Here is a 140,987-nt window from a genome sequence, read left to right on the forward strand (position 1 = left end):
AGCTTTATTGTCGAAAATGGACCCTGCCGAATACATTAAAGCAATCAGTTTCAGTTCATACTAAAAATGGTAAACCGTCTTAAATGTTTTCGTACAACATTTAATGGCATTTAATGAAGCAATAAATGCTAGTATCACGTTAATAGATCAATGGTAATATTTAAAGATTTTGAGATACGCAAAATTCTGTTAGTGTATATTTCGAGTTTTGTATCCCTTCTAGTTATGATTTTAGCTAAGAAGCAGTACTTAACAAGTGTTGCTACTGGTCTTTAGCTCGATACAAGTGCTTCTGGTTTTTTGCTATTTTACATCTACTAGTTTTGTATTAAGCCAGCATCTACTGGTTTTTACTAGCATCTCCACAACAAATTTAAGTCTAACATACCAAATAAGAAATATTAATATTTTCTAAATTTGATATGAAATCTGGATTTCGGAAAATATAAATTTCTAAACAAGATAGATATAAGAACTGATTTTACTATTTTTTTCGGACCATATAAATGCAATGTAATGTATTTTAGATTAAAAAGTGCTTATTCGGAATTCCAAAGAATTATGAATGAAATTTTTAATGATTACTCAAAATTCTGCAAAGTATGCATTAATGATATTTTAATCTTCTCGAATAATATAGATGAATTAATCACCTAAAAAAATTTATATTACAAAAAAAAATGATTTAGCAGTATCTAAGTCAAAAATGTGTTTATTACAAACTTAAATCATATTTTTAGGATATTACATATTCCAAGTTACAATGAACCTATCGAAAAATCTCTACAATTTTCAAACAAATTCCATGATAATATCCTTGATAAAAACCAACTTCAAAATTTTTTAGGGACCTTAAATTATGTATTAGGTTTTTGTTCAAATATTAACATAATATCAAAATCTTTGTATGACAGGCTAAAGAAAAATCATGTCTCATGGATTAATCAGCATAATGAGTTAATTCAAAATATTAAAAAAATAGGTATTAGAAATCCTATATTTGCAAATCATATATCCCAATTTAACAAAAATTGTTGAGGCAGATGCATCCGACTTAGAATATGATGGTATTTTAAAACAAAAATATGGGAAAAATGTACATAGTACAACAAACATCAGCCTATTGGAATGACACCCAAAAAAATTATTCAACTATTAAAAATTAGATTTTGAGCATTATTTTATTCATACAAAATTTTTTAAGTGACTTGTTAAATCAATTTTTTTTTTTTTGCTTAGAATTGATAGCAAAAGCGCAAAAGAAGTTCCATAAAAAGATGTTCAAAATCTTGCATCAAAACCATTTTTTGCATTATGCATGCAAACAATATTTAGCTTTTTTATTTTGATAATGATTTTATTAAAGAAGATACAAATTATATACCAGATTTTATTACCCGAGCATTTCTTCAAAATGGAGTCAGTGCTGCCCAAAAAGAGAGAAAGACAAAAAGCCTGTCCAAAAACCCTATTGATTCAACAAATCCAAAAAGTTGGTACAAATTGTCACAAAGAAGATATGCCCAGTCCAAACTCCAAATTCAAAAGAAAGAAACCCATGATCTTGAAACTAGACTTCAAATCCTCGAAACCCTTCTAGAATCATCAAAGGACAACAACAACCAAAAAAAAAAAAAAAAAACTCTTGTACAATTCCAAGAAAAGGAAAATCTGACAAAAAATTCTCCAAATCAATCCATGTTTCAAATATTTTCAAGGTATTACCAAAACTAGATGATTTCTCTAAAACAATTTTATAAAAAAGAAATTCAAACTCTAAAGTTTCTTTAACCCTATTTTTTTTCAAAATTCTCTTCAGAATTTTTTGAAAAACCTTTGAAAAGTTTTTAGATTGTAACTTTCTTTCTTTTGTTTACTTCCATTTTTTTTATTCTCCACTATCAAATCCCTCTTCCTTGAAAAAATTTGTATCTCAAGTTTTTGGGAATTTTGTTGAGCTTAAACAATTGAAATTAAGCAACAAGAAAGACTCGAAACAAAAAGTAAAAAAAAAAAAGAAAATATGGTGCACCAACAGCTGCCTGAATTTTCCAGGTTGCAAAGGCAACACAGGGGCTCCCATTCAGGGTGCCACTACGCTGCTGCTCTATCCGAGAGAACTCGGACAGAACTGGGTGCGTCGGGGTGCATTGTCCAGATTTTCATGGATGGGACGCCCTTGTGCCCGTTGTCCTGTTCCACAAACAAGTACACAAAAATTCGAGTTTTCTTAACATTATTTAATCCAAATGGCATCTCTTGATGATTAAAATCAGCTAGATGGACCAAGAGACACTTATTTTGATGAAAAAACATGTCCCTTCAGTTTTAAAAAAATATAATAGATCATCAAGGCTCAATCAAAGATCGATTTTTGATAAAACATTCTTGCACTCATATTGTCTTACTTAATTCTTCTAAAAAGAGAGTTTTAATACATTTTTGGGTTATTGTTCTTGCAATTTATTGTGTTGTTACTGCAAGAAAGAGTTGTTATATCTTGAGAGAGAACTGCCATATACCAAAGCCCCAAGGCGTGCAAATTCTTCTAGAGGAAAGAGTATTCATGAAACGTCTACTACTAAACTACTGAAATTATTTATTTAAATAATCACTATTGCTTGACCGAAAATACACACACACACATATAATTCAAAACATACACTAAAATAAATCCAACTCTTGTACAAAATCGACTGAAGTTCGATTCTTGAAAGTGTGACCAACAGAAACATATACTCTTTAAAATAAAACATCAACATATTACTAAAATTCTACCAATCCTCAAAGCATAAAAATCATGAACATTTTAAAATACTATTTTAACCATAACCCTCAAAAAATCATAATTTGCGGAAGAATCGTAAGGTCCTCGGGCTTCTCGTGCACCACCTCCTGCTCAATCCACTCAGTCCTCAGCACCTTCAGTCTCCTGAACAACATGTTCACTTGCATCAATCACACATAGTGAGTCTAACGACTCAACACACCTGAACCGTAAAACAAAATACATATACATATCAAGCAGCAGTGAAAAGTACGATAATTAAAATAATTTTCATGATCTTCAAAAGCGTGAACATAAACATAAACATTAACATATTCCTCTTCTAATCATGCCATCATATGCGTATTCGTTTTTCCTTTATTGAATTCAGATCATTAGTTGTGACTTTCGTATCAACTGTTCGATGGATCCATTTATGTATAACCATAATACCAGGCGGCGGGGAAATCAGCGATACTATCACCCCCCGTAAACTGAGCTTTGGCCTTACATGTTTCATGTTCGTGTTTGTGTCCGTATTAGTCACAACCAAGTAACCTCGTTCCAACATGTCATCATCTTCATCACTTATAATATTTCATACATATATATAAATTTTCTTGAAAACAACCATGCAACTCATTTTCGGTGTTTTTCATAAAAATTTCATATTCATATAAAATAAACCTTTTAAACATGCATTTTCAGTTCTCAGGACACTGCCAGGACTGCTAACTCAATTCAAGTGGAAAATGCCCTAATTTGATCATTTTACCCCTGAAACTTAAAACTTCGACTCGAATCCATCCAAACTTATTAAAACACCCTAAAAGATAATTATAATCATTTCTCGCACGTAAACTCGAGCCCATGCATTAAATTCTGTAATCCGTTTTAAAATTTGGACCAGAGTCCCGGTTTTAACCCGAATGAACCTGAATTGCAACAAAATTTCCCAAATTTAAAACATGAATTAATGACACCTAACCATGACTAAAACAGCCATGTCTATACCATACATGAACCTCGAAAAACCCCTGCAAGGCGCTGGAATTTCTGCGCCAAAAGAACGAAAAATCGAAAGCCTATGAAACGTCTACTACTAAATGCTACTAATTTTTATTTTTTATTTTTACGAAGGCCGAAAATACACAGACACATGCATCTAAGTCAAAACATGCATTTTAAAAGTCATCCAACCACTGAATAAAAATAATTATCGCTAAATAAATCTTAAATGTAATCAACCTCCTAGTCTACTGTTTTAAGAAGGACAAGGACACAATACCCAAAAGTCTGTCAAAATCCACAACGTATCAAAAGATGAAAAAAACATTTAAAGATAATGTTTAAACCCATGGCTCATGATCATATTATGCGGAAGAAATGCAAGGTCCTCGGGTTTTAATGTGCACCACCAGACCCAGTCCACTCAGTCTTTGACACCTCCAGTCTCGCCATCAACAAATGCTCACATGCATCAATCACACCTAGTGAGTCTAAGGACTCAACACGCCTAAACATTAATAACAAGTACATATACATATAATGCAACAGTGAGAAGTACTATAATTAAAATAAATTTCATGATCCTTAAAAACGTAAACTTGAACATAAACATGTCGAGTCATATCAAATCGTTTCATATCATATCATCATATACATGTTCATTTTTCCTTATTGAATTCAGTTCATTAGTTGTGACTTTCGTATCAGCTCTAAGTTGATAGATCCATCTATGTATAACTGCAGTACCTGGCGGTGGGTAACTCAGCGACAATTTTACCCATCCATTTGAGCATTGGCCTTATATGTTCATGTTCGTGTTCGTATTAGTCACAACCAACTCCCCTCCTTCAAAACCTGCACTACAAGAAAAAGGTCATACGACAACGGTTTTTAACCGTTGTCGTAGCCCTTTTAAAACTGTTGTTAAAGCCAGTGTTGTTAAATTGTTCGCTCAAAGACAACGGTTTTTCACCGATGTCGTAGCTGCAATTTGCGACGATTTTCAAAACCGTCGCAAATGAAAAACCGTTGTTGTAGCTACAATTTGCGACGGTTTTCAAAACGTCGCAAATGATACTTGCGACGGAAAGCATATATAAACCGTCGCTAATTAGTGACTGTTTGTTACACCGTCGCTAAATTTAGCAATGGTTTATTAATCACTGTCGCTAAATGTAGCGACGGTATTCATGTGCAAAACCGTTGCTATTGAGCGACGGTTTAATGAGTTCCGCCGCTAATATTTTAGGTAAAATAAAAAAAAAATTAAGAATTTAATAAATCTGTGTTTTGAATTGGTACAATCGTATAAGAGAAAAAAAAAAATTTAGTGTCGTGAAGTGATAAAATCGTGTAAGAGATAAAAAATTTAATTGTTTTGAAGTGGTAAAAAAATCGTGTAAGAGATAAAAATTTAAGTGTTGTGAAGTAGTAAAATCGTGTAAGAGATAAAAATTTTAAGTGTTGTGAAGTTGTAAAATCGTGTAAGTGAGAAAAATTTTAAGTGTTGTGAAGTGAAGTGGAAGAAAATGGAGCGAATTTACAGGTATTTATAGAGAGTAGTGGAAGAAAATGAAGGGAATTGTAGGTGGATCGAATTTTTGAAATTTGCGACGGTTTTCTTTAAACCATCGCAAATATCAGCAACGGTTTTAGCTAAACCGTCGCTAAGATTAGCGACAGTGTAATCTAAACCGTTGCTATGTTCAAATTAGCGACGGTTGTAAATGATATTGTTGCTAACTTTAGCGACGGTTCAAATTAAACCGTCGCTAATGTGAAATTAGCGACGGTTTAGATAATACTGTCGCTAACATTAGCGACGGTTTTATGAAAACCGTCGCTAAATAACGTTGTGTTTTATTCTAAACACACCCCAATCGACAACGGTTTTCTAAAACCGTTGTCGATTGTCCAAAAAAACACGCTAATAGACAACGGTTCATTAAACCGTTGTCATAAACGTTCAAAGACAACGGTTTTACAGAACCGTTGTTATTGACCCTAAAAACCGTTGTTTTTGACCCCTAAAAGACAACGGTTTTATAAAAACCATTGTCTTTTGCTTAAAAAATGATCTACGACAATGGGTTTAACTAAAACCGTTGTCGACCCGCGTGCAAAATGATGGTTTTGCTCCTGAAAACCCTAATTGACCATTTTACCCCCGGACCTTAAAATTTCGATCCGAATCTATCCAAACTTATCAAAACACCTTAAAATATATTTTTAATCGTTTCTTAGACGTAAATTTGAGCCCATGCATTAAATTATATAATTCATTTTAAAACTTGGACCGGAGTCTCGGTTTTAATTTGAATTAACCCGAAACTCAACCAAATTTTCCCGAACTTAAACCATGAATTAATGACACCTAACTAAGCCTCAAACCACCAAGTCCAGACCATACAAGACCCTCGAAAACCCCTTGCAAGCTGATGGAATTTTCTGCACTAAAGAACACCAAACCCTAGTGCACCTAGCCCTCGATTTCTCGACCCTAGACCAAACCATCTTGGACCAGACCCGAACCAACCCTTCCTAGCCCACCTCTGGACCCTCTTGGACAGACCTAGCCATGGCTCCTAGCCCCATGCACGTGGTCGTGCATGATTCATTGAAAGAGGTCAAAATGACGAACCTGTCTAGCCACAACTAATTCGATCTGCCCCTAGCCCATTACCAACCGTACTTGAGCCATCCTGGACAACGTCTCAGACCCACCAGGGTCTGATCCAAGGTTTGGAATGACCGTTGCACTGCTATACCCATTGCATCACCCGATCGAGTCCACCTTTGTCCCAAACTTGAAGATCCAATCGGTTTTCTTCTAGACTTGCATAGATCTTAAGACCAATATGTGAACTCCTACAAATATACTACCAAATCACTCCTAAACCTCAAGTCTCGACAGCCCCTTCAATACAAGTCAAGAAACGTGAGAAGCATGACAAGAAAAATGTATATTTTCGTGTGGAAATCATGTAAAACCGATTCTCATCAGTAGCTATATTAACTATCATACAAACACAGTTAAAAATACATATTATGATGTGATCAAAGAGAAAAAAGGGAATCGGGCATGCCTTGTATATAATCGCTCAAGGAAAATCGAACCACGAAGCGAGGGACGAGCACCGGAGAGATGGGATAAGCTTCTACTGAAGTTTCTTGCAAAAAAAATCCAAGTTTCTGTTGTAATTTCGAGAGAGGAGGGGCGGCCAAAATGAGAGAGGGGAGGGTTAGGGTTTTGGGAGTGAAAGAATGATATACAAATAATAGGATAATGGGCCTAGGTTTAAAATATTAAGATATAGAGGTCAAGGCTCAAAATCCTATTAAAACAAGTTCATTAGGCCCAATAATATTCCCACAAAATATTTCGTTCGTTTTCAAAAATATTTCCTGAACCCTTAAAAAGTCTTCTATTTTGCTAAAAATCGTATACCGATTTAAATATAGCTCGAACTATAAAAATACTTCAAAGGACCCATTTTAAAAATTTACGTACCAATTATATCATATATTAAATAATTAAAAATAATTATGTAATAAAATATTTTTCCTCAACTGTCCCCGGTCTCCGTTCCTCGTCCGAGCGTGAAATATTGGTAGAAGCCCTATATTATGCCATTCAAATAAACCATGCCATACAATCATGAAATCCTATCCTAACCATGAATTAAATGAATTTAAAAATAATAAAATAATAATTTTAATAAAACCCTAGATTTGCATGCAGTGAGGTTACATCGTTCGATTTTCTAGATCTTACATGTAACGTCTACTAATTTTAAAATGTTACAATTTGTTTTTTTGTAAAAGCTCACATTTCGAAATAAACATATAAATATTTTGCATGCATGCAATCCTACTGAAAATATAATGTAACGCCCCGAAAATTCGAAGGTCCACACGAACCGCATCCATACAAGTTATTAAATTACTTGTGCATCCATACAAGTTATTAAATTACTTGTGTATTTCAATTAATTGTTTTAATTACACAAATTAATTATGTTGTGCATGTTGACACGTTTAAATATATACTTTTCTACATGGTTGTACTAAAATGTATTTTAAAGGTTATTCGAGTTGCGATTGAGGAATGGAGACCGAGGCCTGAAAAATAGAAAATGTTTTTATTAAATAATTGTTTTTAATTATTTAAAATATGATTAATTATTTTTCTTATTTTTGAAAATAAGGAGTTTTGAGGTGATTTTATACTTTGGGATGTAATTTTTATCAGTGTTGGATTTTCAATAAAAATACGAACGTTTTGGCAACCCGGCTAATAAATTCACAAACTTTTCTACCCAAAATATTTTAATTAAGCACTAACAGGCTAAGTGGGCCTAATTAACTTTGTTAATGGCTCTAAGCTAACAATTAATGTTTGGTTAGGATTTTATTTATTATTTAAAACAAAACCTTACCCCATGTCAACACAACTCACGCCCCTTCCTCCAAAAAAATTGCAAGACTCCATTTTTTTCAAAAGTCACGGCACACACATATTTTTGAAGGGAAAGTTCGAAAGTTTGCAAGAGGGTTTCAAGCCGTCGTCTTCGTGCCATCGTTCGTCGATTCGTCAACGTTTATTCGTGTGTTAAATACGCAAAGGCACACTATATTCTTCCCTTCAAATATCTATCACACCATAGTATTTATCTAAGCATATTTTGAAAGAAAACATGATACACAAATTGTTATTTTCGTAACCATATACATACATGTTCTAAACTTATGATTTTTGACTCCAAAAACATGTTTTTATGTTGTCAAGGGGCTGCCATGGTTAGGGTGTTGATCAAAGATGTATTTACACGAGTGTAGAGTCCTAAGAACACACACACAACGCTGCAAACAAGAAACGATCAAGCTGGAACCATAATTCTGTCATGGTGTATGTAGGGCATGGTTTTGGGGACTTGTTTGCTTGGCTTGGGTTCGTCTGGGACCAGGGCTTTGCTACGGTCCGTGAGGGGTCAAGGGAAAAGTCCTAGCCATGCTAGGACTCGAGCACAAGGGCTGGGAAGGAGTCCTAGATTGCTAGGACTCCAACCTAAGAAAGGGACATGCTGCCCGCTAGTGTGCAGCAGCTAGTGCAGTGTTTGTTGGCTCGGGCAGGGTTTTGGGCTGGGCTAGTTTAGGTCCCTAGGGTCCTAAGAAGATGCATGAGGGGCTGGTTCAAGGGTTGGCTCGTTGGGTAGGTGGCTAAGCAAGAAAATAAGAGTCCTTGTCAAGTGGGTTTTCTCGGCTGTTTCTGCAGCTTGTGTTGTAGCTTCGGTTTTGGAGCTTGGGGTGGAGTCTTTGGTTCTAAGGGTCCATGAGGGTCCCTAGAGGGTTGGACAGGGTCCGGCTCGTGGTGGTCTGAGCTTGGCTAGAGAATAATTGAATATGGATCGATGGGTTTAAGGGTTGTTCGAAAATAGAGTTTTTATGGTTTAAAAATTGAAACATGGCTCACGGGGGTTGAGTCATGGTTCACGAGGGCCAAATAATTATTAAAAGTCTAAGTTGTAAATATGAGAATTTTATATTAAAGTTTGGTTTAATTCAAGATTAAAACGTATTAATACGTTACATTTAAAGATTAATTTCAAAGTCCTCGATTTAAGCCAAATAAAAATATGAAAAAATTAATGTAAGCTTAAATAATTACTTGGGATGGTCTAGAGTCGATGGAATTAAGAAAAAGTCAAAATCATGAAATTTTACGTCTAGGGGCAAAAAGGTAATTTTACACCTAGAAATTAGTAAACGTCATCGCAGTGTCCTGAATGCTGTTTTACATGATAATATGATTATTTAAATGTTATGGACTTTTATGTGTTAAAATGTCGATTTTAAATGTTTATGATGTTAACATGTTTATTTTTAATGTTTATGGATTTTTAATATGTTGAAATGTTTATTTTAAATGTTTATAGTTTAATATGTCCAAATGATATTTTAAATGTTATGATCTAATTTGTTAAAATGTTTGTTCTAAATGTTTATGGATGTTTTTATGATTTAATATGCCAAAACGTTTATTTTAAATATTTATGATTTAATATGTCAAAACGTTTATTTTTAAATGCTTATGATTTAATACGTCAAAATGTTTTGTTTTTAAATGTTTATGATGTTAAAATGTTTATTTTAAAATGTTTATGATTTTTTATACGTCAAAATGTTTATGGAATTTTATGATTATTTATTGAATTTTTATGACAAAACGAAAACGTCAAAAGATATGTTGCATGCTTGTTTTTAAAAGAAAAATGATATTAAATGCGTGATTTTTATAAAGTGATGAAAATGTGAATCGTTGAAGGAAATGAAGTAATTGTGACTAATACGATGATATGTTAGATATCGTGAGGGTGAAGGTCCCAGTGGGAGCCCGACGATCGTATTTCCATTGTTACAAATACGATGATATGATTGGAGATGTCGTGAGGGAAAAGGCCATAGAGGGAGCCGGTTTACGGGGAGAAAGTCCCAGAGGGAGCCTATTTATGAGAGAATGCCACAGAGAGAGGCCGACGATTGTATTTCCAATGACATGATATGATGATATGTTAATACGTAAGGACAAGGCTCAATTGACGGGTGAGAGTGTCGCTGATGTTCCCGTCGCCCAGTACTGTGGTACATGTAGATGGATCCATCGCCCAATACGAATACGAATGTCACAATTAACGATCTGAATTCAACGAAATGAATATGGATATGGATATGAATATGAATAGGAATATGGATATGGATATGGATATGAATATGAATATGAATATGGATATGGATATGAATATGGATATGGATATGGATATGGAAACGAATACGAATATGAATATGAATACGATGAATATGAATATGTTTATGGTGATATGAAAATGTTTATGAAAGTGTTTATGAAAAGTTTATGAGAATGTTTACGAAAATGTTTATGAAAATATTTATGAAAAGTTTATGGAAATGTTTTTGTTTTAAGTTTATGCATCATTATGAAAATGTTCATATTTAAAGTCTATGTATCTTAATGAAAACGATATTTTCAGTATAAGTATTTTCACAGTTGCATGTGTTCTGTATACGTATTACTTTTTATCAAGATTATTTTAAATGTTTATGGACTTTTATATGTTAAAATGTTGATTTAAATTTTTATGAGTTTTATGATGTTAACTTGTTTATTTTTAATGTTTATGGATTTTTAATATGTTAAAATATTTTTTTTAAATGTTTATAGTTTAATATGTCCAAATGATATTTTAAATGTTATGATTAATATGTTAAAATGTTGGTTCTAAATGTTTATGGATGTTTTTATGATTTAATATGCCAAAACGTTTATTTTAAATATTTATGATTTAATATGTCAAAAGATTTTTTTAAATGATTATGATTTAATATGTCAAAAGATTTTTTTAAATGATTATGATTTAATATGTCAAAATGTTCATTTTAAATGTTTGTGATGTTAAATTGTTTATTTTAAAATGTTTATGAATTTTTATACGAAAAAATGTTTATTTTAAATGTTTATGGAATTTTATGATTATTTATTGAATTTTTATGACAAAACGATAATGTTAAAAGATATGTTGCATGCTTGTTTTTAAAAGAAAAATGATATTAAATGCATGATTTTTAATAAAGTGATGAAAATGTGAAGCGTTGAAGGAAATGAAGTAATTGTGACTAATACGATAATATGTTGGAAATATCGTTAGGGTGAAGGTCCCAGTGAGAGCCCGACGATCGTATTTCCATTGATACAAATACGATGATATGATTGGAGATGTCGTGAGGGAAAAGGCCCAAGAGGGAGTCCATTTATGGGAGAATGCCCAGAGGGAGCCCGTCTACAGGAGAAGGCCCCATAGGGAGCCCAACAATCGTATTTCCAATGACATGATATGTTGATATTATAATATGTAAGGACAAGGCTCAGTTGACGGGTGAGAGTGTCGTTGATGTCCCCATCGCCCAGTACTGTGGTTACATGTAGATGGATCCATCGCCCAATAAGAAGACGAAAGTCACATTTAACGATCTGAATTCAACGAAAGAAATATGAATATGAATATGAATAGGAATATGGATATGAGTATGAATATGAATATGAATATGGATATAGATAGGGGTGGGTACGGTACGGTATACCGTACCGAACTACGGTACCGTATACCGTACCGAAAATATCGGTATGGAATTTTTCCATACCGATAACGATACCGAAAATTCGGTATACCGAACATTCGGTATGGAAAAATTTCATACCGGTACCGTACCGACACCGAAAATTTTGCCGGTATACCGAAAAAATGTCGGTATACCGAAAATTTCGGTATACCGACATTTTTTCGGTATACCGGACTTAAATTAAAAAAATAATAATAATAAAAAATTATTTTCGGTATTTCGGTATATACCGAAATACCGAAAAAAAAAATATTTCATACCGATACCGATACCAAAAATTTCGGTACGGTAGTATACCGATTTTTTCGGTAAGTTCGGTATTTTTTCGGTACGGTATTTCGGTATTTCGGTATTTCTTCCCACCCCTAGATATAGATATGGAAACGAATACGAATATGAATACGATGAATATGAGTATGTTTATGGTGATATGAAAATGTTTTGAAAATGTTTATGAAAGTGTTTATGAAAAGTTTATGACAATATTTACGAAAATATTTATGAAAATATTTATGAAAAGTTTATGGAAATGTTTTTGTTTTAAGTTTATGAATCATTATGAAAATTTTCATGTTTAAAGTTTATGTATCTTCATGAAAACGATACTTTATGTACCTGTATTTTCACAGTTGCATGTGTTCTGTATACGTATTACTTGTTATCAAGATTATGGTGTGTTGAGTCTTTATACTCACTATGTATGATTGATGCGGTGATTATGATAATAATGTTAATGGAGGTCTTGATTGTTGACTTTGCTGGACTTAAGGTGCACATAACCCGAGGACCGACGCTAGTTTTTCGCACTAGTTTATGATTTATGATTTTAAGATCATGTTAAAGATATTTTTACCACTTTTTATTTATGTTATGAGTGGTTTTTGAGAAGTTATAGTATGTGCTATACTTTTCAAATAATATTTTGAGGTTTGGTAAAACTTTTGACGATTTTACGATTTAAACTATTTTTCTTTGTATTTTTAAATGTTAGTGGTTGTTGTAATTTCAAAATGGTGTCAAGGTAATTTTAAAATATATTAATATGTATAATTTGAATTATGGAGATTAAAGAGAAAAAAAATATTTTTCTAGCACGTTTTAAGAAAACGTGTAGTGGACGTTTCACATACTTTTTTTTAAAAAATAAGCATAAATATTTGACAAATAAAAATAATACAGTATAAAATGGCCAAACTTGTCCAACAAAACATGCGTAAACATAAACGAGTGATAATCCCAGTAATCATCAATATATCAAAACCAGCGTATAAAAATGTTCATGCCCACTCTAATCAACAAAAGAAACATGATGTGCGGAAATGTGTGGTTCTCGGGTTGTGTTCGCACATCCAGTCCTGCCTACTCAGAATTCGGCACCTCGTGTGCCCTCATCGATATGCTCACCTGAATCATTCGCACCTAGTGAGTCTAAAGACTCAACACATTTTTAACGAGGTAAAAAATACATATACATAAGATACAGCAGTGAAAAATACTGTAATCAACATACCTTCCATGAACTTAAAACCATAAACTTAAACGTGACGTAAGAAATCATAGCGTGTCAAAACAGTTCATCGTGTCCTCATCCCTATACAGTTACTTTAATTGAATTCAGTTCATTAGTTGTGATTTTTGTATCAGCTTGATCGTAAAATCATTAATCGATGGATCCATCTACATATAACTGTGGTACCCGGCGGCTATCGGACATCAGCGACAATATCACCTATCCACTATGCCTAGGCCTTATCATTATCTTTTACATATATATATCGTTAGTCCTAACCAATTCCCATCCTTCAAAGAAATCATAATTTTTATCACTTAACAAAATCATGCTTATACGTAGTTTTTTTTTCCTTAAAATCAAGCATGCAGCGTAATTTTCATAATTTCATAAAAGTCATATATATGATGCATAAACATTTAAAAGCATGATAAATTTGTGTTCGGGGCGCTGTCAGGACTAAAAACTTACCCCGTGTGCAAAATGACTATTTTTCCCTTGGAAACCCAAAATGACCAATTTACCCCTGGACCTCAAAATTTCGACCCGAAGCTTAACAAACTCCCTAAAACATCCCTAAACCTAATTAAAATTATTTATTTGACGTAAACCCGAGCCGTTTCAAAACTTAATCGATTCGTTTCAAAACTTGGACAGGGGTCCCGGTTTTAACCCGAATCGATTCGAAACTTAACCAAATTTTCCCAAACTTTTACCTTACCAAAAACACACACATAAAAACCACTAATCCATCAAAACCAAACCCTCTAAACCTTCAAGAAGCCCCTGCAATGCTGCTAGAGTTTTCGGCAACTCCCAACTCGAAACCCTAGGTGCAACTCTTCCCATATTTCCGATCCTAGGCTACAAACGACGTGACGAGCCACACACCAACCCATCGTAGCCCACCTTAGGACCCTACTGGACCTACATGACTCACGACCACAGCCCCATGCAAGCCCCACAATGCACATGCTCACTATATCCCGAAAACACATCACCCGAGCCTCGCCCCTCTATCGTGCGATCGGCTGGCTACTTGGACACATATGTAGGGTAGGGTTGAGCCTCCCTTGGTCGTGTCTCAGACCACCAGGGTCTAGTCCATGGCTTGATTCTGCCCTTGTACCGTCGACTCCACCCTTTGCCCGATCCACAACCAAAACAAGCCAATCTCTCAACACCACGCCTCTCGGCCCTAAGCTTGGCACACCTACTCTCGATTCCAGCCTTGTGACATCCCCTTATCCATCATGTACAGCCCCTTAGCAACTAATAACCGACATTCCCTTGCACACGTACAAGAAAAACATGAGTTGCGATCAAAAGGATGCATGAGGTCATGTAAAAACCGAAAAAGATTCATGCTTCATGTTAGATCGAACCATCCTCATGTAAATACATTCATAACAGCAGCTATACAATGTGAATGATGAGAAAAGGGTTTACAAGGCATGCCTTACCGTTTTTTTGCTTAAAAATAGGGGTGATCAAATTTTTTTATTAATCGCCCGAACCGCCCGAACCGAATTGCACCGCACCGTTTTTCATAATATTTTATAAAAATCGCGATTAAAAATATTAATCTTAAACCGCACCGCTTACGCGGTTGGGTAATTTTTTTTGCCAAGAAACGCACCGCCTAAACCGCTTGCCATAATATTGGGCCTAGAATTATAATAATTTGTAAACAACATATTCAAATAAAGAAGTCATCATTCATTATTTCCCAAGTCTCTTCAAAATTATTATTCTTACAAATAAAACTTATCTTTTTCTTAATTATTTTTCATATTAGTTTTTTATTAAATTATTAATTCTCTTTTGCTACAATATTTTGTTTAAAATTAAAAAAAAGATTAAATAGTGTAAATGTCATTTTTGTTGTGAATGTGTTGTATTGTTAAATTGTTAACTTAGTTTTGAATCTTGATTATTTTTTTTTCTATTTTGATCTTTATATGCTTTGAACTATATTTTATATTTGAAGACAATATATTTTTGTTGTTTTCAAATAAATTAGAATATATGCTAAAATTTTTCATTAAAAAACCGTAAAACCGACCGCAACCTCTTGAAACCGCTCAAAACCGTAAGGCTAATTTTTTTATGTAAAACCGCGATATGGAAATTCGGTTTGAATTTTTTTAAAAAAACCGCAAAATCGCACCGTGATTACCCCTACTTACAAACGTGAAGATGTACGCATCGGAGAGGCACTGGAGGAGCGGGGAGGGAGCTTGCTTCGATTTTTAATGGAGGAACCAAGGTGGATGATATAATCCTTACTGTAAAACCGAAGAGGAGGCTGCTAAGTGAGGGGGAGGGGTGGCCGAGACACATATGCAGGGTTAGGGTAAGGTTTAGCAAAATTTAAGTCAAAGGTTATTACACTAATGGGCCCTAATAAAAATTTAAAGGGTTTTGAGCCCATTTAGCAATAAAACCAACCCAACAAGCCCAAAAATATTGCCGAAAAATATTTTGTTTTGATACGTTTTTGAAAATATTGACCGAGCCCTCAAAAAATCTTTTGAATCGTTAAAATTTTGCGTACGGATAAAAAAATTTGACCAAGTGAGTAAAAAAACCCCTTAAGGCCCATTTTCGAAAAATATACTTAAAAACACTCCAATTTATTTAATTAAAATTAGCCACTTCACAAATTAATTTTTTCTTGATAATTCTTCGGTCTCCGTTTCTCGTTCGAGCGTGAAAATATCTAGAAATCCTAATGCATGATCTTTAAAAAATAACATGAAATAAATCCAAACCATGAAATAATAATGAATTAAATCCATGAAAATAAATAAATATATTTTAAATAAAACCATAGATTGCATATATTCAGGTTACGTAAATTTAAATTTCCAAAGCCTTACAACTCTCCCCCCCTTAAAACAAAATTTCATCCTCGAAATTTAAAATGTACCGAATAACACCGGGTAGCGACTCCTCATCTCGGTCTCGGTCTGTCAAGTAGCCTCCTCCTCGAAATGATTCAGACACTAGACCTTGACCATATGGATCACCTTGTTATAGAGCCTCTTCTCTTGTCTGTCCAGTATCTGTGTGGGTTTCTCCTCGAATGACAAGTGCGTTGTCAGCTGGAGTGGCTCAAAGTTCAGCACACGTGAAGGGTTCGACATGTACTTTCGCAGCATAGAGACGTGGAACACATTATAAACTTCCGTCAGATTCGGTAGTAAAGCAACTCTGTATGCTAGTGTCCCAACTCTCTCTAGGATCTCGAATGGTCTGATGAATCTAGAGCTAAGCTTGCCCTTTTTCCGGAACCTCATCATACCCTTCATCGGTGCGAATTTCACAAACACGTGATCCCTATTGCGAACTCAAGATCTTTGCGTCTCTGATCTGAATAAATCTTCTGATGGATCTGAGCGGTCCTCAACCTATCCTGAATCTTGACCACTAACTCTGCGGTCTGCCTGACTCAACTCTGTTCTCTCCCCTACATCGTCCCAATACACTGGCGACCTACAGTTCCTCCCGTACAGTGCCTCGTATGGAGCCATACCAATCGATGCTTGATAACTGTTGTTGTATGTGAACTCCACAAGAGGTAACTTCGGCTCCCAGCTGCCCTGGAAGCCGATCATGCAAGCTCGGAGTTGGTCCTTCAGAATCTGAATCACCTCTCTGACTGTCCGTCTGTCTGAGGATGGAAAGAAGTACTGAACAACAGATTAGTACCCAATGCTTGGTGTAGACTCTTCCAGAACGCATATGTGAACCTCAGATCCCTTTATGACACATTGGACACTGGAATCCCATGAAGTTTGACTATCTCTCTGATATACAGTTCTGCGTACTGAAACATGGTGAAATTCTTCTTGATCGGTAGAAGGTGAGCTGATTTAGTGAGCCGATCAACAATCACCCAGATGGCATTAAATCCTCTAGTAGTCTTCGGAAGCCTTGTCACAAAGTCCATGGTGATGTTCTCCCATTTTCACTCGGGAATAGGGAGTGGTCTCAGCTTCCCTGCAGGTCTCTGATGCTCGGCCTTGACATGCTGACATGTCAAACACTCGGAGACGAAACTCAAAATATCCCGCTTCATGCCCGGCCACCAATAAAGTGTCTGAAGGTCTTTATACATCTTTGTACTCCCTGGATGGATGAAGTGCGGGGTGCTTTGGGCCTCGCTTAAGATATCCGCTCCCAGGGAATTACTGTCAGGAACCCATAGACGGTCCCTATATCTGACTATGCCATCCTCAAATGTATAGAGTCTCTAGCCCTTAGCCTTGTCCCTCTGTCTCCACTTTTGCAACTGCTCGTCTGAAGTCTGCCCTGCCCGAATTATGTCTCTCAATGTCGGCTGTACTATCAGAGTAGCAAGATTTGGGGCCTCGCACCTGGCATAAACTGCAAGCTCAAATCTCTGAATCTCCGCCTGTAGCGGTCTCTATACTGACAAATGAGCAATCACTGCGTGCCTCCTGCTCAGAGCGTCTGCGACCACATTCACTTTGCCTAGATGGTAGCTAATGTCACAGTCGTAATCCTTCACTAACTCAAGCCATCTCCGCTGTCTCATGTTCAGCTCTTTCTATGTGAAGAAGTACTTCCGGCTCTTGTGATCTGTGAAAATCCTGCACTTCTTTCCATACAGATAGTGCCTCCAAATCTTCAGAGCAAAAACCACCGCCGCTAGCTCGAGGTAATAATTCAGATAATTCTTCTCATGGACCTTCAGCTGTCTGGACGCGTATGCTATAACTCTGTCATGCTGCATCAGAACGACACCGAAACCGAGCTTCGATGCATCTGCGTATACCACAAACTCTACCTGCCCTCATGGCATAGCTAGAACTGGTGCAGTGGTCAAAGCCTGTTTCAATCTGTCAAAGCTTTCCTGTCATTCAGATAAATTTGGCATTCTTCTTTGTCAAGGTGGTCATAGGCATCGTAATAGAAGATAAGCCCTGAATGAATTTCCTGTAGTAAACAGCCAATCCAAAGAAGCTACGGATCTCTGTCACGCTCTTAGGCACTGGCCTATATCTGACTGCCTCGACCTTACTGGGGTCGATCTCTAAGCCATCCGGAGATACAATGTGTCCCAAGAATGCTACCCTTTCTAGCCAGAACTCGCACTTACTGAACTTGGCGTACAACTGTCTGTCCTGTAAAGTCTACAGTACGGTCTCCCCCAGATGCTGGCTGTGCTCCTCTCTGCTCTTCGAATAATCAAGATAGTGTCAATGAAAACTATAACGAACTGATTCAAGTAAGGCTGAAACACGCGATTCATGAGATCCATGAAGATTGCTGGCGCGTTCATTAAACCGAAGGGCATCACCATTAAATCATAGTGTCCATAACGCGTTCGGAAGGCTGTCTTATGCTCATCAGACTCTCTCACATTCAGTTGATGGTATCCGGATCGTAGGTCTATCTTCGGGAACAATGATGCTTCCTAAAGCTGATCAAACAAATCCTTGATCCTCAGCAACGGATGCTTGTCTTGACTGTGACTCTGTTCAGTTCTCGGTAGTCGATGCAAAGTCGCGTGCTGCCATCTTTCTTCTTGACGAACACTACCGGTGCGACTCATGGAGAAACGTTAGGGCGGATGAAACCCTTATCTAGTAAATCCTGTATCAGGTCTTTCAGTTTTTTCATCTCTGCAGGTGCTAGACAGTAAGATGCCTTAGAGAACGGTACTGTACCTGGCATGAGCTCAATAGAAAAGTCCACCTCTCTGTCTAGTGGAATGCCTGAAGCATCGTCAGGGAAAACACTGGAGAACTCCCTGACCACATCAACGCCCTCTAGTCTCTGACTGACTGGCTCAGACACTGATACAATACTGGCTAGAAATGCCCGACAACCGCTCTTCATAAGCTTCCTTCACACATGCAGGAAATGACGTGAGGCATCAGCTGGTGTCTGGCTGCCTAAAAAATAAACGGCTACCCTTTGGGCGGTTGGACAGCGGCCGGACAGACACTGACCTTTGTCCAAAGTCTATGATAGCTCCGTTCAAAAAAAGCAAGTCCATACCCAAAATGATGTTGAACTCCGGCAACGGTAGCACTACCAAATCGTCCTGCACCGTATATTTCTGCAATCGAAGCTCCAATCTCTTCACTATCTGAGAGGTGAACATCTGATCCCTGGATGAAATCGATACTCTGAATCCTGCATCCATTGCCACTGGTATGATTCCTAGCCTCTTGATGAAAGATTCGAATATAAACGAATGTGTGGCCCTTGAATCTAGCAATGCATGTGTGGCTACATCTGAAATGTATATCCTTCCTGCGACAAAACATACCATCAAATCTGATAGCGTTGAAATTAAGAAAATTTTTACAAGTAATTATCCATAAATCCTCAAGAATTCACTGAATTAATACCAAGCATTCCTCAAAAATTTCGAAATTAATCCCCTAAAATTTCGGAAAATTCAAAAATCGCTTCTTAAATTATTGAGGTTTGCAATTAGGTTATCAAAATATCGGTTACTACAATTGGGTCCCTAAAATTCTCATATTAGGCAATTAAACCATTAATATCAACGAGGTAGAGCATGCAGCCTAATTTGTTCAAAGTTATCAATCTCATAAATTAATTCTCATCACAAGCATAAAATCCATGCACTTAAGCGATAAAGCAAAATCTTAAACATAAGGGTTACCAGTAATCAACATCGAATCTGGCTCTGCCTCGGCCTCCTCGGAATGCATCACATAAGATTGGCCAGTAGTGGGGCCCGTGTTCCTAGGGCAGTCTGCCGCTTTATGACCCTCCTGCCTGCAAACGAAGCATTTGTAGGTCCCTCATAAACACTTGTCGAGGTGGAACTTGTTTCACTGCATGCATAGCTATCTCTCTGCCGGCTTTGGTGCCCCTGGTACCTGCAGTGGCTTTTGCTGACCAGGCCTCCTATCTGTCCCTGGGGCTTCTTTTGCCCCTGCTACCTCGGTGGCCCGGTAAACTGCTTTTTCTGTGGCTGAGAGCTCGTCTGGGTCTGATGCCGCTTCCTCTGCATCTCAAAGTCTATATCCATCAAGGCCTGTTCGGCCTGAAAAGCATAATCAGTCGCCTTCTCGTAACTAGCCGGTCTCATAAGCATCACATCTCGGCGCAACGTAGGCCTCAAATCATCCATAAAATGCCTCAGCTTCTGCGCGACATCTCTAGAAATGAGGGGCACGAAATGACAGTTCCTGTCAAACTACCGGATGAACTCCGCCACAGTCGAGTCCCCCTGTCGGAGACTCATGAACTCCTTCGTCAGGCGACTCTTGACATCAGCTGGGAAATACTTGTCGTATAATATCTCCATGAACCTGTCCCAGGTGAGAGTAGCCAAGTCCACTGCATGAACGGCTCCCTCCCACCATAGGGATGCATCATCTCTCAGCATATAAATGGCGCACCTGACCCGGTCTTCTTCCCTCATCTGCAGATACTCGTAGTGAAGCTCCAATGATCGAATCCATCCCTCTGCCAAGAATGGATCAGTGGTACCCTCGAACTCCTTCTGGTTGAGCCGTATAAACTGCTCAAAAAAATCAGTCTGCGGTCGGGGTGCCTGCTGAGCCTGCTGGGCCTGCTCCATAAGTCTAGCTATCCCCTCTAGTACTCGGGTAGCTGTTGCGACTTTGATTGTTGCACTCCCAAGAGCAGGTTGTCCACAAGTAGTATAATTCGGTGAGTCCGAATATCGTATCCACAGGGAAACTAAGGTAATTACAAGTCCACTACAATGTCTTTTTGTTTTGTTTTTGTTTTTGTTTCTTTTTAATTTTAATTGTTTGAATCTTTAATGGGTAAATTTTAATTGTTCAAATTTTAATTTAAGTAGTTGAGATTAAATGATTCACTCGTGGTATTTTAATAAAGTTAACATTAACGAACAATATTGAAACCCACTTAGTAAAATGGTTCCAATAATCATATTTATATTATGTTATATATTATTATCTTATAAGTATATAATATATACTAAAACTTATAAATGTGGTCAAGTATTTATTGTGCTATATATATTTGTAAACGCTAAATCAAGGTTCCCACTTTAAATGGTTGGTAAAATCAAACTAACATTTAAATGGTACCAAGAAATTAATATTATGATATATTATATATAGTAAATCAAGGTTCCCACTTTAAATGGTTGGTAAAACCAAACTAACATTTAAATGGTACCAAGAAATTAATATTATAATATATTCATATATAATAAATCAAGGCATCCACTTTAAATGGTTGATAATACCAAACTAACATTTAAATGGTTCCAAGAATTTAGTGTAACATATAGCAACAATAAATCAAAACTCCCACTTATAAGTATGGTATAAAAATGCTTAAAAAAATAAATATAACATAAACAATAAATAATGATTAAATATTATAAAACATAGATTCTTACCTTTTAGTAACCTTATTATCATGCCAAGAGTTTCACCTTTTCATCTCAACTTTAGGAAGTTAGATATTCATTATTCAAAGTGTAAAACTTTGAATATGAAATTATCATGCTAATTATATTTAAATGAAAAAATAAAGGAAAAATATAGAGAGAAATATTATGAACTCAAAGGTTTGTTCATAGAATGAGGGATATCTCAATACATTACAATGCTGTAGAACCCGTAAATCAGTCTACGTATAAGCAATGCATAATTCTAGATTTTTAAATTTAATTGACTTCATTGCATGATTATTTTAAATGCATTTCTTTGAAGTTAATTATTTTATTATTTCAGTTCAGTAGTTTGATTTTTTAGCATTTCAGTTATTTCAGTGAGGCCGGACTGTAGTTGGAGTTTTGAGATAGAATTTAAGATTTGAGAAATATTTTCAGAAGTTAATTTAGCTATAAAGTAAGTTCATTTAAGTTAAAAAGAAGTTTAAGGAATTATTTAAGTTAGTTGAGGACTTTAATTTAATTATTGGAGGTGATTAAGAAATGAGCTCATTTAAGTTACTTAATTAAGGGGTTAGCTCACTAAATTAATTAAAGGATTAGTAAGGCTTTTAAGGGTTATTAAATTACTAGATAATCAATTTCCCCCTACCATTTATCATGCATTTTCGGCCACACCCCTAGAAGAACAAACTAGGACTTGCCAACTCACCTTTGACCCATTCTTGGTTGATTAGCATGCTAATTCTTTTAGCTATTTTTCCACCTTAATTAATTAATACTAGACCACTATCCTAACCCTTGTTTGGCATGATAAAATTGGCCACTATACTCTAGAATCACCAAAGAGATCATTTGATAGCAATTCAAAATTCAAAATTCAAATGCATGAAGACTTGGTCTTGATATGATCCTTATATCTTGCACCATCCTCCTCACCCCTCATAACCACTCCATCACACTCCCTCCCCACCGAAATCAGACCCCTTTTCAGTAGAAAAAACGTGAGTAATAGCTAGGGAGAAAGGGAGAAAAATCGAGAACTAGAAAGAACAAGAGAAGCGCTCCACCTCCTCCGTGCCGCGTCGTCGTCGTTTCGTTCGTTTTCTTTCCAAACGATAACCAGGCATGTCTAGATTTCTTTCAAACCTCAAATCATTTATTTTTCAGTACATGATCATGTTTATTCAAGCAAAAACCGAGATACATGTCAAAACATTTTGAAACAACACATGCAGAATTTTCGATTTTCCTTGGCAAGCTTCACGGTTTCTTTCGGTTTGTGAGTTTCAGGTATTGGATCGACTCCAGGCTCCCAAGACGACTTATATACATGTAATAAGATGCATTAGGACCACATTTGTCCATCGGTTTCAGCCCATGCTGGCTGGAAAGCAAGAAATGACAGCAACACCATTTGTGTCCCTTTTTGAGTTCGAAAATTCAGTTTGGTTGTCAAGGAGGAAGGATCTGATCTTGGCTGCCCCAATGGCCTATAGCCATGGTTGGATCACTCCCCTAGCATGTCTAAGATGTGACTAAGTCGCCCTTTTGGTGGCTTGGTCCATGGCTCATCGGTTTTTAAATAATCAACAAGAACAGCCCCTTTCCCCATTCGGCTTCTTCCTTTGTTCAGCATATGGTTTCGGGTTGTGGTTGCTTGATGTGGATCTTGGTTGGCCTATGGCCCTTAGCCACGGTTCATATAATGCCCCTATATGTCTAGATCGTGCCATGGTCAATCAAATGGCCACTGGAACGACGCAAGACATCGATCTAAGCAAAACACTACACACGCATGCACGTTGGCTCTCGGTTGGATCCTTCGGTTGAGTTATGGTGTGATGCGGATTGTGGCTGGCCTAGGACCCTTAGCCATGGTTCAAATAATTCCTTGGGATGTTGGTAAGAGTCTCTGGTCAGTGGTTCACGCCCCTAATGGCCGATAGTCACGAAACCAACGCAAGTTCTTGTAGTTGCGCAGCTGCTGGAAATTACAGCAAGTTGCTGTGTCGTTTAGAAGACTCGTTCGAGTTCTTGGTTGGCTTTTAGCCCATGGACCTTGGACTGGACAGTGCCTCATTGAGTTAGGAAGGTCATGTTTTTGACTGTTCGTGATTCGGATTATTTTTTAGGTCGTACGAGGATTTACGGTGCGATGTGCCAAATTGACTCTCGAAAGAGCGTTTCGTGTTTTGGCCTCCATTCCACCTAGATTTCGACCCTATCATTTTAGGAGCATCATTTTATGATTTTTCAGCGTATTTTAATCATGACTATACGTCGGTTCGGTGTACGGTTCAGGTTGGCTCGGAGTCATGATTAAATGCGAAGTCATTAGGCATCATAGTCGCATCTTTTGAACGTAAATTGCATAGTTGGTCATGTTTAAGCTATTGCATATTTTTCATAGCACAGTTAGGTTGCAGCGAGCCTGGGGACGATCCAATCCAATCCAGTTGGTAAAATTACAGGAATTTTCATTACGCCAGTTAATTATTTACGTGCATGAAATAGAAAATGATTATTTTTGAGATTTATGCAATATGGCTTGTGGTTCATTCACTATGTGGGAGTGTTATTTTATACGGTCGCCAGTGACCGATCAGTTCAGTATGGTACCACCCGGTCGCCAGTGACCGGCCAGCTCAGTTCAGTTTCAGCCTCCCCGGTAGCCAGTTACCGATCAGTTCAGCTTAGTGCAGTGGCCACAGGCGTAAAACATAATCTCAACATAAAATTTTATCAGTTATTTCAGTACAGGCTCCAAGGAGCAAACATTTTTACTGTGATTATCAGTTCAGTTATGCACGTGTTATAATTACTCAGTACAGATTATTTTCAGCATGCCTCAGGACATGATATTTTATCCATGCATATTTTAATTCAGATTTTTTACTCGTTACCTGCGATATATGCATGCTGAGTCTTTAGGCTCACTAGACTTGATTGTTGTAGGTACTGATGAGGCCAGGGCCGAGGGTGGGGACCAGTGAGCCAGCTTGGGTCGGCAGTAGTGGCACCCGAGGACCTCAGTGCAGCAGTTGTTATTTTATTCCGCAAACAATTTTATCAGTCGTTGGATAATTTTTAAATTGTTATTGTTGGCAAAACTTTATTTTCTTCCACTTCTATTATTTTAAACATTGAACTTGATTCACCAGTGATTTTATGAATGAGGCCATTTAAGTTCTTTTAAAAAGAAAATTTTTAATTTTCCGCAAATTTCAAGAAAGGAGTTTTAGGCCCTTTACAGTTGGTATCAGAGCGAGGTTCTGTATAGGGTTTCACTACTACTGACCGCGAGAAGCTTACGAAGCCACGTCTTCGGTCTGTAAGTTTTTCAGTTCAGCATTTTGTTCAGCATTTAGTTAAAGCATGAATTATTTTGTCAGCATGCTTCCAGATTTTCAGTATTTCAGTGTTCATTTAAAATAAATTATGGAATTATGCATGTTAGTTACGTATGGGTTATGTTGGAACAGTATGCCCCCTAGACGCATTTTAGAGCGCATCAGAGAGGAGGAGCCTCGCCGAGAGGACAGGGAGGAGCGTAGACCGGAGGGAGACCTACCACCTCCTCCACCGCCCCCATCGGACATGAGTGCCCAGATGTTAGCTGGGATGGCACAGTTCTTCGCACAGTTTGCGGGGGGCAATGCCGCAGCCGTAGCCGCAGCCGCAGCCAGGCCGACAGGGCCTGAGGCTGTTTATGAGCGATTCATGAAGATGCGCCCGAAGGAATTCTCTGGGACATCTGACCCCATGGTTGCCGAGGGATGGATCAAATCCCTCGAGGTTATCTTCGAGTTCATGGAGCTGGGAGACGCAGACCGAGTCCGGTGTGCCACCTACCTGTTCACTGGAGACGCCCGCTTATGGTGGGAAGGAGCTTCGGTAGCCCTGACCTTGGCTACACTTTCTTGGACCCGCTTTACGGAGGTTTTCTACTCCAAGTATTTTGCTGAGGAGGTTCGCACCAGGCTGACCACCGAGTTCATGAGCCTGAGACAGGGGGATATGACGGTGACGGAGTTTATCCGTAAGTTCGAGAGGGGCTGTCACTTTGTGCCCCTGATCGCGAATGATGCCAGAGCCAAGCTGATGCACTTCCTGGTGGGTTTACGGCCGATCTTGCACCGGGATGTTAGGGTATCTGACCCTGCTACTTATAAGATTGCCGTCTCCAAGGCCTTAGCCGCAGAGCAGGATCTGCGGGATATCGAGAGGGATCGCCAGGGCAAGCGCCCAGTCCAGGCACCGCACCGCCCTCCTCCTCATCAGCATCAGCAGCAGAATAAGAGGCCTTTTCATGGACCGCCCAGGAACCGAGGCCAGCAGCAGCAGCAGCAGCAGCGGGGACGCCCAGCCCCGAGGACTCAGGAGCACCCAGTTTGTCCCAGGTGCTCACGTCGCCATCCTGGAGCATGTATGGCTGGCTCAGGAAAGTGTTTTAAGTATGGCAGTCCAGACCACATGTTGCTGCAGTGCCCTCAGAGGAATCTGCCTACCCAAGGCAGAGTTTTTGCTCTCCATGCCGCGGAAACCAACCCGGAGACTATGTTGTTGACAGGTACCTTTAAACTTTAAGTTATTCTTCGAATTTCAGCATTTTGGGAATCGGGATTTAGATTTTTGAACTTAGAACTGTTATAGGATTGCATGCTCTACTCAGATTTATTTCAGGGGAATTAAGCTAGAGGAACCTTGACCTTTGCATGTCTATAAGTTTAGATCTTGTAGTGGGATTCAACTTAGAGCTCCGCTCTTTCAGGGAGAATTTTTATATCTGGTTCCGCTACCAAGGCCTTGATAGATTCAGGGGCCACTCACTCATTTGTTTCGGAGGTCTTTGCAAACTTTCTCAAGATCCAAACCATTGGGCTAGATACAGCCTTTTCAGTAGTGTTGCCGTCAGGCGAGGAGATGGCAGCCACCAATGTTATCCGAGATTATTCCTTATGTTCAGGCTAGGAAACTCATGCACAGAGGGTGTCGGGCATTTCTAGCGACCTTTTTATCTGTCCCCGAGGAACCCAGCCAGTCAGCCTCAGATGTTCCGATTGTCAGAAATTTCTTAGATGTTTTTCCCGAAGACGTCTCTGGTATTCCACCCGAGAGAGAGGTGGAGTTTTCCATTGAGCTTATGCCAGGTACGGCTCTGATATCCAAAGTGCCATACCGACTAGCACCGACAGAGATGGCAGAGCTTAAGAAGCAGATTCAGGAACTTCTCGACAAGGAGTTCATTCGCCCGAGCTTTTCTCCATGGGGCGCGCCGGTCTTATTTGTGAAAAAGAAGGATGGCACGATGAGGCTTCGCATTGACTACCGGGAGTTGAACAGAGTTACAGTGAAGAATAAATACCCACTGCCGAGGATTGAGGATCTGTTTGACCAGTTGCAGGGAGCTTCGATTTTCTCCAAGATAGATCTGCGTTCCGGTTATCACCAGTTGAGGGTGAGAGATGCTGATGTTTCGAAGACAGCTTTCAGGACTCGTTATGGTCACTACGAGTTCCTTTTGATGCCGTTCGGTCTGACGAATGCGCCAGCGATCTTCATGGATCTAATGAATCGCGTATTTCAGCCATACCTCGACCAGTTTGTGATAGTGTTCATAGATGACATTCTCGTCTACTCCAAGAGTCGGGAGGAGCACAACAGACATCTGACCACAGTGTTGCAGACATTGCAGAAGCACAAATTATTCGCAAAGTTCAGTAAATGCGAATTTTGGTTAGAGAAGGTGGCGTTCTTAGGCCACATTGTATCCAGCAGTGGTATTGAGGTAGACCCGGCGAAAGTCGCTGCAGTCAGAGATTGGGTTGTGCCTCAGAATGCATCCGAGATCCGCAGTTTTCTTGGGCTAGCAGGATATTACAGGAAGTTCATTCAGGGATTCTCATCCATTGGCGTTCCACTCACAGCACTGACCAAGAAAAATGTGAAGTTTGTGTGGAGCGAGGAGTGTCGGAAGAGCTTTGATACTTTGAAGCAAGCTCTTATCTCAGCACCCGTTTTGGCTGTACCGTCAGGATCCGGTGAGTTTGTTCTGTATACCGATGCTTCGAAGCTTGGTTTAGGTGCAGTTTTGATGCAGCATGGGAGAGTGATAGCGTATGCTTCTCGACATCTGAAAATTCATGAGAAGAATTACCCTACCCATGATCTGGAGTTAGCGGCCGTAGTTTTTGCTTTGAAGATTTGGAGGCACTATCTGTATGGAGAGAAGTGTCATATCTTCACCGACCACAAGAGCCTCAAGTATTTCTTTACGCAGAAGGAGCTGAACATGCGTCAGAGGCGTTGGTTGGAGCTTGTGAAAGACTACGATTGTGACATTAGCTACCACCCGGGTAAAACTAATGTAGTTGCAGATGCTTTGAGCAGGAAAGTCGCAGTGATGGCTCACTTGACGATTCAGAAACCTCTTCAGATCAAGATGCAGAGGTTTGATCTTGAGACTTACCCTCGAGGTAGAGTTCCTCGTCTATCTACCTTGACCATTCAGTCTTCCCTTTTGGACCGTATTCGCAGTGGTCAGGCCGCAGATGAGCAGTTGGCACAGTGGAAGAAGAAAGATGAAGCCAAGGGCAGTGTTTTGTATTCAGTCAGCGACGGTATTGTGAGATACCGAGATAGGATATGGGTTCCTAGCAGTGATTCTATCCGAGCAGACATTTTATCAGAGGCCCATACATCCTCGTACTCCATTCACCCTGGGAGTACGAAGATGTACAAAGATCTGCAGCTATTGTATTGGTGGCCAGGGATGAAGAAGGACATCAGGCGTTTTGTATCCGAGTGCCTGACTTGCCAGTTAGTGAAGGCCGAGCATCAGAGACCAGCAGGTTTGCTCAAGCCTCTTCCTATTCCCGAGTGGAAGTGGGAGAACATTACCATGGACTTTGTGACCGGATTGCCGAGGTCAGCCAGAGGATCGAATGCTATTTGGGTGATTGTAGATCGTCTTACCAAATCAGCGCACTTCTTGCCTATTAAGACGACTTTCACCATGATTCAGTATGCAGAGCTGTATATCCGAGAGATAGTCCGACTCCATGGTATTCCGGTTTCTATCGTATCCGATAGAGATCCCAGATTCACTTCCTCATTTTGGAAGAGTTTGCATTCGACTTTGGGTACGAAGTTGCTGTTTAGCACAGCTTTCCATCCGCAGACGGATGGGCAGTCGGAGCGAGTTATTCAGATTTTGGAGGATCTTCTTCGCGCTTGCGTCATTGATTTCTCAGGGAGTTGGGAGTCGAACTTACCATTGGTAGAGTTCACCTATAACAACAGTTTCCAGTCGTCTATAGGTATGGCTCCGTATGAAGCACTGTATGGCCGCAAGTGTAGATCTCCTGTTCATTGGGATGAAGTAGGAGAGAGAGCAGAGTTGGGTCCAGAGATTGTTCAGCAGGCAGCAGATGTAGTAGTCAAGATCCGTGATAGGATGAGGACTGCTAAGAGCCGACAGAAGAGTTATGCCGATCAGCGGAGGAGAGACTTAGAGTTTGCAGTGGGCGATCATGTCTTCGTGAAAGTGGCACCTATGAAGGGTGTCATGAGATTTGGGAAGAAAGGGAAGCTCAGTCCGAGATTTATTGGACTGTTTGAGATCCTCGACAGAGTTGGGACGCTAGCTTATCGTGTGGCTCTTCCGCCAAATCTGGCCGGAGTACACAATGTCTTTCACGTCTCCATGCTGAGGAAGTATATGGCAAATCCTTCGCATGTGCTGAATTTCGAGCCGTTGCAGCTTACTCCAAACTTGTCTTATGAGGAGAGACCGGTGCAGATCCTAGACCGGCAGGAGAAGAAACTTCGGAACAAGTTGGTTAAGCGAGTCAAAGTCAAATGGCTCAACCATTCTGAGGAGGAAGCTACGTGGGAGTCTGAGCCGGAGATGAGAGATCGATACCCCGAGTTATTCGGTGAGTTCTAATTTCGAGGACGAAATTTATTTTAAGGGGGGGAGGATTGTAGAACCCGTAAATCAGTCTACGTATAAGCCATGCATAATTCTAGATTTTTAAATTTAATTGACTTCATTGCATGATTATTTTAAATGCATTTTCTTTGAAGTTATTTATTTTATTATTTCAGTTCAGTAGTTTGATTTTTTAGCATTTCAGTTATTTCAGTGAGGCCGGACTGGAGTTGGAGTTTTGAGATAGAATTTAAGATTTGAGAAATATTTCCAGAAGTTAATTTAGCTAGAAAGTAAGTTCATTTAAGTTAAAATGAAGTTTAAGGAATTATTTAAGTTAGTTGAGGACTTTAATTTAATTATTGGAGGTGATTAAGAAATGAGCTCATTTAAGTTACTTAATTAAGGGGTTAGTTCACTAAATTAATTAAAGGATTAGTAAAGCTTTTAAGGGTTATTAAATTACTAGATAATCAATTTCCCCTACCATTTATCATGCATTTTCGGCCACACCCCTAGAAGAACAAACTAGGACTTGCCAACTCACCTTTGACCCATTCTTGGTTGATTAGCATGCTAATTCTTTTAGCTATTTTTCCACCTTAATTAATTAATACTAGACCACTATCCTAACCCTTGTTTGGCATGATAAAATCGGCCACTATACTCTAGAATCACCCAAGAGATCATTTGATAGCAATTCAAAATTCAAAATTCAAATGCATGAAGACTTGGTCTTGATATGATCCTTATATCTTGCACCATTCTCCTCACCCCTCATAACCACTCCATCACACTCCCTCCCCACCGAAATCAGACCCCTTTTCAGTAGAAAAAAACGTGAGTAATAGCTAGGGAGAAAGGGAGAAAAATCGAGAACTAGAAAGAACAAGAGAAGCGCTCCACCTCCTCCGTGCCGCGTCGTCGTCGTTTCGTTCGTTTTCTTTCGAAACGATAACCAGGCATGTCTAGATTTCTTTCAAACCTCAATCAAGTCATATTATCATTTATTTTTCAGTACATGATCATGTTTATTCAAGCAAAAACCGAGATACATGTCAAAACATTTTGAAACAACACATGCAGAATTTTCGATTTTCCTTGGCAAGCTTCACGGTTTCTTTTGGTTTGTGAGTTTCAGGTATTGGATCGACTCCAGGCTCCCAAGACGACTTATATACATGTAATAGGATGCATTAGGACCACATTTGTCCATCAGTTTCAGCCCATGCTCGCTGGAAAGCAAGAAATGACAGCAACACCATTTGTGTCCATTTTTGAGTTCGAAAATTCAGTTTGGTTGTCAAGGAGGAAGGATCTGATCTTGGCTGCCCCAAGGGCCTATAGCCATGGTTGGATCACTCTCCTAGCATGTCTAAGACGTGACTAAGTCGCCCTTTTGGTGGCTTGGTCCATGGCTCATCGGTTTTTAAATAATCAACAAGAACAGCCCCTTTCCCCATTCGGCTTCTTCCTTTGTTCAGCATATGGTTTCGGGTTGTGGTTGCTTGGTGTGGATCTTGGTTGGCCTATGGCCCTTAGCCACGGTTCATATCATGCCTCTATATGTCTAGATCGTGCCATGGTCAATCAAATGGCCACTGGAACGACGCAAGACATCGATCTAAGCAAAACACTACACACGCATGCACGTTGGCTCTCGGTTGGACCCTTCGGTTGAGTTATGGTGTGATGCGGATTTTGGCTGGCCTAGGGCCCTTAGCCATGGTTCAAATCATTCCTTGGGATGTTGGTAAGAGTCTCTGGTCGGTGGTTCACGCCCCTAATGGCCGATAGTCTCGAAACCAACGCAAGTCTTGTAGTTGCGCAGCTGCTGGAAATTACAGCAAGTTGCTGTGTCGTTTAGAAGGCTCGTTTGAGTTCTTGGTTGGCTTTTAGCCCATGGCCTTGGACTGTACAGTGCCTCATTGAGTTAGGAAGGTCATGTTTTCGACCGTTTGTGATTCGGATCATTTTTTTAGGTCGTACGAGGATTTACGGTGCGATGTGCCAAATTGACTCTCGAAAGAGCGTTTCGTGTTTTGGCCTCCATTCCACCTAGATTTCGACCCTATCATTTTAGGAGCATCATTTTATGATTTTTCAGCGTATTTTAATCATGACTATACGTCGGTTCGGTGACGGTTCAGGTTGGCTCGGAGTCATGATTAAATGCGAAGTCATTAGGCATCATAGTCGCATCTTTTGAACGTAAATTGCGTAGTTGGTCATGTTTAAGCTATTGCATATTTTTCATAGCACAGTTAGGTTGCAGCGATCCTGGGGACGATCCAATCCAATACAGTTGGTAAAATTACAGGAATTTTCATTACGCCAGTTAATTATTTTACTTGCATTAAATAGAAAATGATTATTTTTTAGATTTATGCAATATGGCTTGTGGTTCATTCACTATGTGGGAGTGTTATTTTATACGGTCGCCAGTGACCGATCAGTTCAGTATGGTACCACCCGGTCGCCAGTGACCGGCCAGCTCAGTTCAGTTTCAGCCTCCCCGGTAGCCAGTTACCGATCAGTTCAGCTTAGTGCAGTGGCCACAGGCGTAAAACATAATCTCAACAGAAAATTTTATCAGTTATTTCAGTACAGGCTCCAAGGAGCAAACATTTTTACTGTGATTATCAGTTCAGTTATGCACGTATTATAATTACTCAGTACAGATTATTTTCAGCATGCCTCAGGACATGATATTTTATCCCATGCATATTTTAATTCAGATTTTTTACTCGTTACCTGCGATATATGCATGCTGAGTCTTTAGGCTCACTAGACTTGATTGTTGTAGGTACTGATGAGGCCAGGGCCGAGGGCGGGGACCAGTGAGCCAGCTTGGGTCGGCAGTAGTGGCACCCGAGGACCTCAGTGCAGCAGTTGTTATTTTATTCCGCAAACAATTTTTATCAGTCGTTGGATAATTTTTAAATTGTTATTGTTGGCAAAACTTTATTTTCTTCCGCTGCTATTATTTTAAACATTGAACTTGATTCACCAGTGATTTTATGAATGAGGCCATTTAAGTTCTTTTAAAAAGAAAATTTTTAATTTTCCGCAAATTTCAAGAAAGGAGTTTTAGGCCCTTTTACATACACACACGCACATGCATACTCATAATTTTCTCCGTTAAGAAAAAAGCGGAGTCATGGCATCTATCGCGAAGACCGTTGGTCTAGTTTCAATATCATTTCATGGCACGATTACGATATGTTTTTAAAAATAAGAAATTTGGTAAAATTTTTGGGGAAGAAATTATAAATTGCAGTAAAAATGAAAGATTGAATGCATGGAATCTTTAAAAATTACTCCATCAAAACATAACTATTTTATAATACTAGCGCCATGAGAAAAATATGATAATTAAGAATTACAGCATGCAAAGTTAATCGACTGTAATTGGATTTTATATTAAGATTTCCAAAAAAGAGAAGTGTATAAAAAAGAAACAGTTCGGCCCATCACTTTAGAAAAATTGTTGGTCCCATTTCTGTATCTCTCTCTCTCTCCTACCACACTATTATTTCTACGACATGCGAACCGCACCTGTCTGCAGCATCGGCGGAACAATTAGGGATTTACGTTGAATCGGACGTGATAGCTGTGTTCCGGCGAACCATTGATTGGGATTACCTCGGATGCTCATCACCTGACTTGGATAACAAATTTTTCAAGCAAACATTCAACCGCTTGCTGTCGGGCAATGGCTGCCGCATAATCTGTTTGCGTCGCGACTTAAATTTAACTAACAGTGAAGAAAGGGGAAATGGAAGGAACCGAAAACCGAAAATCCAAAATTTTAGGAGCAATCCCACTCCACGTTAGTGAAGAAGGCGCCGCGCTGATGGTCGGTGCCATTGTTGAAAAGGGCTTCCAAGACAACCAGCAAACGAGACCATCTTCCACCCCTCGGCCCAGTGTTCTGTCTTTTCCGGTGGCCCGTCACCGCTCTCACGGCCCGGTATGCCCGCCTTTCTGTTCCTAACTCCTTTACTGCTACTATATCTTTTCCGTTTGTGTCAGTGGTCACGAGTCATTACCGAACAAGTTATTCTTGAGCCGTGGGTGCTGGAATATGCGTTGTGAACTTTAAACGGGGGATGATTTATCTTTGTGTTTTCATTGTTAACACAGTTTTTGTTTAAACGTTTTACCTGTAAAAAAAGCCATTAATTTGGCATATTTTTCCAACAGCATTGGACTCCAAAAGTTGGGAACTTTAAGGTTAACAATGATGATGATTTTGATTTTTGTTTCGACGGTGATGAATATTTTAATTTGAACGACCTGGCTGCTGATTTGGCTAATACAATACAAAGAAAGGAAAAGAGAAGTTTAGATTTTAGACCGTGGCAGGGTATTCTGAAAGATGATGGCAGCTCTCTGCGTGGAAAAGAAAGTAATTTGAATCCTTTGAGAGTTAGCAGTAAAGTGAATGAAGTATCTTGTCACAACATAGGGGCACAAATTTATGATATGGAGGAAAAACTATGCCATACTTCTTACTATAATTGTGAAGGAGAGCGGTTTACTGCGAATGACATGTCTCCATCTCTCTTGAATGACACACCCGAAAATATTAAATATCCATTACAGATGGCTACTGATGATGAATTCCTAGATGCAACGCAGATTGATGGGAGCAGTCTTGAGAGTCAGATTGATTCAGAGAATCGCGCTCGGTTGTTAAAGATGTCTGCTGATGAGATTGCGGAGGCACAAGCTGAAATAATGGCAAAGTTGAGTTCAGATTTGATAAAATCCCTTAAAAGAAGGAGCCGAGAGAAAGGAAAAAAACTAAAGTTTTCTTTGTCAGAGACAGCCACGGGCGGTGAAGCTGTTAGTGGTCAACAAGCGGAAAACTCTTTTAACTCATCTGTAAACTTTGGCTGCAGTAACTCTCATAAGCCCGAGAAAGAAATTCCTGGAGACAAACCTACTTCCAAAGAAAATAAAGTTATCCAGGATATGGATAAAAAGAATCATTGCTTGTGGAATGCTTGGAGTGAGAGAGTGGAGCGTGTCAAGAATTTGAGATTTTCCTTGGATGGGAATATTATGGACAGTAATATCACCGATGACACTGGTAAGACATAAGCCTGCAAAACAAAACTTAGCCCACCTTTTTGGTTGTTATAATGTGAATAAGTTTTTGCATATTATGGTCGATCCCTGAGTTTATCTCTGTTTATGAATAATTGAGTTTATGTATTGCCACTGTAAAGTAACATTTTTTGGCATTGCAGAATTCTCTTCCATCTCTAGATTCGTATCAATGAAATGCAAATTCTTCCATCTCTAGATTCGTATCAATGAAACACTTCGCATTACATGGCTAAGATAATTCAAAGATGGATCATATAACAAACTGCTAAATAAATACAACGTGGATTTTGTTAAATTACTCACATAATTTTCTTGTTTATTCCGTACTGTATGTTAGAATTAATTGTTAGCATGGCATCCTTAAGTTAGAAGCACGAGGTACCTGTGGTTATAGGTAACAAAGTTATGTAAAATCAGCATTCTTAAATGAGAATAACAGGTGCTTGTTGAAGTTGGTAGGTCAAGTGAGATTTGAGATATGACAGTGTGATGATGATGATGACAACATGTGCGGAACACTTTAATTGAAGTCATTTTCAAAATTTCCTATTGAAACTCCCTTTATATGACGAAGTCCCTCCTAGCCCCTCCAACTTTATGCAATTATATATGATGGATCACTAAATTTAGATTACTTTTTTCATTTATTTTTTGTGATGGGTTACAATTTATCTTATCATAGGTAATACATTGTCTCAAAATGGATACAGTGCAGATACTGTCTCTGAGCGTGATTTCCTTCGAACTGAAGGTGACCCCGGTGCTGCTGGTTACACTATAATGGAAGCAGTTATTCTAACGAGAAGCGTGGTTAGCAAAATCTAACCTTGGCACCTCACTTTTGCTTACTTATTCAAGAACACCCATTACATGGTATATTGACATGTTTTTCATGCTCATATTTCAGGTCTCTGGGCAACGCACTTTGGCTTTACATTTGATTGCAGCTGTTCTTGATCGGGCAATTTGCTGCCTCTGTCAGAATCAATTTAGTTTTACTTCTAACTCAGCTGGTACTTGCGCTTTGGATGACTGGGAGGCTATCTGGGCTTTTGCTCTTGGTCCTGGACCAGAGCTTGCTTTATCTCTAAGGTAGACCTTCACTGCATCATTCACTTATGATTATTTATAGTAACTTAATTTCTTCCATTTGATCAGCATGTAGTGAACTATTGGCTTTTTTTTTGGTGTGTGGTTCATTTGAAAGCATGCAGTTTAATTCTTTCACTGAACTGATTTTATAAGCTCAAGCTTCAAGTGGATGACTTTGTAACACTTAATCCTATAGTTTGAAATCTGAGCCACCTTTTTCACAAGCTTGTCATGTTTATAATTGTTTTCAGATTTGGCCCTGCTTCAGTTTCTAAAAGAGCGAGTTCATTCAATTATTATGAAATTTTTTATTTCAATCATAACTCGTAAGTTTGATAATGACCTCCTAAGTTGTATTTTGTGTTGGAATTGTGATATTTAGAAATAGGCCAACGTTCATGCGTCTCTGTCTAAATGTCAATTTCCTCTTTCTTTAATTTTTTTAATGAAATATGGTTGAGTTTTTTACATGATGCTTTCTGATACATGCCACTTTGTAGAATGTCTCTCGATGATAATCACAACTCGGTAATCCTTGCTTGTGCCAAAGCAATTCAGTGTGCACTGAGCTATGACATGAACGAAATCATATTTGATATCTCAGAGGTGGAGTTACATTTCTGGAAAAGTGGATTTCCATCCCTGTATTTTAAGTTTATCTTGATAAATTGATGATGTCTATTTTATTTCAGAACGCATCAACTCATTCAAAATATGTTTTTACTGCTCCTGTATTGAGAAGTAGGCCAGATATTAATTCTGGGTTTCTTCGTGGTGGCTTTTGGAAGTATAGTGCCAAGCCTTCTAATATTGATTTTATTGGTGAAGAATTGGGTGATGAACCCGGAGATGAGCGCACTATTCAGGATGATCTGGTTGTTGCGGGGCAAGATATTGCTGCAGGTCTAATTAGGATGGGAATTCTTCCAAGGATTTGCTATCTAATGGAGGTAAACTTTTAAGTTTTGACTTCTCATCGAGTTGTTTTGTTGTGCGAAATGAGTAATAATAATTACTGGCTTAAAAATGAATTATCACTTTATGATGCCAGACAGATCCTTCTGCCCCATTGGAAGAATGCTTAATTTCTATATTGATTGCAATAGCAAGACACTCCCCAACATGTGCTGCTGCGGTAATGAACTGTGAAAAGCTAGTTCAGACAGTTGCCAACAGATTTACCCTTAAAGAACACATGGACATTAACCCTTGCAAGATAAAAAGTGTTAAGCTTATCAAGGTTCGAACTGCCTCTTTAATGTTTCAAACTTATCTTCTTCTTCTCGATGAGTTATATATCTTGTGTTTATTTTTTCTATACTTGATCGAACAAAAACCCTTTCTTATTCCTCCCTTGTTGCTTTGAAGGTATTGGCTTGTTCTGAGAAGAAGAGTTGCTCAACATTTATAAAGAATGGAATTTTTCGTCAGATGACTTGGCACTTGTACAGATATCCATGTTCTCTTGACCAATTGATTAAATCTGGCAAAGAGGCCAGCAAATATTTATCAGCTTTGCTGGTTGAACAGTGGCGTTTTTGGAAGGTTTGCATTAGATATGGATATTGCGTTTCTGACTTTTCCGACCTATTAGCTTCAGTATGCATATGGTTGCGCGTACCTAATGTTGAACTACTAATTGAAAATGATGTGATGAGTGAATTTTTTTCCATCACAAAGGAAATATACCTTCTTCTTGATGTTTTAGCTGGTAGACTTCCAAATTTCTACTCTGTCGTGCATGAAACAGTGGAGAAAAGAACTCAAGATACAGAGTCTTTTTCTTGGAGTCACATTGGCCCCATCACTGATCATGCCCTTGAGTGGATACGTGTGAAAACCATTCCATATGTATCCAAATTCTTTGGGCTCCAAGCTAAAGATGGACGTTACCGCAGTTTGCAGGATCCAGAAGTAAATTCCTTGTTACAGGTCCTTTCTTCTGTTTTGAGTATGCTTTCAAGTGTGCTCAAAGCTGTGATCCCAGTGGATACTACTGTTTTGTCAAATGGAAATTTGCCATGGATTCCAGACTTTGTCCCGAAGATTGGGCTTGAAATTATCAGAAATGGATACATGGGTTTTTTGGGCGAAAGTAAAAAAAATGCTTCTGTTTTGGAGCACTTGTTTCATTTGAGACTCAAAAATAGACAAGAGATAGCAATATATTCTACATGTTGCCTTCAAGGATTGATCCAAGTAGTCGCTTCTATTGATGAACTGATCCAGCATGCAAACCTTAAAAGTCATGCACTATCTAAGTATTCGATTCTGTCAAGGGACGATAAAGTTCTTACTGAGGGGATACTCAAGTCATCTATGGTTGAAGTGAGAGGTACGCTAACAAATTTGATGACATTAATCAATAATGAATGTCAAAGTATGCATCCTATCGAGGTATTTGGCAGAGGTGGCCCTGCTCCTGGAGTGGGTGTGGGCTGGGGTGCTTCTGGTGGAGGATATTGGTCCCTGAAAACTCTTTTGGTTCAGCAAGATACTAGATTGCTCACTCACTTACTTGAAGTTTCCGAAATTTCTACCGCGAGAAATTCATTAAATGCTGATGAGATGGGTTGTTTAACACAAAGGATAAATTGTGCCCTTGCAGCTGGTTTGATTGTGGGTCCAGTGAATAGCTCTGTTTTTGATAAGCTACTCAATTTCATGTTCCAGGTTCCTGTTCTAAAGCATCTAGATTTCAGTATCCGCCAGTTCCTGTGTCTTAGAAAATTTAAGCCCTTGGGGTGGAATTATGAAGAACAGGATTACCTGTTATTTGCTAATGTTTTGGCTCCTCACTTCAAAAACAGGTGGCTCGGTGTAAAGAACAAATTAAAACCCAAGAAAGAAATCAATCATTTTAGCCACAAAACAAAGAAAGGCGGTCACTGTTTGGAGACCATTCATGAAGATGTTGATCTACCAAACATGGTCATTTAAGAGTCAACTTCCTTGATAATGGAGCGGGCTTACCAGAGATTGCATCTTCCAGCACATTGGTTTCTCAGTGCAATATCCACCTTTAATCTTGAGAAAAATACAAGTCCTAATGCATCTTACAACTCAGTTGAAGTTACCAAAGGTGGACTCTTTTTTCTTCTATGTATTGAAGCAATCCCTACTTTCTGTATCTCCGAGGCCTTCTCCCCTGTTAAATCCGTCCCAGTTGTTTGGAAACTGCACGCATTGTCTGTAGTGTTACTTTTTGGAATGAAGGTTCTTGAAGATGAAAAGAGCAGGGATATTTATGAAAGTTTGCAGAAAGTCTATGGTGAAATCCTTGATGAGAAATTTGTTTCTAATTTTAGTGATAACTTGGTTGCGAATCCCCTTAAATTTGAGTCAGATATACATGAGAATTACTCTACTTTTATTGAAACTTTGGTAGAGCAGTTTGCTGCTGAATCTTATGGTGACATCATATTTGGGCGACAAGTTGCGATATATTTAAATCGATCTGTTGAAACTTCTGTAAGACATACCACTTGGAACGCGTTGTCTAATGCTCGTGTTCTTGAACTTTTACCTCCTCTGGACCAATGCTTAACAAAGTCTGAGAGCTATCTTGAACCAGTTGAGGTATTACCTGCAAACTCCTTTGTTCTATCTATTATATTATAAGAATGTTTATTAAATCAGAGGCAGCATGCAAAAAATAGAGACGGTATAGAATTCGTAAAAGCTTCTGATAGTTACCATTTCCTAAGGTTTTCAGTATTCATTTGGATATCAAGATTGGATATTGTTGGATTTGTATGACATTTGGTGGAAACTAGTAATATTTTTATTCATTATTTTTCAAGAATTTTTAATCTTTTCTCCTTAAGTGAGGCTTGAAAGTATTTTAAATTCTTTCTACAAAGCACATCCAACATTTCCTATCAGAGATTTGTTTAGACAAGGACACCTTGTCTGCCATTAAAAGTTGAATTAATATTCAAAGGGCTGGCGTTGAAAGGAGTCCTGAAAGTTTCTGTTGATTATTGATTTTCCAAATAAAGCTTCATGAGTTGCTTGTGAAGGAGAAAGAGATGTTACAAAGTTAAATTGCATTTGTCTGTCAGCCATAGTCACGGTTATTTAAACCAGTTGTGGATTTTGTTCCTGCTTCGAGTCGTCGTTTGAGGATTGTTTTTCACACAAATAGAACTCATTCAGTTAACTTGTATGCAGGATGATGAGAGGATTTTGGAGGCTTATGTAAAATCATGGGTTTCTGGTGCTCTCGACAAAGCAGCAACCCGGAATTCAGCAGCATTTTCGCTGGTTCTGCACCATCTTTTGTGTTTCATTTTTCAGAATCTTTCTGGTCATATGCTCTCATTGCGCAATAAGCTTGTAAAATTTCTGTTGCGAGATTATTCTCGCAAACAGCAACATGAGGTATGGTAGCTGTTTTGGCAACTAATGGAACTTTACACTTCTGATCTAATTTTCAATTCTGTATGCCTGCATCGCGGCTGTGCACATCATATATTAATTTGTTAGTTTTTTTTTTTTATCAGTGCAATATTTTAAACAGGATTCATATGAATCCTTTGCTGTTACGGGAGCAGTTTCAATGCAACCCCGAACCATGTTGTGTGGTGGTATTGTCATTTCTGTCTTTTGTTTGATTGAATCACTGCACTAAGTTACTTACGTTTTAGGCTGATAATGAAACGAGGAAAGAAGGCACCGTCACCTTCCCCATGGGTTATTTACTTACTACGTGATTTTATATCTGTTTCATTTTGTTGACAGGGCATGCTGGTGAAATTAATTCAGTACAAGAAACATGTCATGACCATGTCAGAGTTAGACTCACCCCTTAGTATCTCTGGGATAGAGAAAAGACTGTAGCTACTGAAAGAAATTTGTCAAGGAGGTTCCTCGCTTATGATCGTAGTAGAAAAGCTCGAGTCCTGCCTGCTCCGTTAGGGAATTCCGGGCACTCATTTCTCCTTTTTTGTACAGTATAGTTTTATTTTTGTGAAAGTTTTCGTGTATCTTAAAATTTAGAGATTACAAATTAAGGTTACGAAGGCGATTTAAAATTTGAATTCGAGGGTCTGAAGTAAAAAGTTTTGGGGACTGCTTCTAGGTGGATTTTAAGAATGCATGTGCGTATACTTTATCTTCTTTTGCACCATATGTGAATCTTCATAGAAGTTGCCGACAATTTTGCGTTAGGGTCTTATGTGAATTGGTGTAGATACATATTCCTGGTTGCAGTAAGTCAAGGAATTCGTGAACGTTGTATCAGACATCTTTGAATTGGTGATTAATAACGTGTTTTGTTTATGCGCCAGTTGTCGCCCACGTAATTGAAACTTGCACATGAAAATATAAACTTTGAATACACTAAAAAACTTCCTTTGATGGATTCAGTTCACGCAAATTGAAAAAATTCGAACAGAAAATACCAGAAACCCTATATCACTTCTGTTGTAATTGTAAGAGGCAAGTTATCATTTAATTGGCCTACAGATTTGAGTGACCAATTCGAACGTTAATCCGATGCCATGAGGTGTTCAGTATCCCTCTCAAATTCCAAATCACTGCAACATTTTCAGGTTGCACATTTGCTGCTGAATCCACCTGAACACAGCAGCATGCATATGTGTTGGATGTACACAAACTCACTAATCAAATGAAACCTTATATAAATATAAAGTATTTAGAGATTATTTGTAACATACTGCTTTTGCAACTATCTCGGTTCCCTGAGAGATTTCAGCCTCAGCCTCAAAAAGCACCCACGCCCATTTGTCGTTGCTTGCATCATCAGAAACGTATGAAACACCAGGTTTCTGGAATTTTAAGGCTTCAAACCAGGTTTGGCCACCATCTACAGATACATCGATCCTCTCTATGCCACGACCACCTCCAGAAGCTGCATAACCCTTGATCTTTATCTGACAATTGATGCACGTTATTTCTAACAATTAGCAACCAAGATTCAAATTTTAACCACACAATACCATAGATATCTTTGATGTATCGAAATACCATACTGACCTTTCCAACCTTTACCATTTGCACGTCCTCCATAGAACATATTGCACACTGCAAGCAACACATAATTGAACTTACAGGGAATCATGGAGTTCAATGCAACAATAGGATGACGAGTTTGTACGTGATGATAATTTGTAGCATTAACCAAGACTTCCGCAATTCATCCTGGCTAAAAGCTCTAGTCCAATAATCAATAAACATGGAAAGTGGTTACAGGATTCAGGTCAACTGGAGTGATACCTGAACAGGAAAGTCCATTTGAGGCCGCCTTGTAGACCAGTTGATATTATCCCAATCCACCGAAGGTGGAAACATTTTGTAATCTCTTTGCACAAAGAATCCCTGTACAGTACCACAATACGCTTCAAAACATAAAGGTGAGATTATTCATCAGAAAGAAAAGAGAGAGATTCTGACCTGGCATTCCACTGCAGCAATGTTGATGCAATCCAGCCATTTGACAGAGCGAGCACCAATGACACCAGGGACAATAACACGCAATGGATACCCATGATCCCTGTTAAGAGCCTAACATAGAGAAATTATAACATACAGGTTAGATAGAAAAATAAACTATTTGATTAGTGACCTATACACACTATGCAACAATAATTAAACTTCTAAATGACAAAATATTTGGATAACAAAAGTCAAAGCGAGTGATAAAAGTTAGTGAACAGCATGATAAACTGTGCTCATGCTTTAAGGGCAATGAGATGGCTGACGAAGTAACCAAATATAGAATAGGACCTCTCCATTCATATCATAAGCTAGTAAAACATCAGCTTCAGGGTTTGTGGCTTGAGTTAATGGAATTGATGCCTTATAAGGACCTCCATTCTCTTCCTGTATGAAAGTATAGGTCCACATTAACACTCTCTTCGTGCTGATCCATTTCAGTTGACATTCTCCCACGAAAATTCATAGAATGCATAATAATACCTTACACTTGTCAATGCTTACAAATTCTACATGTTTTCCTCCAAATGCCGTAACTTGAGAGTTCTTAGGAATTCCAATAAGTTCAAGCACATCTGCTAATTTGGCCCCACTCCAAACAGCTGCATTGAACATTATTTAACACATTAAATTAAGGGGAATGAAATGAAGATCTGTTTATGTTAAACAAATGGTGTCTAAGGAAGGCATCAATTCTCGAAAACAGTAACTAAAAGTAGCAGGATGGAGTAAAGGGAAACAATTGGCTTCCCAAGACTTAGGTCTCCAGTTTGAGCTACACGTGCATGAGTGGTAATAATAATAAGAAATAAAAAATAAATTCTTTCTGAATCAGCTAACATTGAAACAGGCCTGGAAGATTTGGGCCTTAAAGATACTGAGTAACCCATTATATATCGTGTATTCTAGAAGGAATAGAAAATAAAAGAGGGAATATAGTGGGAGAGTTCGGGAACAGTTACATTCTGTCTTTTGTTCAGTTTGTAATGGGAAGTTACTAGCTTGGCTGGGGAAGATATTGTGAAATATTGTAGAGAGCATTCAACTCTTGGGTTTTAGTGAATTATACGCACGTATATTCTAGTAAATTACCTTAAATTCTTTGTTCTTTTCCATTGTCGTACATTAAATATTCCACTTAAATATTCTATGGTTGTAACAATTGGTCCGACCCTCCGGAATCCGAAAGGCCGAGAGTGAGTTAAGGCAACCACATGTTCTGAAGCAAAAGTCGAAGCACTGGAAAAAATAGTTAACAAGAAGCAGGAAAACCTGGATTCACTCAACAAAACAATCAATGAGTGAGATGACCGAGATGAAGAGTATAGTGGAGCAGTTGGTAAAAAAATGGATAACCAGCGCTATTCACAACGAAGAGGATGACATAGATGAAGTTCAAGACTCGAATTTCCTCGGACATTTCGTCGACGAGGCAAAGTTTTTCAAATCAGACGGATATGCGGAGAATGAGGAGGTTCGGCACTTTATTAAGAGGATAGAACCACCGAGTTTTGATGGCATTGACCCATTAGGGTGGTTGGGCAAGGCAGAGCAACATTTTGAAATTCATGGCACCACTCCCAGAAGTAAGGTTAAAACTGCTTACATTTGTATGAAAGGATGCTGGTCAATTGGTTCAGGTCGATGAAGATGAAAAATTTCCAACCTTGCGTGGGACAGATTTGCAAAGGAGCTTATTAAAAGATATAGTGGAAGAAAAGCGGCTAACCATTCGAACTTCTTTAAAACTAAATCAGCAGCCAGTGGGAACCTATGTCGAACAATTTGAGGTGCTCTTATCCCAAATCGGCAATTTACCTGAAGATCAAGGTTTGAGTTACTTCCTCAGTGGTTTGCGCAATGATATAAGACAACTGATCAGAACCATGGGCCTAGAACTGTAATCTGGGCCATGGATCTTGCCGAAAAGGAACTTTATGGGGATAACTTGGACCACAACAACAATTATACTGCAGTGGGCCACAAATTAGAACACAGATTGGGCTATTCTACTGGTTGGGCTAACAAAACCCAATTTCTGGACAAAGACCGTATAAGAGTCAATTCAACCGTTGTAGACGTACATTGCAATGCAGGCTTGGAAAGCAACACTAATCGCAGAATTCCATGTTACTCGCATGCTGGAAACTCGCGACAATCAACCATGGGAGGAGTTAATTCTAAGTTTGAGAAAAGCATAGCTAGGAGTGGGCAAAACGAAAACCACGGGAAGGACATATTTATTCTCATCGAGAGTATATGCATAGGAAGGAGAACGGATTGTGTTTTAAACGTGGAGAACACCCTACAATTGGTTGCATAGGTGCATCTACAAGTCGATGAGAGTGACCATAATGGCAGAGGACGAGGAAGAAGGTAACAAATTGAAGCCACACGGGTCGATAAGTACTGAGTTCGAGGATCAATCGGGATCGCATGCCGCTGAATGCACCATCCTGCAATTGCCGTTGTATTCTGTGGGTGGAATTTCTCAACCCCATACCATGAAATTAAAAGGTAAGTTGCTTAATGCTGAAATTATAGTGATGATCGATAGTGGTGCAAGTCATAACTTCATTTCAAAAGGGCTGGTAAAAGAGTTAGGCCTGGAGGTGGATGACGGGGTGCATTTTGGAGTGTATTTGAGTGATGGATGCAGAATTTCTTGTAAAGGGATTTGTAAGTCTCTTAAAGTGAATCTGGATGTGTGTCAATTAATCATTGATGGTTACTTGTTTGAACTTGGGGGTGTCGATCTTATTCTTGGGATTGATTGGTTATACAATTAGGAGAAGTCAGACTGGATTGGGGTCGAATGCAAATGAGTTTTCAGCAACAATACAAGGAAGCGGTGTTATATGGGGATCCTACATTGAACCGTTCTCTGGTTTCTTACGTACACTCACAAAGACAATTGATGTAGAGTTTAGTAAGCCAGTTTGGGCTAGGTGTGAGTCATCAGAGGGTGTAGAATACAAGAGCAGTGGATTGGCAATACAAAATGAATTGAGAGAACTTTTGGGAAATTTTGAAAATGTGTTCGAGAGTTCCCCTACCGCCAATCAGAAGTAAAGATCACGCAAATTCATCTTAAAAAGGGGAAGGGACCAGTTAATGTAAGGCCATATCGATACACAGATAGTCAGAAAGAAGAGATGGAACGGTTGATAAATGAGATATTGGCGGGAGTGATGCAAAGCATTGACAACCCGTTTTCTAGTCCAATCATTTTGGTTAAAAAAAGATGGAAGTTGGCGTTTTTGTGTGGATTACAGGGCTCTTAACGAAGTTACCATCGTGGAAACATATCCATTCTGGTGATAGGTGAACTACTTGATAATTTACATGGGGCTTGTCTTTTCTCCAGGCTGGATCTTAAATATGGGTAGTGGGTACCATCGAATTCGAGTCAAACCTGAGGATATTCCTAAAACGGCTTTTAGGACTCACAAGGGGTATTACGAATTTCTCGTTATGCCTTTTGGACTTAAGAATGCCCCGGACACTTTCCAATCTGCGATGAATGAGGCATTCCGACCATATCTCAGAAAATTTGTTTGGTATTCTTTGATGATATTTTGATATATGGTACAACATGGGCAGACCATTTATTACACTTGCATATTGTTTTAGATATTTTGAAAAAGGACCAGTGGGTTTTGAACAAGAAGAAATGCCAATTTGGACTATCAGAGGTTGAATATTTAGGCCATATTATATCACCCCAAGGAGTGGCAGCAGATCCAAAGAAAATTGCAAGTGTCAATTCCTAGCCCAGGCCTTAATCGACAAAAGGAGTGAGGGTTTTTTGGGTTTGACTGGGTATTACGAGAAATTTATTAGGGATTATGGCAAAATAGCCAAACCCCTAACTGAATTATTTTAAAAAAATAGTTTTGCTTGGAATGCAGAGGCTCAAGAAACGTTCAATATGTTACAGAATGCCCTTAGTTCAGCACCATTGTTGCAAATGCCAAATTTTAATGAAGAAATTGTAATTGAATAAGATGCATCGGGAAAGGGTGTAGGAGCTGTGTTGCCACAAAAGGGACAGCCCATAGCATTTTACAGCAAGGTGTTGGGAGATAGGGCTTTGGCCAAGTCTACTTAAGAAAAAGAGTTGATGGCTTTGGTGTTAGCAATCCAACATCTATGTTGCATAGATACGGTTATGGTTATCGTATTGAATATGATACGGAAACGGCGATACGGAAAATTTTAAAAATATAAGATACATGAAGCTAGGATACGACAATCAATAAAATATTATAAATATTATATATACATAATAGAACTTTCAGAGAAGACGAGAGCTAGGCAAAGATGAAAGCTGGGCCGAGATGATGAAGAGACGATGAGAGCCGAGCACTTCAGAGGAGTGAAAAACAATGAGAGCTGAGCACATACAGAGGTGGTGCTAATTTCAGCGCCTTCAGCTCCTGTTGCTCCTTCTGCAGCCGCCGGTTCTCGTCCATTAGGGTCTCGCAGCACTTCTTCAGGAATTCGGAGGCTACATGAGAGCTGGGCAGAGAAGAGAGCTGAGCAGAGAAGAGGAGTGAAAGACTATGAGAAATTGTGTTAATTTCGTCATGTTGTTCAATAGTTCAACGAATAGAAATTTAGGCTTTAAAAGCCCAAAACCCAATCCATTTTTATTAATTATTTAATTATTTTCCAATTAGTCCTCATAAATTTCAATTTTTTTCAATTAATTAGGGTATCCGTGCTACATAAGGGGCAAGCAATGGTGCCACGGATGCCCTGAGAGTATGTTGAATTACAGAATATTTCTATGCCATTGTGGTTGGAGTTTGATAAGATTAAGGAAGTTGTGGACAACGATCCTATTTTGAATGCTATCAGCAAATGATTAGCGCGGATGGAGCTGCCACATTCCATATACACTAATCAATGGACAATTGTTGCACAAACAGCGCATTGTGCTTCCCAAGGGGTTATGTTGCATGGATACAAATATGGGTATCGTATAGAGTACGATACGAATATGGCGGTACGACAAATTTTGGAAATATAAGACACGATACAACTAGGATACGATGATTATTGAAATATATATATATATACACACACACACGATGTACTAAGAAGAGAAACGTATCCAAAAACCGTATCTCCACCATATCCATGGCGCATGTTAGTCCTGCCCAAGAAGTATCCGACTGGTCAAACCTACAAAAAGTCAAATACAGTGATTTTGCCATTATCCGATTCTTCAGAAAAAAAATTAAGAATATCCATGCTACATAGTTCAACATCGGAGGCCTTACTTGTTGGGCCAAAGGTTTATTGATTTGACCGATCCTCGATCATTAAAAAGTCTGCTTCAACAACGAATAACTACACCAGACCAGCAACATTGGCTGTCTAAATTAATGGGATAGGAGTTTAACATCAAGGATAGGTCTGGGGTAAGCTATGTTGCATAGATATGGGTACGAGTATCGTATTGAATACGATAGGAAACGGCGATACGAAAAATTTTGAAAATATAAAATACAATATGACTAAGATACGACAATCATTAATATATATATATATATACATACACACACACACACACACATACACATATATATATAACAGAACTTTCAGAGATGCAAACTTGCAGAGATGAGAGTTGGTCAGAGATGAGAGCCGACTGCTGAGCAGAGATTATGAAGAGATGATGAGAGCCGAGCACTTCAGAGTGAAAGACGATGAGAGCTGAGCATATACAGCGGTTGTACTATTTTCAGCGCCTTCAGCTCCTGTTGCTCCTTCTGCAGGCGCCGGTTCTCATCCGTTAGGGTCTCGCAGCACTTCTTCAAGAATTTGCAGGCTTACATGAGAGCCGAGCAGAGATGAGAGTTGGGCAGAGGTGAGAGCCAAGCAGAGATAATGGAGGGACGATGAGAGCCGACACTTCAGAGGGGTGAAAGACGATGAGAAATTGGACTTCAGGGAACAAAGTTGAAGATAAGTACTTCCTACCATCCTGAGAACGATGGGCAATCAGATGTGTTAAATAGATGCTTGAAAACCTATTTGGGCAAATCGGATTCATTGGTTGGAGTTTTGGTATAATACAAGTTATCATTCGGCAGCTGGAATGACACCGTTTGAAGTGGTTCATGGAAGGAAGCCTCCAACATTAATTCAGTACCTTCCAGGCGAAACATTAGTAGCAGCAGTATCACAAGAGCTTGGAGATAGAGATGAAGTGTTACATCAGCTAAAATTTAATTTGCAGTGTGCCCAACAAAGGATGTTCAAGAATGCCAATACACAAAGACGAGATGTTTCGTTCCAAGTTGGGGACATGGTATATTTGAAGCTCCGGCCTCATCGACAACAATCAGTGTGCCGAAGGATATATAAAAAATTAGCAGCTTGCTATTATGGGCCTTTCAAGATTATGCAGAAGATGGAACCAGTTGCTTACAAGCTACAGCTGCCAAAAGAATCTTGCGTACATCCTGTATTTCACGTGTCGTGTCTCAAGAATTTGGCGTTGTTTTTTGAGCCGGAAAAGTAATGGATAGAAGAATCATGAGCTGTTCATCCGCCAGAGGAAGATTTGACGCTTTTTGAGCCGGAAAAGGTAATGGATAGAAGAATCAAGAAAATAGTGGATGAACAGCTCCAACAAGTGTTAATAAAATGGCTTGGGCGACCAGAGGAAGAGGCTCATGGGAAAGTATTACTGTCTTGTCTTCTCAATTTCCAGATTTCAGACTTGAGGCCAAGGCTGCAGTGGAGACAGGAAGTATTGATACAGGCCTGGAAGATTTGGCCTTAAAGATACTGAGAAGCCCATTATATATCACATGTATTCTAGAAGGAATAGAAAATAAAAGATGGAATATGGTGGGGGAGTTTGGGAACGGTTGGTCATTCTGTCTTTTGTTCAGTTTTTAATAGGAAGTTACCAGCTTGGCAAGGGAAGATATTGTGCAGAGTATTCAACTCTGATTTTTTAGTGAATTATAAGCACAAATATTCTAGTAAATTACCTTAAATCCTTTGCTCTTTTCCATTGTTGCACAATAAATATTATGTGGTTGTAACAACATCCATAACCTTTAATATCATCAGCCAGAGAAACACCGATGGTGAAGTCACTTTATACCGTAATCTTTGGAGTTGATAACAATTAACAAATGGCATGCTTCTTCAGTACCAAAACTATTCCACCAAAATCCACCAAAAAATTTATCAGACATATATTTCAAAAATATTAAATGAGAACTTTTCATATTTAGATAGACATTTGGTTCTTGCTTTATAGGCTATATTATGAAATTTCCTTTTCTTCTACATCCTCAATGAAAACAAATCAATCCTTGAACCTGGCGTCTAAATAATAGAATACTTGACAAATTAAAATATCGTGGTCTCTTCATGATCATTTACAAGTTAAAATGTTATAAATATACTGGTCTCTCAAATTTCTTCAAGCATAGAAGATAAACAAACCAGTAACAGATGCAAAACTCTACCATATCAACATACACTAACCATTTCCTATGGCAGCAACATCCCACCCGACACCTTTCACCTTTCGAGTTTTGCTCATCGAGGTCCTCCTGTTGCCAGCACACTGCGACAAGCAACACAGAAAGATAATATTTAGGGAAAAGTAGAAGTAAAGTGAAGCAAAATAAATTTTAGACACTTGAGAGATGGCACTTGCTTATTTCACCCAAATACATGGTTATTAGAATATACTTGGTCAAGAGAGCTTTAGGAGTTAGGACCAGATAATATCCAGTAATTAAATCTAAAACAAACTTGAAACAGAAGGGAAAAAAATAGCACCTGTAAAGTGGCAGTGATGGAATATTTTGGAAGCTTCCTGCCATTCGTAGAACATCAAAGGTGCGTATATCAAGCATTCATTCATTCCCAGACAAATTGGCAAGTGGTGACAGCATGCTTTATGAAAATGATTCACTCACCAAATATCTTTCATGTAGAGATCTTTTGGAATTTCTATCAGACCAGTGACAGTAACACTATACCTGCTCCAAAAAAACAGATTCCGTAAAATAATTACACCTTTTTTAAAAACAATTGGAGTAAAAGAATATAGCAATTGACCACTTCATACTTGTGTATGTCATCTACAATTGGAATTGGTCCATGGTTCCGCTTATAGAAGAACTCCACAGGTGTCACATAAGACGAAACTAAATCAAAACGTCGCGGCTCCGCATTGAAGGGTTCCTGAGCCAATTAAACGCAGACTGATCCTAACACAATCATCAATCAAATCAAAATAGAAAAAGAAAAAGGAAAAACCTTGGAATTAATGACAAGAGCAGGGTGGCGAGGAGGGTCGTTGGTATAATCAGAAGGCGCCCTCAGTCCCGGCATCTCTATCTCTCCCAAAATTACCACAAGGTTTGCCTCCTAAATTGATTTGCTAATACGATGATATGATATTAACCAAAAAGAGAGGGCTAACCAATAGTCAGTCGCCACACACATTTCTCACCCAATTTTTTGTGTTGATTTAAGGTATTTTGTGACAATCCGAGACATCGTCCAATGTTTTCAATTAAAAAAAAAGTGCAACGTTCGAAAAATCAGTCCACGTAAATCACATGTATGAAATTATTTGAATTACTTAATTATTTTATTTAATTGATTTTAAATGCTAGCATGATGTTTATTATATGATTAAATGTATAATTGCATGATTAAATGATAATATGACATGCTTACATGAAATTAAGGATTTTGTCCGAATATTCGATAATAGGCGGGGAAAATGAGACCGGAGACGACCAAGACAAGAATATGTATTTTTATTTAAATAATGGCAAGGCTTTCTAATATAATTAAAAATGATTTAATTTTCCTAAAAATGTTGGAGTTCGAATTATTATACGAATCAAGCTCGATTTTTCCCGGAAAACCGATTTTGGACAAACAAGGAGTTTTAAAAGATCAAAAATATTATTTTATGAAAACTAATTTTATAAACTTTTATTATTTAATTAAATAAGTGTTATTGAGCCCAATTTGATTAATTTAAGGAGGCCCAATTACCTTTAAGCTTGCAAGCCCATTAATATGTTAATTAAATTATAAATAAGTGTTTTAGGTTTTCAAAACTTGAGAATTCAGCCTCCAAAACAGCCGAGAACACCTTGCACACAATCACAATATTTTCGAAAATTTGGGATGGAAGAAAAGCTGGTGTTCTTCGTCGTCCGGTCATCCAACGTCGCACCCACGCCGAATATTGAATAATCGAACATTATAAACACAAAGGCACGTTTCCTAAACTCTTTTAACATCATACAAATCATAATATGCTTGATTTAATTGTTTATGCATGAAAAATATTGATGCTCGATTATTTTACGGTACGTTACGTATTTTCAAAGTTTTAACGATTTTACGCTTGTTTTGAAATCGTTTTTAAATCCGACGGACACGCTGCCAAAACCTGATAAAATATGATTAATTTATGGGCAAAACATGATAAAATAATCAAGAGAACATGCTGGAACCGTAGAGAAGAGAAGGAAAGGAGGAGTCGTAGGTTTGTGTACAGGTTGTGGTTCATAGGACTCGTTTCTTTGCATGCAGGGACGGAGCCACCCCAAAGGCTGGAGTGGGCTCCAGCCCAGACTTGATTTTTGGGCTTATTTAAAAATATGGATGAAGTTTTTTTAAAAAAATTTTAGCCCATTTTAGCCCACATTTTAGCTCACAAATTTAAAAAATAAAATAATATTGAGTATATCACAAATTTTAGCCCAAATTTTAGCCCACATATTAGCCCACAAATTTTTAGCCCAGGATCGAAATTTTTTCTGGCTACGTCCCTGTTTGCATGGCTTGGTGGGGCTCGTCCAGGTCTCGTCCAGGGGCAGTGGGGGGTTTCGGTCTAGGGTCAGGATGGGTCCTAGCCCTCGCGCGCAGGATTGGAGGAGTCCCATGGAGAAAGGACTCCTCGCGCGATCTGTGAAGATGACAGCAGCCAAGGGGGCTCGCTGCTGGGGCTATGTGGCTCAGGGTAGGTTTACCAGGGTTCTAGGGTCATGGGCAGGTGTTGGGCCAGGGGCTGGAACGGCTGGGCTAGTGGTTGGCTCGAGCGAAGCAATGGAAAGTGGAAGCAACTTGCGCGCAGCCTGTGCTGCTTCAGGCGGCTCGTGCGCGCGGTCAGGGCTGGAACAGGCTTGGGTTGGGTCTGGACGTGGTCTATGAACGATTAGGGTCGTGTGGGCTTGGTGGTGGCTCGGCTGGAAGGGTCCATGTTTGGCTAGGAATTCTTGAGCGTGATTCTCCATTAGCGCAGGTTCTGGGTCTTCTGTCCAGCAAGGTTTGAGCGCCCCAGGGTTAGGTTCAGGGGCTTGGGCTTAGTCAGGAGGGTGTCTAGGTGGGTTGTCTAGGGTTTGGCTCGAGGTGGCTCAGGCATGGCTCGAGTAAATTGGGAGATGGCTCAGGTGGTTCGATAATAGGTCAATATTTCGAATTTAAGAACAAAAATAGAACCATGGGTCCACGGGTGTGGCTCATGACTTGGAAGGGTAGAATAAATAATAAAAATGCTATGTTTAAAAGTTGTGATCAAAATAATGAGTTTTGGAATTTTTCGGGATTTAATCGCCGCACGAAACGTTAATTAACGAATTAATTGAAACGCCTGGTTTTAAGCTTTATAAAATTATGGAAAATTAGTTTTAGGCTTAAATAATTATTAAAAGTCTAAGTTTTTAATTTGGTAGTTTTATATTAAGTTTTGGTTTAATTCGGGATTAAAACGCGTTAATATGTCTCATTTAAAGATTAATTTAAAAGTCATCGATTAATGCCAAATAAAAATATGAGAAAATTCATGTAACCTTAAATAATTATTTAGAATAATCTCACGTAATTAAAAGTGAGAAAAAGATAAATTCGATAACTTTTACGTCCAGGGGCAAAACGGTCTTTTTACACTTAGGAAAATACGAAAACGCTTGGCAGCGTCCCAAAGGATCATAATGCATGTAAAATGATATTTTATGATTTATTATGATGATTTTGATGATAATATGTATTTTTACGATTTATGGTAAAGCTGTGCAATTTATACTGTCTAAAATGCTATTTTTGGAAAGCTGTCTTATTTTATGATTTTTAAAGAAAAGGAAAAATATTTTGAGAGATGTGAATTGACTGTGACAAAAGATATGACATATGATTTGTGGGGTATCCGTTTATGATGAGGACGGTGAACTTACAATTTTGTGGGGATGTCGTGAGGGGAAAAAGGCCCCAGAGGGAGCCTATTTGTGGGAAAAGGCCCCAGAGGGAGCCCGTCTATGGGAGAAGGCCCCTGAGAGAGCCCGACGATCGTATTTCCACGGTGGAGCCTAGTGCACACCCCCATGGACCATGTGGAGCTAAGACTGCAGTCGACCAAAAGATAAAAGCTAGTCACTTTCAAGGATCAAACTTCACCCAAAATGATATATGATTGAAAGCTTATGATAACAATGATTTTTATAATATATGATTTATGATGATGATTAAAGCTATTTTTAAATGATTTTTAAAATGATTTATTTATGCTCAAAGCTTCTTTTTAAATGATTTTTGAAGGATTTATTTATGCTTAAGGTTATTTTAAAATGACTTTACGATTTATGATTTAATTATGCTAAAATGATTTTAAAATGGTTATTTATGTGCAAAAGATATTTTAAATAAAAATATGATTTTAATGTATGTGGATGTATATGTATTATTTGTTATCCATGTTTAGAACGTGTTGAGTCTTTAGACTCACTAGGTTTGTATGATGCAGGATTTGATGTTTTATGGGAGGTGCTGACGATTGAGTGGATCGAGTGCAGCAGTACACATCCGAGGGCCTTTATGTTTCCGCACTAGCTAGATAGATTTAAGGATTTAAAGATTTTTCTAATGATTTTTATAGAGATATTTAATGCTTTATTTTTATTGTTAGTGATCTTTTCCAATGTCGATTTAGGAATTTTGGTTAGTCGATGATTTAGGATTTTATTTTATGCACTTGAGATTTAAATCGTTAATTTATTTTGATTGTTAGAAATGTCAAATTATTTTATTTAGTTTAGTATTTAGAATTTTTGATTTATGAAAAAAAATAGAGGTCGTTTCAAAAAGTATCTATAGCGCAAACAAATAAATTTTTTTATAAAAAAAAATTACTTAAATTTTAATTTAATTGAATTCTATATATTAAATAAAATTTTCCCGAAGTGTAACCCATGAAATTTTTTATAAATTTTTTAAATAAAATTTTCCCAAAGGTGTAACCCATGAAAATTGATAAATTGTCACTTTTATGTTTTGGTCTGATATATTTGTCATCATTTATTTGCATATGATATATTTCCATTATTTAGATATTTGAGCTTATTTTAAATTATCCATACCAAGTAAAATAGAACCAATCTCATGCTTCCAATAAACTGTGATCAAACTCAAACAATTCAATGAAGGAAGGGTATTCCTTGAATGTCAAAGTGATGCTGTGGTATGATGAGATAAATGTGGATAAATTATGTAAAAATAATGAAGAATAGTTTGTTGTTTGGCGGTGTTATGTAAATCACCAAGAATACCAATGACGAATGTATTTGCGCAACTCAAGAATGTAAGACATGCATATATTAAGAACACGACGTTACGGCATTGAATTACCTACATCCACGGGAAGATCGACCAGCCACCTTTATGATCAATTCAGAAATAAAAAAAAAGTAGAAGTTCATTACAGCACAAATCAAATATTACAACATAGCTTTTCTCTTTTATACACTGACTCAACTCCTTTTGACTCTTTTATGTGTATTTGATCAGAGTCTGTAAATTCTGATGATGAACCAAATGGGCGTGTCCTGCCTCTCGAACACGTAATCCTTCATTATATATTTCTGAGAAAGGCTTCCATGCTATCCAACCGAATACCAAAGCATCTAACCACCGAAAGAATCTGTTCTCGATCCCTACGGCATGCCAACTTGGGAGGCATCTCTTCATAACAAGGGTTTGAATTTTTTTTTTATCAAAGTATCCTTCCATTAACGTTTTTTTGGTTAAATTCCTTATCTCTAAATAAAATAAGTATTATGATGAGTAGGGTCAAATCCATAAGAAACATGATATTTATTTCTTTCGAGAAAATACAATAAAAAAAGGGATTTATTTTATTAGAAATAAATAAAATACTACAACTAATACGGATAATAGAATTCATGTATAGTAGTATAAAATTACATATCAAATTAAATTGTGAGATTAATCAACATATAACTTTCATATAAATAAATCATAAATCAACAAATACTTGAACAAAACAAGAATATTAAATTAAATCACAAAAATCTCACAGTGATAAAATTGAAAAAGTAGAATATAAATTGAATCAAAAATAAAAACTAAACTTAGAGTTGTGGAGAAAAGATGAGAAATTCTTTGTGTTTCACGTTGAAGAGAGAGGAGTAAGAAAAGAGAAGTCTTAAGATAAAGGCAAAAACTTGTGTGAGACGGTCTCACGGGTCGTATTTTGTGAGACAGATCTCTTATTTGGGTCATCCATGAAAATATATTACTTTTTATGCTAAGAGTATTACTTTTTATTGTGAATATCGATAGGGTTGACCCGTCTCACAGATAAAGATTCGTGAGACCGTCTCACAAGAGACCTACTCTAAAATAAAAACCCAAAAACTATAATAAAACCTAATGATATTAGGAAGATATCAGGTCTATCAATAAGAAAACTAGAGTTTTTTTTATAGAAAACTCTATCAAATATTTTCTTATCTCAATAATAATGAATTAAATACCACAATTAGTACTCCTAAAATATGATATTATCATCGTAATTTTCGAGCTCTATATGCATTCACAAGACGGCCACGAAGCAGTCATATTCTTATACGTCAGGAGTCCATTGATGAAAAGGGGCTGGGGAAAGCTTGAACCCAATCCCTACAGTGATGAATATGAGCACGGCCATGCCTTGTTCCAAAACTTCTTCTGCTTTTGTTCATCTTTTACAGTTTCATCTTGACAACTTCAAATATGATAAAAATCATTTTTTTTAGCCCAACTTTGCTCCAAGACCATAAAACTTCATTCTACAACAAAATAACACAAAAGTATATCAATTAAAAATGTCAGAAATGAGAACAATGAGAAATTTGATAACTAAAATATGAACTATTACGATCTTATCACCCTTCCCTTCAACAGCATGAGATAATTCATTCAGACCAACATCATGATCTGGTTCTACTTCGTTCATCATGTTAAGAACATCTTGCACAACGAAACTCTCATCATGTTCTCCGGTACCACGATTATTTCCAAATATTTCGTACCAATCATTGTTGTAAGACCAAGATTCGTTTCTCATTGTACATGCAATGTTGTCAGCCTTGGTACACGATTAATAAATTCCATTTGTTTTTTTCCCTCAATCTGTGCGCATGCATAAATATGTATGCGGAGACAGTTATGCTCTGAATTTGTAAATTCTATTAATATAGATGTACCGTGTATAATTTAATTATTAAGATAGAGTAAATTGTTTTTGTAAAATATTTGATCTGTATGATTGCATCCTTAACATCACACACATAATATTAAATGGGAAAAAAATAACTATGGGAACATAAATTATGCAAATTCTAATTACGTACCTTAAGGAAAGACTCTCATGCTTCAACTATTGCCTCAATCATGTTATCAGTAGTGGAGCATATGTATACTGCATCCTTAACTACTACATCACGTAATACTAAATGGAAAAAAAAACAATGGGAACGTAAATTATGCAAATTATAATTATCTTAAAGAAAGACTCGCATGCTTCAATATAGTTGTTGTCTCGATCATGTTACCAGTGGAGTCCCAGCCAATCCCACTGTTACTCGACGTAGTCACCAACGTACCATGAGCACTCTTCTTCCATACGTGCATTTTTTTTTAGTTAATATAATATAATATGTGGGTCTTATTCAATATTATCTAGTTTGGCCAACACAACTAACTAAGCAATTATGTGTGTTGACTCCAAATAGATCTTAACTTATGGAGTTCCCAGAGACTTCTATTTTTTTTTTATCAATATTATTTTTTTTTAAATGAAAATATTTCTTGAGCCCAAACTGGCATGAGATAATGGGAGGTTGCAGTCGTGTAAAATAGTTCAGACTGATTCAATATTATTATATAGTTTGGTCCACACATAACTATGGAGTTTGTAATGTATGAATCATTGAAAAATAATTAATAACAAGGAGAGTCCTTCCTTATCATTCATTATTATGTTTGTCTTGTGCTTATTCTTTAATTTGCAATGGTGTCATTAGTTAGCCATTTGCAAATTCAGGTTGCATATTTTCTGCTGAATCCACCTGGACAAACTCAGAATCAAATGAAACCCCCTTTTTTTTTTTTTTTTTTTTTTATTTTATAAAAATACCGACATACTGTTTTTGCAACTGAGATTCAGCGTCGGCCTCAAAAGGTATCCACGCCCATTTGTCGTTGCTTGCATCATCAGCAATTTACACATTATTGATTGCTGATTGGGCGGGCCCACTCCGTTTTTTTTCAGTTATGCTCCGGCGGAAACCGGCTTTCATCAATGTCGCCCACCGCCGTAAGATCGGTGACCTGCCTCTCCATCAACCGGTAAAATCCTCATCTCTCCCTCTTCTGGCGGACCAATGCAAGTCAATGGACCAACTCAAGCAAATCCAATGTCAAATGGTCATCAAAGCACGGATTCAAGATACCTACGCTGCAAGTCGCTTGCTCAACTTCTGCGCTCTATCTTCTTCCGGAGACATTCATCACGCTGTCAAACTATTGGAACACACTTCCCAACCGAATTTGTTCATGTGGAACACTATAATCAGAGCTCTAGCTGGTAGCTCGAACCCCGATAAAGGTTTGCTTTTTTATAAGAAAATGCGAGAGCATGGCATTAAACCCAGAAAACACACCTTTCCTTTTGTTCTCAAGGCTTGTTCGAAGATGATTTCGATCAAATGTTGTGAACAGGTGCATGCCCATCTTTTGATATTTGGTTTGGACGCTGATTTGCACGTTGTGAATGGTTTGATAAGGGCGTATTCAGTTTCGGGCGGTCTTGATGATGCACGAAAGGTGTTTGATGACATTCCTTGCAGGAACTTGAGTATTTGGACGACTATGATCTGTGGGTATGCTCAGAATAGTTCTGCTGAGGAAGCGATCAGGCTGTTCTATGCTATGCTTTCAACTGCGTTTGAACCTAATGAAATCGTGTTTTCCTCTGTCTTGTCAGCATGCGCACATTCGGGGTGCCTGGATTTGGGAGAGAAGATTCACATTTATATCAAGGAGAAAGGAATTGAATTGGGAGTGATTCTTGGGACTGCATTGGTGAACATGTATGCGAAAAATGGAGCTCTGTTGAAAGCAAAACAATGCTTTGATCGTTTGAAAGAAAAAAATATTGCTACTTGGAATGCAATAATTTGTGGGCTGGCAGTCCACGGTCATGCAGAAGAAGCCATCAGGATGTTCAGAATGCTGGAGCAAGAAAGAGTAGGGCCAAATGATATCACATTTGTCGGTGTTTTATCTGCTTGCTGCCATGCTGGGTTGTTGTCCTTTGGTCGTGAAATTTTCAATTCCATGAAGGTTTATGGTGTTGAACCCAAAATAGAGCATTATGGATGTATTGTGGACCTTCTTGGGCGAGGAGGGCAGGTTTTGGAGGCCGAAGAATTAATAAAAGGAATGGTTTGGCAAGCTGACGTGGTGATTTGGGGAGCACTGTTGAGTGCCTGTAAGGATTGTGGAAATATTGAGGTTGCTGAACGAGCAGTGGAGAAAATTCTTGAACTGGATCCACAAAATCATGGGGTTTTTGTTATTTTGTCTAATATGTATGCTGAGAGTGGACGATGGGACGATGTAACGAAGCGAAGAAAGATGATGAGGGAAGGAAGTTTGAAGAAAACAGCAGGATGGAGCCTTGTGGGTGCTACCTGATCGCTTGGATTTGATGTACGGGGGATTCAAAGACTTGGTTAGAAACGGTAACACCACACCATAAACTTTAATTGGCGAATGTGCCTCTGTCTTGAAAGAGATCATTTTTTTTCTGGAGAAAGACGTGTGAATTGAAAAACTTTGATTTGAACTTGGCAAAGGCTGATGGAATACCAGCCCCTAGATCTTGACATTGAACTAAACAGAGATCGGTTTCAAGTTGGGAAGTGGGGTTACTTGGGATTTGACTTGTAGAATTGGTTTTCTCAGCTTCAGCTCATTCTTGCCCATTGTTCTGATCCAGATTTTTATGGCCGAAGAATTTTGCAGGTTTCAGCCGAGCTATGCTTATCATTTATCAAGAAAAGACCATGGACTCCACATGATACAAAATGAAATTTGAATTATTCTTGAAAATTTTCATTGTTCTCTATCTTATCACTTCATTTTATTTAGTGATAAAAATGGTTATTCTTGCACAACGACGTTGCAAGAAAACATGAGGTTCAATAGTCGAAGAATTGTTTGATTTTGGTCAGCTACTTGGTCATGATCTTCGCTTTAAAATAGGTCGATGCATATTGGTTTATTTTCCATCGGTTAAAGTCAAATTACATTATTGATTCCGGAATTTGACCCGACCCTGTTTTTTTGAAGTACTAAAAAGGTCTCGTGTATATGGAAGCTACAGTTTGACCATCGTGGCGTACAGACTGATACATTATTATTTATCTTCAACATGAATGAATCTGGGTTCCTCTCTCATCAGATGAAGCTAACAGCAATGTTCGTCACATCCATCTTCCTGGCCGTTGCTTCTGCAGGTAAATCAAACGAACTTCATCATCTTGTCTAAAATATTCTCACCCTCCAACTAACACACATCAGATTCGAACTTTTTCTTGTATATTTCAGATATTTTGCAGAATCCGGATTTCGAGCTGCCACCTTCCAACTGGAAGGAAAACCCCGCTTCCCCATTATTTCCATTAGACGCAAACAGTACCATCCCTGGATGGACATTCGAAGGTGCAGTTGAATACGCTACTGTTGGAGAAGATCTATCTCTTCCCCGGAAGGGCCATGCTATATTGTTGGGTCAGGATGGCAAAATCAACCAAACTTTTACTGCAAAAGGTGATACAGTACAGTTCCTGATGACATTCACGCTGGCTATTGTTGGCCAGAACTGCAACTCAAATGCCAGCCTCGTGGTTTCAGCTCCTGACAGTTCCGCACAATTTTCTTTTTCTGGGAAATACGGGAAAAAATTATGGGAAATTTATTGTCACCAGATAGGGAGCTGGGGAGATGGAGATTCCATAAATTTAGTGCTCCAAAGTCAAGCTATTGATGCAGATATCAATTCTACATGTTGGCCGGTAGTTGATAATCTCTTACTCAGCACCATTGGAACACTAAATCAAGATAAAGGTACTCCTTTTCTTATCTTTAGATCTCGTTCGTTTTCTTTGGTCTTGGATCCGTTACTTAGAGGACCGCAAAAGCCGTTGGCTGGTTCAGCCTGAACCTAGGCCAGCGTTGTCAACTTGGATGAAAGCTGTCTGTTATTTTTTACTTTGTCAAAATGCGTCGTGGGAAGATTTGATGTCGGGGCTCGAAAAATGTTGTGGTTTTGTTGGTCAGAAGAATGGGTTTGACTTGCTTCTAGTTAAAGTAATTTCAAAAGGCCACTGTTAATGTTCAATCCACATATCTTTCGTGGAAATTGAAAAAATATATTACACCAAGATCAAATCATTCGAGTGTGGATTATAAAGAGCGGTTTCACAAAATTTAGTTTTTTGAATCTAATCACAACTTTCTTCATGCTATTTTTGATACAGTAGTAAACTAGTAATGTAGATGCACATCGAGTAAAAACAAAGAAACATGCGTATGCTTCCACTTTTTCATATTTCTCACTTCTCACAAAAGCTTTTCATGTAGCCTTTCACACTTGATTTGTTGGTTCAATTTAATTATTATCCAAAACAGTTAATCTTCTGCCCAACGGTGGTTTTGAATTTGGGCCATCTTTCCTGGAATTCACCAATGATGGAGTTCTCCTAGATTCAGAACCAAGCCTGATTGAATCTGCTCTACAGCAATGGACAGTAATGGGAACCGTGAAGTACATAGACTCTAACAGCTACTTCGTCCCAGAAGGCAAGTATGCCGTTGAGTTGGTCTCAGGAGTCTCTGCTGGTGTACAAACAGCAAAAGAACTTTCAAAAGAGTTCAGTTATGACTTGGAATTCATGCTTGGAGATGCAAATGACTCATGCACCGGAGATTTTACAGTTGGAGTCTTAGCAGGATCTACAGTCCAGAATTTCACAATCCAAAGTGATGGAACTGGATCGGCCAAGAAATTCTCGTTGGCGTTCAAGGTATCCAAGCCAAGGCCAACAATCATAAGCTTTCAAAGCTATACTACTAAACAAAGAGAAGATGGTGTGTTTTGTGGCCCTGTCATTGATGCTGTCATTTTACACAGTTCACGCGGACACATATCACGTCTGAATGGTGCTTCTCTGATTGCCTTGCTGCTTATAGCTCTTCTGAAAATGAGGGACCTACTATGAGGTTTTTTTTTTTTTTTTTTTTAATTGGCTACTAAGAGATTTCTTTTTTTGAAGAAATACTATGAGTTTTGAATGACGTTTGAATGGGCAAATACCTTTTTCCACATTTTCCATTGGCAGGACAAGTAAATCTATAGTGTCCGATGTACACAAGCAGATGACTGATGCAACTTTATTTTAATTAACCAGTCTAAAGCCTATGTAGTTGCTAAGTAATAGGCAGCCCTAGGCTCACAAATATATTTCGTAAATATTAAGAAAGGCGTTTCACATGTAAATCAAATTCACACCAGAGTACATCAGTTTTATTGATTACAAACAATTATTGCTCCTCTAATGTTGATCAACAAAGGCCGTCGCCTGCACACTTCCACATTCACCTTACTTGTTCTCTTGGATTCAAACACTTCTTTCAAATAAATTAGTCGTACATACACATTAAAATATGGAAGTCATGATACTAGTTAAAACAGACGATCATGCGAGAGCATCTGTTGATAATCTGTAAAGCTCAATGTGAGGTAAGAGGTGTTGATAGTGGGGCTATACATGCTTCGTTTTCAGTTTTCGTAGTCGATAATAAATACGCCCACTAGGATTAGGTGATTAACACTTGACAGATGCATGTTGTATGATTAAATGGTTGATTTTTAAAACTTGGTTTAAATTAATATGTTATATTAGTAGAAATGATAAAGTTCGCTAGAATAGTGATAATTTCACAAATAGGTGCTAAGACTTCCAAATTCAAAATTCTTGAAGAAGATGTAATGGGTATTAATGACACTGTGTGAACAAGTTGCCAATAACTGGTGATATATTATCTATTACGATTCTTTGAGCTGCACGGGCAAATACTCACTGAAACTGTAATAACTTGAAATACAAATACATCAGCCACAAATGAAGTGAGCAACCACAATTCATGAACTTTCATTCTTATATATCTTGTTATGTTCAAGTATCTGCATAAAGATCAGAAGAATCCATGGGAATGAATTTGCTGAGACAGCATCACAAGGTCGAAACAGAATGAATCTCAGTTTCCATCAAATAATATAACTTTAAAAAACATACCTGTACAAAACTCAAGATTTTTACTCCGTTCCACCTGACAATAAGATGCTAAACAACATAGTTCACCCACTTCAAACGTTGAAGAAGTAATTTATACTCTTGACTCCTAGACCATTCATCGATTTCCCGAGCACGCAGAACGGGAAGCGGATGGGAAAGTTGCCGTGTTTGAGCATTCCTGTACAATGTTGAACTGAATAATTTATATTTACAGTCATACACAGACACAAAATTCACGCGAAAGTAACTTGTGTGACCTTATATACCACCCAACCGGGCTGGAAGAAGCCTTCTCGTAAGAACGAGCCTGCTCCAGAAAAGCATCCACGTTTAATTGATCTGCCAGGGAGGGGGAGCCACCGGCTAATTTCATCAGCACAGAGATGACCACCTCTTGTGGCGGACATTGGAAGAAAAAGATAGTGAAAAATAAGTTTATCAAATTACAAATATAAATTATCAGTCGTAATAATACATCTACCTACCTTTGGGTCTCGAGCAACAAGAAGGGCTGCACGATCACAAGTGAGCTCTGCTGCCCGAAGCCAGCGGAGAAGCTGTTCTTCAAGTCTCTGAGCAATCAGATTGCCAAGGCCTGTAAACGAAACAATGGAGCTTGTCAAATGGAAAGAATGATTTGGTTTCCAGATTGGAGCTTTCATCAATGTCGCCCACCGCCGTAAGATCGGTGACCTGCCTCTCCATCAACCGGTAAAATCCTCATCTCTCCCTCTTCTGGCGGACCAATGCAAGTCAATGGACCAACTCAAGCAAATCCAATGTCAAATGGTCATCAAAGCACGGATTCAAGATACCTACGCTGCAAGTCGCTTGCTCAACTTCTGCGCTCTATCTTCTTCCGGAGACATTCATCACGCTGTCAAACTATTGGAACACACTTCCCAACCGAATTTGTTCATGTGGAACACTATAATCAGAGCTCTAGCTGGTAGCTCGAACCCCGATAAAGGTTTGCTTTTTTATAAGAAAATGCGAGAGCATGGCATTAAACCCAGAAAACACACCTTTCCTTTTGTTCTCAAGGCTTGTTCGAAGATGATTTCGATCAAATGTTGTGAACAGGTGCATGCCCATCTTTTGATATTTGGTTTGGACGCTGATTTGCACATTGTGAATGGTTTGATAAGGGCGTATTCAGTTTCGGGCGGTCTTGATGATGAACGAAAGGTGTTTGATGACATTCCTTGCAGGAACTTGAGTATTTGGACGACTATGATCTGTGGGTATGCTCAGAATAGTTCTGCTGAGGAAGCGATCAGGCTGTTCTATGCTATGCTTTCAACTGCGTTTGAACCTAATGAAATCGTGTTTTCCTCTGTCTTGTCAGCATGCGCACATTCGGGGTGCCTGGATTTGGGAGAGAAGATTCACATTTATATCAAGGAGAAAGGAATTGAATTGGGAGTGATTCTTGGGACTGCATTGGTGAACATGTATGCGAAAAATGGAGCTCTGTTGAAAGCAAAACAATGCTTTGATCGTTTGAAAGAAAAAAATATTGCTACTTGGAATGCAATAATTTGTGGGCTGGCAGTCCACGGTCATGCAGAAGAAGCCATCAGGATGTTCAGAATGCTGGAGCAAGAAAGAGTAGGGCCAAATGATATCACATTTGTCGGTGTTTTATCTGCTTGCTGCCATGCTGGGTTGTTGTCCTTTGGTCGCGAAATTTTCAATTCCATGAAGGTTTATGGTGTTGAACCCAAAATAGAGCATTATGGATGTATTGTGGACCTTCTTGGGCGAGGAGGGCAGGTTTTGGAGGCCGAAGAATTAATAAAAGGAATGGTTTGGCAAGCTGACGTGGTGATTTGGGGAGCACTGTTGAGTGCCTGTAAGGATTGTGGAAATATTGAGGTTGCTGAACGAGCAGTGGAGAAAATTCTTGAACTGGATCCACAAAATCATGGGGTTTTTGTTATTTTGTCTAATATGTATGCTGAGAGTGGACGATGGGACGATGTAACGAAGCGAAGAAAGATGATGAGGGAAGGAAGTTTGAAGAAAACAGCAGGATGGAGCCTTGTGGGTGCTACCTGATCGCTTGGATTTGATGTACGGGGATTCAAAGACTTGGTTAGAAACGGTAACACCACACCATAAACTTTAATTGGCGAATGTGCCTCTGTCTTGAAAGAGATCATTTTTTTTCTGGAGAAAGACGTGTGAATTGAAAAACTTTGATTTGAACTTGGCAAAGGCTGATGGAATACCAGCCCCTAGATCTTGACATTGAACTAAACAGAGATCGGTTTCAAGTTGGGAAGTGGGGTTACTTGGGATTTGACTTGTAGAATTGGTTTTCTCAGCTTCAGCTCATTCTTGCCCATTGTTCTGATCCAGATTTTTATGGCCGAAGAATTTTGCAGGTTTCAGCCGAGCTATGCTTATCATTTATCAAGAAAAGACCATGGACTCCATATGATACAAAATGAAATTTGAATTATTCTTGAAAATTTTCATTGTTCTCTATCTTATCACTTCATTTTATTTAGTGATAAAAATGGTTATTCTTGCACAACGACGTTGCAAGAAAACATGAGGTTCAATAGTCGAAGAATTATTTGATTTTGGTCAGCTACTTGGTCATGATCTTCGCTTTAAAATAGGTCGATGCATATTGGTTTATTTTCCATCGGTTAAAGTCAAATTACATTATTGATTCCGGAATTTGACCCGACCCTGTTTTTTTGAAGTACTAAAAAGGTCTCGTGTATATGGAAGCTACAGTTTGACCATCGTGGCGTACAGACTGATACATTATTATTTATCTTCAACATGAATGAATCTGGGTTCCTCTCTCATCAGATGAAGCTAACAGCAATGTTCGTCACATCCATCTTCCTGGCCGTTGCTTCTGCAGGTAAATCAAACGAACTTCATCATCTTGTCTAAAATATTCTCACCCTCCAACTAACACACATCAGATTCGAACTTTTTCTTGTATATTTCAGATATTTTGCAGAATCCGGATTTCGAGCTGCCACCTTCCAACTGGAAGGAAAACCCCGCTTCCCCATTATTTCCATTAGACGCAAACAGTACCATCCCTGGATGGACATTCGAAGGTGCAGTTGAATACGCTACTGTTGGAGAAGATCTATCTCTTCCCCGGAAGGGCCATGCTATATTGTTGGGTCAGGATGGCAAAATCAACCAAACTTTTACTGCAAAAGGTGATACAGTACAGTTCCTGATGACATTCACGCTGGCTATTGTTGGCCAGAACTGCAACTCAAATGCCAGCCTCGTGGTTTCAGCTCCTGACAGTTCCGCACAATTTTCTTTTTCTGGGAAATACGGGAAAAAATTATGGGAAATTTATTGTCACCAGATAGGGAGCTGGGGAGATGGAGATTCCATAAATTTAGTGCTCCAAAGTCAAGCTATTGATGCAGATATCAATTCTACATGTTGGCCGGTAGTTGATAATCTCTTACTCAGCACCATTGGAACACTAAATCAAGATAAAGGTACTCCTTTTCTTATCTTTAGATCTCGTTCGTTTTCTTTGGTCTTGGATCCGTTACTTAGAGGACCGCAAAAGCCGTTGGCTGGTTCAGCCTGAACCTAGGCCAGCGTTGTCAACTTGGATGAAAGCTGTCTGTTATTTTTTACTTTGTCAAAATGCGTCGTGGGAAGATTTGATGTCGGGGCTCGAAAAATGTTGTGGTTTTGTTGGTCAGAAGAATGGGTTTGACTTGCTTCTAGTTAAAGTAATTTCAAAAGGCCACTGTTAATGTTCAATCCACATATCTTTCGTGGAAATTGAAAAAATATATTACACCAAGATCAAATCATTCGAGTGTGGATTATAAAGAGCGGTTTCACAAAATTTAGTTTTTTGAATCTAATCACAACTTTCTTCATGCTATTTTTGATACAGTAGTAAACTAGTAATGTAGATGCACATCGAGTAAAAACAAAGAAACATGCGTATGCTTCCACTTTTTCATATTTCTCACTTCTCACAAAAGCTTTTCATGTAGCCTTTCACACTTGATTTGTTGGTTCAATTTAATTATTATCCAAAACAGTTAATCTTCTGCCCAACGGTGGTTTTGAATTTGGGCCATCTTTCCTGGAATTCACCAATGATGGAGTTCTCCTAGATTCAGAACCAAGCCTGATTGAATCTGCTCTACAGCAATGGACAGTAATGGGAACCGTGAAGTACATAGACTCTAACAGCTACTTCGTCCCAGAAGGCAAGTATGCCGTTGAGTTGGTCTCAGGAGTCTCTGCTGGTGTACAAACAGCAAAAGAACTTTCAAAAGAGTTCAGTTATGACTTGGAATTCATGCTTGGAGATGCAAATGACTCATGCACCGGAGATTTTACAGTTGGAGTCTTAGCAGGATCTACAGTCCAGAATTTCACAATCCAAAGTGATGGAACTGGATCGGCCAAGAAATTCTCGTTGGCGTTCAAGGTATCCAAGCCAAGGCCAACAATCATAAGCTTTCAAAGCTATACTACTAAACAAAGAGAAGATGGTGTGTTTTGTGGCCCTGTCATTGATGCTGTCATTTTACACAGTTCACGCGGACACATATCACGTCTGAATGGTGCTTCTCTGATTGCCTTGCTGCTTATAGCTCTTCTGAAAATGAGGGACCTACTATGAGGTTTTTTTTTTTTTTTTTTTTAATTGGCTACTAAGAGATTTCTTTTTTTGAAGAAATACTATGAGTTTTGAATGACGTTTGAATGGGCAAATACCTTTTTCCACATTTTCCATTGGCAGGACAAGTAAATCTATAGTGTCCGATGTACACAAGCAGATGACTGATGCAACTTTATTTTAATTAACCAGTCTAAAGCCTATGTAGTTGCTAAGTAATAGGCAGCCCTAGGCTCACAAATATATTTCGTAAATATTAAGAAAGGCGTTTCACATGTAAATCAAATTCACACCAGAGTACATCAGTTTTATTGATTACAAACAATTATTGCTCCTCTAATGTTGATCAACAAAGGCCGTCGCCTGCACACTTCCACATTCACCTTACTTGTTCTCTTGGATTCAAACACTTCTTTCAAATAAATTAGTCGTACATACACATTAAAATATGGAAGTCATGATACTAGTTAAAACAGACGATCATGCGAGAGCATCTGTTGATAATCTGTAAAGCTCAATGTGAGGTAAGAGGTGTTGATAGTGGGGCTATACATGCTTCGTTTTCAGTTTTCGTAGTCGATAATAAATACGCCCACTAGGATTAGGTGATTAACACTTGACAGATGCATGTTGTATGATTAAATGGTTGATTTTTAAAACTTGGTTTAAATTAATATGTTATATTAGTAGAAATGATAAAGTTCGCTAGAATAGTGATAATTTCACAAATAGGTGCTAAGACTTCCAAATTCAAAATTCTTGAAGAAGATGTAATGGGTATTAATGACACTGTGTGAACAAGTTGCCAATAACTGGTGATATATTATCTATTACGATTCTTTGAGCTGCACGGGCAAATACTCACTGAAACTGTAATAACTTGAAATACAAATACATCAGCCACAAATGAAGTGAGCAACCACAATTCATGAACTTTCATTCTTATATATCTTGTTATGTTCAAGTATCTGCATAAAGATCAGAAGAATCCATGGGAATGAATTTGCTGAGACAGCATCACAAGGTCGAAACAGAATGAATCTCAGTTTCCATCAAATAATATAACTTTAAAAAACATACCTGTACAAAACTCAAGATTTTTACTCCGTTCCACCTGACAATAAGATGCTAAACAACATAGTTCACCCACTTCAAACGTTGAAGAAGTAATTTATACTCTTGACTCCTAGACCATTCATCGATTTCCCGAGCACGCAGAACGGGAAGCGGATGGGAAAGTTGCCGTGTTTGAGCATTCCTGTACAATGTTGAACTGAATAATTTATATTTACAGTCATACACAGACACAAAATTCACGCGAAAGTAACTTGTGTGACCTTATATACCACCCAACCGGGCTGGAAGAAGCCTTCTCGTAAGAACGAGCCTGCTCCAGAAAAGCATCCACGTTTAATTGATCTGCCAGGGAGGGGGAGCCACCGGCTAATTTCATCAGCACAGAGATGACCACCTCTTGTGGCGGACATTGGAAGAAAAAGATAGTGAAAAATAAGTTTATCAAATTACAAATATAAATTATCAGTCGTAATAATACATCTACCTACCTTTGGGTCTCGAGCAACAAGAAGGGCTGCACGATCACAAGTGAGCTCTGCTGCCCGAAGCCAGCGGAGAAGCTGTTCTTCAAGTCTCTGAGCAATCAGATTGCCAAGGCCTGTAAACGAAACAATGGAGCTTGTCAAATGGAAAGAATGATTTGGTTTCCAGATTGGCAACCTTAACATGGTATACTGAAAATCAAATATACTCTGTACAGACAGTGCTCCAATATATGGAAAATTTAACTTTTAATCAGGCGACCCAATGAAAAACCACTTAATCAAGACACTACAGAAGACCTTGAAAATCTGAATTCGAATCAAGTTGACAGCTGAAAAAGCAAATTCTTACCAGGTAGAGTATAGGCTCCAAGAGTAAGAATATTAGCAAATGTTAACCACACACCATGGTCACACTTCAGATGGCCTAACTCATGAGCCAACACAGCCTATACATGACAAAAACAATAATAAATAAGTAGAATACCTTTGTTTCTCCACAACCATAAATCTACACAACGTAACTCAAAATCACGACATTTCAAAATTACAAGACCTACTTATATAATAAGAAAAGTATAAATTAAACGAAACATAGCATATTTGAGAGAACAATGACCTGCAACTCCTTCCTATTCAGAAGCTCCACTAAACTCGTGTGAATAACAACAAATGGTTTTTTCCCGCTAATAGCTAAAGTGTAAGCGTTGGGTACAGGACTTTGTCGCACATATAAATCAGGTGACTCAATGTTGAGTATACTGGAGGCTTCCACCATCAACTGATGAAGTTCAGGGAGCTGTTAAAAAAAGTAAAACCCAATTGAGTCGGTAAATGAAGGTAAAAAAGTTTAAAAGGAATCCATATGAATAACGATAGCAATCAATATTCTAATTTTCAGAATTCAAAACATGTCCATAACTGGCCTATATGTATGAGAACTGGTATTTACTAAATCTGATAACCTGATTTTCAGATACAAGAACAGATGTCCCTATATTCTCAAGAAGCATGACTTGTTCCGCAACAGTTCCTGGAATTAAAAGAATAAATAATTGGAAACAAACTGTCATTCTGCGATTTACAAATAGCTAATAAACTGTAGAACAAAGAATCACAACCGAAAGGAATTACTTTACCCAACAAAGCTTTTCCAATTTCGTTTAACCCTGGAATCGCTCTCAAAATCAACGTATTCTGAATAAAAATATCCACATAAAAAACACAGTCAGCAGAAGAAAATCTCAAAATACGAACTGAAACTTCTCAAAAGAAAGTGAGGACCAAATCCTCAATTACTTGTCTATCAAGAGGATGCCTGAACTCATCCGCATCAAGATCGCGAATGACAACCAACGAAGCAGCTCGACAAAAAATATCGTTTCCTCTACGCGTACTTTTCCTCAAACGTTTGAATTGAAAACTACCAGAAATCTTGATTGTGTGCTTGTTCGTAGCATGAGAACAGAAGCTAATAGGGGACAATTTCTCGCCGGAGTAAAGCGTCGGAATGGGAATCGCGGCCATAGATGGAACTGAAGAGGATAAATTAGAGGCGTAAGTTAGCGTCTGAGCTCAAGGTTCTGGTCGTTTTGTGGTGTTGGATTGTGTCCACAGCCCTTCACTCTTGGTGGTGATCATTTACGGCCATTTCCTTTTCTGTTGACTCATGAAGCCGGTAGTATCTCGAAGGGCATTTTAGTCATTTAAACCATAAAATTCTTAAAAACTGTTTTTAATAATTATTTATTTCGTATTTGAGTGGGAAATTAACAAACGGGCATGGTGGGCTAGCCTTTTTTTTGGTGGATAAATTTACCACCACAACCTACCGGAACGAACAAACTCAACTAATCTGGCAAATTTATATTTGGTGGATTGTGACTAGGGGTCAAAACTCGACTAAGGGCTCGCATTCGGGCTCGTTCAAATCGAGTTCGAGCTTTAGTGGATCTACTCACGAGTAATTTATGAGTCTGTTCGAGCTCGAATAGTTGAATTTTTTTTCGACTCGAGCTCAAATAATGTGATATTCAAACTCGAGTCGACTTGATTTCACCAATAGTTGTGACGGACCAACCCACCCCACCTAAACCACAACCTATCATTAGAAAAGTTTATCCGACAAACCAAACCTGTTTTGACATCTATAAAGGAATTATTAATTGCTATTTTCATTTTTGTCTGAATATCTCCCCTTGTAAATATGTACAAATCTACTAGTAAAATTAAGTATCAAACATTAATTTTGTGCCTTACAAGAGCACTAACATTTTAGAAGGAAAAAAATTGAAGTTTCAACTCAATCAAAGAACAAATTTACATCGAACTTTCGCACAAAAATTGAATATGAGAGTAGCACAAGACCACAAACTTTGAAAACACGGGTAATCCCATTTTCATTCAAACTATACATAATCGACGCCGTCTGATAGTCCCCAACTCTATTCTTGAAGAAATTTGTCTTCAGCTGAAGGTTAATTATCTCCATATAGTCGAACAGATTCTACACATGGTAAATCTTTTTGTATCCTCGAGCATTCAGCAATCTATTTGCCACAAACTCTATGTATTGGCTCATAAGATCTCTTTTTAAAGGGGGCTGTTGCTCATAAATGTACATAAAATTAAAATATTGCGTGTATCAGAAGTTAGTGTTGTGTTCTGGTATTGTCAACAAGAGCGCACAACATGCAGCGAAAATTTATTATTTAACACACACGTAAAATTTTAAAAATAAACACCAGATTTAAATTATGCACAAGTACGAACACTTGTGTGATGCCTCATGGCGAAAATTCAAGAGAAAAATATGTAATTCGTTTACACAAAACAATATTAGTGAGAATAACACAACCAAATTCCTTGACACTTCAAGAAACTAAAAATGCATCAAACTAAACCACATAAAAATTATATGCATAAACCGAAAATCGTATTGCTTAAAACCAAATGAAACCATACCCAACACTTCACGAAATGTTGTTTTTGAGTGTCGTCAACACCAATCAGCAACACGGTGATTATGTGAATCATCACACAAACTCTTCACACAAAAATCTTCAACTCTGAACTATGAGTGTGTTCAGAGACAAACTCCAGCAGCTCTCCTATGCTGCAAAGTGATCACCCGATCACACAAAAACCTCTCATCAAAATAGGCTCGGCTCTCGTATTTTTCTTCTAAGCAAGAACTCTTATGCCGACCTTTACGTGCACTCCCAAAAACCTCCAACAGCTGTGCCCTTACAAAATGATCACCCGATCGCAGAAAACTTTAGCTGTAACGTTCCAAAAATCGGAAAGTCCACATGAACCACATGCATGCAAATTATTAAATTTCTTTGTTATTTTATTAAATTCTTTTAAAGCATAAAATTCATGTTTATTTTATTAATTTTTGTTTAAATATTTTTATGCATTTTATGCATAATTCATGCATGGTAGAATTTAATTCATGAAATTTTAAAGGTTCATGCACTAAAGATTTTTAAGTTGCGCTTCACGCTCGAACGAGTAACGGAGACCGGAGAATTTTCAAGAAAATTATTTGATTTACAAGATTAAGTTTTATTAATTAATATAAGATGTTTTAAAGGTGGGATTTATTGGGTATTTTTACCCGCAGGATTTTAATTTTTAACGGTACGCAAATTTTATCAAATCGGGGGACTTTTGAGGGTTCGGCTAATATTTTCAAAAATATTCCAACACGAAATATTTTTCAGGAGTGTGTTTATAATTAATGAGCCAACTTTTAAGTTCGTTGGGCTTAAAAATCTTTTAAGCTATTAATTATATCATTTAGAGACCATTAGCTAATTGTTAAACTAATTAAATATAACTTAATTAACTCTACACCTATCCTTCCCCACCACACCAACCGACAGCCTCTTCATTCATCATAATTCTTCTTGTTTTCCATTCCATTCTCTCGGTTTTCAGCTCCTTCTTCAGACAAGCTTCGGTGATCACTTTTGCAAAGAAGAAAATTTCTCCGGCGTTTCCCCGTTGCTCATTTCTTCGACGTTCTTGCGTAGGAAGCATCAAGGCATGCATTGTATCATTATTTCTGCATCATTCACGTCGTTATATGCTGTCATGTGTGTATTATTTATGCTCGGCTCGGTATTTTCATGACAAATTCTCATGGCTTCGGTTTTCATGATTTAAGTTTGCATCTTCTTGGTATCTCACGTATTTTTTAAGGTTGCAAGGGGACTGCCGATCTGTGGTTTTGTGGGCGATCTTGCTGTGTTTAAGGTGAAATGGTGAAGGAAGTCTATGGAACACTCGGCTATGGGTGAAGGCCGATGGCTTCATGCGTGTGGCTAGGGTCTTGTATGATCTGTGTGTATGGTTGGGGAGAGATCGGTTGAGAATGGACTGAACCACGTAGTGGCTCGATCCCAGCCAAGGAGCCGACCCTTGTGGGTCTGTGACGGGGCTGTGTGAAGGCTGGAAGTTGCTGGTCTTGACCCTTAAGTGGTTCGACGGGGTTAGTGCGCGGTTGGACGCGGGTTGGTTCACTTTGTGGTGTAGCGATCGGTTGAGAAGTGTGGAGTGCACGGGAGGCTAGCCGAGAGTTCTTTGGGTTCTTAGGAGTCCTAGGGTGGTCTAGGGAAGGTCAAGTCGTTGCTGGTCCAGTTGGTTTTGGGATTGGGGACGTAATTATATGGAAATGGTGCAAATGGAGTTCAAGTGGGTTATTTTTAGAAAAAGTTTCCAGCAGCTGTTCAGGGGATGATTCGAGTGTCTAATGGTCTGGTCTTGGTGGTTTTAAAACCTTTTAGATGTTCCTTAAGTGTGGGAAAAATTTGGTTCAGTTTCAGGTCGGTTCGGGTTAAAACCGGGACCCCGGTCCAAGTTTTAAAACAATTTGGTTAAGGTATGAAATAGACTCGAGTTTACGACTAGAAATGATTTTAAATATGTTTTGGTATATTTTTAAGAGTTTGGTAAGTTTCGGATAAAAATGATGAGTTTTGGATTTATCCGGGATTTAATCGCCGTACGAAACGTTAAGTAAAGAATTAATTGAAACGCCTAGATTTAAGCTTAATAAAATTATGGAAAATTATATTTAAGCTCAAATAATTATTAGAAGTCTAAGTTTTTAATTTGGAAATTTTATGTTAAGGTTTGATTTAATTCGGGATTAAAGCGCATTATTATGTTATAATTAAGGATTACTTTAAAGGTCATCGATTTAAGCCAAATAAAAATATGGAAAAATTCTTGTAGGCTTAAATAATTATTTGGGACAAGTTAGAGTCATTGGAATTAAGAAAAGGTCACAAACGTGAAATTTTACGTCTAGGGGTGAAACGATAATTTTTGGGTTTCCAGGGGAAAAATTGTCATTTTGCACCCGGGGTGAGATTTTGGACCTGACAGCGCCCTGAGCACATTTTATCATGATTTAAATGTTTATGCATCACATTTATGAGTTTTACGCAATTATGATAAATACGGTGCATGCTTGGTTTAAAGGAAAAAGTTACGTATATGCATGTTTTTATTAAGTGATGATTATAATGCTATTTTTTTAAAGGATGTGATTTTGTTGTGACTGATGATGTATATGTATACGATGATATGAGATATGATGAGCTGAGGCCCGGGCTCAGTGGACGGGTAATGCTGTCGCTGATGTCCCTCGTCGTCGGGTACCACAGTTACATGTAGATGGATCCATCGATAAAGCTGATACGATAGAGCTGATACGAAAGTCACAACTAATGAACTGAATTCAATTAAAAAGAAAATGTATACGTATATGATGACATGAGATGACATGCTTTAATACGCTATGATTTTACACGACACGTTTACGTATATGATGACATGAGATGACATGCTTCGACATGATGAGCTGTTTTGACAAGTATATGATGAAATGAGATGACATGATTCGACACGACATGATTTTATACGATACGTTTATGTTCATGTTTTAAAGTTCATGAAAAGTATGTTGGCATTAAGTTTTTTTAAGTTCATGAAAGATATGTTGAGTATGATATTTTTCACTGCTGTGTGCTATGTATATGTACTTGTTATTCCTGGTACAGGTGTGTTGAGTCTTTAGACTCACTAGGCGTGTGTGATGCAGGTGAGCTTAATGATGAGGAGACTGGAGGTGCCGAACTCTGAGTAGGCACTGGTGCGGTGACACGACCCGAGGACCTCATGTTTTCCGTATTATGATTTACGAATTTTGAGAGCATATGAATATTTTCATACGTTGATGATTTTAAGATTTTCATACGTTATGTTTACGTATGATTTTGGATGATGATAGTTATTTTAAACTACATTAATTTTATTGTCAATTAAAAAGATTATTTTAAATGTTATTTTTAAATGTGAGCTTTTAAAAAAAAATTCCACATTTTTTTTAAAAATTAGTAGACATTTCATTAGCAGCTACACGATAAAGTGATCACTTGATCACATAAAAATTGTAGAGCAAATATATGTTGGACTCTTGTAATTTCTTATATGTAAAAATCTCTCTCGTCCAACTCTATCTCTACAAACTCTCTCTTCGCGGCCGTGAATCCCTCCATATTTATATTCAATGCTTGACCTAAAAATAATTCCATAAAAGAGTCCTAGAAAATATGGAAACAAGATTTTCATTATATATAAAACTCTTTTAAACAAAGATAAAATATCTTTGAGATACAAATCATATTAAAAACAAATACTATAATATCTAGAGATAAATCAAGCAAGATCTTATCATTTAGAAATAAATCAAGCAAGATTTTATAATCTAGAATGGCAAAATCTTAAATTGATAATACCAATTTAGCAAAATAAATAAGGAATAAAATATTCCTTTCACCTTTCATATCCACCAATGCGCAAGGAAAGAGGTCGCAAACGAATTCCCTCTCGATATTCACCGCATCTGCGATTATCCCTTTCACTCTCTCCTTGCTCATCTTCATCTTCAATAAGTTGTATAGCAAACATGCGAAGTTGCAGTGCAACCTTTAGTCTCTCAAGATTAGCTTGTTTGAGAGAGGTCGTCCCAACATTAGCCCACACGTTTTGAGCCAAAATATGGCGCAGAAGCTTATAGAAAAGAATATATCTTCGACACAAGCAAAGGTCATTATTCACTCAACGAATGATTCTAACCCGTCATCCAGCAGAGGGCCCACTTGGACTTTGTTTCGATGTAGGGGAGGTTTCGATTGCGCAGAAGAACATGTTCTTCTTGGAAAATCTTTTATTTAAATTTCGATCAGAAGGTTGTACATCTCGGAGTGGATGTTCTCGATGGCAATTTGGAAGTCGTAAAAGGCTCGAGCCTCCGAGATCTCGACCTCCTTCGTGAATTTGTCAGAGTATGTGTCCACAATTTAACGTATGACTTAGATTTTATTGACTCTTATGTAAATAATATTTATTTTAATAATATTTTACAGAGTTTTATCAATTATGATATTTACTTTATATGTATACTCGTGCAAGCTACGTTATTAAAGTTTTATAATATACTTTGGTTCTACAAGGTCAATTTCTCAATGTTGATCTTGAAATTCATCACTCGTGTACCGTATATTTTAAATTTGTTCATACTCAATTCGATCGCCTAAAACAAGGATAACGGTCGCTCGAGATTAGCAACTGTGATATAAACACCATGTTTCATTGGTAAAAGCATGAATATTTTTATTCATACAGATGACTGATAATGAGATATATCGTGGAACAACCCCCATCTGAATTTCCTAGTGGCTATCACTTATCGAGTGGATTAGTATGTGGTTATGGCCGTAAAACATTAGTTATTAGAATCGGGACAATGTGGGGGCTCTATGTACTAACGTTGAAATTTTACTCGTTTAACGACTCCAGGAGAATTATCATGTGGCAATATTGGGTGGTCCCGACATACGTAGGAGTCGATGATTTCTAGTCGGAGATTCATCGCTCACCTACGAGTGTGAATATCATATATGATCTGATGAGTTAATAGTTTGAGAAATCTCTGACCAGAGTAATATATGTGCTTTAGAAAATGTGGTTCTCTAGTTGCACATCTGATGTCACTACTACTCAAAGATATATCGCAGTGTTATTAAATTCATTTGTAACTCTCGATATACCAATGGTGGAAAATTCGATCGAGATATATGAAAGAAGATATCATACTGTACGTTAACCATATCATACTGGTTCTTGCATGCACTATCAATGATATCTAGGAGATCACGAGGCGATAATACTAGACGTTATTAATATTTCGAATTCTATGAAATTTCTTTCTTTGCCACAACTGATAAAAATCGTTGTTAAAGAGATTTGTCGTACATGACCCTGCTTCATGATCTGATGGGTCAATCAGACTTGAGTTCTGACATTCTTTTGATAAATGGATCGATACATAGAACGAGGCTAACTAGGATAAGCTCGTATAAGAAACAAAAATTATTTCTAATAACGTGAGTTCCGAACTCACAACAAGCTATATACATGAACCATTGAAGGTCACACAATATTTATTGGATTTTGTGTTCCTGTTGAGATAGTCAAATTCAAGTACTTGGATTTGATGACCTAGTTTGATGGAAATCAAACCTAAAGCTTATAAAAGAGTTTATAAGTGAATTTCATATTTGGAAGTTGTGGAAGACTGCTAATTTTGTAAAGAGAATACAACTGATTGATTTAGTGAAGGGGTTCACAAAATAGACAGCTATAAAAAATGAATCAATGAAAAATTTTGATCTTTGAAATTTTCACTTTGCTTCATAATAACGAGATTTGTATTCTCGTCACATTGATGATGTTGGATAGTTGATTAAGATTATGATGCAATCATAATTAGTTAATAAATGGATTATTAAACTTAGATTTACTATTCTGGTAATTAAATAATTAATTATCCTACTAGGTCAAATAACAAAGGAAAGTTCTATATGATTTTGCATACTATTGATTAGATAAAAGTTATAAAATCTTATCATGTTTATTCAAGTTTGATTTGACAAAGGTTATATAATCCTATCATGAGCATTTAGATTTGAATTGATAATGGTCATCTAATCTTATCATATGTGGGCCCCTAAGGCCTAAAGTGTAATACAATCATTATCACTTATATCTTATAGTAACGGAAACGTGTATAATATTTGACTTTAAAACTTATAAATCAAATTATATTAGTACAATCTCGAATAAAAGACAAGCTTAAGTTCACGGTCTTGCTGTAATGCCCGAGATTTTAGTTGATACTTTTGAGATTATTATGTGTTATGAAAAAGGGAATGGAAGAACAGACATGGAGAAGCGACGTTGCAATTTGAGTTTAGTGACAACAAGACACCGCACCAGCGCCAGGAACCTTATCGCACCCGCGGTTGTCATTCTGAAATTTTGGTGTTGGTACAGTAGAGGCAGCGCACCCGCGGTAAGAATAGGACCGCACTTGCGGTGGATGTACCGAGACAGGACCGCACCCGCGGTGCAAGAGTCAGCGCACCCGCGGTCGTTCCTTCTGAATTTTTGAAGGTGATCCAATACGCACAGCGCACCCGCGGTCCAATGTATAGTGCACCCGCGGTGAGACGTGCAGCATGAATATTGAGCCACTTGCCTTACATGCGTGTGTGTATATATATATATATATATATATATATATACACAATCGTACATTTCTTCAGAGGAAAATAGGAGGAAATCGAGAAGCTCCAAATCCTTACGCCTTTTAGATTTGTGATTGTGAAAGATCCACCCTTTCCGATTTGTAATCCGACTTCAGTACTGTGTTCATATCGACGCATGCTACAACTGAACGTAAGTTTTGTTACGTTTAGACATGATTTGAAATTATGTTATTGTCAGAATCGAATATGAATCAGATATGATGTTTCTGATACAGTAGACATCGTATATTTGAAGTCAGATTAAAGAACAGACTGTTTATGTAATTGTTATGATTTTCGGAGTTGATTTGATTGAGATTCGATATCAGATTTGTATTGTTATTGAGATTATGAGTTGTACCGATATTGATTATGAGTTCTGGTATTATATCTGTGATGTTGAGATTGACGGGGTTATCGAGACTGTATTGTTATGCCGTCGAAACATCAGTAGATTGATATTGATCAGATTTACGATTGATGGAGATTGTATTGTTGTACTGTATGTCGATTGACATTGATCAGATTGTATTTTGATTTGAGTATTGATCAGAACAGGTTCTGAATTGAGTTATATATTGATATCGTGCCTGTTCGATATTATCATTGCCAGATTGGGTATGGACATAGTTGAATTCGAGACTTCGTCTTCGTCAGACCGAGAAGAGAAATGTATAAATTAATGTTGAGTTGGGATTGCACAACTCGAGTGAGGTTTGACTCGAGTTTTCCTAAATCACATACTTTATTTTATTGCATTGATATTTGCAACGAATGAATTGATATGCTTGTGCTATTGATTATAGACAGCAGTTATTAGACGAGTTATCTTGTGACAGAAGTACCTGATAGTGGCGGGATCGCCACGGGCACATTGCACGATGTCACAAGATAGGGTATTGGTGAAAATGCCAAAGTCTATGACGGTTGGGCCAAGACACTGGATGTTTGGTTATATCAACGTGGATAGAATCGGAATTTTTTCTATTACTGTTGGTCGATATAGGAACACCAACGTCTGGAAACCGGGATCCCTAGACTAGGATTGAGTCTAGTATAAGTCTGAAAGTAACTGATTGTGATTTATTGATTAATGTTGCTTTATATTCATAGATTGATATGGATTTATGTTCCTGATTATGATACATGTTTAGAATATGATTGGTTATTGATATTGAGACATGTTCGAATTATGATACATGCTATGAATATTTGATTTATGTTTTTGAATTTGATATATGTTATGAATGTCGGTTATATACTTTTATATGGTTTATATGATTGCATGTACACATGATTTATACTGAGAATGTAATTCTCACCGGAGTTATCCGGCTGTTGTCTTGTTTGTATGTGTGCATGGTAACAGGTGGGATAGAATCAGGGTCAAGAAGAGAATGAAGCTGGACTAGATAGCGTGGAGATCCGGGCTCAGAAGTAAACTAGGAATCATCACTTGATATATAGTAGTTGAACCTAGTTGAATCATTGTAGGAAATACAAGACTTGTACTTTTAGGTATAATGTGTATTTCAGATTGATTTATCTTACGTTTCCGCATTTTATTTTAAAAAAAAAATTTAGACCCTGTTTATTATAATTGATTGAATAATTCCTAAGAATGATTAAAATTGGAATTAGAGTCCGGGTCCCCACACTTGCTAAGGCGACGTTGCTATTTTCTCAATTTTTATCTTATTTGGATTCATAAAAATCATGTATCTGAAATTTATAATAAATTAAAAGATATAGAGGTTGAGTTTTTTTTTAAGATCCTAATCTATGGGGTTGGAGGACTCGAACTCTAGTTGTACACATGGAAAGCAGGGTGAGACCATGAGAGCTAATGGTCGGTCTCAATAGAGGTAAAGTCTTCGAGGATTTAGTTAGGGAATATAATTAGGCTTATACATTTATAGCAAGTCAAACGATAATATATTAATGCAATAATTCAATATGAGATGACTTGTATTAGTAATAACGTATCATTACAAAAAATATCTTGTCAAGTGATACAGTGACTGTTCAGGACTCTGAAATGAATATCGTATGCTAAATTAGTGGCTCCCTCCAACATTCGGTGTAATACTTTTTCCCACGTACTCAAGTAGGATCCGTACAATCGATTATTTACGAGCCAAAATGAACTCATATTTCAGGACCGAAGTCATTTCATTCAATGGACTAGAAATCCGGTACATAGACCAATGCCCATGCTCCAGTCATTCAACATGCATTCAGTCAGTAGCCAATCGGTAAATAGATATGAAACAATAACATGACAGAAAATCAAATACGCTGAATCATATGATCAATAAAATGTGAAATGCACAATATGTGCAATATATATGAATAAACGACAATTTATGAAACTTTACTGTAAATTTTAGGCAAAAAGGCAAAATAGTCAAACATCGCGAGAGAAACCTCACTTTAATGACTTACAATTCTTTCAACCCAAGCAAAGATAATTTCCTACAAATATTATTGGGGTAATTTTACACTAGTTAGAACCAAAAATAGGTGTTGGAATATTTAAAAAATCATTTTCGTACAAAAGTTTTTCCATATAGTTTTCTTTAAAACTTTAAAAATTCATAACAATTAAAACATAAATCCAAAAATTAGCAAACTTTCCAAAAAAGCTTAAAATCGTGCATAAACGATCAGAAGTCAAAAGAGGTGGCCATCAAAGTGGCGTGTGAGGTATTAGAGTGGCGAATGTACCTCATGTGCCATCATACCAGTGTGTGGCCGAGTTCCTACTGCTGCTCATTGCCGGAAATTTTTCTAGGAACTTGTCTCGACTAGACCTACAATTTTCGTTCAGAACTTGTTTTTAAATTTCGAATCAACAGTGCCCAGATTTTGAAAAACCAAGATGATGATCAAGGTTATTTCGACCGTGGGACCATCGACAGATACATATGTAAAGTAGAAAACATTTTGAACAACTTTAATGTTGTGACCAAAGTAAGATTTGCCAAAGAAAAATAAGAAACACAAGATACAAGTAGTCACCTCAAAACAGATTTTCAGAAATTATTATTCACAAACTCGAAATTCTGGGAAGCTTTGGATTTAGATCTTGTTACACCTCCAAGACACTATGATTTTTGGGTCTGAGAAGGGTGTTGTGTAAAAATTTGAGATTTTTAACAAATTTTGGTATTTTTACTTGAAATTTCTCTATTGTCTTGCTCCTGATTCCACTTTTTATGCTTCTAATTAATCTACTCCGATAAAAGTTTTCTTATTTTTTAAAAAAATCGAAATCTTTATTTTTTGGTAATTATCTGTGGGCAGTAATCCGCTGCGACGAGCGAATTAATTCATGTACACCTGAGAATATAAGAAACTTGTACACTAGTGTACTATTACCCGTGAACTCTCTCATTGGGGATAAGAAAGGTAACGAGCCACAAACCCACAAAACTGGTCATTGGAGGGTGTTTTCCGCAGTAATGGCGGTTGCGAGTTTGAGTTTCAGTCTAGTGGGGGCGTTCAACGGCCTAACCATTCGTTCCAGTTCGTCCTCTGCTTTTTTGAGAGGAGAATTTGGTTCGATTCAAAGCGTAGGGCAAAATTTCTCTGTTTCTTTTCCGATTAGATCTCCTTTGACGATTGAATCCGCACATAAGAAGGGAGCTGGAAGCACAAAGAACGGAAGGGACTCTCCCGGCCAGAGGCTTGGAGTCAAAATTTACGGCGACCAAGCGGCTAAACCCGGTTCCATCATCGTTCGCCAGCGTGGCACCAAGGTTTGAACCCTGACGCCTATTCATTCTCTGTTGCATATACTTGAATGAGTTAACATTTGCTCTGAAACAAATTCAAAAATCGTTTTATCTGCTCTTGATGTTTATTTAGTATACGAAACGGTTCTGTTTTGTGTTTATTTTCATGGAAAATCTTCTATGGTAGAAGGAATCCACAATCGGTTAGGTGGATTTCATCTAATGATGAAGCGTGCGATGTCTTGTGTTTGAAGAACATATATACTTGTATCCAAGTGCATAAATCCATATTTAGATCTGAGTTTGCGAATGGATTGCGTTTTTTTATTTCTTTCAGCAATAACATTGGTGCAAAAAATGGTGGAAGTTTCCGAACGATGTAAGTTAAATAAAGAAATGGTTCTCTCGGATTGTCCTATACTGTTCTACATTCATCCTTTTCGAGTGCGTGAGATGCCAACTTTTACGCCACTTTGACAAGTAGTTTACCTCGATTGTAGTCTTGGCAGTTCCGCACCATATTTGGTTTAACTGCTAATTTCTTAAACTTCATCTGTATTATCTCTATTTAGCTTCCTTTGCTCATGCTTTCCGCAGTAATTTTCTGGCATCTTAAAGGTTGTGGTTGTTGAGTTCAATTTTCTTGACTTTGGCAGTTTCATCCAGGAAAAAATGTTGGAATAGGCAAGGATCACACTATCTTCTCATTGATTGATGGGCTGGTCAAATTCGAGAAGTTTGGTCCTGATAAGAAGAAGGTTCATCTATATCAACTTTAGCATGCGAATATGTTCTTTTTCTTCTGATTGAAGTGATTATGATGGCCATCTTTTCATGAAATCCACAGATCAGTGTTTATCCACGCATTGTTCAACCCGAAAACCCGTTGAGTTACAGAGCAAGGAAGAGGGAGTCCTTTAGGTTGCAACGTGAACGCAGAAGAGCGAGAAAGGAAGGTGTAGTAACTGAGCCACAGCTGGTGCTTGCTTCTGCTGCTGAATCCTCGGAAGATACTTCTGCTTGTTAACCTGCTGGGAATTGCAGTTTCTTTGTAACAATTGAAATTATGAGCATAACTTGTAATTAATGCTCGGATGCCAACTTCTGCCGCTGCTGTTGTTTGATTTTTATTTTTATTTTCCTGATTTTGTCAAGAAATGAATGTTCGACACGTTAGAACAAGTTGATTTAAAAAAATTACATTAAAGCGATATATGTTAAGGCAGGTACTGATAGTGATTTTCCGAAGATGGAAGTTTATAATCATAAAATATATGTCGTCGGTTCGTTCTTTGGCTAAATTTATAGCATTTTGCTATTGCTAGAATATTTGTAAAATGTATTTTGAAACATGAATAGCTTGAACTTTTTTATCCTAGCCTCCACCTTTGATTGTCAAGATTGAATAAAACGTATAGAATGTGCGATTGTCAAATGATTCTGAATTATATGGCATTTTATACATTGCACAAAGATCTGTAAACTGCCGTTCGTTGGATTTCATTACATATGACTAGGCATCAAGAATTTCACGAACCAAGATAATAATCCTTTTCGAAACGAAAAATTTCCTGGTCTGACTTTGTCTGAGAAGGTGAACGGCTAAGGTTGTCTTCTCTCTTTTTCAATGGCTCGAGGAACAAAAGCAAAACCTCGAGTGTGGCGGCGGCCAAAACTGATTGATGAAGGAGATTCAGAGGTGCTTAGTTTTGACACTTCTGAAACAAGTGTGTCCATGCTATCTTCCTCCACTTGCATATTTGCAGCCGAGGAAGCCTCTACTGATCCTTTCTCGTGAAGGAATTTCTGCCTGTGTTTCTTTGATGGATTGGCTTTCTTAAACTCAAACGAAGCCGGGAATTTATGCTTGTCTATCAGATGTTGCTGCCGGCTCTTGTAGTTCATCAGCTTTGCACAGCAGCCTTCAACAAGGCATTCATACTATACACATAAATCATATAAGTTGAGCCTTCAACAAGGCATTTCACAAGATACATCTCTTAACATTCAATTGTGACTCAAATCTTTTTCAAAAAAATGAATCCAAAAAGCGTGAATAACTGAATTTAAGTCAAGAAAATTACCATGGCAAATCCACGGGCAACTTTGGCCTGAAAGAAAGAATCATGAGATTCAGAAACATGTATGCTAAGTAGGCGTGGTGTTGGGAACACTTTTGAACAGACTGAACAAGATGCCTGGTGTCGAGCATTATAGTGATCTTCAAATTCCTCCAGTGATTTAAGATATGCGCCACAACCAACAATTGGGCAGGACACTCCACTGATTTAAAAAAAGTTTCAATGAGGTCCGATGAACTAGAGAAGACACTTTTGAAAAAAATGGACCAAAAATTTTTCGAGTCCCGTTTTGACTATAATGGAGATAATATTTTAAAAGGAAAGATAAGGAGTAGATTTAATAATGCACAAAAATCCGAGGTAGTAACAAATTCATTTACTGCCAGCCATGAACAAGTAAAGAAAAAACTTGATATTGCATGAATAATGAGATTAAGAAACTGCAGACACTATGCTACAATCATACATCATTTATCAATAGTCTCTCACACACAGGAAAGTTCAAGATCAACTCGATAACAAAGATCATGCACTTATTTTCCCCAAATTCAGATATTAGAATAGACAGCATGCCACTGGTTCCTTGCATCCTTAGTTTAACAGTACTATGCACAGGTATGAAATGATTTGCGGAAAAGCAGAAAATGCAATGCATATAATTATATTTTGGATGAGAAAAACATTTATATTTACATCTTGTAGCTAAATATACGCTAAGAGACAAAAACAGAGTTTGTCTTTACCCTGCGTTGTGTGCTTTAAATGATTCATATCATCGAATAGCATGTATGCTAAACCAGCCATTACAACCATACCTGTTCCTCCCATCTTCGAAATTTTGAAGCTGCTGCTTTTCCGCATCTGTCAAATCCAATGTAATCTATAGAAGAAATAATTTCAACTTGATAGATTTTGTTTTGCTGACTTTTTGAGAAAACAGACAAATAGAACACTCTCTTCATAAGATGACACACTAGATCAAGAAGTTTGAGTAAATTCTTAAAGTACAAACTATAAACAACTTCCCTGATTATCTAGATTAAGAAAAGCTTCAAGCTTTTAAAATATTTGGTTAACAAAAAATCGACAGTTTCAAATGATTGCAGACCTCAAATAACATCTTTTCTCTAATTTACATTTCAGATGCCCCGAAACCACCACCGAACGCATCCTAAACGAATCAATCATGCTGAAATTACATCTATACTCTTTGTATTTCCAAGTACCAAGAAACATCAGAAGCAAAAAACTCTGCCTCCAACCTCGATACTTTACACATTTAACTGAGGCAGTCAACCATAAACATTCGAATCACCTAAAATCAACTAATGAGTAATTTAAGACAAATACTATCAAGTACATTTAACGGCAACCAATTCCATAAAAAAACTGAGAATAAAAATAAGAACCAAAATCACACCCGAAAAGCAAATATAGGTAAAATCGCCACTAACAGATAACGGCAAAATCAACAATACCATGAATACCAAATCAAATTGTGTATAAAGCGTGTGTACCTGTTTGGCGAGAAGTTCTCTCTCCAAGTTTCCGGACTCGAAGAACGGAAAATCGGGTCCAAAACTTCGTCTGAGTGGATTCCAAAAGGGAAATTCGAAGCCAGTTCTGCTCCCTTCAACCTCCATTTCCATTTCCCCCTTCATCAGAAAATTGAATTTCCGTGGATGCTTCTCGGTACTGGAAATTAAACATTATTATTTTATTTATGTTAGAGATTGGACCAGGCGGTAGCCCACTTTCAGATGGATTGGGCTGAGATTATAAGTGGGCCAATACTATATATAGAGTTTGGCTCAACCCAAACAAATTATTGTCATGACAAAATTTTAAATTCGATTTTTAATAAATATTTATCTAAAAAAATCAACTATAGAAGAGAAAAACAAAATCATTCTTATTAAATTTTAAAAAAAATAAGAACAAATTTACATACGTAAAGCTCCAAGAAATTTTGAACTATGTAAGCATAAAATATTATACGGTGCCAGTATGACTCAAATATTTCATATGGTTTCAACAAAGAATATAATAGAGTGATGGAAAGTGAAGTTGGGTATGAATTCAACCACTGAATTCTTGCTTGCTCTCTGCTTTTAACCAAGTTTTTTTTTTTTTTTTTAAATCCAAAGGCAGCTCTTGAGCTCTTCCATACAGCATCCGGACATGATCAAGGAACTTGAGAAGAAGCAAATGCCGCAGTTGCGCTTTGGTGGTTCAATTCATCAGCAAATGAAGACATCAAGCTATGTTGATGAGCTTGTCGTACAAGCTAGTGGCAATTACGCCTAGAGAATACTAACGGGTCAGGAGAATGGACCAGTGTATATAACTGTGTCAAGATTGCACCACACAACCCAGCAAAATCCTTCAGCATTCCCACAACAGGACCACGGCTTTTGGAAAGTTTTGCAAACAATGCAGCTGTGTTGAAATATGTCTCGCCATTAGCACCCACAAAAATAAGGATGCACTCACTTCTCTCGAAGACTTCAAAGGTCAAACCAAATGTCATGGCAAGCATTCAATTCTAAATGAGATTTGCTGAATAACAGCTTGGTCTCGCCCCAGCCCCAGGAAATCATAAAACAACTGCAGCAGATGTGGCGGGTAAAAACAAAATCGAGTTTATCCAACTTTTATAAATAAAAGGCTTTTTACATCACTTTTCTACACTTCAGCCTCGGGTTATGCATGATAAATTTATTCCCTCAAAATATAGTTCCACGAAAATCCAGAGAAAAAGTTTGAATTTGGACATGAACTTCGATCAAACTAGCATTGTTCATATAAAGCTCAAATGAATTGAAGAAAGATAACGAAAAACAGTAAACCAAAAGTTGAAAAGGCCTTGACGCCCCGTGTTAAAACATCATACAGACCTTTGAACTCAACTCGGCATTGCACACTAAAATTTAAAAAAAAAAAATAAAATCAACACACACTGACGATTTCAGATAAACAGTAAAAATTGTCAACTCAAATGACATACAAATTTATGAGAACCAAAGTAAAAAATGAAACTCATATCCCATTATGGCAGAACTGGAGCTCTGACCGTCACAATATGCCAAATCCAAACTACCCCATAACGGCAAAATTTCAGATAAACTTCCAGCAGAAAGCCCGACGCTGCCCCCCAAGTATTTAGCAACCACTAAACTCGCAACTAGCCATTGATTGTAGTTTAAAGCACTCCTGATGACAGGTGAAATGCTACAAAACAAATACCCGTTACCAGCCCAAGATTGCACCCACAAAAACCAGCCATCAGCTATGGAAAAACGAATGGATCCTCTCCGTGAAATAACCCATGATCAGCTCTTTAACATCAATCTATAATTTTGTACTATCATATGGGCTTCTGAAAAATGGGGGGTTATCTGCAGATTTTGGTCTGAATGAATAGATTCTTCGCTAAAGGATCTAATGACAATGAGGGAGTCGACTGTTGAATGGCTGAAGTGCATGAGATTGCAGCCATACACTGCAATTAAGATTAATCCCTACACAATGTTCTAATTACACTGGTAAGACTGACGGGTGAAAAGGCGTTCGAACTAGTGAAATCAAATAATTAAAACCATCCAAAAAAATGAAAGAATCAGACATAGATGGGTCCTATTTTTGTTTATTGGTTCTTCAAATTGAGACAATCTCTAATACTGATTGTAATTGATGATTCTTGAAGGGAGAAGAAACAAAATAGAGTTAGTTTGATCGAATTGAGGGTAGAGTTTATGATTCATATTTTTGTTTACTATATAACGACAAAAATTTATGAGGGCTCTCTTGTTGAATCGAGAAAAACTAGAAAATAACCAACATTCTAAAGAAATTGTAGTAAAAATTGTTAATTATGTTCAACCCATGTCTGAATCCAACTTGTGCTGATAAATGGAAGGGGTTGCACAATTTGTACAGTAGCAATTTTACAGATAATTTCAATGCATCAAACCCAAGCAGTGTAAAATCAAAATCATAGCGTGCAAGGGATATAACATAGAGGCTCAAAATTTTGCCAAATATTACAGTAAAAAACACGCAGATACAACACCAAGCATACTATGCATCCGGGGCCAACCGTAAGTTGGGTGGCGATAAAAAATATGAAGCATGTATATAGATAACGATTAAAACAGGCTATATCCCTTCAAATTACATGCTCTTTCTCGTTCCAAGCATTCTGCTATAGCAAATATTTTAATTTCTCTGCCTTGTCCATCTCCAGATCAGAAAACCGACCTTTTATCCCAGTTTCGAACAGAAATCGCAGCTAGTTTACTGTAGAGAGCTTCCATAAAGATTAGCATACACTATCTTTGTTCGATACACGAGAATCATACTTAAAACAGCCGCAATGATACAAAATCCCGACATGATCAAGAAAGTTAAGAAGAAGCAAATGGCACCGTGGCACTTTAGCGGTTCCCCAAGGTATAAGAATCTTGAAAATGAAGACATCATACTGTGATATATATGAGGAGCGTTGTGAGCTTGTCTTTCTGCCTCTCTGTCATATATGCTACTGGCAATAACACCTGAGAATACTAACGAACCTGCCGGATTTGCCAGAGTGAGAAAATTGTACAAAACACCGAACTTTTTCAACCCAAAAAGCTCTGAGGCAGCTGCAGGCACTATTGCCCAGTGTGCCCCATATCCGACACCAACAAGGAGAGTTCCGACATACATTGCCCCAGGCCACCCCATCGCGAAGAAGAAATGTCCGAATGCCATTAGCACTTGGGCACCGGCCATGGTAGCATGCCTTGGATATGCATATTCCCTGTTTTGCAGCATACGGTGATAGTAGTGAGGAAAAAACAAATAAAAATTTGTAAACATAGAATACTGAGAAAAAATATAGAACATCGTACCTAACGATTTTCTCAGAGATGTAGCCACCACCTACACGACCAAGAAAGTTCCAAATGCTGATCATCGAAACAAATACATGGGTGTTATCATAACCCAAGGATTGGCTCAACTGACCCAAATTGTCGATAACAGTTAAGCCAGAACCCGAGCCCAGTAGAAAAGAGGAAAAAATAAGCCAAAAATCTGCCTTTATCAATGCCTCCAATAATGTGAAATCTTCCCCTCTACGTGGTCTTCGTTTCTTGATTCTCACAGCTCCTTCTGCAGCTGCTTGGGCTAGCTTCGCCTGGAGTTGGGCCATCCTCCTTTGCCTCTCTAAAGCGGGAAGTAAGTCAACATCTTTTGGCTTTTCATCCTCAATTTCACTAAATATGACTTCTTGACCATCATCTTCAGATTTGCCGGCCTCTAATTTTTTAGATTCAGGTAGAAGTGCCTCTTCGACAGGTGATTTTGGCTCCCGATAAAAACTCAAAGTCACCGGGATAGCAATGGGAATAAACAGAAGAACTAGTAGAATTACAGTGAAAATTGTAATTATGGTTTGGCTTAAATCAACTAGATCTTGCACCAGCATTACCCCCATCAAGTAAACAGCCAAAACAACGCATATGCTATAGATAACTGAGAAATTAAACCCATCAGATGAGCGTATTTGCTTGTGACCTCCAACAGGCCTGACAACGAACATAAGAGCAATGATCACCATTGTTGGCCCAACCGCAACCATAAATAGGAGTGATGCGTGGTCTGGAGAATGCAGCAGTGTGTATACTTGAGTCAAGATTGCACCACTCAATCCAGCAAAACCCTTGAGTATTCCCACAACAGGACCACGACTTTTAGGGAAGTTTTGAACGCAAGAAACCAATGCTGCTGTGTTGAAATAGGTCTCGCCATTGGTTCCCACAAAGATAAGAATGCACATCTACATATGAAAAGATAATAACGGTTAAACTTGGTCAAGAAAAGGAAAAATCATGCTTCACTTCTTTAGCAGACATACCGAATTTCATCGAACTCATCAATCCTAAACAAAAAATTCTAGCTACTAAAAAGTTGTTTTGCCTTCATTTTGTAAAGAAAGAAAACGGATTTGAGTCAACTGCCAATTACAAACGACAGTAAGCAATAAAGTTTATCTCTACTTTAAGAAACTACATGAAGAAGTTAAATCTGTTTTCTCGCATATGTGTGAAGTGTTTTTAATGAAATAGTACACGAATATAAAATCGCCTTAAGATAATTATCGAGTTAAAAAAAATGAACATCCGTAATCCGTCGATAAAAAGAAATCCACATTTCCACTATCAAGTTATTTTGTTGAAAAAAATGGCATCTTTGTGGATTAAAGAAGGAACGTGAGATCCAGAGTTGAACTCATCGGAAAAACATTTGGAAAAAATAAATGATTGATTAGTATCGAACGAACGAACGAACGAACAAGAGAATCAGAGGAAGCAAGATGATCCACGACACACTCAGATGAATCGAATGAAACTCGCGAAAAGACAGCAAATCAGAAAGTCAAAGGAGTTGAACAGTTTAAGATTAAAAAAAAAACATAAGACCTTGACCTCATTCTAAAACATGGATGAAATAGCATAAGAAAGTGGATACTCACAGCCCATAATGGCAGAACCGGAGCTCTCCCAGACAGAATGAGCCAAACCCAACCATACCCAACAAAATTCATGGTGGCACCAACAAGTAGAGCACCCCACAAGGGCAAAATCTCACATAAAGTCCCAGTCAAGAATCCAACGCTGTCCCCCAAGTCCTTAGCCACCCCTAATTTCGAAACCTGCCTTTGATTGTAGCTCAAAGAACTCTTGATCACCGGCGATATGCTGCCAAACAAATACCCAATCCCGGCACATGATTGTATCCACATTGCAGCCACAAAAACCAACCATCTGTTATTGACGAAAGAACGGATCCCTTCACCGAAGCAACCCATCATGATTTCTAAAAACAACTTGCGGATTTCTGTCTTGCAAAAATTTAGACCTTCATATAGTGCAGACAACAATGAAGGGTGCAATCATTCGTAGGTAAACATTGTGGCGGCCGTATTACAAAGTGCCAAGAGTGTACACGTGTCTATTTCTGTTTATGAGATGACGAAGAGTTCTAATCACATTTGTACAAGGCAATCGCCGAAAATTGGGTCATGATGAGTATAATCACATATAAGAAAGAGAGAGAAGAAAGAAAGAAAAACCAAATCCTGTAATTATAAGTGTAATCATTAAAATAAATATTTATGTGCAAAAAGTTCCATTTCATAAAACAATATAAATAACGTTCATTCATTCATTCATTCTTATTATGTGTTGATTGATAAGAGTATGGAGGATCGTCGGTGTACGTAGTTGGTTGTTGCCCATAGTTTCCAGAGATAAAACAGCAACCACACGAATAAATTTTCTTTCTTGACCTTAATAAAATAGCGAGGGTACATACAATACAAATCATTGAAATCAAGGACCCGATTGGTTTTGAAATATAAATAAAAAAATAAAAAAAAAACGTGGAAAACAAATTCGAGTTCTTATCCGATACACCTTGAAGTGGGCACCAAGAGTCATCCTCTTTTTTTTGGCGTCTCGTAACTAGCAAATGTATGTACTGAACAAGATGACAATATATATCTAATGATTTAACTTACGTAGTTGATATCAGGATTTCTTCACGGAAAATGCATGGCTAGCTTCACTGCAGGATCTTATCTATTATTTATGTTATTTATTATTAAATATAAAACACAAAATAAAATTTGATAAATAATTTTATATTTTGCGATTCTATCACAAAAACGTCTGGCCTTATTTACGTGCATGAATATGACATGGCTTGATTCGGTAGCATTCATTACCTTCTCCAAAACCAATTTGTGATATTGCCTTCTTTTATATTTCACAAACTTAAAATCTTAATTTATTATTAAGCCCATTTGAAACTTGTGTTGAGCCAAAAGGGCGAGATAGCTAGATGTCGGCGTTCATGTCGGTTCGTGCTGCTGACACCGGGGCTGCTGATTCAGTTGCCGGTTCGTGCAGTTCGGCAACTTCCAAACCAGTGGTGTGTATGTATTGATACATGCCACTATTTACTTTGCTCTCAGCTGCATCTTCTTGTTAGCTATTGGTGTGCACATGTACATGGGCTAGGCGCTAGGAATTATCATCATTCTATTTCGTTCAATTCTGTTATTTTGCTTCATTCTTTCTTTTTTTTCGATTCTGATATTCTTGAATTTGTTTCTTTTCTAATTTATTATGTTCTTTAGATCAAGAACAGATGCCATGAAAAAAAATGAATTAATTTCCATGTTCTAATAAGTTATTTTACATATATTCTATAGATTAATTTAATATATGTTAAGTATATTAAGAAAATATTTGAGGATAATTATTAAAATCATATCTGTTTCTTTCTTTGACTTGTCCATTTTGTCACTAAAATTTTCCTCTCACTTGTTGAAATCAACATGCATTTCAAAATTTTAACTTTGGACAAAAGCCCATATTTTTAAACAGCTTACTCAAATACACGGTTACAATTTGCAGCAAAAAATACTTGTTTCCCAAAGCACACCAAACCCAATTGCTCCCACACAAAATAAGTAGGAGGTTACGAAAAAAATTTATTCAAGGAGAGATGATATATATATATATATATATATATATATAAAAGCTAGACATAAAGATGTACGTCGAGAACGATAAACAAGAGAACAAGAAGCAAAGCATAGATAATAGTGTGCAACAGAATGGAAGGCATACTGGTGGTCATGTTGAGGAACTCGACAGGCCTCTGTTTGGCTGGTAGCTGGAATACTAGCCCCGGCGTCAGCAGTGCAAATAATGAAGTGCCTATCAGCAGACCTGCATAATCCTTCATTCTTGCAGGAAAAGAGAGAGAGAATGAAAGAACAATTAACAAAAATTATTTTAAAGGGCATATGAAAAGTTGATGGAATATATCCCATAAAAGTTTTACAGGAATATGAAAAAGTAATTCCAACTTTGTTCTTGAAATTATTGATCACTGTTGCTTGGATAATTTTGTAACGTCAATCAAAAGACAAAGTATGTGTATACAATTATGTTTTACTTTTCCGAAACAATGTTTTTTATTCCAGAAATTATAATAAAACAAATATTCTCTCTTCATACAAAATAGCCATATTATTTGTATTTGCAACTAAATTTTCATCTACTTTTTCTTTTTCAAACTCAAAATATTTTCACCAAATAATTTGACATGTAATAATTACACTATTTCCTTTATAGACAAAGCCAAGTGTATGAAATATTTTTTCTAAAACTCTTTTCTCAAAGCTGTCAAAATCTATTTATTAATATAATATATTCATTTTTAGGTTAAAAAGTCACCAAAATGAATGAAATATAATCATACAACTTTTATTACAGTTTTTTAAGAATACTTATTTCTTAATATAGTTATAATTGTTATCTTTCGAACAATGCCATCTTATCATACCGTACGATGATAATACAATATTTTTATATTTATTAATTATTTATTACATAAAATAATTTATTATAAAAAAATACGAATTTTTTTTTAAAAAAAAGCAAGCATTTATTCTATGTTCAAAAAAGTCTGTGTTGGGGGAACCAAATATTTATCAAGAAATGCCCTTCGCTGTTCATTCCTTTTACTCTCTTGCATTCTCGAGACTCGGAAGCAAGCAAACCCCTCCTCAATTTCTCATTTCTACCGGAAAATGGCAGACTGGGGACCAGTACTTATCGGAGTTGTGCTCTTCGTGCTGCTGCAACCCGGCCTACTGTTTCAGCTACCTGGCAACAATCGGCAGCTGGAGTTCGGCACCATGAAGACTAACGGCAAGGCAATCGCAGTTCACACACTGATTTTCTTTACTCTCTATGCTATCCTAATCCTCGCTATACATGTTCACATATATACGGGCTGATCCACCCGTTAGTATTTCTGCAGTACTAGATCCATCTAATGCTGTATCTGGGACTAATTTTTCCATTTTCCTTTTCAATTCTGCTGCTAGTTTTCTGACTTTTGGATCTCTGTTAAATTTGTGGGTTTTCAGATCATTTTAATGTTTCTTTTGCCATTTTTACCCCCTTGATTTCTTGGCGAAACCACTTTTTCTAGCAGTCTCTGTTTCCATAAATGCTGTATTTATTTTATCAGAAAAACAAACTTACTGTATTTGTGCGAAAACCATCGAAACCGAAGCTTGATTTGTTCAGACTTAGTTTAGGGTTCCAATTGTTAGGGCTGTAACGTAGAAAGTTAAATTCTTGATGCAGTTGTTTGGAGAGATTTCTTCATGAAGTATGATTGCTACTCTGTTAAATTGCAACTTCTCAAGGACTGAATTTTTTATTATCACTTTTTTTTTCTGAATTGTACAAAAGCCAAACAATTAGACGACAAAATATCCAGACCATTTGAAGAAGCCACCGAATTTATAGAATTAGTTTATAAAGCTTCACTCCAAAATCTCTACGGCGAGAGTAGGGAAAAAAAAGTTCGATAGAAAAGTGAAATAGAGGAAGATTGAAGAGCGAGGGTGTACTTTGGAATAAGAAGTGTTAATTCTTGAAATTTTTACATATACAACATAAAATCGAAATTAGCCTGAATGTATATGAACTCCAATGGCAACAATCAAGATGGTGTAAACACAGAAGTACAAAACCGCATGAACCAAGATAGATATGCCACTTGTGTACATGTTGCCGAACTCGATCACCCTGGTCCTCGCAGGAAGTTGGAACAGCAGCCCTGGAGATAGGAGGATGAACATCACCACCGCCACCACCACGGGTCCCCAATCAGAACTCATCTCTATACTCTACCTTGCGTTGGTATTTGGTTTTAACTCCTTCACAAATAAAATGTTATGGGTGATGTCTTGTTATTTTTTTGTGTGTTTGTTGTAAAATCTTTGGAAATGCTTCTTGCCAATAAGTAGAATTGTCGTATTGGTTTTACTTAACGAAGAAGGGTGCATATGATGGGATGCTAAACTTGAGGGGGCAAAGAAAACGGTGGGATTTAAAGGGAGGGAAAGTATATTATGATAATGGGATTGCTTTTCTGGAAGTATGCACAAAAGCATTCAATTCTTAAACACATGAATTCCCCTTTTCCAATTGCTTTTCTAGAGATTTTTAAGAAGGTGGAGATGCTAGTAAAAAAAATTGGGAAAAGGTTGGTATACTATCCGGGCCTCAGACCCAATGGGTCAGTACTTCCCAAGTATTGCTGTTGGAGCACTTGCCCATTGTGACCCAGCTGGAGTTGGACCGAGTATGCATGCATACCTACCGGCTCCAGTGCCAGATTAAGACAAGAACATTGGCGACAAACCCAATGTTGCGACATTTTACAAACTAGACTAAGAAATCTCCTATTCTAGCGCTCAAAAACTGCAGATATCAAGAAATTGGTGAAGAGAAATGTCGGTAGATCTTGCACCAGTACTGGTAGCTGTAATATTTTTCGTGGTGTTGTCACCGAGACTTCTGTTTCAACTTCCGGGGAAAAGAAGGCCGAAAGAATTCACCAACGTGCAGACCAATGGACTCTCCATATTTGTGCATACCATAATCTTCAACGCCATAATCACCATCATTCTTATTCCCATTGGAGCTCACATCTATGTCGGTTAGATGAATCGAATTCGTATAGTTTATTTTTTTCTCTCAGTTTTCCGGTTTTGTATTTGTTGTCAGTGTTTGTTTCTAGCTGTTATCTTTTGCTTAATCATGCACTTGGGTGATTTATGGTTAAAGTCTTTATTTAACAAGAATACACATTTCCTGGAGTACTTAGCTAGAGCTAGCTTCTTTTAATATTTTTTATTTCTGTTTTTCTTTTATAGCATTAAAAATATACTCCAGTTATTTGGGTCCATTCAAATTTTAATTGTTAAACTTGGTTAATAAGCATGATTGCAGTCTATCAAAGAATTATATTACTTGATTAATAGCTACTCTGGATATATTCCTACTATACATGCATACATCCTGGTATCATAGTTTGTGGATTATGATAATTATTAATTCAGTGGAATCATCGTCCACACTAGCTGGTCCTGTGATCATATGTTTCCAAAGTTATGTAAATGGAAAACGACTCATGAACTTCAACCATGTTTACAATTCGTCAATACTATTCTTCGAGAGCATAATATTGAGATTGCAAATAAATACTCCCTGGATTCCGATACAAAGGTTGTCTTGTTCGTCCCAAATCACAAATACTTTACATTACAGACATAATATATGCTGATATGTGTGAAACGTATTATTTTTTATTGAACCGAGTTGATTAGTCTCATAAATATAAATAAGTGAAATCGTTGCATGTGAGACGGTTTGATGTTTGTATTTAACATGGTTTTCTCTATTATCTTATTAATATACCTGTCAATAGTCATCGATTGCATTAGCTACTTCCAGGGGGGAAAAAAAGTTACATCCTACGTAAAGACTCATAAAATAATTATTTGTAAAATTTGTTTCTTCAATAATATTGTCAGTATTTGTATTTTAAAGACAATGGCCAGTAATAATAAAATTGAAAGGTGTCGTGCATAGAGGGCTCATCAAATATCGATTAAAAAATAATAAATCGATTCGACCGTTTTCCTCATCTCCCGCTCAGCTGATTAAAAAAATAATAAATCGATTCGCAAGAACCTCCTACAAAAAACTAGGAATCATATATGTGCTTTGACCAGATCGATTGATATAGGACGACAAGCTGTTGGAGCCGACAAGAAAGGTGATTATGATACTGTGATCCCACTTTCGACTATTCTACCAAATTCCCATTGTTATAGGGGTTGCGAGTTTTCACACTCCTGCGCCAAAGGAGCGTATTAAGATTCCGAAGAAACGAAAGATTTTGTTGGATTGAAAATATTTCAAAAGGAGCGTATTAAGATTCCTAGCAAGTATTAGTTTTGACTTTTGAAGTCTCAGTCCCACCAATATTGCGAGTTACTACTATCGATCGAAATAATATCGGATTGAATATATTTCCAACATCTTTAACATGACCGAGCTCTCCTAGAAATTGAGACCAAGAAAGCTATTTTTACACTTTTAAATTTTCGAAAGATTTTACTCATCTAAAAATGTTTGTCGACTTTTAAAAATAAAATCACATACTAGAAGCATAAACAAGAAAAAAATTGCTTATCACGGGTAAATGCAACATAAATAAGAAATATAAAAGAAATAATTGATACGCTATTTATATTTTTTTTTCAACTAGTAATGTTTTAAGTATAAAAGAAATATTTCTCAAGAAGAAGAAGAAAGCAACGTGTGGGAGAAGGCCGTGAAGGCGCTTTAGACATACGAACTCGTAGATGATTCAGACCACTGATTGTATTATCTCAAGAAAAATTATAATAATTTCCAAACAGCCAGCAATTTTTATAATTTCAATTAATACCAAATATTGTTCAAACAAGCGGCAATTTGGTCAGATGGTGTGGACCCACACAAAAAGAACCCACCGGATGAGTGGCATATCCTTCTCCAAGTAAACATCGACGTATTATCGTTATTACAACAATCCGTTCAAATCATTCGACTGTGGATAATATCTTTGTACAAAAATGTAAATACATTTTTTTTAAAAAAAATTGCTGTAACAGTTAATATTAGGGGATTTGAGATGTTGATGACTGTGCTAATTACTATTAATTGTTCTTTTATATTTTTAAGGCGATGGAATGTCAGGCGAGATGCCAACAAACCATCATTGCTAGCAGGACACAGTTTCGAGGCTACCGATCACTCCAAAATCACTTAAAATGGGTCAATTCCTAAGGCATCTATACAATCCTGAAAGGAATTGAACATTTTCAAAATTGACAACTTCGCAAATCGAATAAGAAAAAGAAAAATAAAGGAACTGATGTAGAAGCCACACAAGAATGCACAAGAAATCGAACCTGTCTACAAAATATTAGGAAGCTGAGAATCTAATCTCTGCTGCAACTCTTTGATCTTCACCGAGAGCTCGGATTTCTGCTCCTTGTAGCTTTTCAACAAGTAGTCTTTTCCTTCAATCAATTCCTTCAAATCACTAACTTCCCTCTTCAAAAGTTCAATCCTTTCTCCATCCCCTCTGGTTTTCTCTGACCACTCTGAATTCCTTTCAATTTCCTGGAATCCATTTGTATGACCGTTCTTCCACTCAGCTGGCCAAGTGGGAACAGTAGGAGACTTCTCGCCAGAGCTGATGTGTCCAACAGAATGATCTGCGATTGCCTTTCTTAATCTCTGGATTTCCCTCTCTGAATCAAACAGATCCCTGTTCGCAGCATCCAGTAAAGATTGAAGATGGGTAGAATGTGAAAGCTGCACGCTATGGGAGTTCTGAAGTTCTGCGGTTTGATCCTGCATTTCAAGTATCATATCATCTCTTCTCTTCAATTGCTGTCTCAATTTTTGTATGACTTCCCGTTTGCTGAAAATGTTGGAACCAGATTCGGAAACACAAGGTGAATCAGAGCTGTTCGACTGGTGGAAAGGCTTTTGGGGCAGCTCGAGCCGGTCAGGAGAAGATGACCACATTACACCATTCTCTTCGTTGAATGCGGAGGTCGGAACAGTCACAAGGGGAAGCGAAATTTCAGGTTCTGACATCATTTGGCCATCACTACTCTGTTTTTTGACTTCCACCACATTCCTCGATCCTGTTCATGTAACATAAATTTAGAAGACAAATGTTACATATAGTAACAAAAAATATTATTCAAATATTGGCAGACTGCATTCATCATGTGTGTGTAAACAAGGATCTGAATTTGATCATGTGTCATTAAGAAATATTGCCACAGAATTCACTTATTTTATCTCTCTACCTATTGGTGCAAAGTAACCCACTTGCAAAAAAATAGCAAATCGATAACCATCGCTGGGAGCTGGTGTTTACGCGAGCAGTTAAATAAATTCTCTCTCCGCTGTTTTCACTTCATAAGTTTAGTTTTAAAAAATTAAAGTAATAACCATGGAAACAATTATGATCACACATCAAAATAACCAACAAAATTTTTTATATAAAAAAAATCGATAAAATAATTAACAAGGGAGAGAGAATGCGAAGTTTGATTTCTAAGTTGACCGATAGCGAGATAAGCATGTGATTAGGACTATGATTGTCAACCATCTTCATCTTGATGAAAACAAAAGGCATCTGCGTGCATGGGGAAGCTTGCTGACTTCTTTCGATCCATAGGTTTTCTATTTCCTACATTAGAAGCAACATTCGTTAAGTAAACTTGATATTTTCCAGAACAAGAAAAGTTAACATACGCTACCTATCAAACTTTGGCTCCTAGTCACTGTTTGTCTGGTATCAAGAAACTGCTTCAGTTTATAGCCCAGGTGGATTGACAATGTACTCAGCAACGCACCCCCGGCCACAAGGATCCAGTTTGGCACCCCTTCCTGAAGATTTGTAGGCCTCCTATTTGCCTCAGTGAGTTTTGGCTTCATCTTGATAGGCATTCAAGCGAGACAACAGAATCCTTCGACGCATCCACCTAACACTGAATATGTATGTAAACACATTAAAGCCACAAGGCATGAAGACAATGTCACACTCTGCCCACATGCTATTAAGAGAGATTTAAACGCAGAGATTGAATCTTATGGCAAACCAAACATAGTCGATTTTCTCATACCAATCAGTCGTCAGTTTACCCGAATTCGAAAATCAAATTGAGCAAATAAAGTTCACGGCCGTTGCTTAGCGGGAACGGCGACTGCCGAGATAAATTCCATACCTGGAACGAAAGGCGATCCAGAACGCAGATTTTCACCGTGATAACGGTGGAGCGACAGGTTTCGCCGGAATGGCACGTGTTTGGCTGTAATCGGGAGTGGACCAACCGATTTACCCTAAAACCCTAATTTGTTTGTTCCGTGGAAGAAGAAAGCGCTTGTAGTGACTGGAGAGAGAGTAAGATGAATACTGGGCCCCTTTTTTGGAAAAAGGTCAAAAAAATTATTATTGGGCCCAACTTTTTAATAAAATAAAGGAAAAAATTTCATATTTGTTTTTTTCTCAATTTTAAAATTTTATGTGATTGATGTGACATAAATGTTGTACTTACGTGTATATTTTTATATTAATATTTTAACATAAAACCATCGGATAATTTGGCAGCAAAGTCTCAAGTACAAAACAAGGTTCTCAGGGTTCGAGATTATATTGTAATAATATCCTCTCTCAACTAAAAAAAAATTTTAAAATTTGATAATATACATGACTAAAATTACAAAAATACATCACCAAAAATACAATGCAGGAATGACACTAGATTCGCGTATAACTCATAATTGGTCCTCTTGGTACAAGTATGGGTATGAAATGTATATCTTGGGTCTGGTACGAATATTAAATTTCGGCTCCTTGGCCAGATACATATTGGGTAACAAATCTTATGATAACCGACCCATAACTGTGACTGTAGCCGTAACCATAGCCGCTAAAGTTTAAATGAGTGTGTGCATGATATATTGAGCAATGTATATGCTTGCTTTTATATTTTTACTCCAAACAATATAAATATACATATATTTATGATTATATTTTATAATAATATAATAAACTGTAATATATAACATTTCTATCTCATTCTCTGTATTTATTTATTATAGATAAAAGTAGCACATGTAAAATATTGTTTGGTTATAAGAAAGAAGAAGAAGTTTTCGATAGCTTAATTTGATTGATTTAGCAACCACTATTTTGTGGTCACTGAGGATGGCGCAAGGTTGGAGATGCCATGATCACGATGACGTGGCCATTCTACAACAATCGACTCATTGGTTCGACCCGAACACAGACATGAACCGGTGAGTAGATCGTTGCAATTGTTTTTCAATTTTCTCTTATAAAAACCCCAACCCCCTTCATTTGTTTTACATAGTGTTTTCTCAATCTCTGATTCACAATTATTTCTTGATTCTCAAAATATGAAGTCTTGATTATTGATTTATTGTCAATTATTGATTTATCTTCGGAATTACTTCAATTTCATATTTATATAAATTACAAACGATCGGGGCTGATCAAGTCGTAGGGGTGGGAAAGAAAAGGAAATGTCATCATGCCACTCGATTTCGAGCATCAGAATTTTCTTTCATTCAATGTAGACAAATATAATCTTGATTTTTCCGATGAGAAACATCAAGAACGAGACCAAGATGCCCAACAAAAATGCCGTCATCAAAGACAAGAAAGTATGAGCAATCTGATGTCGCCTAAAAGTAAAATACTCGAGCTAGCCTCGCCCGTCATCCGATAACTTCACTAAATATTTCGAAAAAGTGACGCTTCCTTCCGGCGATATGCAAACCAAATAATGCAAATATTTTTCGAAAACTTACAAATTTCAACAAGGAGGTGGTTATGGAACTTCAACGCGTCACGTCAAGAAAAATAATCTTGTGAAAATTGGTATTGATCATTCTCAAACTCAAAATATGATTTTCTCTTTTCAATCGGATAATGATTCTCAACTTTTTAAATTTTCTGAAACTAAATTTAGAGAAAAAATGGCTAAATTTTGTTTGGTTGAACAAATTTTTTTTTTTTTTGTTTTAGTGATAAATTATCTTTTGCAAATTGGATTTTTACAAATGAAAATCCTTCTGTTAGACATATCTCATGAAATACACTCAAACACACACTTAAAAATTATTCTTTGAACAAAAAAGAATTAACTAAAAAATCAGTTTAAATACTACAGTTACTTTGTATTCGAATATTTGAAGTGATCGTTGGCAAATTTTATAATATGTGAGTATTACATGTCAATGTATTGATAGTTCATAGAACATTTCAAAAATATTATTTGCATATAAATATTTTAATAAAACATACAGGACACAAATATTTCTCAACTTATATTTATTTCTTAGAAGAATATGGTCTAACTTCATGTTTTTTTTTTTCAAATTCTTTTGATAATACTAGTGCAAATATTTCTAATATTAATGAAATTATTGAATATGTAAATCATCAGTAGGTGGTAAATTTGTTCATATATTAGGTATATGCTTTAAATTTGTATGTTCAAAATAGGCTAAAAAATTTAACATCACATAGTCAATCAATTAGGAACATAATTTATTATCTATAGACACATCCGCAAGTTATTAAACAATGAGCCAAATTTTGCAAAATAAAATGTATGAGATCTAAACGGTTTGTATGAGACGGTCCAATGTGAACTAATATTTATAAAATTTTAAAAGTTTGTAATGATGTCATCGATCAATTATCCGGTGCTTATTATTCTACTTCTAATTTAGTTTTAACACATTGTTGCAAAATTATATGTATTTTTAGTGAATATATTAAATATAGTGATGATGTTATAGTTCAATATATTTATGTAATTAAAGCAAAACGAGAAAAATATTTGTTAGAAGCTCCATAAATATTTTTATTTGTTTTTGTTTTAGATCATAGACTTAAATTAGATGGTTTACAAGAAATATTAACATTATATTATGATTATTTAGATCATAATATGGAAACGGTTCCTAACATCTCATTGATTGTGTTTAACATTAAAACTCATTTATATGATATTTATAATGAATATAATACCAAATACGGTGAGAAAATTGTTCCAATTGAATCAAAATCCACTGTCACTAGTAATGTTACTTCGAAACTTACTAAAACACAACTTTTATTAAGGGAACGAACGAAATGTTTACGAGAATCATCAAGTTCTAGTCAAGAACTTGAGAATTATTTTGCAAACTACTTTTGATTTCAGTGATGCCGATGAAAAAACGTTTGACATATTGCGATGGTGGTCGCAAAAAACACAAATATATCCAATTTTGTCTATAATGGCAAAAGAAATTATTGTTTGCCCCGTTTCAACGGTTACAGTAGTAGAGCAATCTTTTAGTTTTAATTAATAGTCTTAAATAATAATAGATTTTTTAATTTCCATTTGAATATGTGATATTTTATCAACAAAAATTTTCTTGGTTTTTTTGCAACTACAATACATGTTCTTCTTTTAATATAGGGCAAAAACGTGTATGAGACGGTCTCACGTGTCGTATTTGTGTGACAGATCTTTTATTTGGGTCATCCATGAAAAAGTATTACTTTTTATGCTAAAAGTATTAATTTTTATTGTAAATATCGGAAGGGTTGACCCGTCTCACAGATAAAGATTCGTGAGACCGTCTCACAAGAGACCTACTCTTAATATAGATATATTCAATCACAATTTTTTTAATTTGTAATAATTCCATATGATGATACCAGTAATTTGAACCAATTTTTTTGCCCATCAATGAATATTCTTCAATATGATGTTGTATTGTTTTTTCATTTTTTTGAAGAATTAAAATTTGTATAAAATTTGTTCAAATTATATTTGTTTCGATATTGGCCATGAAAAAATGTTTCGTTTATTTTTTATGATCACTGTGTTTTGTCGATGTTATTTAAATAAACCATGATATTTAGGTTCCGTTTGGTATATGTGATGTGATAAATTAATGATTAGTAATAAGATGGATTATAAAATGAAATATATGGATAAATAATATGGTGGGGTAAAATATATGATGTTTGGTATAATTTTAACATTATAGATTAATTTGTGTATTAGCATGAAATGACTAAAATATCCCCCCACTATATACAATATAATTACCTAACATAAATATAATAAATAAATAATAATAGTAATAAGAAATAAATAAGTAGGTAATTTTAAAAAATATTAATAATATCGATAGTAAGTGCAATAAAAAAATAAGAAATAGTTCTAATATATTAATGTTAAATATATTGACCATATTAATAAAAAGAATTTCGAAAATAAATTGATAATAATAAAAATATGAATAATAATAACATATATAATAATACTGATATTGATATTAATATTAAAAATTCACTTTTTATTAATTTGTAAACTTTATTTTTTATTATACATCTCATTAATTATAATGATAGTATTAATTTAATCAATAATTTAATTCCTATAATTTCTTTTTATTAAGAAATATGAGGAGAAAATTGTAGTTTGCTTATTTTGATAGTGTATCCATTTGATTTGTGAGATTAATAATCAAATAGTTATTCACAAAATTGGATCTAAAACCGGGTCAAAATGATTATTAATATATCTCAAATTTTTAACCAAACATTGGATAAGTGTTTGACTATTAATCTATTCTTGTTTAATCCACTCAACCAAACACACCCTAATAGTTTCTTTATTGTTTAACTTCTTTATATATATATATATATATATATATATATATATAAAGATTAAGAAACAAAGTTTTTCTTTTTCATTCAAATAGAAAGATGTATATATTGAATATTATTTGTTATTATTATTAAATGAATATAAGTTGTGGACTATTGAGGGGTCAATTAACAAATTTTGTAATACAATTGATTCGGTGAAAATGTTCATGTTCCATAACCCGAGTATGTATATCATACACTCACCAGCTTAAAATGGTTCAAAATGTTAGGTGGATGACATGATTGGTGAAGAAAATTTCAAACAAAACATGCAGCAAAATGCCGTATTTGGTGGAAAAACTTGTATGGATTCACACCATGGTTTGTATCTATAAATTTGTAGCTTACCATTTTATTTAGTGCATCCCAAAATTAAAAGCTTTTAAAGTTTAATTAGTCTAATAGAGAGAGCATTTGAGCGTTAAGTGTTCTCTTGTATGAGTTGGATAAATTATTTTTCTCGGTTATATTCGGGTTGAGAGCGTGAGATATTTAGTGTATTGTTGTATATATTTGTTGTGATATTTATGATGTTATAAAAAATCAACAGTAGCTCCGTGGACGTAGCTTATTTTGGGTGAACCACGTAAAATCTTTGTGTTCTTGTTGATTATTTTATTCTGTATTTTTGGTACTATATTATCATCATAATCGTCATCATTTCGGTGTAATTATCCAACACAAAACGCCTCCCATCGAAAAGAATTAGCTGAAAATATTAGTGATCAGCAATTTTACATTACAAAATAGTTAATATGGTAACAACTAACACGCAACAAAATAGTTAATATGGTAATAACTAACACGCGAAGGAGTGGTGAACGATGTAAACATACCTGATGGGCTAGGCAAACACCTAAGATGGGGGATATGTCACTGCATTCAAGCAGGAGCCTCAGGCATATCCCTGAAATATTACGTACGATAGCATGACCCAATTGAATAACAAACAAATTGTGGTTCCTGTCTTGGTAATCTTCAGAAAATATGGAAGGAAATCGACAGAAAATTTCTCCTTCTATATCGAGCTGGGAGGGTGAAATTTTATAGCCCAGCGCGAGTCTCACACAGAAAATTTAACCCGAGTGCACTGGGGCGGTCGGAATCTTCTGTCTCTAGTGCACTTGGTACACAATTTGTTTTATCCGGGCGCGCTAGGACGAAAGTATAGAATTTAATAACTTACTTAAAACACAACATAAAATTTAGTAAAAATTATGAAAAAAATAGAATATTTTGATTTACTTGTCTTGGATGTATAATGCGAATTAGAATTATCCACCAGGATGCAATTTTCGAGAGTTGTTTGTTAGAACTTATAATATGTTTTATGTTCACATTTTTTCTCTCTCTTTAAGCCCAAGTTTGAATATGCCTTTTCTCACCAGGTGGGAAAACAAGAAAGAATCTGAAATCATGTTAGATATTATTCATATTACAATATATCTTTGAGTAACTCTGTAAGATCGAGTGCTCATCGTTTTACCAAAAGCTATAGCTGGTAGTAATGGTACAACTCAAATCTTTTAAACCGCACAGCAGCTTAAGCATCATGGTTCGATCGCTCTACCTAGCAAGGACAATTATTGCACCCAATAAAGTCTCTTGTGAGACGGTTTCACGAATCTTTATCAGTGAGACGGGTCAATCCTACCGATATTCACAATAAAAAATAATACTCTTAGCATAAAAAGTAATATTTTTTCATGAATGATCCAAATAAGAGATCCGTCTCACAAAATACGATCCGTGAGACCGCATCACACAAGTTTTTGCTTATATTTTTTTTATATATAGTTCTTTATTTTATTTTCAATATGAAATATTTCCTACCATATTTTATTCCAATTCTAAATTAATAATAGTTTTTGTCATTTGGGGATGGTATAAGATTATCAAATGCTCGTTAATAATGGAATTTTGAGCATGATTTTTAGTCCTTGATTTTAACAATAATAAATAATCTATAGTATTTATAAATTGAATGAAAATGAAAAAAAATGTATCATTTCTTCTCTTTATTTACATTTATCATATTGTGATTTTTTTTATTAATCGAAAACTTAATCAATTGAAATAAACATATTATTATTTATGAATAATCACTCTATATATTATACGATTTTTTGAAAAATCATTCTCTAAATGATCTCTACATAATCTATCCCGAAAGTACAAAAAAGGATATATGATCATAGAAGCACATAAAAAGAATGGGAGAGAAGATGAAATGGGCTTTGTTTCAAAAGGTTAACTTATTGAAGCCCATTGATATCTAAGCTACCATGCAAAGCCCAGCCCGTTCCAACGTTAAAATAGAACAGTTTTTTTTTCCTTTCTTTATTTGGTTCCTTTTTTCCCTAAACGCAGAAAATATTTACCATTGACAAATCGGTTGTGAATCTCTGTGGACTGCTCCCATTTATTCATCGGATCTCCCTAATCTCGCCGGCTCGCTACCGCCGCTGCCAATTGGTTTTTCCATTATTTACAGGTGAATTTTCTTGTGTCCTACTCCTTTCGATCTGTGTGAGTTTGTGCAAGCTTAGTCGTCTTTGATTTTATTTTTGGTGAGTGTCGTTCTTGTTGGAAATTGTGGGTTTTTTTTTCAGTTCATTGGAATTTATGGCCATGTTTTTCTGACCCGTGAAAAATCTTGAGCTGGATTTGTGTTTTTAACAAGTCCAATTTGAGCTGAATAACGAAGACTCGTGTTTCTGCGTAAACGAAATGCTGCGTCTTGAATTAATTATTAACCGACTTCGTGATGAATGAAATATGTGGGAAAGGATTGCTCTTAGCCAGGTAGACAATAGACAATAAAATTTGTGTGATGTTATGGTATTTGTTATTGTACAACATGATGTCAGATGACTCTTTTTGTTTTCACTGTTTGTGGCGTCGATGGGACTAATTTTTTGCTTTGACATATTACTGCTGCAATAAGTTGCTGTCCCCATTGGTAACTTTCTTTGTCAATGGCTTTTGCATGGGTCTCCACTCTCCAGTAGGTAGGGAACCATATGGTTCCTCTTTCTGTTTATCCTGAAGTCGATCTACAATGAATATGAGGTCAGGCAGTGCCTTAGCTGCTAGCAAGAGAGAAGCAGAACTTAGAGTGTCAATTCATTGTAATCTTCAGAAAATTTCTTTCTAGTTTTGCGTTTGAAAGGAGGAAGGGACGCTGAATAAGATTGCAAGGGTTTCCAAATAAGAACAGTAGAAACCAAGGCTAGTTCCGTCAACCAATGATTAGAGTGGGCAATCTTTCCATATTTTGCTGAAATAACTGTTTTACTAAAATAATTGCATGATGGGACTCAAAACTTATTGCATTCACAAGAAGTAGTATCTTTATAGTACAGGTACCGCAACCAATGATTAAGTTGCTACAATTTGTAATTTTTCATCTAATTTTTTCAAAAAAAATTTACATTGCTTTCAGTGCGCTTACTTTTCAACATAGAGAAGAAGAGGTAATTAGAAAGCACCCGTTGTAGTACATATTCTGTGTCAGGCTTCAGCTAAGTGAATCAAAAAAGGTGAAGACTTGAAATTTTTAATAGTAGAGATGGGCTGCAATTTGAAAATTGATCTGCATTATATGTGAAGGCAGTGAATTTTCATCCTGTACTTAGGTAGGATACTTATTACTTGTAGTTGACAAGCAGTATCTCTGTCAACTTTTGGTCTCAACTGAGAACTTGCGAAATACTTGAGGGTGCTCTCCCAAAACATATATTTATGTTTTTTTTTAAAAAGTTGATATTCCATCTGAAACAATTAAATGTTTCGATTTATTCTTGATTTTATAAACACGGGTTATCGATTTTGGTTGATGACTGCTCACTGCTTGTATCTGCTCTCCAAGTTTGATATGGGCCAAGATGCTGCTCAGTTTCCGTAATATGTAATTGCAAATGGGTTTTGTTCGTCTTGTATTCTTGTATTTGATTTTTTACCCTTATTGGTTTTTTTCTCTATAAACAGCGTGCTGATTTAAGATGTTTGGAGGTAGAGCGATCTATCGGTTGCTGAGTGAGAGACTTCAGTCACAGGCTACTGTAAAGGTTCTATTCTTTTAGATCCTTTCCTTGTAGTTCTTTTTTATCTTCCATGTGATTAACAATGCTTTAATTTATGGTTTGTAAACTTTGTGCGCCTAGAGAAAACAAATGTGGAATGGGAGTATATTAGAAGTTTTTTTTGTAATTGTGATCCCCACTAAAGAGTAGGGCACTAGTCTTGTGACGGTTAATCACCAGAACATAATTTTACTGTTTTTCCGATTGAGTAAATGAGTTAGGTTAGTCACGAGTTTCTGCTTTTTAATGAGTGAATGAGAAAGCACCAGATGTTTGGTTGTTGACCAAAGCTTGATGCATAAGATTCGCTTGCCAGAAAATTTTGTTTTGAGGAGTAAAAAAATTGAAGTACAACTAATTTAATTTTTTCCTCTTTCAGGCATCTCCTGTTTTATCATCTTTTATTTCCAAGAAAATGCATGAAGAAATTGGATCCGCTACCTCAAAGTACTTGAGAGCTGTAGCCCTCTTTGGAGCAGGTGTATCAGGACTGCTGAGTTTTGCAACAATGTCAGCTTGTGACGAGGCCGAGCACGGTTTGGAACCCCCTAGCTACCCCTGGCCCCACAAGGGCATCCTGAGTTCATATGACCATGCCTCGTGAGTTCTTCATTAGCTCATCAATATCTTCTAAATGCATTCTTTTAAATGGCCATACTTCATCAGCTTCTGTTAGCTTACTAGTATCTTCTAAAGGCTAATCAATCTTCAGAGACATATTAAGCTTTGTAGTAATATTCCACTCAATTGCAGCTTTGTCGGGAGTAATTTCATGGATTTACTTATATTTACTTATCAAATATGTTTCATGTGGTATTTATCTTAGTCCGCTCTCCATGGACTACTAGGTGTGAAATATTTTTACAATCATAAATCACAATGTTGTAAATGGCGGGAGGCGGTGGCGGGGCGGTCACTGACCGCCTACTGCCTCAGCCGCCTAGGCGATTGAATTTTGTCCTCATCGGACATGCTTAAACTTGTTCTACAATACCCGCGATATAATGTTTCATCCTATAATCTCCTCCTTTAATAAGCCTCTTACACAACTTACATGTGATCCAATCCCTTTTCTCTTTATTATACAACACCCCATATTCCCAAACAATATCATTAGACTTTGGCTTAAATTCCAACTCAGGTTGTTTATCTTTTTCCACCATTAATCTTCAACAATAAATCAATAATATTAGGAAAAAAACAAATATGATTTTTGAAATCACAAAATTTGAAATATTACAAAAAAGTATGATAAATGATAAATATGCAATGTCTAACCTAAAGATTCTTGCTGCTGTTGGCAGCGGGCGGCAGACAGTTTGTGTGGCGAGCTTAGTGGTTGATAGTGAGAAGGAGTGGGAGCCAAAAGTAAAAACAGAGAAAGAAAAGGGTGTGATTTAAATACCTAGGATTTTGAGTTTAAAATTAGTTGACTTTGACTAGGTTTTTAAAATTTATTGACTACAACTTAAAAATGTTGACTTCCTCACTTGGCCCACCTGCTCACCGACTGCCCACCTCCTCCACCCGTCTCGACCACCTGCCCACCGCCGTATAGCTTGGGCCGCCTAAAACAGCCGCCTCAACCATCATTTAGAACACTGATAAATCATGAAAATATCTTCATCAGCTGTATTGTCCATTTTTCTGTAGTTTTCCATGTACAAGTCTAGTTTGTCTTGGCATTGGGAATTGTGCATCAATATTTTCATTATCACCTTACAGGTCGTTTTCTTTATTTTTCGAACATTTCAAAACCCTTTTGTTTGGTTGTTACATCTCAATACCATGGATATATGATTATCAATGTTATGAATTCCTTATTACAAGATTCTGAAATCATTTTGAGATAGCTCTCTAGGAAATATGTATTCTTCTTTGGTGATACAATGCCCAGATTTTCCCTTTCTGGGTACATTAAGTACAGGTTTTCAGGTTATAATGAAGTAATGCTTGAATTATTTATCTGGAATGAATGGGCTCCCTGACATCTTGTTGTCAAATGTTGTTATCAATTTTAAACAGGATTCGTCGTGGTCACCAGGTTTATCAACAAGTCTGTGCTTCCTGCCATTCCATGTCATTAATATCATATCGTGACTTGGTCGGTGTGGCTTACACAGAGGAGGAAACTAAGGCCATGGCAGCTGAAATTGAGGTTGTGGATGGGCCTAATGATGAGGGAGAGATGTTTACTCGTCCTGGGAAACTCAGCGATCGTTTTCCACAGCCATATGGAAATGAACAAGCAGCTAGGTTTGCTAATGGAGGGGCCTATCCTCCAGATTTAAGTCTCATTACCAAAGTATTTCCTCCCTCGACATCCAATATTTTACTCAACATTCATTTCTACCATCTCTCTCACCTAACTTGCAACTTTTGAATTGTTAGGCTCGCCACGATGGTCAAAATTATGCCTTTGCACTTCTGACAGGATATCGCGATCCTCCTGCTGGTGTTTCAGTAAGTCCCATTTTTTTTCTCTTTTGCTATGCATCAATATTGCATATTGGCCATATTTTCTGAAGTACTGATGCTCGAGTGAGCCACAACCTAGACTTGACCAGCAGATGTAAGGCCTTAATCTGGATGTGGTTATGGGTTGCGGTCAAGTGAGTGGCATGTGTTATTGTATTCATGAGAAAGTTTTGAAGTTGAGATATTCATTAAAGTTTGGGCCATATTTGTTTTTCTTTTCTTTTTTCCTTCCCAAAATTTGACTAATTCTTTTGATATTCTGTTCTGGGATTTGGATTTGTATTTTCTTTTATCCTTGAGCTAACTGCATATTTATTCACAAAACTTGTTCATAATTTCCTTGAATCGTGTTGCATTTCTTCTGCATTGTTCCTTTTTAGTTTTAGCTTACATCTTTATTTTTTGATCTTCTAAGTAGATGCTCTATTGTCCTCCTTTAGATTCGTGAAGGACTGCATTATAACCCTTACTTCCCTGGGGGAGCTATTGCTATGCCTAAAATGCTTAATGATGGTGCTGTGGAGTATGAAGATGGTACCCCTGCAACAGAAGCTCAGGTTGGTTCACTTGCTGATTCTTCATTTTTGACTTTGTACACACACATTTCAATTTTTAGGACCCATTGCCTTTAATTATGATCTGAGTTATCTTCTGCCTGTATTTGTAGATGGGAAAAGATGTTGTGACATTTTTGTCCTGGGCCGCGGAGCCTGAAATGGAAGAGAGAAAACTGGTTAGTGATCACTCATATATTTAATGTAATTTAAAATCAATCGCCTTCATTAAAATAAAAGAAGAAATTTCAAATTCATTGAATTCAGAAGTTCTCTATGTAAGATGGAAATCATGAATTTGAAAAATGGGAACATAGCATTAAGGTATTTTGTTACTTGTTTTCATTTTGCGCGCCGACATGGCTATAATACAATCGCAGATGGGATTCAAATGGATATTTGTTCTATCGCTTGCACTTCTTCAAGCTGGTTACTACAGGCGGTTGAAGTGGTCCGTTCTCAAATCTCGAAAGCTGGTTCTTGATGTTGTCAATTAGATTCCTAGGACTTTTTCCTAGTCCATTGTGTCTTGAGAATCTGAAATCGGCAAATAATAATGCTTTGTCATGCGCTACTTCTATCTTTCTGTGGTAAACCAGATTGCATAGTTTTCAGTGGTGCCCGAGAATTATTTTCCAATAAGACTATCATTATTGAACGATGACTTGTATAATGCACAATCTTATGTTTTATTACTGTGGTGTTGAATTGGACGATGAATGATTTTTTTTTTGGTGACTCTCTTGTTTATTTGTCCCCTTTATATCGGAGATTTGAATGGTGTAATGCCATGATAATAAATCCGCATAAGAAAAGGACTCACGATATTTTTACTCTTACCCCGCATTTTACTGTCTCATAAAATGGTTATTAAAGTATATCGGACATGTTTCGAGGAAATTAGCTAAAGAAAAATCACAAAAACTAAATGTGACTCAATTTTATGGGATAAATATATAATTAAACATCACCACTTGAAAAAATATTATTTTTATGTTAATATTTTTTTCCAAAGAGAGATGTCATTTTATTCATTATATATTATTTTCATTTTCATGTTGAATATTTTTCGAGATGCATAATATACAATTTTCTTTTTATTTAATCGATACATTGTTTATTTCAATCATAATTTAAGTAAAAAGTGAAATTTGACAATTTATTAATAATTGATGTATAGTTTTTATTCACTGGTAACAAGTCCAATCCTTTCTATGCCCAGCCTCTTCTGACGTAAGCATCGAACGGCTTATTTTATTTTCCCAAACGCCGAAAATTTCTGCCATTTCCAAATCGTTTCTTTCTTCCACTTATCGGATCAGGGCTGCCAACAGGTTTTTCCATTATTTACAGGTAAATTTTCATCCATCCTTCTCCTTTGGATCGGTGCTTCATTGAGTTATACACAATCTTCTTTGTATCTATCCTTGATGAATGTCGTTCTTGTTGGAAGTTGTGGCTTTTTTCATATCATAGGAAGTTATGGCTGTGTTTTCTGACATATTGAATAGCTTGAGATAGATTTGTGTTTTTAACCGGTTCACTTCGAGCTATTTAATGAAGTCTCGTGTTTCTGGCGTAAAAGCAAATGTCTGCGTTTTGAATTTTTAGAAATGTTCTTTACCGGCCTTGGTTGTGGGCTGGCGAACATCTATAAGAGAGCTCTTAGCTATGTAGACTATAGAATTTGTGGAATATTATGGTATTTGTTATTTTACAATTTAATTGGTGTCAGACGACTTTATAGTTTATGCTACTTGTGTAAACTAATGCAAAATGTTGTCGATGGGACAAATAATTTGCTCTGAGACACGTCTGCTGCAATGATGTTGCTGTCCCACTTTTGTAACTTCAGTTGAGAATGGCCTTCTTGTACTGCTCTTCCATAAACAGGGAATGCGATGGTCCTTTCGATATACCTGATGTTGTCCCTCGATTAAGGCAGTGCCTTAGCTACTAGCAAGAGATAAGCAGAACTTTGAGTCAATTCATCGTAATCTTCTGATCATTTCTTTCTGGTTTGGTATCTGAAAGAAAATAGGAATATCACGTGAGATTGCATGGTTTCCAAATAAGAATCGTAGCAACTGAGGCCTAGTCCTGCAAAGTGAAGGGATTGGGTTTAATCAATGATGAGATATGGCTATCTTTCCAAAGTCTGTGGCATTAATAAACTCGTTGCTAAAATAGTTGCATGATGGGACTCACAATTTATTGGACACGTAAACAGTAAATTTTTAAATCTATCAAGACCTTTCAATAGTGGTCAATGAACCTGCAGTCTTTCATCTAGTTCTAAATTCAACTTTATGTATCCAAAAATTTGGATCCTTTATATGTTATTAATGCAAGAAGAGTCGAGAAAAGCTGGAATTTGGATAAATTAGGATCCATTCTGCTGCACAGCTTCTACAACATCACCCTGTCAATGATATCTTTGTAGAAAGTCATTGCGAAAGACCTTGGTTTCTCCCTCTGATAATCAAGAGGATCATCACTTTCAGAATTAGGTTTAAGTTGCTATAACTTGTAGTCTTTCATCTAATTTTTCAAAAACATTGACATTACTTTCAACGTGCTTGCTTTTCAAAATATAGAAAAAAGAGGAAATGAAAAAAACCTTTGCTCTAGTACATATTGTGTGTCTGCTAAGTGAATCAAGAAATGCGAAGGCTTAAAAATTTTTTAACAGGAAGATGGGCTGCCAGGTTAAAATTGATTCGCATTACCTGTAAACGCAGTGAATTATGATCATTTGCTTAGACAGGATTGTTATTACCTCTATTTGAAAACTAACAACCTCTGTCAACTTTTGTAGAGTGAATTTCTTGCAGGTCCCAGTTTACTCCTTTCCACAGACGTATATCTCTGGTTTTTAATAAGTGTATGAATATTATTTCTGAAACAATTAACATGATCCTATTCATTCCCTATTTTACAAACATGGGTTGTGGATTTTGGTTGATGACTGCTTTGACCTGCTCTCCGAGTTTGATATGGTCTAAGATGTGACTTATTTCCGTGATATGTATTTGTAGAACTAATGCTTTCCATTCTTTTACATATTTGCCCTTGAATGTTTAGTCGATGAGATTATTCTACTAATCTCAGTCGAGTTTTGTTCATCTTATATTAGAATATTTTTCCCTTGTCACCTTTTCCTCTATAAACAGAGTGCTTATTTAAGATGTTTGGAGGTAGAGCAATCTATCGGTCTCTGAGTGAGAAACTTCAATCACAAGCTAACGTAAAGGTTATGTTCTTCAGCTCTTTTCATTATTATTAATCTACCATGTGATTAATATCGATTGAATTTATGCTCCATGAACTTTGTGCTTCTGGATAAAACGATGTGGAGTGAGAGTATATTAAATTTTTTTATATCTGTGATTGCCACTTAAGAGCACTACTCTAGTCTTGTGCCTGCTCGTGACCAAAAATATATTTTTACTATATATCCTATTGAGTGAAAGAGATAAGGTAATATTTTTTTACTATATATCCTATTGGTTTCTGCTTTTGTAACGAGTGAATGAGAAAACAACACATGTTTTGCTTATCAACAGAAACATGGAGCATCAGGGTCAGTTTACAGCCTTACCTGAAAAACTTCGTTGCAAGGAAGAAAAAATTTAAATAGGTCTACCTCAATTTTTTTTCCTATTTCAGGCATTTCCTGTTTTATCATCTCTTATTTCCAAGAAAGAGCAGGAAGAAATTGGATCTACCTCCACAAAGTACTTGAAAGCGATAGCCCTCTTTGGAGCTGGTGTATAAGAGCTGTTAAGTTTTGCAACACTGTCGTCCTGTGACGAGGCTGAGCACGGTTTGGAACCCCGAAACTACCCCTGGCCCCATAAGGGCATTCTGAGTTCATATGATCATGTTTCGTGAGTTCTTCCTTTAGCTTACTAGTATCTTCTGAATGTGTTCTTTCTCTTATATGGCCATGCTTCATTAGCTTCTATCGTTTACTAGTATCATTTGATGGCTAATCCATCTTCAAAGACATATTAAGTCTGTTGTGAAATTCTACTAAATTGCAAGGACTAATTTTCGTAGATCCAGTTATATTGACTTATTCTAAATGTTTCATGTGTTGTATATATTAAACCATTCTCCATACAACAGTAGGATTTAAATGGACATCGTCTTTTATCAACTGTATTGCTATAATTTCCATGTAAATGCCGGTCTTGGCGTTGGGAAGTTCTGCATCAGTATTTCCCTTGTCACTTGCATTCCGAAGCCACTTTGCTTGGCTATGAGTCTATAATATATCAATGACGTGGATTTATGTTTGTTTATATGGTTGTGAATTTCTTTTACCAAGATTCTAAAATCATTTCGATATACATGTCTCTAGGAAATTGCACTCTCATTTGGTGGATCAACGTCGAGATTTCCCCTTTTCAAGTACATAGAACTAAAGTTCTAAAAATCTCGAAGTGTGGCCGTGTCAAGGATTAAAAGTTATAAGTGCTTAGTCGAAGCTTAGGTAAAAAAACCATATCTAATTTTTGATACAATTTTGATATCTCGAGCCAAATAACAGATATAATATTATATAAACATAATAAACTAAGATTAAATGCATAAACTTTTTATCGTGGTATTAAATGAGCCTATGATTTGTTTTGAAAGAAAGAATTTTTCCTTCATAATACACCTAGGAGAAACTCTCGCGACAAGCTCCTGAGAAAGGATGGTCATAGATCAAATAAAACACGACCCTTGACAAAGGCTGCCTGAGCCGGATCAATAATAGATTCAAGAACACCGGAAATCTCGGATGCCAGTATTCTTGGAGATAACGTTGTAAAACACATTACAACAAGAAATGGACCTATATTCCCTAACCCGAGAAGCGTGTGAATTCTTGTGGACAAGAGCAACGACAGAGTGTATAATCTGCTTCAAAAGAGAACTAGTGTGAAAGAACTCCAAGACCGCTAAAAATCAATATCAAATTTTTTAAATTTTTGTTTCTAAAAAATTATTATAAATTTAATATTATAACAAAAAGGCATGTGCTTTTGCATATTACAGTCAACCATCGCTTTGACTTGTCATCAAATAGTTGTGTTTTACGTATGCTTAGTGACCGACGATTTCGATTGGGAATATATCTAGCAAGCGAACTAGGTCAAGTTATAATAAATGGATGATGAGTCAAAGTATCGATCCCACAGAGACTAATATTTAATTACTAGAATTTATACCACTTAACTTAAGCTAGACAAAATAAATAAAAAGATGATATGTGGATTATTAATCTAAACTTTAAATAAAATAATTGCAATTAAAAACGACGGATTCAGATATCAAAGGAGGGATTCAAATTCAAATAAATAACAAAGACACACAACGGTATCAAATTCTACTATGTTGACACGTGTTTAAATTCAATTAATTATTTAATTCTTGACAATCACGGTGAAATTCCCAAATTTATTTATTAAACGATTCCTCGAGTTAATAAACCTATTTAAGTCTAACAGTCCAATTATTTCTAATTGAATTTAATTAGATTTAAATGCATTAAATCTTCGTGGAATTTCAGTTTTCACCTAAAACCGCACACTGAAATCGAATACTATTTCTAGTCAGTTTAACCATGTGTTGATGACGTCTTTGTTGCTATATTTAATCAATCATCTTCCGATTCGTGATTAATCAACATACATGTAAATAGTTGATCAGGCTATTAACAAGAAATATTAAACTAACATAAATCAATAATTAAAATCTAGAAAAATAATATAATGAAAATAAAACAAATATCAAATAAAGTATTGTTTGGTCCTATTGTGATCTTAGCCTAAAGAAAATTATTCCATGAATTCAAAATAGAAGTGAAAAGTCATATTTAAGTTCATAGAAGAAAACAAAAGAAAGAAATAAATAAGAGGAATCCTCTGTGATTTATAGCGTGTGTGAGAAATTCCTCGCTGGTTTTGTCTTCCTTCTTCCTCCCCTTTTTTCTTCTTCCGCGCTGTTCTCCTATTCCGTCTCCTTCCGTGCTTCTGTTATGGCAGCCCTCTATACGCTTCTCTCTTCTCTCCTCTCTTCTCTCCCTTCCGCGCTGGTTTTTTTCTTTTGTTTTGCGCCTCCCCTCTTCTGCTCACGTACTCTGCTTTTTATAATTCTTCATCCTCCAATTTCTTTTTAAGCCCATCTCAAACTTAACCCTTGTAAATAAGATTTGTAGATTTTATTTTCAAATATGAGACTCAATCTTTATCAAAACTTCAATAATATCAAGATAATAAAATATAAGATTATTTTATTTCTTTTCCTTTGGTATTTTCTTTCTTTGAAGTCTTGTAGATTTATTTTATTTCCAAATTTAATCATTTTTCCTCTTTTATTTAAATCTACAATTATTAATTCAATTAAGCATATGATTAGGGATAAAAAATCTAAATAAGGACAAATATTATCAAATCAAATCCCTAAAATCTTTGTAAGATTTGACCTATCACTTAGCTACATGCTTATTCTTGCTTAATCATCACATGATATTACTTTTTTGAGTATTGTATAGATTACTCCTTGTTAGGATAAAGTGAAGCAAACGCTCATATTTTTCTTTTTATTTAAAAAGGATGAGCTCTAAAGTTTTCTCTCACATCTTGTTCTCAAATGATGTTATCGATTTTAAACAGGATTCGTCGTAGTCACCAGGTTGATCAACAAGTCTGTGCATCCTGCCATTCCATGTCACTGATATCATATCGTGACTTGGTCGGTGTGGCGTATACAGAGGAGGAAACTAAGGCTATGGCAGCTGAAATTGAGGATAGTGGATGGACTTAATGATGAGGGAGAGATGTTTACTCGTCCTGGAAAACTCAGCGATCGTTTTCCTGAGCCATAGCCCATATGCAAACGAACAAGCAACTAGGTTTGCTAATGGAGGGGCCTATCCTCCAGATTTAAGTCTAATTACCAAAGTATTCCTGCCCCCACTTCAAATATTTTACTCAACATTCATTTCTACCATCTCTCTCACCTAACTTGCAACTTTTGAATTGTTAGGCTCGCCACGATGGTCAAAATTATGCCTTTGCACTTCTTACAGGATATCGTGATCCTCCTGCTGGTGTTTCAGTAAGTTGTTTGTTCTCACTCTTTTGATTAGGCATCAAGATTGCCCCTTGGCCTGTATTCTCTAAAGCACTGATGCTTGATTAAGTCACAACCTAGAGTTGGACTGATGGATGTAAGACTTCAATCTTGATGTGGTTTGTCTTAGCATCAAGTGGGTGGGACGTGTCATTTTATTCAGCAGAAAGTCTGAAACTGGACAGGCATTTATGTTTTGGGCATTGTTGCTTTTCAAATTTTTCTATTCTTTTCAATATTCAGTTCTTTTGTGTTTTCAATTTGTATGTGCCTTGTGCCCTGAGCTAAGTGTGGAGTTATTTGCTAAACTTGCAGATGCTTTCCTTTTTAACAGTGTTTCCTTTCTTCTGCTTTTTTTCTTTTGAATTCAAGATTGCGCACCAACATTGCTGTATTACAATTGTAGATGGGATTCAAATGGATATTTGTTCTATCGCTTGCACTTCTTCAAGCTGGTTACTACAGGCGGTTGAAGTGGTCCGCTCTCAAATCTCGGAAGCTGGTTCTTGATGTTGTCGACTAGATTTTCTTGTTTGTCCATTTTGCCTTGAGAATCCGAGATCAGCGAATAATGGTGCTTTGCCACGCACCACTTCTATGTTATGTGGTAAACCAGATCGCATAGTTTTCACTTTTCAATTGTGCCCGAGAATAATTTTTTTTTTTTAAATGAGGGTATCCTTATATAATGCATAAGGTGATGTTCAGTCTTTGGAGTTTGGGATTGGACGATGAATGCGACTTTCTTGTTTTTTGTCTCAATATTTTGTTTGTTGACTCGAATGGTGTAATCCCATCCCATGATAAACACATTGATATGTGTTACCCACATTGTTATAACGTGATCGGATCGGGGAGGCTATCATAACATTTGTTTAAAAGCGGATATCAAAATCTCTATAATTTTTTTATGGATGTCACCGTATGGAGTTGAATGCCTGTATAGGGTAGCAAATGTTTTTTTTTTGGGTAATATATTTAACCGACCCCTTAAATAAAAAACAATACATTTTTGGCCCAAAAATTCATTAACTTCAGTCTCTTCAAAAAATATAAACAGATATGATCCTGCATCAAATGTTTTTGTTATTTTATCTTCTTCTTTTTTTAAAAAAAATATTATTATTATTTTAAAAAGGAAAAGGAGAAAGTTTGTGTTTGTCAAGGTAGATGGCGTATATTTTATAAGATCAATCAATATTCTTACTTTATTGCATTTTGGTGAAAAATTGGAAGAAGTCATCATCAATCAATTAATAGCAATAACGTCCCATGCATGAATTTTCTTGGAAAATACAGGCACCCCATGCATACCACATTTTCCTCGTCCGCATCAGTTTTTGAGATTGCACAGTTTCTTTTTCTCCTCAATTCCATTCTGCAAGCTGAAAAAGATTCAAATGGATGCCGTAGTTCCCGTACGTTAATGAAGATTACTTCTATTTCAAAGATTTGAGATTCTGTTGTTGCGCTATTTTGAATCTGAGTTTTCTCTTTATTTTATTAAAAAAAAAAAAACTCTCTTTGAAGAATTAGCTAGCCACGTACGTACCTCGGAAATTTTGAGCTCTTACGCATGGATTACTTAATTTAGGAGGATGATCGATCAGCAGAACAGAGGACAATCGACGATTGGCTTCCTATTCCTTCTGCAAGAACGGCAAAATGGTGGTCCTCAGCTTTCCATAATATCACAGGCACAGCTATAATATAATATTGGAGTTGGAGTTCTTGGCCTCCCTCACGCCATGTCCGAACTACGTACGTACTATGTGAGTAATTATTACATACGCATCTGTACGTATTCATTATGCAGCTAGCGATAATTACAAACAATAAAATTGGTTGCATCATATCATACCGCTTGTAGCCCTTGGTTCGCGAATTGGGTATGTACAATATTTTCAAGATTGACCACATTTTCTTCCCCAGATGGATTCAGACATTCTAATACATGTTTTTGTTGTTGAAATGAAATCTCAGTTTTGCATAATGGTTGGAGTTGTTTTGACGGTTGTGGGACCCATGAAAGGGCTCAGGCATAATGGCTAAAACTTGCAATTAAGTTCTACAAAGAAAGCCCTAGCTAGCTAGTCGAAGGTGGCATTGGAACTTTTTGTCTGAACAAATTAATTAAATAAGCTCCGATCCTTTCTTGGATTGAAGTTTTACTTCCAGTGGTTGTAAGTTTACCATTTGTGTAATTATTTCAAGTGTACAATAATTTATATTAGTTATGATATGTATTTTTAAGGGATCAAATAATGAAAAATATTTAAGATCGATGATTAACTTAATTGTTTTATTTTCTAGCTAGATGCATGATAGTACTCAAGATTAGCCAATAATATATTGTGGTTCCATATATATATATATATTTGTTTAATATTAATAAAGGAAATAAGCTACTAAACCTTCACTTTTATTAATTTAAATCTTTAATCAGAAGTCATCAAACTCCTATATATGACATGGAATATTAATTAATTTTGTATAATTATTATTAAACATTTTGTCCTTAATTCTCATCGATACAAAAATATGATCAGAAGATATCTTACATTAGCTTCCAAACAATGAATAAATTAAAACAACACATTGCTTGGCTAAAAATAAATATTTTTTTGAGTCGATGAACAATGGGACGTGCAATTTTCCAACCAAAAGCAATTGTAATAGGAATTTTCTCCACACACTTTCTATAATTGCATGCCATCCTTTATACATGTTATTTAGATATTTCATTTTAATTTCTAACAATAAATATAATTACTTAATCTATATTTTTCAAAATTTTAAATATATATCTTATTAGAAAAATAATCGATCAAGAACCACAATTCACGTACATGCATGCACAATGAAACAGGACTATGAAAACCACAATCAAGAAGACAATCGAGTTACGTGGTTCGGCTTTTGAAATAGCCTACATCCACGGAAGAACGGAGCAACTTCTTGTATCAATATCACAGAGAGTTTTACACTTGCATAACCTAGAGTTTCAGTTGAATTACAATCGAGATTGTTCCCTCAAATATCTTTCCTCTCCTTTGCCGTGCAGAGTCCTCTCTCGTGTATCTTTGTCAAGCGTGTTTCTTCCTCTGTCGGTCTTCTCCTGGAGTCCAGATATATATATATTTTGTCCTGGAGTTTCCAGTCTTCACGGCTCTACAAGTTTGTCCAACTGACTTGGTTTGGCCCAAGCCCATAACCACTGGGCTAATATAGTTTGCAGCCTATAGCTTGAGAGTCACCGAATATCCCAACAATCTCTACCTTGACTCCAAGGTTGGCTACTCCTTTCTTGTTACCTGTTCAGTTCCATTTCACTGCCTTTACCAAGTTCATGCAATGTGTGAACTTGGCTTGTGGCAGTGACTTGGTCATCATATCAGCTGGGTTGTCATTTGTATCAATTTTCTCCACCTGGACTTCCCCTTTAGATGTCACATCTTTAACAAAATGCAGCTTAACATCTATGTGTTTGGATCTTTCATGGTACACTTGGTGTTTAGATAGGTGTATTGCACTTTGGTTGTCGCAATGCACCACAACCTTGTCCTGAGGTATGCCTAATTCAGACACCATTCCTTTCAACCATAGTGCCTCTTTAATCACTTCTGAGAGAGTTCTGATACCACTTGTTAGGATCAGTGGAATCCGGATATCTGCACACTGGTATGATATTGTCCACTTTGGGTTTTAACCCTCATGGTTTTGCTTTTAGAACCACCCAAAAGGCCTCATACCAATGGAGATATCATTCCATCTTTATTAACCCATGATCTTTCTCTAGATCTTCCAATGTGGGACTTTGGTTGCATCCCAACAATCCTCACCTCAAACGAAGTTTCACTATTATTCTCATGGTCCGAGCCTCCCCTCAAGCCTTATTCGTCCTCCAATCGAGGTTACTCCACTTCACTGCATTGGAGCGCACGCCTTACATAAATACTGGGAGCATAAACCACCCCGAGAGTTTAATCAAGGATTTTTACCGGGAGCCCTCACCTCCTTCGTTTAGGTATCGAGGATTCTACTCACACGGCTCGATCTAGACCATGGCTCTGATACCACCTAAGTCCATTCTTTCCTGATACTGCTTCCTTGTATGAACTCGGTTCATCATGCTCCAGTTGTTCTGCTACTGTCAGAGCGTAATAAATCATATCAGCATGCCCAAACTTGTCTGGAGGTTTTATTTCCCTCCTTTGTCTATCCCTGGCCAACTTGTATGATCTCAAATCATGTTCTATCTGATGAGTTTGTACTTCTTGGTCCGAACTTGGCTCATGATTTATTTCATTCTCAACGATTGAGGTGTCTTTAGTGGGCTCCACCTCGACTTGTATATCATCAGTGATCAGTTTATTTCCTCCAGGAGAATTTGTTTTCTGTTGATAGCCCATTTTGGATTCATCAAAAGTTATATCTATGGTAATGAAGCATTTTGGACCATAGCTTTCAAGATTCCAGACTTTGTACCCTTTTACCCCTTCAGGATATCCAATGAAGATGCACTTCCTAGCCCTTGCTTCCATCTTATCTTGCTTAACATGTGCATAGGCTAGACATCCGAAGACTCTCAGTTTTGAATAGTTCGCTGGCTTGTTATTCCACAATTCCATTGGGGTTTTAAAGTTGATTGCACTGGACGGGCATCTGTTTATTAGATAGCATGCACTGGTTATGGCTTCTCCCCAAAATGTCTTTGGAAGACCAGTGTTTAGTATCATGCATCTTACTCTTTCAAGTAGGGTGCGATTCATTCTCTCTGAAAGTCCATTTTGTTGGGGAGTACCACTAACTGTCATGTGTCTGGTGATTCCTTTGGTTCTGCACAACTCCTTGAATTCTTGTGATAGGTACTCCAGACCATTATCCGTCCTTAAGTATTTGAGCTCCTTGTCTTGTTTATTTTCAGTCACAATGAGCCATTCTTTAAACTTGATCAATGCCTCATCTTTGGTTTTAAGTACAAAGACCCACACTCTTCTTGTGAAGTCATCAACAATGGACATGAAGTACCTTCCTCCAGCATGTGTGGGGGTTCTCGAGGGGCCCCATAGGTCTGAATGTACATATTCAAATGGTCTTGTTGTGGTATGACTTTCTTTTGTGAACTTTACTCTTTTAGCTTTTCCAAGGATGCAATACTCACACTTGTCCAGACAATGAACTTGATCACCACACAACAGGTTCTGCTTTGATAGATGGGCTAGTCCTTGCTCACTTACGTGACCTAGCCTGAGGTGCCAAAGTTTTGATACATCTTTAGTGGCTTGAGCCACAGCAGACTTGCCTATCACTGTTGACCCTTGAAGTATGTACACGGAGTTCTTCTTGAGTCCTTTCATGATCACTAGTGACCCCTTTTGAATCTTGAGTATGCCACTTTCAGCTTTGTAGGTATATCCACTTGAGTCAAGTGTCCCTAAAGAGATCAGGTTTCTTTTGAGATCGGGGACATATCTCACATCAATTAGAATTCTCTCCATTCCATCATGCATCTTGTGTCTTATGGAACCAATGCCCCTCACTTTGCATGATATGTCATTTCCCAGTAGTACCAAACCTTCTTCGATTTCAGTGAAGGTTTCAAACCATGATCTGGAAGGGCACATATGGAATGAGCACCCCGAATCAAGTATCCAATCATTGCAAGGACTTTGTTCTGATATTGAGAGTACTTCTGCAGATTCATACCCATCACAAGCCACAGCAGCTTCGGCATTCTCCTTTGGTTTTTCTTGTGATTGTTTTCTCCTATCAGGGCAATTCCTTTTATAATGTCCTTCTTTGTGGCAGTGAAAACATTTGTATCTGTTTTTGCTTTTGGATCTTGATCGGTTTCTTTCAGATCTTGAGGATCTCATATCATTCCTCCCACGAATTGCGAGGCTTTCACCTTGCACATGTCCATTAGACTGGATCTTTTTCTGTAGTTCCTTGGCTTGTACTGCCGACTGAACTTCTTCTAGTGAGATGGTCTGTTCTCTGCCATACAGCATGGCATCTCGCAAATTTTCATATGAGCTTGGAAGGGAGTTTAGCAAGATTAGAGCCTTATCCTCATCTTCCATCTTGACATCTATATTCTCAAGATCGTCCAGAATTTTGATGAATTCATCAATTTGTTTAGATATATTCTTTCCATCTCGGTCCACAAGGGCGTTCAACCTGATGTGCAATATGGATACAGATCTCATACAACCGTTGGTAGAGTTTTTAACTTTTTTAGTTCTTTAGGAACCGTGGCTTTTGCATATAGCGGTCACAATGTAGTGATGGAGATTCAAGCTTCTATGCCTTCTACCCGAGATACACCTTCGAAGGTACCTATGTTGAGGGGTGTAATCGTTGCTTATATAGTGGTTGCCTTTTGCTACATCCCAGCAGGAATGATTGGATACTGGGTATTTGGCAATAGCATGGATGAAAATATTCTCATTACACTACAGAAACCTAAATGGCTTATTGCCATGGCTAACAGTTCATCTTATCGGGTCATATCAGGTGATTATTGCAAATTTGGTCAGATCTTATTCACGTCTAATACTCAATTTCTTGACCACCCCTTCGAAGAGTATCACAAGTACAGTATTTATCTTCAGGTCTAGTGCTCTTCCGGTATATGACTTTATTGAGACAGGACTGGTAAAGAAACTGAGGTTCAGGCAAAGTTGGTATCTACGTTTTGTTTCAAGGAATATTTACGTGGGTAAGTAACTATGTCTTCTAGTTACTTCAGTTGTGAGTACTTGTGTTTCAGGTTTAATTCGTATTCATTAAATATATGGCACTGTTTTCCAGCTTTTACTATGTTTACTGGCGATAACCTTCCCTTTCTTTAATGGCCTTCTTGGATTTTTTGGAGGATTTGCTCTCGCGCCAACTATGTAAGCAATTATTACTGAGTTTCTTGCATCTGTATTCATTTGGCAGCGCTTAAAAATATTTGCATCGTATAAAATTGGTGAACTCTGCAGCTTCCCTGCATCATATGGCTTGTAGTGAAAAAACCGAGGAGATTTATCCTTTCTTGGTTTGCGAATTGGGTAAGTGCAGTTTCAAGAATCTTGATCTTTGTCCTTGCTCGGAATCATAAACTCTAATTCCTCTTTGGCTTTGTTGGTGTTGAAATCTCAGTTTTGCATAATTTTTGGAGTTATTTTGACCGTTGTGGCACCCGTGGGAGGGCTCAGGCAAATCATAATAAAGGCCAAAACTTACAAGTTCTACCAGTAAGCATGAAATCGAAGAAGGTGAAAGTAAACTTACTATTGTGTCTATGATTATCTTTTTAACTCTGATTTTTGTTTCAAATGTATATTTTTTTTAATCGGTGCTTATTTCACAGGAAAAGTTTTAGTGAGTGGTTGAGCACATATGATGTATTAATTGTTATTTTTGTTACAAGTTGATAGTGGATGTTACCAATATAATTGGCTGTTTGTTTAGTTATAAATTGTTTAGCAATTTAATAATGATCTATATCAGCGTTTGTAAAACATTCTTTAGAAAGGTCAACAGCATCGATTCATCATCTATCTATCATACAATATTGAAGTGTATTTGCCCGTGATCAAATTTTCGATCGTGACAATTGTTTATTCTATTAGAGACATTGTTGGATAAATGAATAACGAAGAGTTATTGAATAGAAAAGGGAGTGGGAGTTGTCCCACATGGAGAAAATAGTCAAATGAAGTCTTTCTTATAAATTCCAAGTTTGAATAAGGGATTTGGGCCCAAAGGGGTATCAGAAGTTTTTAGAAGGGGAAGAGTCTAATAGATTGTGTCTCGGTGAAACACACGCGTGCGCTCATCTCGTCTCGGTGCGGTCTTTGTAAATTTTAATTTTTTTAATTGAATTATTTCTTATATCCCTAATATATATATATATATTTCCTGCATTTAGACATTAGTTTTATTTTTGTTACAGATTTGTGATTAATAAAATTTAACTTCTAAATAAAAAATTAACAAGATAAAAAAACTGAGAAAATAGTTTTTTTAAAAAAGAACTATAATATTAAAAAAATTGAATGTACCGTCGTTTTTTCTTGTTCGTTCGAAATAATATATTTGTAGCAAAAAAATTAAATTTTTATTAACATATTTTAAAAAAAAAGAGTTGAAAAAATTATTAAAAAAAAGTAATAAGAGAGACGTCATTTTATCCCAAAATAAATATTTGTAACCAAAAATAAAATTGTAACTTTAAATTGAATTATTAATCACATATTTTAATATAAAAAATATAATTTTGATTTTGAAATATTTAAAATATAAAAATATCAATTTTTTTAAAAAATAATTTTTTTTAGTGCATTGCACCCTTTGCTGTGGAGAACCCACAGCAGAGGATCTTGATCCAAGCTCCGCTCCCCAAAGCTGAGCATAAATCTATACTATCTATAAATATGTGAGTTTGAATTGTGAATTTACTTAGTTATCCTTTCACTCACTATTACTTCATTAATGTTTTACAATTTTACCATTTCAATCACCATTACTTCATTAATGTTTTATTTATTTATTTATTTAGGTGAAATATGAGTTTGAATTGTTAGTTTACTTAGTTACCATTTCACTCACCATTGTTTATTTATTTATTTAGGTGAAATATGAGTTTGAATCGTTAGTTTATTTAGTTACCATTTCACTCACCATTACTTCATTAATGTTTTATTTATTTATTTATGTGTCTTTTCAATTTTCTGATCTAAAGATTGATATTGAAAATAAAAATAACTTTATTTCATTACTTTAGTTGAATGAACGACAAATATTACAAACACATTAATATGATATTTTATTTTATTTTTAATTTCATAAATTGTGATATTTAATTAATGTCTTAATAAACATATCAAACTTCAGAAAATGTCATTCTTTATGGTACTTTTCCAATGAAAATAGACATTGAGACCATGTAGATTTTATATGCTCTTTTGTAAATTTTTCTTATATTTATTTTTCGTATAATTTGATTAGTTTGATTTATTTCAACTAGACAGATAAATTTCTACTTTTGTATTAAATTCATTAGATAATCCTTATAATTGTTTAACGAAGATAATTCTTTTAATAAATATGAATTATATTGATAATTTATTTTCATTCATTAGAAATTAATTTTTTAAATATGATATTTTTTAACTTTGTATTACTTATTATTTTATTTATATATGTGTTTTACTACACATATTTATTTGATTGATATTATTTAAAAAATGTATTTATCATGAAATATTAATCATCAATATTAATTTACAAATGATTCATTTTGATATAAAATTAATTATCTATAATATATATTCTAAAAAAACAGAGAAAGTTAAACAAAATCCGCAATGGGTTAAAAGTTTAAAAAAAAGGTCTGTCTGCTATTCAAACTTGAATTTCAAGTAAAATTGAAAGAACTTGAAACAAACAAGTTCTTTTCAAATGGAGATCGAATTCGATCAGACATGGAGATACGATGGTTTAACTTGTGCAATGAACATTTGTTGTATATATGTTAGAAGCTAGCTGAACGGGAATAAATTAAAATTATTTGATAAATATTTTATCTAAAAAGTTGACGTTTGAATATTTTTTTTTCTTTTAAAATTAATCGTATTATGGGGGAAAAAGTGACGACGCCATTATTATATTTAAAAAAAAATATTTTAAATCGATAGAGCTTATCATGTTCATTGTTAACTAAAAGAAATTAATAAAAAAATAAGATTCCGTTAAATATTAAAATATATTCGAGTCAACGACCTTGACCCATGCAAGCAAGACTAAGTGATTATTAAAAGATAAGTTCATCAGCAATTGCTTAAAAAATAATTTGGAATTTTCTTGGAAAAGCACATGGAGCCAGCCAGCTAGCTAGCTGTTAAGACTCAGTAGCGACTTGTGAAGTTACGAAGTCAACCCTTCATTTGATAATTAGCATTTTTGAGTTCGAATATTTTGATTCCAACTGAACTTTTCACAACCCTTCACTTTTTTTTATTGTTATTATTTCTCTTCGCTATACTGTGGTGAAATTTTAACCATATTTAACCATAAACACGCGATGATCAATTTCCATTGAAATATGAAGGACTCATGTATCCCATTATTTTCCAAGCTTAAGTCGTCTCGATTCTTTTGGTAGAGAGAGTAATTCCTGAGTTTTTACATTGAACTCCTAAGTTCAATTTTTTTTCCTCCTTCATTCTGCAGGCTGGCTGAAGTTAATTGCAGAAGCTAAAAATCAAATGGATTCCGTAGTTCCCGTTAATGATGATGACTCCTATTTTAAAGATGTGTGTCTCTTTTTTTGTCTATACATGTTTGGAGACATGAAACTTGTTTCACCAAATTAACAATTTCTTGCCATCTTTATTGATTTCTTGAAGACCCTGTAAAGTTTCTTTGTGCCAAATATGAAGTGTCTCTTCATTTTGAACCACTTCTGCATTTGCTCATTTGTTGGAGTGTGCTGCATGATGAATTAATCCTTTTTCATTTTACTTAGTATTTTTCCATCTCTACTTGATGAATTCACCTTTGGTAAATTTGAGGTCTTACACATATATTATGTAACGTAGGAGAATGATCGAGATGCAGAACAGAAGGCTATCGACGATTGGCTTCCAATCCCTTCTGCTAGAACTGCAAAATGGTGGTACTCAGCTTTCCACAATATCACAGCTATAATTGGAGCTGGAGTTCTTGGCCTCCCTTACGCCATGTCCGAACTAGGATGGTATGTGAACATTCTGTATTCCCTTCCATTTACATCTGTAAAATACTGAATCTTCTAGTCCAACCCCTCCTTACTGGAAACGAGAACATTTCTTCATATCCTTGTATTGTGTCACCAATTTTTTCCAGGGGTCCTGGAATAACGGTACTGGTCTTGTCTTGGATTGTCACACTGTACTCTTTATGGCAAATGGTTGAAATGCATGAAACGGATTGTGGAAAACGATTCGACAGGTATCATGAGCTTGGACAGCACGCTTTTGGTGAAAAGCTTGGCCTTTGGATCGTCATTCCCATGCAGTTAGTTGTCCAAGTTGCAGTAGACATAGTATATATGGTTACAGGAGGTCAATCCCTCAGGAAAGTCCATGAGTTACTCTGCCACGAACCTTGCAAGAATATCAAGCTTTCCTATTTTATCATGATCTTCGCCTCTGCTCACTTTGCACTCTCCCAACTCCCCAGTTTCAACTCAATCTCTGGTGTGTCTTTGGCAGCAGCTGTCATGTCAGTTAGGTATGGATCGTATTTCTTGCTTATTAATTTGAAGATATTTCACAAGTCTAGAAACCAATGTTGAATTTTCAGGAATTGTAACTCAATTAATTAAGAATTTCACTCACTTTTTGCAGTTGGCTTAAAAGTAATATCTTGTTAACGAATCTGTTACCTTGTGAAGTTATTCTACAATAGCTTGGGGAGCCTCGATCCACAAGGGCGTGCAACACGATGTACAATATGGCTACAGATCTAATACAACTGTGGGTACAGTTTTCGACTTCTTTAGTTCTTTAGGAACCGTCGCTTTTGCATTTAGTGGTCACAATGTAGTGATGGAGATTCAATCTTCTATGCCTTCTATGAAAGATAATCCTTCTAAGGTACCTATGATGAGGGGCGTAATCGTTACTTATATAGCCGTTGCCATGTGCTACATCCCGGTCGGGATCATTGGATACTGGATATTCGGCAATACCATGGGTGAAAATATTCTGATTACGCTGCAGAGACCTAAATGGCTTATTGCCATGGCTAACATGTTTGTTGTAATTCATCTTATCGGGTCATATCAGGTGATAATAGCAAATCTAGTGAGATACTTTTCAAGTCTGTACTCAATATCTTCACCGTATAGATGGATATCATACTCAAGTATTTATATGCAGGTGTATGCTATGCCAGTATATGACTTTATTGAAACTGGACTAGTAAGGAAACTGAGTTTCAGGAGAAGTTGGTATCTACGTTTTGTTTCAAGGAATACTTACGTGGGTACGTAGCTATGTTTTCTAGTTACTTCTGGTGTGAGCACATGTGTTCAGGTTTAATTGGTAGTCACTAAATATAAGCTGTTGTTTTCCAGCTTTTACGATGTTTATGGCGATAACCTTCCCTTTCTTTAACGGCCTTCTTGGATTTTTTGGAGGATTTGTTCTCGCGCCAACTACGTACTATGTAAGCAATTATTACTGAGTTTCTTGCATCTGTATTCATTTGGCAGCGCTTAAAAATACTTGCATCGAATAAAATTGGTGAACTCTGCAGCTTCCCTGCATCATGTGGCTTGTAGTGAAAAAACCGAGGAGATTTAGCCTTTCTTGGTTTGCGAATTGGGTAAGTGCAGTTTCAAGAATCTTGATCTTTGTCCTTGCTCGGAAGCATAAATTCTAATTCCTCTTTGGCTTTGTTGGTGTTGAAATCTCAGTTTTGCATAATTTTTGGAGTTATTTTGACCGTTGTGGCACCCGTGGGAGGGCTCAGGCAAATCATAATAAAGGCCAAAACTTACAAGTTCTACCAGTAAGCATGAAATCGAAGAAGGCATATATGTTACTTCGGAACTTTTTTATTCCTCATTAGGAAGTCCACGTGTTTCGTAGTTTAGAGTTTTACTTTATGTGTGAGTAAACATAATTCGGTGGAGGTAATTTATGATATGTGGTTACCTTTTCAACTCTTAACTTTTGTTTCAAATGTTTCATTTTTTAGATCGGTTCTTATTTCCAGTAAAAGTTTTAGGGGGTGGTTAAGCACATTTGATGTATCTTTTGTTATTGTTACTAGTAAAATAAAGCACTTCGAGCTGAGAAAAAATAAATTTAGACCTGTGAAACTAAAATGATTATGCATTACATCACATATTTATCAATGGCATTTCTGCAGAACAAATCTCTCCATGTTTTCATCGTTTTAACTACTTTTGAGAGAAACTAGCATAAAAGCACGTGCGGATATTCTAAATAACTAAAAATTAAATTAATAATAAAAATATTTTTAATCTTTGCATAACGTGATCCAATCCATCAAACAACATTTCGTTCGAAAAAAAGATAGATCAAAACAAATTATAAGAATTTGAAATAATGATTTATCAGATTAAGTACTAAATTGAACTAACATAACAATACAAATATAATAATATGAAAGGATTTGAATTGATTAAGCAATATAACAATGTAAATAGAATTATATGAATATATTTTAATTAATTAAGCAATATAAGAGTGGAAGAAAACATTTTAGTATATGATGTTGATATTTATCTATTCATTAAATCAATTAATTGATAAATATGTTCCTAAAATGTAAAAATTACATCTTGAAAATCTAATATAGTACTTACTTATAATTTTGGAATAATTAAGAACATGTGACAATAATTTTTCATTTTAAGTTATATTTCTAAACTATAACCAATATCGTAAATTCGAAATCTTTCGCAAACCTACATTTTGTTAATCAATAAATTATATAAAAATAATAATAAAGCATTACATTAGCTACAGAAAATCTATGGACACAAATTGTATTTTGAGAAAAAAAAAATTAATATATTTAAACACAAGAATTGAAAATAAAATAAATAAATACTCCATTCACCCCTTCTAAAAATGACAATAGGACAGGGCGGTGCGAGTTCAGAGATGGGATAGTAAGCTCATATCCGTCCCGAACTACTTCGGAGATTTTAAAAAATACCTGATCCCGAACCTCAACCCAAAAAATCGGGGATCTCATCCCCGTTTTGGGTTTTTCTCGCAGGGTCCCAAACCTGTGGGGAAAGTTGTCATCCCTAACCCCTTCTATACCCTATTTATATTTGCTTAAAGCAGTGAACTAAGAAAACTTCATTTCCAACAATTTTATTAAATGGAGATTCATTTACTTAAATTAATAATTGAAATATCACTATTCTATCTCAGAAAAGAGAAAAAAATATCACCACTCTAAATTAATCTTCAGTGTCATGTATCATCATATTCATTATCCTCTCATTTTTTTAGAATTACATTTGCTAAGGTTCGAAGCTGTTAACAGAAAATTTGAATTCGTTTTCACTATATATTTATATTTTAATATGTTTCTTATTATCGTTTGAAAAGTAAAATCATGTACACTACGAATGAATTCTATATATATTGGACATTAAAAAGTTGATAAATTTGAATTAGAATAACTTATAATTACCTAAGTATAATAATATTTTCCAATTCAATTGATTATTATTAGAAGATTATCAATAAATTAGATTTATATCGTGCCTAACTTCTTCAACTTTTTCCTCTTTTTTTGTTAATTAAAAACATTAAAAATTAACATCACAAAATGGTGAGGCATGAGATAATAAATAATAATGAGATAGTAATAACAATGGATAATCAATTCTTATTAATTACTAATTGGGATTGTCAAATTGCGACTCATGATAATAAGAAATATTTTAGAGATGTCAGATGAATGATTATAATATCATATTTATAATGGTCTAACTTTTTTTCATATTTTAAAATTTATTATATCATTTTAATTTAAGTGATATAATTGTCATAACTTAATTGTTTTACAATTGTAAATAGATAAAATTATCTATTCCTCTATACAAATTCAAAGGCATCACAAAGAAAGAAATTTAGAATTTTAACATAAAATATAGAAAATTAATGATAGATTATTTTCTTCCTCTCCTTTAAATTCTAATTTGTATATATTATTTGCACAACTGATGATTCTCATTACATCAACCACAAAAACTCTTGTGAGATGGTGTCATAGATCAATTTCGTGGGTCAAATCTCTTATTTGAGTCATCCATGAAAAATTATTAATTTTTATGCTAAGAGTATTACTTTTTTATTGTGAATATCGGTAAGGTTGACCCGTCTCACAAATAAAAATTCGTGAGACCGTCTCACAAGAGACTTACTCTACGCCAACATAACTTCCAATTTAGTTATGGTAACGTTATACTAAGAATTATTTGTAGGAATATCTTACTCTTACTCCTTTTTGACTCATTTGTGTCATTTTTTAAAACAATTTCATAATAATTTTATCTATGTATCATTTGACTCTACTTTTTTATTCTTCATATAATAGATGCCGTCATTGAATTTTTTTAGAAAAATAAGCTGAAAAAGTATCAATTGTGATAACATATGTGAATAAGCTCAAAATATTTTTTTTTTCAAATTAAGTGTTTTTTTTATTTAATGTTTGATTATCTTTTTGTCAATATAATTGTCATTATATACTTGTATGTAAATAACTCTACAAATACAAATAAAATGTCATGGCATTATTGTTATGAATGAGTACTATTTGATAATATATAAATATGGGGAGACTTAAATAAAATAGAATCTATGAGAGTAATTAAAACAATTAATCATTCAATTTATTTTATTTATTATCAAAATTAGTGAGAAAAAACTAATGAAAAAAATTGATTGATTTTCTACATATTTTTTTCTCATTTTAGCAACTGTACAACAATATTTTTCTAGTATCATATCATCCGATGTATGTGAATGAACAATTCATTTGTCTACACTTTTATAGGTACTTCTTATTCAAATTTATATATTCTTTTATTAATATTATTTAAATTCACAATTAAATTTAGGTTTATAATATATTATTTTTGTTCATTCATTTAGAAATTAATAGTTTGACAAAATAAATTTAAAATTTGATTAAATATAATTTTATTTTCAATTTAAATCATTTTATTTAATTTAAAATAAATAACGATTATTTTAATTTTTATTTTTTTGTTTGTCAATATTTAATTTAGAATTTATTTGAATGACTCTTCATTCAAAGCCCTCAAATACTTTATCATGGGTCCTTTATATATAATTTTTTGAAGTTTTTTTTTTAAATCTAATTATATTAAATTTGTTTTTAATAATTCATTGAATGTACTCAAATGATAGTGAAATAAAACAATAAATAATGTAATTAATTTAATTTAGAATTTAAATGAAAGTCCAAGAAAATTATTAAAATGGAAAAAATAATTGATATTAAGTAAATTTAATAGTATGTTTTTACAAAGTCGCTCAAACATTTAAGAACATGGAGATGATTTATTTGCTACATTTAAATTAAAATATAAATATAACTCAACTTTATTTCTCACGCTTATTTACAACAATTAGAAAACTTTTCTATCATCCACACATTTATATGTATATATATAATGAAATAATTTTTTTTAAAATGAAATATGACTTAATTAAATATTATTAGAATGAAAGAAAGACAATGGAAGAATATCAAAATCACAAAATCATAACCATAAAATGTGGTTAATTACTATATAAATATAACTCAACTTTATTTCTCACGCTTATTTATAACAATTAGAAAACTTTTCTATCATCCACACATTTATATGTATATATATAATGAAATAATTTTTTTTAAAATGAAATATGACTTAATTAAATATTATTAGAATGAAAGAAAGACAAGGGAAGAAAATCAAAATCACAAAATCATAACCATAAAATGTGGTTAATTACTATTAATTATTAATTAATAGACTAAATGTGAAATTACCACACATGTTATTTAATAATGAAAATAAGTAAGCATGTAAATGATAATTATGTCCGTTCACAATTGAAAATGAATCTATTAACAGAAAATTTGAATTCGTTTTCACTATATATTTACATTTTAAGGTTTTCCTTATTATCGTTTGAAAAATAAAATCATGTACACTACTGATGAATTCTATATATATTGGACATTAAAAAGTTACTAAATTTGAATTAAAATAAAATATAATTACTTAATTATAATAATGTTTTTCAATTCAATTGATTATTATTAAAAGGTTATTAATACATTATATTCATATTGTGCCTAACTTTTTCAACGTTTTCCTCTTTTTTTGTTAATTAAAAACATGAAAAGAAAAAACTAATGAAAAAATTGATTAATATTAAGTAAATTTAATAGTATTTTTTTAAAAAAATTAGCTCAAAGGTATATAGATATATAGATAAATGTGAAATTACCACATATGTTACCTAACAATGAAAATAAATAAACATGTGAAGGGTAATAATGTCCATTCACAATGTAATAATTAATAGACTAAATGCGAAATTACCACATATGTTAGCTAATAATGAAAATAAATAAACATGTGAAGGGTAATAATGTCCGTTCACAATGGGAAAACTTTTCTATTATCCACACTTTTATAGGTATATAGATATAGATAATCGAATTGAAGTTAAAGCTCGATTCATAACATGTTAATTGTGGCATTATCTCAATTATCATTGTTGCTTCTTGCAGAACCAGTTTAAATTTTGGATTGGATAGACTGACTATTGGTTTGCAAATTTGATAGCTCTTTAGATAACACTTGCAAATATAAAACACTTCTACTATAATACTCCCCACTTCTATCTTCTGTTTCCACTAATTTTGGGATCATGTAGTTCATAGACTTCATTCCAGCTTGATCCATCCATATATTCACTCCAACAAAATAAAATATTGATATTCTTTTCTTATATTTGATCTTTTAGGAATTTGGGTTTGATGTAGCATTGCAAAACACAAATACAATACAACGTGCTGGTAAACATGTTTACACACGGATTATCAACTGCAAACAGAAATCTTGAATTGTAGGCAAAAGGGTTCCTTGTCTGGTTTCTCGGCCTGGATTCCCTTCATGGAACTCAGAATCCCTTTAATGAATAGTCGATACAAACTCGCTAACCGACCATAATCGAAAACCCCAGACACCGTTCGTTCCTTTCTACTTCTTACAAGGAAACCAGGACAACTTTTCTCATCTCTGCAGGCTTATGAGTAGAATTCGTAGGTTTTTGCCTGCACTATAATCTGCCTTAGCCCTCCAATAGGTGCTATAACCATCAAAAGAACGCCAAGAATTATGCAAATCTGAAATTTACCCACCAAAAATCAAAAGAAAAAACAATTTGCTTGCTAAGTAGTTCCAACAATAAATAATATAGAGCAATATCATTATTCAACTTACCCAAATAGTGAACAAAGACAAGCTGATTTTTTTTTGGTTTATAGATGGCAAACCACATGAGGAAGCGAAGAAAAATGTGGGTGTTACTTATTCTTTCAAAAGATACACAGATAAAAATTTACATTATGCAACAGTCAAAATCTGCTCACAAAGTACGTGGTTGGCGCGAAAGCAAATCCTCCCGAATATTCAAGAAAACCACCGAAGAAAGGTAAGGTCATGCCAACAAACATGGTAAATACTGAAATCAGACAAAAATCCATTAAAGCTAGAAACTTTATATGTTGAAAACTACGCAAGTATCTGAAAGAAGAAGCGTAAAGAAGTTTACTAACCAACATAAGTATTTCTTGAAATAAACCGCAGATACCAAGTAGGCTTGAACCTTAGTTTCTTTACGAGCGCAGTTTCTATCATGTCAAAAACTGGCATGGCATTTGTCCAAATCAATCGGAGTCAATACATGTTTCATTGTGTGGCTCAATGGGATCGAACACAGAGAATATAAAATTATACTCACCTGATAGCTTCCAATAACATGAACTACAACAAACATGTTAGCCAAGGCAATAAGCCAAACAGGTTTATTCAAGGTGATCAGAATATTGTCGTCTACTGAGTTCCCGAACATCCAAAATCTAATAAAAGCGACTGGGAAGCAACAAAAAGGGCAACCACGATATAGGCAACAATAACTCCCCTCCACATATGTATCTTTGAGGGCTTTTCTGGTGTCGATGGAATAGTGGCTTGAATTTCCAACCACCACATTATGACCGGCATAGGCGAAAGCCACGTCCCCCAGTGCACCAAAGAAGCCAAAAAAGGTACCACCTGTAGTTGAAGATCTATATCCATATTGCACATCAGGTTTTACTCCCTTGTCCGCTGAGGCTCCCCAATGTATTGTAGAGTAACTTCGAATGACAATAGACCGTTATTAATATTTTCTTGAAACGTGGTGAACAAGAATTATATATATGTGCGTTTGTGTACCTTAAGGACATGACTGCTGCCGCAAGGGACACACCAGAGATGGAATTAAAGTTGGGAAGATGGGAGAGTACGAAGTGGACAGAAGCATAGATCATGATAAAATAGTTCAGTTTAATATTTTTGCATGTATCGTGGAATTTCTTAAGAGATTTGCCTCTAGTAACCATATATACTATGTCAACTCCAACTTCGACAACTAACTGTTGAGGCACCACAATCCACAGGCCAAGCTTTTCGCCAAAAGCATGTTGCTCAAGGACGTGGTATCTGTCAAAACGTTTTCCAGGCATCATTTCATGCATTTCAACCATTTGCAGTGTGTACAGGGTGATGATACAAGATATGACCATTACTGTGACTCCAGAGCCCCTGAAAATTCCAAGAAAAAATTCATAATTTTTTGGATTTCAACCACAAATATCAACTTGAATAGATTAAAATGTACCATCCTAGTTGGGACATGGCATAAGGGAGACCGAGGACTCCAGCTCCAACCATGGCTGTGACGTTGTGGAAAACTGAATACCACCATTTTGCATTTCTTGAAGAAGTGATTGGCAGCCAGGCCTCGATCGCCTTCTCTTCCTCTGTCCCGGTGGATATCCACCTTTTACATAATTTTCATATTACTAACTTGGCCACAATTCGTTTGGAATCGGCTTTTCTCTGATGTTGACTTCCCATATCCTGCAAGCAAGCGAGCTGATGATCGATGACGACTTAACTAAGGATTTAATAAACTCCAAACCTTAATTATTTATTTTCCAACTATCGAAATTGTCGAAGCCTCGTCGCGTTATATATCCTATTTGTGTTGTGAAAAGTAAAAATTTATGGTAAAAAGTAAAAATCTCAAACTCTCAAAATTTACCAAACTACACACTTTATAATATTTTTCTCTCTACTCAATTATGATTTTCTTCACAAATGAGATATCTATTTATAGGAAATCTTTACAAATAATCCAAAAATAAAATACATCATTACCTACATCATCACACACTAATTTTCAATATTTACAACTCTTATTTTCAACATTCAAATATTCAACATTCAAATATTCAATACACACATTTTAAATATATTTTTCAACACTCCCCCTTGTGATGATGATCATAATGATTGTCTTCATTACGTGTTTTTATACTGCCTCATTAAAAACCTTACTAGGAAAAACCCATTGGAATAAAAACCATAGCAAGGAAAAAAGAGTGCAGTCACGTAAACTCCACCTCATGTTGACATGAACAATTCTTCACAAATTTCGTAGATTGCGCATCCCAATATTATATATATGCTTTCTGAATATTGACGTAGGAAACGCCTTTGTGAAGAGATCTGATGAATTTTCACTTGATTGAATGTGACGAACATCAATACATTTATTCTTCTCAAGCTCCTTGGTGAATGCGAAGAACTTAGGAGGAATATGTTTAGTTCTGTCGCTTTTTATGTATCCTTCTTTCATTTGAGCAACACATGCAGCATTATCTTCATATAATATCACAGGCTTCTCGTCGAATGATAATCCGCATGAGATTTGGATATGTTGGGTCATTGATTTTAACCACACACATTCACGACTTGCTTCATGTAGTGCAATAATCTCGGCATGATTTGATGAAGTTGTTACGAGCGTTTGTTTCTGTGAACGCCAAGAAATTGCAGTGCCTCCACGAGTAAAAACATATCCAGTTTGGGAACGTGCCTTGTGTGGATCGGATAAGTATCCAGCATCGGCATAACCAATTATACTTGGATTAGCATCTTTTGAATACAAAAGTCCCAAGTCTGTCATTCATCGTAGATAACGGAATATATGTTTAATTCCGTTCCAGTGTCTCTTTGTTGGATATGTGCTAAATCTTGCCAACAAATTTACGGCAAAAGATATATCAGGCCTTGTACAATTTGTTAGATACATAAGGGCACCGATGGCACTTAGATATGGTATTTCTGGACCAAGAATATCTTCATCTTCTTCACATGGTCGGGAATAGATCCTTTTCTATGTTTAATGATCTAACAACCATTGGAGTACTTAAAGAATTTGATTTATCCATATTAAAACGTTTAAGGATCTTTTCTGTATAATTTGTCTGGTGAACAAACATTCCACATTCTTTTTGTTCAATTTGTAAACCCAGACAATACTTGGTTTTTCCAAGATCCTTCATTTCAAATTCTTCCTTCAAGTATGACACAACTTCTTGAATTTCATTATTCGTTCCAATGATGTTTAAATCATCAACATATACAGCAATAATTACGCATCCGGATGTTATTTTCTTAATGAAAACACAAGGGCTTATTGAATTATTTACATATCCCTTTTTCATCAAGTGATCATTTAGTCGATTATGCCACATTCGACCAGATTGCTTTAATCCATATAATGATCTTTGTAATTTCACAGAATAACATTCTCTGGGTTTTGAACTTTGTGCTTCAGGCATCTTAAATCCTTCAGGGATTTTCATATATATATTACTATCAAGTGATCCATAAGACGCATTTCTAAATTTTCAGATACTGCCAAGCTAATCAAATACCGAA

At 36.3% G+C, this 140,987-nt stretch overlaps 17 protein-coding genes, 2 long non-coding RNA genes and 3 pseudogenes across 26 annotated transcripts; 12 read left to right on the forward strand and 10 right to left on the reverse strand.

Annotated features, from left to right (window-relative positions):
- Positions 1-19,061: 19,061 nt before the first annotated feature.
- On the reverse strand, positions 19,062-21,078 carry LOC142521049 (uncharacterized). Its single transcript, XM_075624232.1, has 5 exons — positions 20,696-21,078; positions 20,435-20,653; positions 20,152-20,267; positions 19,466-19,772; positions 19,062-19,359 (listed from the first exon to the last, which is right to left on the reverse strand). The coding sequence occupies exons 1-5, from the start codon at positions 21,076-21,078 to the stop codon at positions 19,062-19,064; spliced, it is 1,323 nt and encodes a 440-aa protein (XP_075480347.1).
- A 12,268-nt stretch (positions 21,079-33,346) lies between these two features.
- On the forward strand, positions 33,347-41,254 carry LOC142537121 (transcriptional elongation regulator MINIYO-like). The gene is given in 10 exon segments (XM_075642710.1): positions 33,347-33,800; positions 34,034-34,925; positions 35,661-35,755; positions 35,853-36,037; positions 36,538-36,643; positions 36,730-36,987; positions 37,089-37,277; positions 37,406-39,616; positions 40,211-40,420; positions 40,781-41,254. Coding segments are annotated over 10 exon segments (4,440 nt in total). The 5' UTR covers positions 33,347-33,605; the 3' UTR covers positions 40,880-41,254.
- A 109-nt stretch (positions 41,255-41,363) lies between these two features.
- On the reverse strand, positions 41,364-50,956 carry LOC142537188 (sulfite oxidase-like). Its single transcript, XM_075642773.1, has 12 exons — positions 50,798-50,956; positions 50,607-50,722; positions 50,455-50,517; positions 50,315-50,351; positions 50,015-50,096; positions 42,980-43,098; positions 42,788-42,883; positions 42,455-42,565; positions 42,278-42,379; positions 42,038-42,085; positions 41,719-41,934; positions 41,364-41,617 (listed from the first exon to the last, which is right to left on the reverse strand). Exons 1-12 carry the CDS (start codon positions 50,870-50,872, stop codon positions 41,501-41,503), a joined length of 1,182 nt encoding a protein of 393 aa, XP_075498888.1. The 5' UTR covers positions 50,873-50,956; the 3' UTR covers positions 41,364-41,500.
- A 7,044-nt stretch (positions 50,957-58,000) lies between these two features.
- Positions 58,001-59,835, forward strand: LOC142537292 (pentatricopeptide repeat-containing protein At5g56310-like). 2 transcript variants are annotated; one of them, XM_075642927.1, is made up of 2 exons: positions 58,001-59,583; positions 59,698-59,835. In XM_075642927.1, the coding sequence occupies exon 1, from the start codon at positions 58,112-58,114 to the stop codon at positions 59,534-59,536; it is 1,425 nt and encodes a 474-aa protein (XP_075499042.1). In that variant the 5' UTR covers positions 58,001-58,111; the 3' UTR covers positions 59,537-59,583; positions 59,698-59,835. The 2 variants fall into 2 exon arrangements, with proteins under 2 accessions (XP_075499042.1, XP_075498981.1); XM_075642866.1 differs by lacking the exon at positions 59,698-59,835 and having other exon boundaries at positions 58,001-58,019; positions 58,110-59,563.
- LOC142537515 (protein BIIDXI-like) lies at positions 59,730-62,142 on the forward strand. The gene is made up of 4 exons (XM_075643045.1): positions 59,730-59,866; positions 60,194-60,360; positions 60,452-60,970; positions 61,535-62,142. The coding sequence occupies exons 1-4, from the start codon at positions 59,847-59,849 to the stop codon at positions 62,122-62,124; spliced, it is 1,296 nt and encodes a 431-aa protein (XP_075499160.1). The 5' UTR covers positions 59,730-59,846; the 3' UTR covers positions 62,125-62,142.
- Positions 62,143-62,863: 721 nt separating this feature from the next.
- On the reverse strand, positions 62,864-63,815 carry LOC142537676 (uncharacterized). 2 transcript variants are annotated; one of them, XR_012818570.1, is made up of 4 exons: positions 63,687-63,815; positions 63,459-63,592; positions 63,202-63,379; positions 62,864-63,089 (listed from the first exon to the last, which is right to left on the reverse strand). It is a non-coding gene; the product is annotated as an uncharacterized LOC142537676 (long non-coding RNA). The 2 variants fall into 2 exon arrangements; XR_012818568.1 differs by lacking the exon at positions 63,687-63,815 and having other exon boundaries at positions 63,459-63,677.
- A 22-nt stretch (positions 63,816-63,837) lies between these two features.
- Positions 63,838-65,262, forward strand: LOC142521063 (pentatricopeptide repeat-containing protein At5g56310-like; the record flags this gene model as incomplete). Its single annotated transcript, XM_075624250.1, has 1 exon — positions 63,838-65,262. A coding segment is annotated over one exon (1,425 nt), but the record flags the coding sequence as incomplete, so codon positions are not given.
- Positions 65,263-65,454: 192 nt separating this feature from the next.
- LOC142537452 (protein BIIDXI-like) lies at positions 65,455-67,867 on the forward strand. Its single transcript, XM_075642983.1, has 4 exons — positions 65,455-65,591; positions 65,919-66,085; positions 66,177-66,695; positions 67,260-67,867. The coding sequence occupies exons 1-4, from the start codon at positions 65,572-65,574 to the stop codon at positions 67,847-67,849; spliced, it is 1,296 nt and encodes a 431-aa protein (XP_075499098.1). The 5' UTR covers positions 65,455-65,571; the 3' UTR covers positions 67,850-67,867.
- A 721-nt stretch (positions 67,868-68,588) lies between these two features.
- Positions 68,589-71,068, reverse strand: LOC142537587 (plastoglobule-localized metallopeptidase 48, chloroplastic). 2 transcript variants are annotated; one of them, XR_012818563.1, is made up of 9 exons: positions 70,705-71,068; positions 70,545-70,602; positions 70,371-70,438; positions 70,025-70,204; positions 69,758-69,854; positions 69,412-69,521; positions 69,184-69,265; positions 68,927-69,104; positions 68,589-68,814 (listed from the first exon to the last, which is right to left on the reverse strand). XR_012818563.1 is itself a non-coding variant. In XM_075643113.1 (9 exons), exons 1-8 carry the CDS (start codon positions 70,930-70,932, stop codon positions 68,975-68,977), a joined length of 1,005 nt encoding a protein of 334 aa, XP_075499228.1. In that variant the 5' UTR covers positions 70,933-71,065; the 3' UTR covers positions 68,589-68,814; positions 68,927-68,974. The 2 variants fall into 2 exon arrangements, 1 of the variants encoding a protein (XP_075499228.1); XM_075643113.1 differs by having other exon boundaries at positions 69,184-69,317; positions 70,705-71,065.
- Positions 71,069-71,707: 639 nt separating this feature from the next.
- Positions 71,708-76,781, reverse strand: LOC142521070 (ribonucleoside-diphosphate reductase small chain-like; annotated as a pseudogene).
- Positions 76,782-82,442: 5,661 nt separating this feature from the next.
- On the forward strand, positions 82,443-84,020 carry LOC142537884 (large ribosomal subunit protein bL27c). Its single transcript, XM_075643380.1, has 3 exons — positions 82,443-82,831; positions 83,464-83,565; positions 83,655-84,020. The coding sequence occupies exons 1-3, from the start codon at positions 82,535-82,537 to the stop codon at positions 83,832-83,834; spliced, it is 579 nt and encodes a 192-aa protein (XP_075499495.1). The 5' UTR covers positions 82,443-82,534; the 3' UTR covers positions 83,835-84,020.
- A 222-nt stretch (positions 84,021-84,242) lies between these two features.
- LOC142537817 (uncharacterized) lies at positions 84,243-86,594 on the reverse strand. Its single transcript, XM_075643326.1, has 4 exons — positions 86,406-86,594; positions 85,704-85,768; positions 84,892-85,090; positions 84,243-84,748 (listed from the first exon to the last, which is right to left on the reverse strand). Exons 1-4 carry the CDS (start codon positions 86,547-86,549, stop codon positions 84,410-84,412), a joined length of 747 nt encoding a protein of 248 aa, XP_075499441.1. The 5' UTR covers positions 86,550-86,594; the 3' UTR covers positions 84,243-84,409.
- Positions 86,595-87,827: 1,233 nt separating this feature from the next.
- On the reverse strand, positions 87,828-91,954 carry LOC142537741 (protein NUCLEAR FUSION DEFECTIVE 4-like). Its single transcript, XM_075643265.1, has 3 exons — positions 91,409-91,954; positions 89,784-90,712; positions 87,828-89,692 (listed from the first exon to the last, which is right to left on the reverse strand). Exons 1-3 carry the CDS (start codon positions 91,745-91,747, stop codon positions 89,185-89,187), a joined length of 1,776 nt encoding a protein of 591 aa, XP_075499380.1. The 5' UTR covers positions 91,748-91,954; the 3' UTR covers positions 87,828-89,184.
- Positions 91,955-94,414: 2,460 nt separating this feature from the next.
- On the forward strand, positions 94,415-94,921 carry LOC142538211 (uncharacterized). Its single transcript, XM_075643596.1, has one exon. It carries the CDS (start codon positions 94,541-94,543, stop codon positions 94,748-94,750), a length of 210 nt encoding a protein of 69 aa, XP_075499711.1. The 5' UTR covers positions 94,415-94,540; the 3' UTR covers positions 94,751-94,921.
- Positions 94,922-94,971: 50 nt separating this feature from the next.
- On the reverse strand, positions 94,972-95,644 carry LOC142537978 (uncharacterized). The gene has a single exon (XM_075643461.1). The coding sequence runs from the start codon at positions 95,642-95,644 to the stop codon at positions 95,432-95,434; it is 213 nt and encodes a 70-aa protein (XP_075499576.1). The 3' UTR covers positions 94,972-95,431.
- Positions 95,645-96,260: 616 nt separating this feature from the next.
- LOC142538085 (uncharacterized) lies at positions 96,261-96,651 on the forward strand. The gene has a single exon (XM_075643547.1). It carries the CDS (start codon positions 96,261-96,263, stop codon positions 96,471-96,473), a length of 213 nt encoding a protein of 70 aa, XP_075499662.1. The 3' UTR covers positions 96,474-96,651.
- Positions 96,652-98,594: 1,943 nt separating this feature from the next.
- On the reverse strand, positions 98,595-100,804 carry LOC142538282 (uncharacterized). 2 transcript variants are annotated; one of them, XM_075643689.1, is made up of 5 exons: positions 100,613-100,804; positions 100,145-100,375; positions 99,991-100,074; positions 98,774-99,520; positions 98,595-98,663 (listed from the first exon to the last, which is right to left on the reverse strand). In XM_075643689.1, exons 2-4 carry the CDS (start codon positions 100,332-100,334, stop codon positions 98,778-98,780), a joined length of 1,017 nt encoding a protein of 338 aa, XP_075499804.1. In that variant the 5' UTR covers positions 100,335-100,375; positions 100,613-100,804; the 3' UTR covers positions 98,595-98,663; positions 98,774-98,777. The 2 variants fall into 2 exon arrangements, with proteins under 2 accessions (XP_075499804.1, XP_075499768.1); XM_075643653.1 differs by having other exon boundaries at positions 98,595-99,520.
- Positions 100,805-107,455: 6,651 nt separating this feature from the next.
- Positions 107,456-112,984, forward strand: LOC142538574 (cytochrome c1-2, heme protein, mitochondrial). 2 transcript variants are annotated; one of them, XM_075643904.1, is made up of 8 exons: positions 107,456-107,623; positions 109,120-109,199; positions 109,594-109,814; positions 111,240-111,519; positions 111,606-111,677; positions 112,133-112,249; positions 112,360-112,425; positions 112,627-112,984. In XM_075643904.1, the coding sequence occupies exons 2-8, from the start codon at positions 109,134-109,136 to the stop codon at positions 112,741-112,743; spliced, it is 939 nt and encodes a 312-aa protein (XP_075500019.1). In that variant the 5' UTR covers positions 107,456-107,623; positions 109,120-109,133; the 3' UTR covers positions 112,744-112,984. The 2 variants fall into 2 exon arrangements, with proteins under 2 accessions (XP_075500019.1, XP_075500056.1); XM_075643941.1 differs by having other exon boundaries at positions 107,485-107,658.
- A 482-nt stretch (positions 112,985-113,466) lies between these two features.
- Positions 113,467-115,909, forward strand: LOC142538671 (uncharacterized). Its single transcript, XR_012818733.1, has 3 exons — positions 113,467-113,599; positions 115,420-115,499; positions 115,813-115,909. It is a non-coding gene; the product is annotated as an uncharacterized LOC142538671 (long non-coding RNA).
- LOC142521078 (cytochrome c1 2, heme protein, mitochondrial-like) lies at positions 115,910-119,746 on the forward strand (annotated as a pseudogene).
- Positions 119,747-129,313: 9,567 nt separating this feature from the next.
- On the forward strand, positions 129,314-132,221 carry LOC142538400 (lysine histidine transporter 2-like). 3 transcript variants are annotated; one of them, XM_075643751.1, is made up of 8 exons: positions 129,314-129,684; positions 129,970-130,127; positions 130,256-130,642; positions 130,806-131,199; positions 131,293-131,398; positions 131,490-131,581; positions 131,672-131,740; positions 131,832-132,221. In XM_075643751.1, the coding sequence occupies exons 1-8, from the start codon at positions 129,637-129,639 to the stop codon at positions 131,928-131,930; spliced, it is 1,353 nt and encodes a 450-aa protein (XP_075499866.1). In that variant the 5' UTR covers positions 129,314-129,636; the 3' UTR covers positions 131,931-132,221. The 3 variants fall into 3 exon arrangements, with proteins under 3 accessions (XP_075499866.1, XP_075499911.1, XP_075499952.1); XM_075643796.1 differs by having other exon boundaries at positions 129,314-129,570; XM_075643837.1 differs by having other exon boundaries at positions 129,314-129,529.
- A 4,808-nt stretch (positions 132,222-137,029) lies between these two features.
- Positions 137,030-139,062, reverse strand: LOC142538722 (lysine histidine transporter 1-like; annotated as a pseudogene).
- Between the last annotated feature and the right edge of the window lie 1,925 nt (positions 139,063-140,987).

Source organism: Primulina tabacum, chromosome 1, assembly GCF_025594145.1.
Source record: "Primulina tabacum isolate GXHZ01 chromosome 1, ASM2559414v2, whole genome shotgun sequence".
Classification (NCBI taxonomy): domain Eukaryota; kingdom Viridiplantae; phylum Streptophyta; class Magnoliopsida; order Lamiales; family Gesneriaceae; genus Primulina; species Primulina tabacum.

Excerpts from the sequence above, each read along its gene's own strand:
- LOC142537978 (XM_075643461.1), bottom strand. The coding sequence starts at position 95,644 with ATGAGTTCTGATTGGGGACCCGTGGTGGTGGCGGTGGTGATGTTCATC.
- LOC142537452 (XM_075642983.1), top strand. The coding sequence starts at position 65,572 with ATGGCCGAAGAATTTTGCAG. Across the intron at positions 66,086-66,176 it reads CCTGGCCGTTGCTTCTGCAG|ATATTTTGCAGAATCCGGAT; the intron begins GTAAATCAAACG and ends TGTATATTTCAG. Across the intron at positions 66,696-67,259 it reads AACACTAAATCAAGATAAAG|TTAATCTTCTGCCCAACGGT; the intron begins GTACTCCTTTTC and ends TATCCAAAACAG.
- LOC142538574 (XM_075643904.1), top strand. The coding sequence starts at position 109,134 with ATGTTTGGAGGTAGAGCGATCTATCGGTTGCTGAGTGAGAGACTTCAG. Across the intron at positions 111,520-111,605 it reads ATTTAAGTCTCATTACCAAA|GCTCGCCACGATGGTCAAAA; the intron begins GTATTTCCTCCC and ends TTGAATTGTTAG. Across the intron at positions 112,250-112,359 it reads CCCCTGCAACAGAAGCTCAG|ATGGGAAAAGATGTTGTGAC; the intron begins GTTGGTTCACTT and ends CTGTATTTGTAG.
- LOC142537188 (XM_075642773.1), bottom strand. The coding sequence starts at position 50,872 with ATGCCGGGACTGAGGGCGCCTTCTGATTATACCAACGACCCTCCTCGC. Across the intron at positions 50,097-50,314 it reads CCATCACTGCCACTTTACAG|TGTGCTGGCAACAGGAGGAC; the intron begins GTGCTATTTTTT and ends TGCTTGTCGCAG. Across the intron at positions 41,935-42,037 it reads AAATGGTAAAGGTTGGAAAG|ATAAAGATCAAGGGTTATGC; the intron begins GTCAGTATGGTA and ends ATCAATTGTCAG.
- LOC142538085 (XM_075643547.1), top strand. The coding sequence starts at position 96,261 with ATGTCGGTAGATCTTGCACCAGTACTGGTAGCTGTAATATTTTTCGTG.
- LOC142538400 (XM_075643751.1), top strand. The coding sequence starts at position 129,637 with ATGGATTCCGTAGTTCCCGTTAATGATGATGACTCCTATTTTAAAGAT. Across the intron at positions 131,200-131,292 it reads ATCTTATCGGGTCATATCAG|GTGTATGCTATGCCAGTATA; the intron begins GTGATAATAGCA and ends ATTTATATGCAG. Across the intron at positions 131,582-131,671 it reads TCGCGCCAACTACGTACTAT|CTTCCCTGCATCATGTGGCT; the intron begins GTAAGCAATTAT and ends TGAACTCTGCAG.
- LOC142537884 (XM_075643380.1), top strand. The coding sequence starts at position 82,535 with ATGGCGGTTGCGAGTTTGAGTTTCAGTCTAGTGGGGGCGTTCAACGGC. Across the intron at positions 82,832-83,463 it reads TTCGCCAGCGTGGCACCAAG|TTTCATCCAGGAAAAAATGT; the intron begins GTTTGAACCCTG and ends TGACTTTGGCAG. Across the intron at positions 83,566-83,654 it reads TTGGTCCTGATAAGAAGAAG|ATCAGTGTTTATCCACGCAT; the intron begins GTTCATCTATAT and ends TGAAATCCACAG.
- LOC142538282 (XM_075643689.1), bottom strand. The coding sequence starts at position 100,334 with ATGCCTATCAAGATGAAGCCAAAACTCACTGAGGCAAATAGGAGGCCT. Across the intron at positions 100,075-100,144 it reads TAGGAGCCAAAGTTTGATAG|GAAATAGAAAACCTATGGAT; the intron begins GTAGCGTATGTT and ends CTTCTAATGTAG. Across the intron at positions 99,521-99,990 it reads TTTTCATCAAGATGAAGATG|GATCGAGGAATGTGGTGGAA; the intron begins GTTGACAATCAT and ends TTACATGAACAG.
- LOC142521049 (XM_075624232.1), bottom strand. The coding sequence starts at position 21,078 with ATGGAGCAGGCCCAGCAGGCTCAGCAGGCACCCCGACCGCAGACTGAT. Across the intron at positions 20,654-20,695 it reads ACTGTGGCGGAGTTCATCCG|AGATGTCGCGCAGAAGCTGA; the intron begins GTAGTTTGACAG and ends CCTCATTTCTAG. Across the intron at positions 19,773-20,151 it reads AGATTCGATGTTGATTACTG|GAAGGATATACATTTCAGAT; the intron begins GTAACCCTTATG and ends GTTTTGTCGCAG.
- LOC142537587 (XM_075643113.1), bottom strand. The coding sequence starts at position 70,932 with ATGGCCGCGATTCCCATTCCGACGCTTTACTCCGGCGAGAAATTGTCC. Across the intron at positions 70,205-70,370 it reads TTCTTGTATCTGAAAATCAG|CTCCCTGAACTTCATCAGTT; the intron begins GTTATCAGATTT and ends TTTTTTTAACAG. Across the intron at positions 69,522-69,757 it reads TGGAGCCTATACTCTACCTG|GCCTTGGCAATCTGATTGCT; the intron begins GTAAGAATTTGC and ends TTTCGTTTACAG.
- LOC142537515 (XM_075643045.1), top strand. The coding sequence starts at position 59,847 with ATGGCCGAAGAATTTTGCAG. Across the intron at positions 60,361-60,451 it reads CCTGGCCGTTGCTTCTGCAG|ATATTTTGCAGAATCCGGAT; the intron begins GTAAATCAAACG and ends TGTATATTTCAG. Across the intron at positions 60,971-61,534 it reads AACACTAAATCAAGATAAAG|TTAATCTTCTGCCCAACGGT; the intron begins GTACTCCTTTTC and ends TATCCAAAACAG.
- LOC142537817 (XM_075643326.1), bottom strand. The coding sequence starts at position 86,549 with ATGAAGGGGGAAATGGAAATGGAGGTTGAAGGGAGCAGAACTGGCTTC. Across the intron at positions 85,769-86,405 it reads GAGAACTTCTCGCCAAACAG|ATTACATTGGATTTGACAGA; the intron begins GTACACACGCTT and ends TTTCTTCTATAG. Across the intron at positions 84,749-84,891 it reads TTGCCCGTGGATTTGCCATG|TATGAATGCCTTGTTGAAGG; the intron begins GTAATTTTCTTG and ends TTATGTGTATAG.
- LOC142538211 (XM_075643596.1), top strand. The coding sequence starts at position 94,541 with ATGGCAGACTGGGGACCAGTACTTATCGGAGTTGTGCTCTTCGTGCTG.
- LOC142537741 (XM_075643265.1), bottom strand. The coding sequence starts at position 91,747 with ATGATGGGTTGCTTCGGTGAAGGGATCCGTTCTTTCGTCAATAACAGA. Across the intron at positions 90,713-91,408 it reads CGGTTCTGCCATTATGGGCT|ATGTGCATTCTTATCTTTGT; the intron begins GTGAGTATCCAC and ends TTTCATATGTAG. Across the intron at positions 89,693-89,783 it reads ATCTCTGAGAAAATCGTTAG|GGAATATGCATATCCAAGGC; the intron begins GTACGATGTTCT and ends GCTGCAAAACAG.
- LOC142537292 (XM_075642927.1), top strand. The coding sequence starts at position 58,112 with ATGCTCCGGCGGAAACCGGCTTTCATCAATGTCGCCCACCGCCGTAAG.